This window comes from Pterocles gutturalis, unplaced genomic scaffold, assembly GCF_000699245.1.
Source record: "Pterocles gutturalis isolate BGI_N339 unplaced genomic scaffold, ASM69924v1 scaffold8330, whole genome shotgun sequence".
NCBI classification, from domain to species: domain Eukaryota; kingdom Metazoa; phylum Chordata; class Aves; order Pterocliformes; family Pteroclidae; genus Pterocles; species Pterocles gutturalis.
In genome coordinates this window covers 1-136,690 of record NW_010143646.1, presented here as the reverse complement: position 1 = coordinate 136,690, position 136,690 = coordinate 1, and the positions used below count along the sequence as shown (strand labels likewise).

General features: G+C 38.9%; 1 protein-coding gene across 1 annotated transcript; it reads right to left on the bottom strand.

Moving 5' to 3' along the window:
* Positions 1 to 61,282: 61,282 nt before the first annotated feature.
* TOX3 (TOX high mobility group box family member 3) lies at positions 61,283 to 115,692 on the bottom strand. Its single transcript, XM_010084821.1, has 8 exons — positions 115,627 to 115,692; positions 88,605 to 88,703; positions 87,086 to 87,151; positions 82,922 to 83,176; positions 68,334 to 68,603; positions 66,970 to 67,197; positions 65,442 to 65,522; positions 61,283 to 63,252 (listed from the first exon to the last, which is right to left on the bottom strand). The coding sequence occupies exons 1-8, from the start codon at positions 115,690 to 115,692 to the stop codon at positions 62,518 to 62,520; spliced, it is 1,800 nt and encodes a 599-aa protein (XP_010083123.1). The 3' UTR covers positions 61,283 to 62,517.
* Positions 115,693 to 136,690: the final 20,998 nt, after the last annotated feature.

Sequence of the window (136,690 nt, the reverse complement as noted above, 5' to 3'; positions counted from 1 at the left end):
GAGTGTTACCTTCCTTCTACCCATAGTTGCCCTTGACTAACCTGTCTTTACAAAGCTATTCAGTATTTCTAAGTTATGTACCTTTTCTTCCTCCTAGGCTATAAGAACCATGGTTACAATAGGGAGTATTATTTTTACACAGCTTGCCTGATTTTCTTTTTATTAGTTTGCAAAGAATAAAACAGAGCAGTGGCCAGCAAAATCTGTTCCTTTTCAAATAACTGCCCTCTTATGCTTCACATGCTTGTGGCTTTGTAGTATTCTTAGTGCTCAGTTTTGAGTTGAGCAGTGTTGAGGCAAGTGTGATCACAAATTTTCCTATGACAATATAAATTCATTTCTGCATGATTGCTATTCCTTAGCAATTATCTTTGCAAATCAACATTTGCAGTCTTTGACTGCATGCAAGGCCTACATGAAGTTCTAGTTGTCATACTGTAGACTTAAGATGCTCTCATTGGTAATTATTGAGACCCAGCAACATGTCCTGCAGGAAAAGAGAAACAGGTCAAGGATTCTTAGTATGTTCTGATGAGACCCGAGTTAAATGCTCAAAGATGACAGATGATTTACATTGACTTCCCACACACTGAGTACTGCAACAACTCACAGTTAAATGAAGTACCATTCCCTAAAAAGCTTTCATTTTAATTGTGCTCAAGTTATTTGAATAAAATTAAATATTTTCAGATTGCCAAACTCTAGCTATGTACAGACTATGTCTTCCAAATAGTTTCCTGGTTTGCTACACTTTCTAAAATGTTGTGTTTGATGGTCACATATAGTGATCTTACACAGATCTGAAGAATACAGACAGTTTTTTAAAAGTTCTACTTCAAATATAGTTCAATATCGTGTCTCCATCCTGCCTTGATCTGTGCCAGAAGCGACATGTCCTGGTTTCAGCTGGGACAGAGTTAATTTTCTTCATAGTAGCCAGTATAAGGCTATGTTTTGGATTAGTGCTGAGAAGCATGTTGATAACGTTTGTAGTTGCTGCCAGGACAGTCAAGGACTTTTCAACTTCCCACGCTCTGCTGGTGTGTAGGTGCACAAGAAGCTGGGAGGGAGCATAGCCCACCCTTACTGGTTTAGGATTCAAACTTAGGTTTAGCATTAAGGCCCAAATCAGCCAAAGGTATATTCCATATGCTGCACATGATGCCCAGTATATTATGAGGATATGTTCGGAAGCTCTCTCAGTCTCTCCTCCATCTTCCGGGATTGTGGTTTCAGGACTCTCCCTGCTTCAGGATCATTAGCTGGGAATGGGCTGGGCCTGGGTCAGCAGGTGGTGAGCAGTATCACTGTGTATCACTCATTTGTATATCACTACTACTATTATTATTTTATTATATTCTATTTATTAAATTGTTCATATATCAACCCACAAGTCTCCTCTGTGTTTACCCCTTTAATTCTCTCCCCTGTTGCCCAGGGCTTGGGGAGGCTGAGCGAGCGGGTGTGTGGCTCTCCCCTGTTGCCCAGGGCTTGGGGAGGGTGAGCGAGCGGGTGCGTGATATTCCCTGCCAGCTGGGTTAAACCATGACACTACACAAGAGCCAGACTCCATGACATGTCTCCAGAGGAGATGCCTATTTTGACAGAAGTTGAGAAAACAAGAGAGCAACAGTCTTGTATTTTCCATAGTTCTGCAGTAGTGAAAGCTTTTAGAGATTTGTAAGAATGAATATCTGGTCAACCAGATGAAGCGTGTACACAGTGGAGGAGTAGGCCTGATGATGACTTCTCACAGTATGGAAAAGAGAATGGTACTAGGAAGATCAATGCCTAGGCAGTGAAAATGACATTTCCCTCATGTTCTTCCCTGAACTGCTTCTACCCCCAGCTTTGGTAATTTGGAATAGCTCCAAATTCCAAGCCTCAGTAGAACAATGCTGAATCACACCATCTACCTATTATTAAGAACTCCAGCATCAGATATTGATAAATCCATGGTAAATAGCTAGCTTTTCTATGTATCTTCTCTCCACGGATGGATTACTAATGTAAAACACTCAAGATGGAAACAGCTATTTGTAAGCTGTTTGCCCAAAAGACAAGCATAAGTTTTGAAACTCTTAGTGTTAGACACCTGATGCTCGATATTCTGCAAATCAGTTAGCATATCTCTCATATACGTATTCCATGAATCTTGTTTAAGTAGCATCTCTGACCATTTCTTACTATTAGCATAAAATGCTCCAAATTGCTTGTCAGTTGGTGAAGTATTTAAAATATTCAGTAAACAGCTCGCAAATTGTTACTAATGCTATATGTCAAATAAAATTGCACTATAAAACAGGAAAAAATGTTATACTTAAGCTGACAAGCGTTTCAAATGTGGATATGACCTTTCTTGTACCTTTTTTATTTTACTAGAAGGAACTGTCCATCTCATTAAAAAAATTTACAGATTTTTCTTTAGTTCATTACAGTACAGCAGCTTCTATCAGTAATTAGACTAGATTCTGAAAATGGTAGGGCCAATAATAGGTCAAATGAAGCTCTCAGATTACTAGACAGGTTAGTCAGGCACTTCCCAGTTACATCTTTGGGTTAATATTTCTTGTATTGTACCAAGGGATATGACTAAGACTTATCACATTTAATTTCAATTTGCAATTTTTTTAATGGATATTTAAGTATGTTTTTCTCCTGCTAAGAACATTTGCATTAGAAGTTCCATCCAATTGCTCATAAAACTTTGATATATCTTTATATTTAAAAAAAAAATTAAATTTGCTGAATTTTCAGTAGAGTTACTGGGCCAATTTTATCTCTGATTTAAATCTGGACAAACAGATGAACAGCAACAAAAGCGGACCACAGCAGTGTTTTAATTAGTCCTATATATGCTTTGTCTCTCAATTATATTCAACTTTCTATGCAACACCACTGAAGTAAAGATACCACTTTTTTAATGTTTTAAAGGTATCTGAAAGCGTTCTGGAAAGAAGGGACAGTTTTAATAATGATCAATCTTCCACTGCTACTGATGACTATATTTAGAGATATATAATCATATGAACACACCCACTGTTTGTGTATAGGGACAATAAATATCACAAGACTAAGTCAAACCTTGCAGAGTACACAAATTAGCATATTTATGCAAAGCTGCAATATGATGCAATTTAAGACATGGCCAATAGTGGGGGCTAATGCTAATAAACAACAGTTTATTAAAAAAATAGCAGGAAACAAACATGCAACTATTATTCAAACGGAAGAAACAAAAGCTTTATTTTGAAGGTGTCTTGATACAAATATTCTGGTATTTCCCATAAAAGAGATCTTGCCCTCTTTAATTATATTTGGGATAGAATGAGACAGCCTTCAGATAAGATCTGTTGCCAGCTTTGTATGTGGTGGTGGTGATGTACATTATTCGATGTGCGTTTGCAGAAAGTACTACATATGCCCTGAGCTGCAACTTAACCTGCCCAGCTCAGCCACCAGTACCACTGAAGAGAGTGGCATCAGTCTCAACAGCGGCTGTATAAACTCACTGCACACTGAGCATTTACTCGTGTACAGACACATCAAAACAGATTTTCCATAGCAATTTCCATTTAAAATTCTTGTACTTCTTGGAGGGGGGGGAAAAAAAAAAAAGCACAAAACACACAACCCAAACCAAAAAAGAAGCAGGAAGTTCATCACCGTATCAACTTATGCTTACAACACACCAGCTCTCTTGCTACAGACTTTCTAGTGACCTTAGTAGCTTAAAGAATTCCCCCACATCTCATTCACCATATGTAAAGAGAGAGTTTAGTCTGATTTAATTCTTTTTCTGACTTACCCTTTTATTTCAGAGCAGTAAAAAAAGATGCATCAAAACCATAGATTTCAGGCAACTCTACTCTGTCAGGTATATAAGAAAGATTATTCCTAATCAAAATATCTATAGACAGTCTGATATTTCAGTATATTAGAAAGGCTTCTCAGTTCTATTGTGATTAAAAGAAGGAAAAAACAACACCCGCGAATTTCTAGTTAGAGAATAACTGCCTCTAAGAGAGATTTTCAGAGGAGCCTGAAGAAATATAACCTCCATTAAGAGAGACTTAAAAAAAAAAAAAAACAAACCAACAATAGCATGAAAATGGAACCAGCCTGTCCCCCACTTCCAAATAATTCTAATTTCTTTTTGCAACCTACTGGCTAGTGTCATCTTGCCTTATTTACACTACATACTGAATATTAGAAAACCTCATTAAAAAGTTCATATTCCAATATCAGCCAGCAGTAATGGCAAGTGTAAGCTAAATTGCCTTCCAAACTCTTCTGGCATCTGTGCGTAAATTAAACTAAACTTCCAAGAAACCCATCTCTCGGATGCTATTGTTCTGAGCATGAAGTAGATGTGTGGCAGGAGCAGGGACGGGGTGTATTCCATTTGCATAAGGAAGATAGCTCCTTTGTAAACATTGATACAGAATGGCAAGGCTAGCAATGACTTTTTCCCCCCTAAACTCTCTCTCCTCTGACTTACACATCCTTGTAATATATACTGCTGTTTTGACTTGAGCTATGCACCCAAATAGACTATTTGTGGAGTATTTGTGATGCACAGATCTATTATGCGCAGCTATCAGAGGTCAAACACAGAGCAATTCTATACCTCTGATGTCAGCCTGAACAGAAGCATTGTTCTTGGCAGTGACAGGAAAAAGGCACCACATCCAAATTACTGAAAGCCTTCTCATGGCAGAAGAAAAAGCTGTCAGTTTAACAGCTGAACACAGAAGGTTCAACCAGTAAATATCCTTCTCATTCAAGTAACATGAAACCCTGGAAAAAAAAAAAAAAAAAAGAAAGAAAAGAAAAAAAAAAGCTGGAACTGTGTCAGATTTTTTAAGTTGGAAAAGCTCTTGTCAGTACTGAACAAAGAAAACCGGCCATTTGTGTTGCCAAGACAGTGCTACCAAATTACAATATAAAAGAGAAAGAGGGATCCTCAATACAAATATATAATGTGCATGTCTGCATATGTGTGTACCGAAAGAGAAAATATTCTAAATTTATTATAGTTTCATATTTACACTGCACAGTAGCATGCAAACTGCGTGAATATATGTTAACATGCACACTCATACATAAGTGCATGCTGATCTATAGCAAATCTATACAATTTGGTCCCCTATGTATATTTCCCTCTTCTGTGTTTCATTACTCAAAACAAAAATAGTTGTCTAATTACACTGAGCATGAATAAGATGCGAGTCTGTTATGTTCCTTGGATCGTATCCCCAAACCCCATACACTGCACCTAAGGAGCAGGGGGACACCCTCCGTGCTTGGGGAATGACCCTCTCACACATCTTTGACAAAACAGACCTTATTATATTTACAGCTATCTAATAACGACAAGAGAAAAGAGTCTGATGGCTCTAGGCTGTACGAAATAAAGGTGCAGGCTGTGTCTAGCCCCAAGGCGAGAATCCCCTCACCTTTCCTCTAGAACAAAGTCTTGCTCAGTGTGAGGGAAGAGGTTTGGAACTACAGCAATGATAAGTACAAACCTTTGCTTTTTGCTCTTATAGTTTTAAAATGTACACTGGATGAACAGCAACCATTTGTAAAAGCTAAGTATGTCATCCAGCTTACAGGCTATATTTCATTTTCTAATGCATAAGTAAGATTTAAACCACCAGTAAATAGTTCTAACCCAGCTACATCGCACAAGCGAAGCGTTAGATGGGGAATGTGCACGCATCTGTCATCTGATCTGCCACATGGTCCCTGAAGAAATATCAGCCCTGATATGTGCTTTACTCATTTTGTTTTCCACTACCGGAGGATAAGTAGCTTAAAAAGTGATGCTAATTTTCAGTGGAAGGACCATGAGAAGGACTATGAGCAGACAGGTGTGCACAGTCACGGGATTAATACATTACTCTCTGGCAACATTAAAGAAAGCGTATACTTTAATTGAATTCCTGTGGATTGCAGTTGCTTTTTTGTTATTACAAAGCAAAAATAGATCATTTTTGCTGATTAGAAGTTCCCATGCTCTTCTTATTTATCTCACACTTGAAGTCATAACATTCGGCTTGTGACAATAAAATTGTCTCTATAGAAACTAATTGAGTTCTCACCAAATAGAGCATTTGCACAATATTTGGACCCTGTTTACTGAAAACTAGTAAATGGGTGTGCTGCACAAACTGTCACCAGTGGCAGATTTCAGAGAAACCTACAGACCATTTCAGTAGGAATTTATTAAAACAATACTGCTTTTCATCTCTAACCAGGCAAAAATATATCAACTGTTACATTAGGGCCAAGTAAACTTCTCAGCCGTCCAGCCCCAGGATAGGTGCCTCAGTGTTCCTTTATGCTCAGGTGTATGTATGTACAAACTGAACCATACCTTGACATCTGATGATCAGTACAACCTGAATACCTCAGGACCAGCTCACTTATATGTATGATACTACCATATGATGCTGTCTTAGGTACTTGCCAGAAAAGAAACAGATGGTGCCAATAAAAGGCAAAAATGAACTTCATTCTTCCATAACAAGGCAATAAAAACCAGCATAATATAATTATTTTCCATAAGTCAGGTCTCATCACATAGGGGACAAAAGATGAAAAAACTAAAAAAAAAAAGAAAAAAAAAGAAAAGAAACAAAAACCTTCTTGTTTTGTTCTAAAGCTTTGAGGTTACTACTGTTGGTTTTTTTGGAAAGGAGCTTGCAAAACTTCATAAATCCTTTTAGCCTTTAGGTTGCTCTGCTTAGGAATTTAAAAAGGATGTTAGTGTAGGGTTACAGACAAGATTACAGTTCTCTTTGCTGCCAGGTGTATGTGGGCTGGAGGAATAAATAAGATGCATGGACATGAAGTTTGTAGTTATCTCTTTTCCCATACACTGACAGAATACATTTCACAATGCACTGAGTGGTTTTTTTCTTTCTTTCCCTGCTTCATCCCTCTTCCACCCCTAGAATCCCTTGGGTATGCGAATATTTTTCTTTCTCTCTCTTTTTTCCTTATTCTGGCTTGCAGGTTTATCCTGCACACCTGCAAGAGCAGGAGCTTTCAGTCACAAAGGGCTGCCAAAGCTCTCATGTCAAGGAGCAGATATAATTTGGAGCATCTTTTTCAGCTTCATTAATAACAAAACACCTGTGAGCCAGGGAGTTTAAGAGATTGTGTCTTCATCATTTATGAATCTTCCTCCCTGCTGTGGCACTTATCTCTTTGCCAGCTCAACCTGGCACAATTCCTCAGCATCCAAAATTAAAAAAAAAAGAAAAAAAAAATAAAAATCCTTTTGTCTCCAATGAAAGCAGAGTGGATGGAGAAGGCAGAGTGCTGGGAGGAGCTGAAAGCCTAACCCTGCTAGAGCTGGTAAGAGTGACAAGCCTTGACACTGCTTCATATTTGTTCTGTTTGTCACTGGGTTTTTGTTGTTTTTGTTTTAAGAAAAATAATAACCAAGGAAAAATATAATCCTAATGATTCAAGTACTGACATTAAAGCTGCTCCTCTCCTTCACACTCCCATTGCAAACTTACCATCTTCCATTGAATTTTTATTTTTGTTGATAAATAAAATAGTTGTGGCAAAGGCAGAGAACAGCTTCTAAGCTTATCTTTCCATAAGTTGCTAAAGGGAAGAACTACCATTAACTCATCCTTTCCATGAAAGGTTAAACCCTACCAAAAATATTTATTTTTTTAAATCATTATCTTTACTGGGAAGCTTCAAGGAACATGCTAACTAAATGCGCTGAAGCTCTACCAAAGGAAGGGCACTAGATTTGCAACCAAACTAACAACGGTCTGTGGTTAATTTGACCTCTGAGGACACCAAAGCACTTTGCTAACTATCCCAGACTCCCAGGCTTTTGATATTGATTGTCTTTTGATATAATCCGAGTTATTGCCATCCCCTACGAGCCTTTTGAAATTCTCTCAATACAAGTGTTAGGACCTAGGAGTACTCTGGTAGACAACATAAATGCAAGCCAAAGATCATGGAATAAATCAATTATTACATCTCACAGTGTCATTCAATAGGATTAAATAACCTGAAGGTCTGATAGATATTCCTGTCTAACTATAGCAGGGACAACAGCAACCACCATTGGAGAATTTTAACTGATGCTACAGTATTAGCATCAAATTTTGGAAGGGAAACCACATGTTTAAATGCAAAAGGGTCACTAAGGCACAGAAGTGAGTGAACAAATCTGTCTTTCTGGCCTTTGAAAGAACAAAATAATGTTGGGGGCAGAAAGTGGGTGCATCTCTGTCTACCTTCTTCATGATACTGATGTTTAGCATCTCCTGGGCTCTTCTCTTTTGTGAGACATGTGAATAAAAATCTCAGATTCTTACAGTCTGAGAAGTACTTTGATTTTAGGATATACAGAGTTTATACACAATATCTGTTTTACGTACTCCTTGCAAAAGAAAAGTAGTAAAAATGACGTTCTGAAATACAAATCCTGGGCAAGAGCTGAAACACCACAGGTTTCCTCTCAGCTCTGGGAATGGACCTCAGTACCGCTTACAGGCTTCCTTCTTTAACAAGACATTGCTGCCTGCACTTGAGCTGTGCTGCTCTGCGATACAATCACATGTTCTGCAAGCAGAAAATGAGTGCAACTGCTGTTCATGTTCTTGTGCTTCATCATGTAACCAGTGACTTGAACCAGTCCCTTCAGAGCTGCCATCCCTGCTCATTAACAGATCGAACAGCGCACGTAACCCTAAAGCACCCAAGTGTCTCTGTGGGATATGTCTGACTCCAAGTTCAAATTCAAAGAGAAAGAAATCCAGCTGAGACCTTTGTTCTTTCCTCACATGGCAAGCACTGAAAATCCCATTGGGAATTCAGAAGGATCAGATCCGTTTTACGGGCTTCCACAGAGGTGGGCCTTAATGTTTAGTAGCTATGGTTTGTGGAAGACCAGGTGTCAATGCCCTCACACACCAATTAGCTGGCAACTTTGCAAATGCACATATTAAAATCTCACCACTGTAAGAAAACAGCATTTTTAGAAACATACTATTCAAAAATTCACACAGTTCTTATATTCTCAAACATTCCCAAGCTCAGTTTTACCGCGTAACTAACATTTGGACAGAAAATCTGAATTGCTTTAAATGGTCTGACATTCCACTGGTGTACTAGTTGATAAATATAATTCAGACAGCTCAGTGCTCTGTTCTGAGTCACTGTTTGAGTCTAGTTTGGAAAGAAAACTGAAAAGTTTCTTAAATGTGTATTCTTTTGAAAAAAAAAAAAATCACTGTAGGATGGAAACAGCAAGATCCCAGCCCAAAGGCTAAAATCAAGACAATATTGCAGAAAGAAAACAAAAAGGGGGAGACATCCACAGTGAAGAGAGTGTATAAGAAAAGAAAAACTATGACAGGAAAAAAAAAAGGAAATGTGAAGGAATTTTCTGCTTATTGTCAAGTTGCTATTCTCTCGTTCTAATTACCATATACTGTAAAGCTAATAAGACAAAATAAGCAGATGAAAGATCAACAAGAGCAATAAGCCTCACTCACAGATTAAAAGCAGGTGGAAGAATGAGAGAATAACATGAATGGGAGAGAGCTGTCGATCTGAGGGAGAAAGGTGTGGACGCAGCTCGCTGGGGCTGGGCTCCAGCATGGCTGGGGAGCATGGCAGCCCCCCGCACGGGCCGGGCAGCACCAGCCAGGACATCCTCCTCACTCTAGTAACATGAAACCACCGAAAGAAAACTAGAACTATCTCAGATGTTTTAAGTTACAAAAGCTTTTGTCAGTGCTGAACAAAGAACACAACTGAGGCAGAGTCACTGAATTAATAAATAAAAGGCAGAGTTTCAACATACATTTATAGTCTAAGTATATAAAGCATGCTACATATACAATGCATATATCTCTCCCTATGGAAAGATACAATCATGCCTTCTAATTTTTACATATAACTAATGTATTTAATGCATATGTAGGCATTAAATAGAAAATATAAATTATACAGGTATAATATAGATAATATATGTAAAAACAATCTCCTAGAGAGAACAGTTTCTTTACATTGTGGACTTTTGTGCTCTCTTTCCCCCACACCCAGAAAATAGGGTTTAAAGGGTTTTTTCTTTAGTGTCTGCATATTTTGCAAGACAATAAGGAAAGAAAAACATTCACTATAAGGAAGCAAGATGGCCTTGGTCTGAAGGGGATGATTTGGTTGTCTAAACATAAATGTTTAGTGTGATTTTAGAAGCCATGAGCCATCCCACTTGACCTCTGACTGCTGGTTTAGAGCATATGGGTCTTTCCAAACCCAGAATCAGCTCCAGCAGCCCCAAGGTGGGCTGGCGCTGGGGGCCTGTGTTCAGGCAACCAAATTCTCCTGTCAACACTTAGAACCATGATCAACACCTATCAAATATTCTGCTTGTAGTGGTGTTGAGTAGCTCCTCAATTTAGAAAGCTGAGAACATTACCCACTCAAAGGGCATATTCCTTGTTATTTTGATGTTAGATGTGGTTTACAAGGCCAACAAGCAAACAGCACAACAGCTAAAAATCCATAACATACAAGCGGATCTGTAAGTGGCAAACATGCTTCAGCTCACCTGCAGTTTATCTTTCAGCACATGTAGATGCCTGCACTGGGGCTTTATCCAGACCCTTTTCCAGTACTGCCTTAGTCCGACAGTTAAAAAATTACAAATTTCAATCAAGAGTTTTGCAGAGCAGCAATGCAAAAAGTCTCAGAAAACATGACAGGCCCAGGTCTCTAATGAGCATTTGTCATTAACTTAAAGAACTATGGCTGGAGGAATAAAAAAACCCCAACAAACAAAGAAGAACAAAAAGAAAGAAAAAACATAAAAAGCAATGAGAAAATGAAAAACAAAGTGCTGCCTTACTAATTGACCAGAATGGCGATTTCAACACAGGAGCTCCTGGCACCCTCAGCAAAAAACTGGTTAGGCAACTGGTAAGTCAGAAGCTTGACTAAGCTATTGTCTTGAATAACTCAGAGGGTTGAAGGGAGCATCTGCTTACGGGAGGGAGGGGAAAAAATCCATCAGGTATCTGTCTTCTGTTGTTTATATTATTGACCTGATCACTTGGCAGGGTAGGTGAACAATGTGAAGTCAAATTCTCAAATGGTTTAATTCAGCACAGCTTAATTCCACTTTAATTTAGCAGAGTTTCATTGACTGCAGTCCAGCTGGGCTGATTTATTCCAGCTACAGAGTTGGCCCCATTCTAGTGTAACTGGTGAAAAACTATTATCCACTGAAAGCACGATCATAAAGAAAAAGGTATTGAGAGGCATAGTATGAAATACAGGGTGTTGATATAGTGAATGCTAACAATGTTTATAGCAAAGACAGCTCACTCTTTCACTGCTGTGATTACAGTTGCCTTTTGTTACTACAGAGCAAAAGAAGAACATCTTTATTGCTTGGAAGTCCATGTGCTTCTCCTATTTATCTTGCACTTGAAATCTTTACCCTTAGTTTGTGACAACATAATTATCTCCATGGAAACTAACTAAATTGTCATGAAATAGAACACATAAAAAATTCAGACCCTGCTACTTACCTAGTAAGCATGCAGACCATACAAACTGCCACCACGGACAGATTTCACATGGGCCCCCTCTCCCTCTTTTCAGAGTGCTAGAACACAATGCTTTTCCTCTTTCTGTTTGTCTACATGATACCACTTCATAAACACCTTAATTGTTCAATGAAATGAAGTATTACTCTGGTCTCATGTTCAGATACAGGTATGTCTACCTAAACTTATGAGGATTGATAGAACAGTACAGCATATGGAAGCTATCATCAAAAATAAGAACACTTCACAAAGTGTTGGAAAATCATCCAATTTTGTAACCTGAAAACACAAGTCTAGCAAAGAGAATATTTCCTAACATGAGTTAGAAGTTCATACCATGGAAGCTTAGCAACAATGAGAAGATTAAGTATGGGAGTTCTATTAAAGTATTTTTTCCTTTAGTGCTTTTGAAAATCCCACTGCACACTATTAGTTGCAACTACGCTGGGCCAATCCTATTAGCTGTCTCCGTTAAGTGTTCACAACTTCCCCTGGAAGATGTGTTCTTCCATTTCAGGAGATATTTCATAAATTAATGACAGGCTTTTTGCAGTTAAGTTGCATTCATCTTATTTTAAATTCAGCAGGCACTGATGCTTTGGATAGCATTACCCAGAGATCATTGAATACTTCACAATATTTAAAAAAAAATAAAAAATACACATTTTTCCAGGGGTAGAAGAGAGGAAAGGGAATTGTGTGGTAACATACCATGCGTCTACAAGACACTGCAGATATCTAAAGGCCAAATTATTTTTAGCCTGCTCTCCTGAAGAGTGATTTTGTGCTTGTGCCTCTGCCTGACTCTTTGCCCAGTTACCCTCAACAGATAGGCAGTATTATCAGAAAAATTGTTGCCGAAGATTTCATGAAAGCCAGGGGCTGGTTAGTGGCCAGAGTCCAACGCTGTCCCCAGTAAGGAGATGCTCAGAGGACTTTGTCCCTGTATGTTCTCACAGCATTACTACTGGCTGCGCATGGTGAGGACACGCTTACCCCTGGACTAGCAGTGATCTGTGCTGCTTTTTGCCCCTCTAACTAGACAAGAACTTATGAGCTATTGGGGAAAGATTACAAAATACTAAAAAACTTCCATACGAGACAGGGCTGAAACATGGAAAAGACTTCAAGGTACTGCCATGGAGAAGATGTGATGAAAAGAAATAAAGTTGCTGACAGGACAGAACACATGTGAAGAAATTGGACAGAAATCTGCAAGACTTCATTAGGGAAGGTTCAGAAGGGAGCTGTTCCTGGAAAACAGTGCTCTCTTATGGTAAAGCAATTAACTGGATTTCACTGTAAAATGTATTGCAATTTTGTAAATTATTTCAAGAGAACAATAATCTAAATATACTACAGCTTTTTGTTCCAGGTGAATACATAAGGCTTTTTCCCCCCCTAAGCCACTCATTTCTAAAGCTGTCCTGTGCTCCAACAACAGCAATTTCATCGCACATTGTATCAAGTAAATTGCACTGAAGCGCATGAAGCCTTCCCGTAATCTCTGTAAACATGGCCCTGTATCTAACGGCAACTGTTACATATGGGTCATTATCTATTCTATTGCTCAATATCTCCTATTCATGACCATGTCATCTCAGTAAAAATGAAGTTGTTTTGCATTTAGATGCCAAGTAAGATGTTCTAAAATATATAAAATACAAATATTTACATAAACATAATTTGCTATTCATATAGTAGATTATATCATTCATATAATGCCTTTAAACCAAACAAAATATACATCCGGAGATTTAAACAGCTCCACAAGGACCAGGTATTTTGCTTTGAATGCATTATTACCTGTATATATATTATCTTCTCCCAGGCAGCGGTAATGGGTGAATCTGAAATGTTTTGGAGGTTTTGTCATCCCTCTGAAGTTTAGTATAAACTGATTCAGGAAAACAAGAGGCCAGGCACAACGATTTCCCTGAATCCCAGGATGGTGAGTAACACAGCTCACACATATGGTGTGGCACCTGGTGCTTATTACGTACAAATCAAACAAGCTCATCATTCTTGTAAAGCATTTCTCCAATATGAGCCCCTTAAACCCCCTTCTCTTCTATTTCTCTCTAATTTTTAGACATCATGGTCAAAAGGTGACAACCACTAACGGGAACATACCAGTTTGCCATCAGGGAATAGGCTGCAGCTGAGTTCCCCATTTCTAAAGACTTTCATTTTGTCATCCTTTAAGATTAGGGCACACAACCCACCCACAACAGCTGATAGCACTTAGAGTATCCCCCTCCCTTGTTTCATCCTATGAGTACGCAGTTCAGAATCTCTAGGCTGGACTGAAAAAAACCCCAGAACCCAAAAGTATCTAACAGGAGAAGCAGAAAGCCTGCAAAATCAATGCAAAAAAACCCCACATAACATAGAATTGTTAACAACCTGCCTGTGAATCAACGTGGTATAAGTCTTGCTGCATGATCTGTGCAGTTGCAGTGGTTACCCCAGTGAAATATAACGAATGCAGAATGTTCTCCAATGCAGTTTAGTTAAATGTAGCCCTGTAGTGTTCAGATAAGAGCGGAAAAGTACAGGGCAGCCTCTAAAGGACTTCTCCTGAGGTTCTATGAGTTACTTCCTACAACGCTTCCCATGGCTTTTTCTTTAGGTTTGCAAGAGGCTGAACACATTTAATGACCTAGTAATTAGCAAAGAAAAGCTTTAATTATATTATCATTTGATGTCTGGGTTAGGGAGGGCTTGCATTATGAGACTAGATGTCTTACAGGAGAACCTTGGTGAAGCACACATTTCAGAATTAATTCATTTTTATTTTCTATGCACTTTTTGGTCTAGAGTATGCAGAGAGCCCTGCAAAGAGGACCATCTGATGCTGTTGCAGCCCCACGATTGTACCAAATAGTATAAACAAAAAGGACTGTCAGGCTTCTCTGGCAACTTCTGAGGCTAGATTCTGTGATTATTAACTTGTATAAGAGTTTGGATTCACTAAAGCTTCTGGAACAGCTCAAATTAAAAGTTGTAGAGTCAGGCAAAGAATAGTAAAAAATAACTATAATCCAGGATAAAGAAAATCAGACATGATACATATATCTTTGCAAGAGGCCACAGTCTGGCATGTTAATAAAAAACTTCATCATGGTGATATGTTTTCAAAACCTAATTATTTTCCTCAAAGAAGTAGTTTAACATTTTTTGTCCATAGTACACAGCTCTATATTTAACTGTGACGTGAGAGAAAGCAGTCACACGTGAATAATACATCATCAATAACAGATGAGAAGACTATTGGTGGTAACAAGCTTTATAAAAAGATTTTGTGGGTAAGTGAATATATATTTAATCTCTGTTAATTTTTTTCCCCCCTACAATTTAGAGTAGGAGCTTCACTGTCATTGCAACGCTAAAGCATCATCTATCATAAGAGGAACAAAAGACCAAAGCACTATTCAAAGATGATAACATGAAAGGCTTTGGGGGGCTTTCATGCTTTCAATCACATAGCTCTGAATCCTCCCTTTCTCAATTATTTCTCTATATTACAATACAAAACTGTGCATCTATCCAATGGCAGATCTCATCTGGAGGTCCGGATTTAAATAACACTCATGCTAAAGCACAAATTGTCCGGACGCTTTCTCAACTTCAAATCCTTTTTTTTCTAGTTTTTGTAGCATTTATACTAAAGAAGGGAATGTATCTGTCAGAAAACAATTTATCCTTAGTGTAAGTGTATTTCGGCCCCATGGCTATTTATTGGTTCAATCTTTATCAAATAATACTTCTTTTCATGTCTTTAGTGCTTTTCTCAGAGGGCCTCAAAGTATTTCACAAATAGTCATTAATAACATCCTAATCAGACTCATATTTTTATGCTCATCTTACCACTAGAGAATCAGAAACATGGGCAGGTTTTTGCAAGATTTTTTGAAATCTTACAATAAACCCATGCCAGAGTTAAGAACAGAACCCATAATTGCAGATGTCCAAATACTGTGCTTTGAACACAAAAGCATTATTTCAGAATGTTTGGAACAATTTTCTATGCTGGTAATTTTATAGACAAAATGCAGCAGAGCACTGAAGTCTCTCAGTGTTTTTTGTCTAGCCATAGGTACATGAAGTATTTATTCACATGTTGACATGAATTATGTCTATGTAGCCTATGAGAATTCTTTCTTATTCTGTTTTCTTTTTACTATGTCTTCAATTTTTCCACCTCTCATCCATCCTCCAGAAGTACAGCACATGCATTTTAATGGAGAATACATCAAAGGTCCACAATGATGCCTGGCTACTCAACAGAATGCCAAGCTGGTGAATCACGGCTCATAGACAAAACAAAGACCAATCTCAACACTTTACACGTGCTCAATTTTTAATGTCTCTGTGCAGGAATATGCTCAATGCATTTTCCTGGGCTCAACAACATTCAGCTGGGCTTCTACCCTTCACACACAGTTTTTGCAGCCTTCTAGAAATACCAGCAAAATCTCTAACACCTAGATTTGCTAGAACCTCGTCTTTGACAGCCCTCCTGAAAATGTCTTTAAACAACACATTAAAATTCTAGTTGAAGAATTAAGGCAAAAAATGAGGTGGAAGGATTTTTGCAGAACAGCGTATGAGAGATTTAGATTCTTGTACTTGCAAAAGACCGTGTAAAAGGAATACAATTTATCAAGAGGAAATAAGCTCTATCTTAGATGAGGTCAGCTCTATGAAGCATTGTTTCTCTGCTTGAATTAGAAGCAGGGATGAAAGAACACGATGGCACGTAAGACCGTTGAAGAATTTCATCCATGCCAAATCCATTCCATCCATTCAGTAATAGTGCTGTTGTTGCAGAGTGCCTCTCCCCTCTGTAGAATCATTTCATTTTTAATGGAATAAATACATAAATTTAAAATCTGAAAGCTTGCCTGAAGCCATTAGCTGACTATTGATGATGTCCATATATTTTCCATGAAAAGTCTCTTCCTTAGGTCCCTCAACATTGAAAGTCAGAGGGCAGAATAAAATGAGTAAAATGGAACCAAAATTTGAAAATCAAATTTATAATCCATGGAAATGTTGGGTTACCCTTATTTTGTGTTGATTGTTGTCCCTTTTCACTTGATGTCTACTGTCAGAACCTCACGGTACTGAAGACAACAGTTAGCAAAAACCAAGACCTGCATCTCCAGGACTCAGAACCAGTTTCATGCCAGCGTGCCTCCGTGGCAGCAGCAGAAGGGTTGGCACTGCACAGCTGCTGTAATGGAGTGATGCTATAAGCACAAAAACTTACCCTTGTGGCTGACCAGAAATGCCAGAAATCTACTGGCAGAATCCATCCTACAATGCAGATGTGCTTGTCAGGAGTTTAACACACCAACACCGCTCCCGTGCCAGCAGTGACCACCATCCCAACCCTTCTCAGCATTGCTGGTGTGTGGCATAGGGGCAGGTCTGTGCCCAGGACAGACCATAGGAACAGGGATTCCCATGGCTCGGTGACAAACCCCTCCTTTCTTGTGTCTCCCAAGTGCCACCTCATTATCCCCACTGCTGACCAGGTCCTCAGAGGAGGCTGCCAGGGTCTGATGGTGAGCAAGCAGAGCATCTTTCCTGGGCAAGCCTGCAGTCATTGCTCAGGATGCCAAGAGACCTCGTCAGAGATCTAATAAATCTGAACAACCAGACTCTAGCCAGAGACCCAACATTATGTACAGTTCTGGAAGAGCTCTGACATTATTTGTGCACCACATGCTGCAGATTCTGGTTTGCATCAAAAGCTATGAGATATTTATTTCTCAGACACATAGCTTGCATGAGGCATCTGTAGAAAAACTAAAACATTCACACGTTTTAAAGTGTTTAGAGTCCAGGCAGACCTAGATCCACCCTACCTGCTTGCAGAGAGCAAATCAGGCTCACATTTTTCCTCATTTTTACTCTAATATATACCTAAATTACCAGGGAAGTGAGAGGTGTAAGCCCAGCTGAGTGGAGGCTACAAAACCAAAGGTTCCGAGTACAGAAATTTGCAAGAACTCGTCCTCCTGAGAATGCACACCTATGTATGATATCATCATGAAGACAGCATTCAAGAAAATGGAAAGTAAATAATACAGTAGAAATAAGATAGCATAGAAAAAAATGGTTATTTTTTTAAAATAAATACTTTCGCCTAGTTTTCCTTAGCTAATTATCGTCCCTTCTTAGTGGTTTAAGTAACTGCTCATTTAGATCAGTGAATGATTGCTCTGAGATTAGGGTGTGGGAAAAATCTTTCTGTTGGGAATAATCTACTTATGCTACTGTTTGTTTGAAGCAGTGATAAACAGAGATTTTCCTCCCATATGCGCCAAGTATAAGAGAAAGCAGAATGATTAATGAACCCTTGCATTTTACCAATAAATTACTAACTTCAGAGACAAATTTATATTTCTCATTAGTACAAGACATCACAAAAAAGATCGTAACTAATTTAGATCAGTTTCATTGCAAACTATTCTTGGTTTTTTAAGAATGTTTATATTACTTCCATTTGATCTGCTGGGAATGACATTTTGCACACCATTATTTATAATCTACAAAATTTAATTATGCTTCTAATTAACAGCATGCAAATAAATTATTGCTCAAGGAGTTACTTATTCAATTGTAAAGCAAGAAGCTTTTAAACTGTGTATATACACATTTCAGTCGTGCTTCTAGGATTTTCTGTTTTTTCCTTTTCTCTTTACTTATTCATTTCTTCCCAGATTTCTATGGTCCATTAAAGTTTGGCTTTTGTGAAAGTTTTCAGATGCTCATTTATTTGTTCTTCAGTAAACAAGAACTGGATATACAACTTCATATGCTTTTCCTTTCCTGTGCAGAGGATAAGAAGTCTAAGAAAAATAATAATGGGAAAGAGAAAGTGAGACTATGCTGACTGGTTAATATTCTCCCTTCTTAGTTCATATAATGAAATTAATGGTTGTAGAATATGCCAAAGATAGCTCCAGAGACCAAAGTCTCATTATCTAGAGAGGACATAAACCAGACAACCACAGCACAAGGTACTTTCTTTTGCCCTACTATTTTGTTCGGATGCAATTAAGAGTCACTTGGTGATGAAGGTAGGACACCCTGTCCCCCTCCATTCTCACCTCCGTTTATCAGCTTCTCAAAAAGCTGCAATTTAGTGTCAGTTCTTGCTGCAGGTTTGCAGCGGACCTCAGCAACCTGTTTCTGAGGAGTGGGTCTGACACTGTCTCTCTCTTTCCAAAGAGTTTCCCAAGAGCTGATAGATGATAGAAAGTCTCCTTTCCAACAGGGCTGAGTGAATGCGGACAAACAATTACTCTGTTTGTGCCTGTTTTCCATACATTTACAAGTTAATGGTAGATACAGTCATAAAAAATATTTTGAAATGATGTTGCAGAATATTCAGAGAAAATGCACTTTGCATCATAAATATTCATGCACCCAAATTTTAAAAGGAACTCCTCCACGTAGGGTGTCAGGGAAATTGTAGGTGGTGGTGTGTCCAAGCAGAACACCTCCAGTTTTGAAATGCACATGGACAGAAAATAATTTGAAAACATTTTAAGGACTGCAGCAAGCTCACAGAAATCATTTCAAACAAACAAGCAAACCCACAGTGCCTGCTCATGGGCAAACAGGAGAGAGAAAGAAGGTAACAATCAAAATCTTAATTGTTAAGGCAGAGATAGCCTGAACATTCAAAAAAAACCAAAACACCTCAGATAATTAACTGCTGAAATAATTTATGTGAGGTTCAATGAATCATTCATAGCCTTTAAAAATAAAGATTAAGCCATCTGGGACAGTTTTCAGTAATACTCCCACTGCGTGTTTTGGGCTGTCTGTGTCTTTCCCTTTTCCCAAGCTCTGAACATCAGCTGAGGTTTGGTGCTTCGGCAAAGATGAGCGAGCACCGCCTCCACTGTCCTGCAGACACTGTCACACCTGCTTCTGCAGAGCTTGCTTCATGCTTTTGCAGTTCCTGTTCATCAGCCAGAGCCACCGTCGGGCTATCCAGAGCGGCTCCTCTGCTCTCTGCTCCGCCAGACCGAGCCAAAGGGACCTGCCCCATGCCGCTGGCAGCCAGCCGGCGTTACCCTGCCAGCTGCTCACAGGGAGCTGCTCTGGCACCGTCCACTTCAGAGGAAGCTGCAGAAGCAGCTGGAGGCTTTTGGATGCTGCTACAGACTGAATGAATATGATGCTTAAAATGAAACGGATTTTTAAAAGGCAGCACCTTGTATTTACAGATGGCAGCACCCACTGTTGAAGAAGAGCCCATCACTGCTAGCAATGAGGGCTTTGTGCCCAGCGGTGGCCAACGGTGCCTGGTCTGTCCCATTGAAAGGTCCATCAGCTCCTCCTACTGCTGCCGGTGAAGCTGGAGAAGGCTGTTTTCTCCCTGGGGAAGGGACTTTATTTCAAATATAAAGTTTTTATCAGCCGCCAGTGAGAGTCGTGCTGCAGCCACCCTTCAGCTCCACAGCACCTGCTGCAGGGACACACCGGGGACCAGAGAAAGGAGGGGAGCTGGAGCATCAAAAAGAAAGCAGAGCGTGGTGACAGCCCTGTGGGGGGAATCTGGTAGCAGCAAAAGGGAGAGGAGACTCAGAGTGTTCTGAAGGAAGTACTTTGTGAACCTGCTGCATGTAAATATTCTCCTGTAGGTCAGAATTATTCCAGGCTTCATGCACCCACTGCTGGCTGGATTTCTGGCAGGGATGCTCCTGCTTCATAAGAGGCTTCCCACCGCAGAGGTGAACAAATAAAAACACCCACACAGAGGAGAAGGGAAGGTCCTTGCCTCACAGTATGAGGACTGTCTGGATGAAACCAGCCCAACTGGTTTAGCAGGGGGCCAATATATAGAATAACAGAATATATAGCACTGCCAGGGATGAAATGCATAAAAGAAGGGTCTTATTGAACCACTGCATACTATGGCACTAAGGCCATATTGATCTGAAAATTTACAATAATGGTACAGCAATTTTACCTTAAATATACAGCACATACAGAAGGGGAAGTCTTCCTTTTCAATATTGGTCCTTGATCATCTGTTTTTCTTGGCAGTTGCCATGTGGGTCATGTTGAAAGCGTAATGAGACTATCAAAAGGTATGTTGGACAGTTTAATAGAGAAGTCTAATAAACAGATGTTAGTAATGAACAGCTAGCAAATATATTAACGTATCTTCTTTCTAATAAAACATAACGTAAAGTAGATGGATTGTGATACTCAACAAACAGTAGCGGAGTTAAAATTGAATTATATGGAAGAAAAAACAGCTCTGTTCTGATTTCAAAATTATGATGATCTACTATTATGATCCATCACTAGCAGAGCAGTAGGTGAAACAATAATAAATCACTGTTATTTATAATGCAGCAAATCATAAGAAGTATCAAGAGGAGTTATAATTCATTTTCACTTCAGGTCATAATTAGACATCTACTGCATTGTATTTTTGCATAGGTATATCAGTAGCATGGTAATTCATAATCCATCACACAGAATCAAAACAAATACAAACTGAGTGAAAAACTATTTCTCTCCCCAGTGTATTTAATATATGCATTAGGTAACTGGAATAAGTACAGATATGCAGTATATTTTTCTATTATGCTAATATATTTCAATAATTTGTGAAAAATTCCCTAATGATTTTTGAATTTGAGGACTTATTTTAAAAACTGCATGCTTCCAAACATCCATTTACCAGGGTTTTGCCATGCTTTCTGGATAATACGGGTGGTGATCTGCCAGCCAGAGAGTGGCTGCTGGTTTCCTTCTTGGTTTCTACAGACGTTCAAGGGAGCTTATGAGCAAACTGGTATGGATTTACATTTGAGGGACGAATTCAGTTCTTTTACATTCTCCCTTTTCTTTTTTCTCTCCCAGTGTGAGAAATTTTGCTCCATGGATCACACTGGAAGCGCTGTGCTGCTGAAATTCAGCAACTGTAATATACACCTGTTCAGATCAGTGGAGTTTATTATAACAGGGATTAGAGAGTGTTAGTTGTATTTACAAAGAGTTTCTCTCCAAAGCAGAGTGAAGCCTGTGCAGTTTACTCTTCATAAATAAATACATTTTTTTTTAAAAAAAAAGCAGCACAAGATTAGTTTGGACATAGAGACATTGAATTTTTCTTTGAGATACTGTAAAGGAAGCCTTGCTGGAGGGAGGGTGCTGCATTTCCTAGATGCCAGATCCAAACATCTCAGAACCAGCATATTTCTTTTTTAATGTATACCCAGGTTTGTACATGCAGGGGTTTCTGATGAATAGGAGCCACTCATTAAAGATTAAAATAAGATTATAATAAGATTAAAATAAGACACGGCATTGTACAGCTCTTTGTGGCAGAGCTCAGAGGCACCGGCAGCCTCGGTGACTCCAAGCCAAACCCAGCAACTGCAAGGCATCAATTCCGAGACATCTGGAGAACGTTATAGCAAACTGCTTAAACTTCCTACGGGTTGTGGTATTACTAATGCCCTGTGTTACTCAACTTGTCACCTCTCCATCCTCTCTGGCTATGACCTTTCTCTCAAGTTTTGCCCCTTTGCTCAGGCTCGTGACACCCTGACCTGCTCCCGGCAGGAACAAACAGCACATTTCGGTTACAATTTACAGCTGGCCAAGGTCGGGCTTTAACATCTCTAAGCATTATTCTACAATGCTATTGATTATAGAATTATTTTGTAAGAACATCTGTCTCCCACTTAAAATGTATCCTCACATTATTTCTTCACTCCTAAAGCCACCACTGGAGAAAGAAGCCACCCGATAGCAAAACAAAGCCACTTCTGGAGAACACCCAAGGAAACCTGAAGGTACATCAGAATAGCTACTCGTGCTTCACAAGACCTTACTCAAGAAACAGTTACTGGTGTTATATCTCCCGTGGTGGAAAGGGCATTCCCAGGCAGAGTTCAGCCACCCCGCGCAGCTCTCAGAGCCGGCAGGGTTAACCACGTCCCTCCCTGGCAGGTTGTCACAAATGAAGCACCGTCACCCTGTAGCGGGAAGGACCTGCCCCCCGTGTCTATGTGCTCCAGGTTTGGTAGAGACATCTGCCTGATAAATAGCTCATTTTGCAATCACTATCATATAATTTAGTATTTTGACAGGTGCATAAACTTAACATGAGCTTTATATAAATATTAAACAGCCTTTCTAAAAATGAAAGCTCTGAAATGAACACAGCTCCCTAGGCCTGCCTTAATAATTATTCTGAGGAAAGGTTTTTCTGAAGAAGAAAAGGGAAAAGATTTCTCTAGAGAAAGAGTACCGGTGCAATTTGGGTATATTGTATCTGGGTTTTGTGGCTATCAGTTCCAGGTGCTATCAGACAGTACCAGTGATGATAGCTTTGTACCAAGCTTTCCTTTCTTCCCTTTGTTTTTGGGGTTTTTTTGTTGGATTTTTGGGTTTTTTTTTTTCTTTTACAGTTCAGGCTTATCTCTTTTTCAGTATCCTGAAGGGAGATGTTTACTATAGATCTGCAAGGATATCACAGAATGGGATCAAGGTTGAGTGAACACACAAGAAGATTTAGGGAAGTAAATACATGATAAAATTAATGAAGACGTTCCCTCCTGATGCTCTTCCTGTTGCGTTACCCCCTTCACCCTGCGATAGCCTTTCCATTGTCCACCTCCTTCCTCCTGGCCCCTGCTCCTGCCCTCGCTGGGCACAGCTTTGTTCCAAGAGAGGCACTTAAAGGATAAATCCCAAAGTCTTTGTGCTGCTTTTTTTTTTTTTCCTTTTTTTTCTCCCCCTCACAGACATTGATTTTGCACAGAACACACTCTAGTCTCAGCACTTACTGCAATCAGCATGAAAATAGTGTGGTACCACTTCTGAGGGTACCTTTCGTGTGTTTTGTCTCCTATTATAAACGATCATTTAAAGAGAATGATAAGGCTGAAACCTGCTGTTTAACTTCTTGTAAAAATCTTCTATTCTTTTTCATCCTTAAATACAGTATTTACAGTAACCTTTTAGGAGGCCTTCCTTTCGTCACATGGAATCACCTAAAAAACAGTCTTCTAAATATTCTCTTGCTCTGTCCTAATAACAACAGATTAAGTTACCCAAATGCATGTCTTATTTTAAAGATGTTTAATGGTCATCCGTTAAACAATACCACCCAATCTCTTTAAAGATAATTAAATAACCTATTACCAACATCACAGAACAAGGACAATGCCCCTGAGCAGTTAGACGTTGTCCAACACAACTGAAGGACCCAGCCTCAGGACTGAAAATTAAGAGTCAGAAGCTCCTGGCTCCTAATTCTCTTCTGGGGTTCTGTCTAATGGCTCTTCTTGGACAAACGTTGTGTGCACGCCTTGAAACCCCGACAGGGACACACTATCCAAAACACCAGAACCTCCATAAGAGCCACAAAGTAAATCATACAGTCTCTGACACTTCTGCCTCGGTTTCTTTCTTGTACGCTATTTTTTTAAAGCACCACCACGTTTACCTGGTTATAACCTATTTGCGTACTCATTACAGCTTTGTGAAATTCTATATGTTCCATGCTTCACTAGATTTTTTGCTCATTTGTTATTTTTGTACCATCAGGAAACACTTCTAGAGTACATTTAGCTTTGTGATGAGGATTTTCTCCCCCCACCCAATAACATCAGTCATATTTCAGTCTTTTATGTCCCTATTGAAATCCCTTGCTAATATGCAGATACAAAAAGAAAAGAAATATTCATGCATCATTTCCATTAAGGACTAAGTTCTGCTGGGTATGACATTGAAGGTGAAGTTTTCAAAAGATAAACTTTCCCACAGGAGTGAATGACATAATTCTAAAAATGCTTTTTTAAAAATGTCAACTTATTACTAATGGCCTTATGCATACACAATTACCACGGAGCTTATTTTTGTGCCATATCAGAAGTAAAGCAAGCCCATAAAATCCAGAATATTCTTTCCATTTATTCTTTAGTATTCAGACACTAAAGATGTTTTATTGTCTTTTTTTGTTTTAGCCCAGTGAGCTGATCAGATAAGCTCTGAGTCATGCTGTTGGGCTATAGCAGTCACCTGCCTTTAATATGCAGGGCACTGCTTTGTGTCAGAACTGGATACCTGCTTCGGCAGCTCTGTGTCATCATGATGCTAACAAAGTAGATGAGGAAAGCCAGCCTGAACTGTGCCTTCAACGTCTAGTCAAATAAATCTGATATTTAATCAATTTAGTTTATTATTAAAGGAAAGTGCTAATAGCTGCTCACCTCAGGTTTAGGTCTTACATGTGCTATTTTTATCTCATCCATGTAAAGGGTGAATTAACTATAAATAAATTTCACTGCAATGAGTTAATGTAACTGCCCCTAGCATTACATGTAATTCTAACACCAGAAAATATAGCCATGGGCACGTGAGTTGAAAATCTAGACCAACTATAAATATCAGATACTTTGAATTCAAAATCAAGTTGATTAAATGCAAATTCCAAGAACATTTACCAGAAGGTTTCAGGAAAACTAAATCCATTTCTTGTGACTACTATATCCAATCAATTCTAATTCCTAGAAACCACTACCTGAATATTCTATACCATGTTACATTGCCTTCTTCCTTACATGAATAAATCCCCTGAAGCCCCTCATTATTATTTTACTAGAATGACTCCAACTAAATAGAGTATTTGCATGTGTTGAGGCACTGACTTTTAAGGACAGATTTTTTTCCAGTAAAATACAGACCTCAGTAAAGTAAGAGAACTCCCAAAATATTTAGCAGTGGTTATTTTTAAGACCTGTCTGAATTCCACGGACAGGTTTTATCATGTGTGATTTCCATTCCATTTTCTTCATCTCTGTTATAGCATAAAATTTCATCAAGTGTAAATGTCAGATCTTTTCTTTACTATTTGCTAATGTCATAAAAAGCTGAATTGTTTGCTTTGTTTAAAGGGCTTACTGAGCATTGACTTTTCTTTATTTGTATTTTACTACCAAAAATGTTTTAAAAAATAAAATAATAAAAAAAATCCCATCTGAAATGGGATTTAAATAACAGTGCAAGGTTGCCATTATCATAAATGTATAAAGTGCTTTGTGAGTAATAAAATGGATCATGGATTCTGGATAATTCAAACTGAAATGTTATGTTCAGTATCAAGATTAGATTACATTAATGTAGTTCATTTTAAATGGTTTAAAGGCCATCAGATGCATGTGAAAAGAATCTGTATTGTAACTTAGAATAAATAGACTGAGACATTTGTTTATAATGTCAGTGCTAAACAAATCTATTACCACATTTCTGCATGTAACATTATGTTACCACTGTTATTAAACAAGCAGAGCATGAAGATAAATTATAGCTTTAATTATAAACATTACCTTTGCATATTTATTAATTTGAAATGAAACAATGTTCACTAACCTTGGATTATTTATATTTGCTAACATTTTAATTAACTTTGGTTTATTTATGCAACTTCTTTGCTGCTGCTGGTCATATGTAGCCACTTAACTTGTATAATCTAATTTATCATGGTACATGCTATCCAGGAAATCATACAATGCTCTTATGGCTAGTTTTGCTTCAAGATACATATAAAAAACCCCAGAGTTAATGTCTGATGGGAACCCCCTATAAGCTTGCTCTCAGATATAAACTCCAGCTTTACTTTTTTAAAAAATTACACACATCTATCCAAGATACCAGCCATGTTCAAAGAAAACTCTGCTTACCCTGAAATTATTCCATTGGACAATACGTCCTTGATTCAATATTGCTAGCATCCATTCTTAAAGTGATTTGGGGAGAAAAAAAGTCCTTGAAGGACTCCATGTTTATTATAGCTCAATAATGAGCAGATAATGGGTTATATGGAGGAATTAAGGCCATAATACAGCCTGAAAATTTTCTTTGCTGGTTGCAGTATATCAGAGGAAAAGATACTGCTGAAGTTTCAAATCCCTGAATGAGTTTCAAATCCTTCCAACTTCCAGCTAGAAAACAGGGAAACAAGCTTAACAAGTGAAATTCTTACTGCTGCTTTACAAGGAACTGCTTTATAACTTCCCATCAGCCAAACTTAGCTACAGGCAAAATAAGACTCAGCTGACTCCACCAGCAACTCTGTTGGGCCCACCTGCAAAAAATGTGATTGAGGTGGAGGGCAGCAGCTCTCAGCAGCGGGGGCTTTGGCTATCTCTAATCCTGATGACCAGACAAAAGGCAGTTATACCAGCATTTGTCTTGGTTTATGTGTGGCTGGTGAAGTGGATAAGAGGCCAAGCCATTCCCTCAGAAATGCTTTTAAAATTAATGTTAAATTCTGCTATTAATACTGGCTTGTACTTGTATGGATTCTCTTTGTCCCACGTATCTGGGAGAAAATTTGTTTAATAAATAATTAAAAAGTCTTCAGAATTTATCACATTTTGTATAATTAAAGTTTTAAAATAAATTTTATCATTAAAATGTGTTAAGTATCTTTAATACAAAAAAATCTCTGAATAAAAGCTGCCTTTAAATTCAAGTAAACAACATAAATGTTTTTATTGTATTCCTCCCTCCAATGCCAGAGTTACCTTAGTAACTACAAGTCAGAGACACTGAAGGGAACCAGCTAAACACCCTTAGAGTAGAATGAAATACTAATACATCTTTAATATTAAGTCAAAAGCTTAAGTTTTATAAAGGATTTACACTCTGAGATCCTGATCTTTATTACACTACAGCATCATATATTCTGAATAATGGGAAAGCTCAATATACCCCATCTTCTATGTGTTACCACATTCAGACCCAATTCTGCAACATTTTAGTTGCAAAAGTGCTGCAGATGACTTGGAAACAGCCTGACCTGTGTTGGGATTTAGCCAGCATTCAAAGAGCAGCTATTGGTGTCCTCCCCGTTGGAACCAGGTGCATGTCACTAGCGAAACAGTGGGGTTTAGGACTCTGGTCAAGACCTATCACATCTGAAATAAAATAAATAGAACAAAGTCCAGATCACTCCATCCCTTTTAGCATCAGTGTAGTAGAACAAAATAGGGGTAAGTTTTTGAAGTCTAAGTGGCACAAAAGTGTTGGACTTTGTGGACAGTTCCCCAAAATTTCAGTTCCCCAGCCATAACATAACTAACTGACCATATGTCCAAAATTTTCCTGTTGTTTTAGGAAATTATGTGGGTTTTTTTTTTTTCACTATGATCCCCTCAAAAAGGATTATGCTTTTTTAGTATGTATCAATTACAAAGAAATGATCTTAAATGTTATAATTTTCCTGCTTCCCACATCCAAAACCAAAACTCTACCTTCCATCTTTATCTAGGACCATCTAAACTTCTTTGTCCTTAAATAATATATACCACACTGAGCTGCTGTCCTAGCAATGACAAAAAATATCCTTATTAATTGTAAGCCACCCTTTTTTCAAAACCTGATCAGTAATCCCATCTAAGAGCTGTTGAAAGTCTTTAGTGAGATCACATGTTAATATCTGATAATCATCGCTAGAAGTGTCTAATTATTCCAACTCATTATTCATTATGATGACTGAAACCTCCTTTATCAGGTCATTTGACTCCTATAGTTTTATTATTCTTTAAGTCATTTACAGCATGTCTCTTGCCATAGCTCAAATTTTAGTTAACCTCAGTGATATCATCAAACATTTTATCAAGTTCATAATCCAAAACTTTGGAAAAGGTTAAGAGTAGTAGGCAGAACTAAAAATAAAATGTACTCAGTGGTGGACCTTGTCCATCCAAAATTTTTTGTGATAAAATAATGTAAAAATAAGGTTATACACAAATGATACAGTAAGAATCATCATTCTTCCTCTAGAAGAATATTGTCTTAGTTCCTGCAGAAGAAGACGGTATTTTTAATGATGTCCAATTAAACTCAATAAACCAATTAGCATTAACTCTCAGGGTAATTACATCTCTGGGCTTGACAAGGATCATACTTCAACCAACATGCTAGCAGAGCTTAGAGACTAAATAAATGTGTGGTTTACCTCACAAGGTCATCTCCCTGATGTTATTATCCCTGACAAAGGAGTCAGCACTGAAGAGCAGAGCAAGATGGCAAATGAGCACACTTGTCTGATCAGGCTTTTGCCCAATTTTCTTGAATTCTCAAGAAACATCTCCTGGCAAAGCTCAGCAAAACTCTGCACCATTCTCGCCCTTCTTAACAAAAATGGAGGAGAAAAGCAATCTAGCCATGCAGAAATTAAAACAGGAAGTGCCAAGATAATGCAGTTTTACTTTGTATATGTTGGAAAGGCTGGCAGAGCAGAAACAAAAGCCATCCATGCATGGTGTACCTGGGGAGATCCTGCAACCGTGAGACTCTTGTATCTGCTTTAGAAATAGTGGGTTACGCAATTCCTGGGCTGTATTTCCCAGCAATTCTATTCCTGTGCAAGTGTCTTACAGAAGAGAAAAAGATCAAATCAAAATCTTTTGCGTTCATTCACAAACAAATTCTGCAAAGTTTATAATACCATCTTAAAACATCTCAGAAAATTCTTGAAGATTGAACAACTATTGATTTCACCGCATCTAGATACAATTTCAAACACAAGCATTTTCTTTAGATTTTATTTAGTTCAGATTTTGCAGAAACAGTCTCCTACTAATCCAAATATGCAAAGTTTAATTAGGAAAAGACAAGGAAAAAGAATGATCTTATTTTGATCCATTTTTCTGGTTCTCTGGAAACTCCACAAGAATCATAGAATCATTAAGGTTGGAAAAGACCTCAAGGACCATCAAGTCCAACCCAACACCACCTAACTCACTAAACCATGTCCCGAAGCACCACATCTACACGTTTCTTGAACCCCTCCAGGGATGGTGACTCCACCACCTCCCCGGACAGCCTGTTCCAATGGCTGATCCCTCTTTCAGTGAAGAAATTTTTCCTAATATCCAGCCTAAACCTCCCCTGGTGCAACTTGAGGCCGTTTCACAGAATCACAGAATGTTAGAGATTGGAAGGGACCTCGAAAGATCATCTAGTCCAATCCCCCTGCCGGAGCAGGAACACCCAGATCAGATCACACAGGAACGCATCCAGGCGGGCTTTGAATGTCTCCAGAGAAGGAGACTCCATCTCTGGGCACAGTGCTCTGTCACCCTCACTGTAAAGAAGTTTTTCCTCATATTCAAGTGGAACCTCCTATGTTCCAGCTTGAACCCATTGCCCCTTGTCCTATCACTGGATGTCACAGAGAAGAGCCTGGCTCCATCCTCCTGACACTCACCCTTCACATATTTATAAACATTAACTAGGTCACCCCTCAGTCTCCTCTTTTCCAATCTAAAGAGACCCAGCTCCCTCAGCCTTTCCTCATAAGGAAACTCATAAGTTTCCTTTTGTCCCATCACTTGTTACTTTAGAGAAGAGGCCAGCACCCACCTCACTACACCCTCCTTTCAGGCGGTTGTAGAGAGTGATAACACAGCATTACAACTCTTCCTGACGATGTTAACAGATGTCTCAAAATGCAAAACTGGAAAAGGTGGTAGACATTTATTATTACAGTGTATACAATACATTTCTGATTTGGTTCAAAATTGATCCCCAGTTTAGTTACATTTTCTTAAATAGTTTCCTTTCCCCAAATACCTTCACTTGTTCTCATCAAGAAACCTTAGGAAAATAATTTGAGAAGAGATAATACTAATTCTGCTGTGACACATTTAATATTGTGCCAGATTTGACAGGCGGAAAAAAAAATCCTACTTCCAGCATGAATCTTTCCATTGATACTTAACTGTGGGATTTGATTAAAGATTTTGAAAGTTACATTTGAACTTCACTAGCGAGTGCTTCTTGTTTGGGAAAACAGAGACGAAGCGGTGCTCACGCTTGTGAACCCCTCAACATCCAGGGCTAACTCCCGCTCTGAAATACCACAAGCACCCATTTCAAAGGCTGTTGCCTTTCCCCTGACTCCAGTGAGAGCCTCCCCGGGGCACAACCTTTGGATGAGGAAAGGGGGATAACCACACCTAAGCATCTTCCAGCATCTTGGTGGCAGCTGATACAACTAAATACAAGACGACGCAGATCGCCTTTGTAGGTAGGTGGGACAACTTGCTGGACTTGCTCAGACCAGAAAGTCCAAAGGTTCAGGGTTTGGATCCAACACATGGGAGCCATGTCTGGTGGCTGGGACTCCAGCAGACTTCTTTTTCAATTTCACAGCACATATCCGAGATGTTGTTCGACGGATGTTGTGTATATAATCTTAATAACACACCAATTTAATCAGGCCTGCCACAGAACCTCCGCTATCATCTAATTGATTGTGGTTTATATCTTGCATATTTAATAGTTATGTGATTTATCCACTTAACCAAAAAAAGACAAATATTAACAAATGTTATACTGCAAACTCAAATTAAATATGATAGGTTTATTTATCTGGATTTTTTATTGTACTAAATAAAGCTCATGAGCTGAATCTGCAGAGGAAAAAAAATGTACCTAATTAAACCTTTCCAGTCATGTTATACTGCAAACTCAAATTAAATATGATTGGTTTATTTATCTGGATTTTTTATTGTACTAAATAAAGCTCATGAGCTGAATCTGCGGAGGAAAAAAAAATGTACCTAATTAAAATTTTCCAGTCTCTTACAAGGAAATTGAAGCATCATTGCTGATACAGCTAAAAAAGATCTTGTCATGTCCCACTCGTCCTTAGCACCAGGTCTTTTCCTAGTAGCAGGTGATCTTTTGATCTCCCCGTTTTCCTCCAGGTTAAATGCATTCAGCATTTGTCCGAAAGGCTGCAACATGTCTCCTGACATTTCATAAGCTTTATAAATTCCATTTTTCCCTGTACTTGTTTCCTCGGGTAGTTTTAAATCAGTTTATCTTTCCCACAGAGCAGAGGTCCTGACCTGACACGGACCTTTGACCGCTGCAGTGCTAACACAAGAGCTCGCTTATCAGATCCGAGTGCCCTGGAAACCCAAAGACAGCTGGCACTTACCGAGAACGGGAGGTTAGTAAAATTAATGATGTTGTACTGAAAAGCACAAGGTAAATATTTTGATATGTTAGAAGAGCGTATATACCCATAAACGTCATCCATATGGACACCGCACACGGGTGGGGGTTGAGCCGGAAAGGGAGAAGCAATACCAAGCGCCAAAAAGTGGCTGCTTCCTCTCCAAAAAAAAAGTTTGATTTTTTCACTCCCATATTTCTGGGGCTTTTTAACTGAGTTTTAAAATAAAAGGGAGGTCACTCTGCTTGTCCTTGGGCTGCCTGGAAAATTACTGGAAGTCAGAGATATGTGGAAGATATCACGACCTCTTCAGCACACCCCATGGAGGGGCAGCCAGGTGAAATTCTTAACTCAATTGATCATCTAACTTATGACAAACACTGGAATGAAATAAAATATTTTTGGGAGAAGATATCTAAAATGAATTTTTGATATCAAAGGCTAAGCAAAGGTAGATGTTATTTTAGCTAACGTATCAATTTGGTAATTTTCAAGAAAATTAGTTGGGAATCAGCTGCATTTTTTTACATCGGAAAAAAAGCCAACCTTCAGGAATTTAGTTTATTTAAAGGTCTTATAAAAGCAAGAAATACATAGCATGAATGATGTTTTCATCAGAAATTCGCTCAGTTTTCACCACTGGAGAAAAAAAGAACTGGAACATCTGTGGAACAATCTCTATTTTAATTATAGCTCTATAGGGGTTCAAGTTTACTATTGCTGCCACAATATTCATGTTTGCTAAAATATTTATGTATCTGATATCTGAAGGAAATTCCTGCATAATTATTTAATCTCGAGAAATTTAAGAGGAAATACTCGCTGCCTCCAAAATTAGATCGCTCTCAGGAATTATATCTGGAATGACAAAAGACAATTCATTTGTAGTTTGATGGAGTACATCTCAAGGTGCAAGTTACATCATCAGTCTTACTGCATTAGCTTGATTTGAAATTTCATGTTCCTGCCTTCCTCCACCATCTCTAGGTCTGTGCTGGGGCCAAGACAAGGAAATGCCCATTCAGGTTTGGACGTAGAGCTGTGGAAGTGTGGCTGTGGTCAGACTCTGCACAACCCCAGCTGCAAGGCACTGAAAACTGGAATATCCATTACTCAGCAGGGAAAACGGACATTGGATGTAAAGTCACATTTCTGTTCATATTCCTGGGGCTCCCTCACATACACATATATGAAGAGTGACACAGTTACCTGGATAGCAAGTGAGCTGCTTCCTAAAAATTGTGAAATATCTGTAGCTAGTGTTTCCAAACAGTTTTTGTAATTGTGAGCAGAGGCCACTGAATCTCATCCAATAATCCATCCAAGTGGTTTGCATTTGTACCAGCAGATATGCTGTGATAAAAGGACATTAAAGAATTGTGCAGATTACTGTATTCCTTGTTAATCATTTCTGCTGTTTAATTACCCTTATAATATCCTGCCGAGAAATGGGACCTGAGCTGGGTTTGAATTCCACTCACTTCCAAAGAAAAATTAAGCTAAACTTGCACTGTTTAGCAGAAGGGGGAGAGAGAGAGAGAGAGAACAATGAGAAGAGATCAGCAGTAGTCTTCAAACGTTTGTAGAAGACATCGGCACAGAGAAAAGGAATCGTGTGTGGCAGTTAGGGTAGGGGGCATTGGGCATCCCCTTGCGGGGTGGAAGATGCAACAGTTCTCCCTGCTGAGGTCTTTGAGGACAGATTCAAAACATCTGCCAAAAAAAAAAAACCCAAAACATGGCATAGTGGGTCCACCCTGAGGAACTGGAGCAGGTGACCACCTGAGGAGTCTTTCCGACATGAACTTATGCCATTCTTTATTTGGAATCTTGATGTTCATTTTCCACCTATAGCATTATGACATGGGTTTGTTTGCTGTCTTCATGAGCACTGTAGTCTCAGGTCTCTGTTTTGATAAAATACCCATATGCACAATTTATTTTAAGATTTTTCACTCATCTTATAGATACAGAATGTCTTACCTTAGTCTAGTCTTACCAAAAATGCAGTCTTCACCTTCATGAGCACTCCTAGTAACGTCAGTGGGGAAACATATATAAGCAGGCATAGGCAAACAGGTTCTTTGTTCTTAAATCTTGATTATTGTAGTGAAAACTAGGTTGATACATAATAAAAGTGGTGCTATTAACACTTTAACAGGAATAATAATATTACTGGTGCAGTTGTTAAGATCTGAAAGATTTCAGTTTTTTTAATAATGGATTATGTTTGTTTTCCACCAAAAGAGTATAATTCAACACAGTTGCTTGCCATTTACAAACAAGTTGTGCATGTACTTCAGCAAGAATTTTCCTTTTCCTTAAGCACATAAAAAAAATCAGGCCCTGATGTTAATAGGTAACCCCCGGCTTTATTAAATATAGTGGCAGTTTTGCCATGGGCTTCATTAAAAATAAATAAATAATCAGGCTTTCAGTTGAGTCCTTACACATCCATTCTGCTTTTCCTTCTTGCTTTTGTAATTAAGCATTCTCTAGCTTGCTCAATGCAGTTTGTATTATTTTACTAATAAATCTTTCCTTGGCACTATTCTACAGAAATGGACTAATTGTAATTTAGAACATAAATTATAGGAGCATAAATAAGAGAGCATCTCTTTTCCCCCCACTCATTCCAGCTTCAAGTTTGACTTTGATTGGAGTGGGATTGCCAGTAGTATTGGACAGTTTACAAGCTGTCCCCAAAATCCTGAATGATGTGTTTCTTGCTGAGCCTATGCCCCACAGGATCCGCCAAGCAGGCATCACACTAATCCAGTATTGAACTATTCAAGCATGTGGGAGTTCGAGCTGTCAAGAACTGTAAGAATCATATGCGAGAAACTCAGCTTTTCTCTTTTTCTTGCCCATTTCATGTATGTAACTACATTTATCAATATGTTATGTGTTCATCTCACCACTAGCCTATTATGATTTCTTGCTCTGAAGAAGCCACTATAATCAATCCAAACCAATCTAAACAATTCAAGGAGTCTCATATGTTCACTTCAGAAAGAGCTTCTGTGAAGACAAAGCTTTTACAATTCATACAAAATATGAATGCAGGGGCAGGTAGCTGAAAAGGGACAAATCTCAAAGTGGTCACAGGCTTCCACTGAAGCCTGAACAACTATCTGAGCCTCTTTTTGCCCTCATCCTCAATACGGCCTCATAAATCAGTGCATGATTTGACAATGAAGAATTTATGCAAACCACTTACAACCACAGCTTCCCCCCGTCCCCAAGTTTAAGGGCAGAGGGAAAGCAATGGGCTCACCCCAGTGCAGTGGGATCGCTTGGCTGGGCCGTGCTCCTGCTCAGGCTCCTTCTGTTGCCCATTGGTTTGCAAATGAAACAGCACAATTTGGTTTAAACACAGGGTTTGGTTTGGCTTTAAGGATACTGTATACAATTCTGAGCCACTCTTCAGAAAAGCCGTGACACAGATTTACTCCTAGGTTACAGAGTGTAATTGACCCTGCATTTCTGAGGAAGGTCTTCAAGAAGGAAGAAAAAAGCCCTACATTTTTGCTCATGCTCAATATGGAATTTGATTGTTGTGTACGACCCAAAAAAGATTAAGAAAAGAAAATCAAAAAGGCAGACATTCCTCAGTTGTTATGTGACCCCATGAATGGAAAAGATCTCAGCTTGGGCCCTCTGTAGCAAAGTGGGCAATATCTATTTCAAGAAAATGTTTTTATCATTTATTATGTCATAAGCAAAAGAGTAAAATAAACCATTTATTATCGTGTATAAAATGCTTTTGACCAGCCAACTGAAAAACTAATTTCATTTTCTCATTACACAGCCTCAGGCATCCTTTAACGTCAATTTTTATTACAGGCAAAGAAGAGAAATTAAAATGATCAGTTACAGTGAAAGAAAAAACATTTGTTTCAGAATTTTAAAAAGTAAGACTAATAAGCACTGAACCTGCTAATCATTTTGGTAATTACCATTAATTTTGCAAGAAATGGAAGAGAGGTCCTAGGGAACTGTATTTTAATGTCCCAGAAGGAACTCTCCTGTATGGAAGTATTAAGGTTTCTAAGAAAACTTGAAACAGTAAAACCAGGAGTCTCTGCAGAGACTGCTAGGTCTCATTGCACTGGAATAGGAAAGTTAGTTATACAGACGGTCCCTAAAGGAGAATTAGAGGCATTTTTCTTGCTTCCAGTTGGAATTTATTGTTCTCCTTTGGGTACGATTAAACCAACTCCACCAGAACAGTCATATGCCTTAACATCTTCTACACTTCTGAAGTGCATCAGACTGCAACAGTCCTATGGACTTACCAAACAAGACGATGCCCACCAGGGAGGTCACTCAGAGCCCCCCCCAGACCCCAAATGGGTCATCTTAGTCCTTTTCATCCATCTAGCCATGATAGAGCAACCCCAAAGTGAAAGTAGGCCCCGTGGTGATCCCCAAAAGAGACACAGGAAAAAAATAATTTAAGAAAATCTGCACTTACCAGTGGCCCATTTTGTGCTGTGGCTTTTCACCAGGTATGAAGGCCTTTTGGAGATACGTGGCCAGGAAATCGATAAGAAGCAAGACTGAAACAGTCGACATAAGATTAAAAAAAATAAATCACTAAATGGTAAATACTTAACTTTTATTTTTTTCCTTGAAAGATTCAAAGAGTGTTATTGAGCTCACCACCACACAGTGACTGGCAGAGCCGGTAGCAAAACATTTCATCATCTGGTTCTTGCAAGACCTTCCATGTGCTTCAGCTACTGGGGGATTGGCAGCAGGGAGGACCTTCACAGATGTCACATCAACTGCGCAATGACACCAAGAGTGAATGTGCTTCTTAGAAGGAGGTTCTGCCATAAACTCTACCAAAGCAGCACGTTCCAACAAGACAACACAGTAAGACACTTCATAAGAAAAGAGAATGTCGTATCTTTTTGTGTAACAATTTCCTGGGCATTTCCCATTCAATTCCCAAGCTACTAGACGTAGGAATTCAGGATATTAATTTTCCTGGGACAGCTTTAGGAGCCATCTTGTTTCCTTTCCTTCCTTTTCCCTTTTTTCCTTTCCTTTTCCATCATCATCTTCCTTTTCGCAGAACACCCTGGACTTCAATGAGAATGATGAGTGCCGAATGATGAGAGAATATTACCTTAAGTGACTATCACTGTCCTCCATGGAAAAGACTCCAGGGAAGTATATGTATAAATACATTAAGTTTTAATTCACCTCCATATTGAACAATCATCTTAAGATAGTGGAGTTGGTGATGGGTGGAGGAACAAAGGCGGAAGTGTGCGCTGTGAATGCAGTCAGCTCTGTCATTTTCTGGAGTCAACCTATAGGGAAATGATCCTTCCCCATCTGCAAAAATCAAATTAGAGACCTCTTAAACTCTGCTAAAATGCTAATTCTTAGGGGGAGTTTCCTTTCAAAGCATCCTCTGGGATAGTCCTCCTGGGACCCAGGTGAGATGGATTGGTGTGGCCGGTTCAGGCCTGATCCTCAGCTGTTGTGTTTTGGTGGAGTTACTCTAATTTATTCAGTAATTAAGCCAGTTGATATCAGCTCAGAATATAGTTTGTACATGCCTGATTGCAATGATATATGCAGTGTCAGACACGAGACGAAGATTTCCCCATTGAGATCTAAGCCCTAGACTTCGGTGTTTTTCTCTTTTGTTTCCTGAAAATTGTTTAAATGTTTCAGGCAGGTGCTTGAATGATCACCATTGAAAGCTAACTTACCATCTATGTCCTTTCTAAATGTTGATTTAGGACTGCATGGCACATCAGTTATAACATGACTAAGCCCATCTTAATAATTAATTTATTTAAGTCTTCACATTACCTTTAGGCATTTCTCTGACAGGCTAACAGAGATTGTGGCGAGTACCCTTCACTTTAAGGTTCTTCTGGCTTGCATCAGGCAAACTTAATGTTATCATTAAGCTGTTGAATCCTAATGTATTTCATCTTAAGAACAAACAAACAGTTAATGCACAAGGATGAGCAAAGTTGCTTTAATACACTCGCAGGAACCTACCGCTAGCTAAGGGCATGCAATGCAGTTTGCTTAGACTGTAAAACAATCCAGTTATTCAGGACATAAAAGTAATGTAACATTGGGTTAAGGGTACAAGAGGTGCTAGAATAATGTTTCCAGAAAGCAGGAAAGACAGTTAAAACAGAATGCAATCCGTATACAGAAGTAAATTGAGAATTTTGAGCATACCTTCTATTATTCTTGTGAATATTCTCAGGGGGATGAGGAGGCTTTATATCACAGATAATTAAATGCAGACTCTTTACCATTATATCTGTTGTATTCCAGAGAGCAGTAGGTTATAGGGCAATAGACTGAAATTAGATTTTAGCAGAACATGTGTCGTGACCTTTCTTTAAAGCAGATCTATTTACTTTATAATGCAGTTCATCTTGTAGGAACTGATGTACTTGTAGCCAGTGTAAAGGTTAAGACATATATGACTCTTAAACCTTCTTGCTTCTAACTCTAACATAATTCTCTTTGTTTATATTGTGCAAAGAGATATTTTAAATAGCCAGTGTTGAAAATAATCTTTTTTGTGCTGATGTTAATTTCAGCTATCCTAACGTTTATACATGCAGCAGAGCCAATGCATTTCTGAATTGCAAATCTCACGGACCTGGTCTTCTCCCCATAAATCAGAGTAGCTCCACTGAATCAAATACTGAAGCCAGCGAAACTTCACTGATTTATATCTAGGTACCTAACTTGGAGCTTAAATGAATTAAAGCCAGATTTACATGATTGTGAGTGATAAGATCTTGGCCTCATGTATTTTGATACATTATGGGCCAGATTGTGAAACCCTTATGTCAGTGGCACAACTTGCATGAGTAAGTGCTCACGGATGTGACTGTGGGCTGCACAATCTGGCTCTGTATTACACAGATGTAAACAAGTAACGAAGAGAAAGTTATTAAGTGGCTTTGATGATCTCATAAATAAACACGTCATGACACTTAAGTAGCTTTAATAGTATCAGAAGCACAAGAAAAATGTACAGTCCTATATTACAGATGCCCTGTGTTGTGGTCTTTAAACATAATGGATGAGAGTTGATTCAACTATATCATGCCACGATTCTGGATACCGTTTGATTTGCAGAGAAAAAATAGCATCAGACAGGACAATGTTGTACTATGTAATGCAAATAGGAGGTTTTGCACATTCCTCACTATTCTTACTGTTGTCTATCGATCACCAAAAATCTTTTTTCCTTTGGCTTGTGATCTTGGGTTTTTCCCTCTTGTTCTCATTTTCTCCTCCTTCATGTACTTTATTTTCCTAGCAAGCCCTTCACATTTGAGCACTACCCTTTTTTGTAGTAGATATCCATTAATACTGCCAGCAATCGAACACTAGTGCATCTAATGGACATTACACGTGTGCACACACATTTCACATACACTAGTATGCATACCAACAAATGTGGACTCTATGTACATCATGTAGGCTAATTTACAAGAAACAGTCATAAATTTAAGTGGTGACAGCATCCCAAGTCTCGAGGCAATTACTACATAGCGGATCTTTCAAAACACATGCCCACCCCTGGCGCTGCTGCTACATCCTAGGAGAACAATGCTTCATGACATGACACTCTGCAGCCATTTGGGACCTGTATAAACACGTTCCCATAGCACATGACTTACTCAGCAGAAGGTGAGAGATTATTGAACTAGCTCATTGGCCATGTCTGTAGCTTTTAACCACTAAACACTACATAAATTGTCACAGCCAAGCGCACAGGTCTTTCTCTACTAACAGTACCATGAAAAGAAATGGAAGAAAATAACATTTTACTTTCAGGCAAATGGTGGTTTGTTTTAGGGAAGTTTCCTTTAAATCTAGTCCGTTTGACCATTTGGATAATGATCAAAATTTGCAGCATACAGGGATGGTACTTGAACCTTTAGTTGGGTTGGGAGGGGAAAGCGAAGAATGGCATCTCAGCAACTTCCCAAAGACTGCAGGAAGCAGAACAGCAGAAGGCTAATACAAAAGAAGCATCTAGAAACAAAAGAGCAACTTAGAGATTAGCTAAAAGAGCCTTCTGGAGATGCTGTGGGTTCAAACTCATCCCATCCCAAAGCTGCTTCCTTCTCCCAATGTGCTTTTTGTTAGGGACCGGGAATCGCTCCCTTCCCGAGGGGCAGTGCTCAGCTCATAGCACATCCACTAACAGTGGCACCTCCTGGGGCTGGAAATGCAGTTCCCAAGGAACACTCTTGTCTATCACGACATTATTATGAAAAATGTGTTTCCTTTTGGGTCAAAGGACATTCCCAACAAAGTGAAAGTAATCCAAACAGACAAAATAGAAAGGTAGAAGCATACAATGTGTTGTACACAAAGTTCTACCTTAATCTTCTTGAGAAATATAAAAATTATACGCCTTTAAGAAAAAAATTAATTTATTATTTTAAAAAATAATTTTCCAGTTAGTTTTTATAATCCTTGCTCTTGCTATTCCTCTCTGTTTATGGCAATCATATGAATTACAAATTCCAGTTTTATAAACCATAGTAAAAAGAGCAACAAGTAGTAAAACTAGGAGGTTCCAAAGGGAGAGTCTGGACCAATAGCTTTGTTCTGATATGATACAATAAATATCGATTCACTGGGCTGTTAGGCTTTTCTACTGGATTACCCCAAGCCTGGTTTTATTACTGTGTGCAGAGTCACCACTGGTTTTAGCACAGTTAACAAATAGCAGCAATGTGGACTCCCAGGCCAGAGAGAGTTGCACCAGCAGCCACGGACCCAGGAACCTCCTGCACAACCTGCCTCCTCCCAGCCCAGCTCACCTCGCAGCTTGGCTGGTGTTTGCTGCTAAGGGCTCAAGACAAGACCAGCAAGTTCTCCTTTCAGAAAATGCAAGCCCAAATACATAACACCTGGGACCATGTAATTTGCTGGTATCAAGTCATATGTGCAGGGTATGCAGAGAAAAGAAGAGCCAGGGAAGGGTGTTTGGGAGGAATATTTGCTCACTGGACTTTTTCTCTAAGGACTGGGGGGAGTAAGAGATGATTTAAAGGGTGACCCAGGGTAGAGCTGCACTACTGCCTGCTCAGCTCTATGCACAACTGGGGTCCTAGCAGGTGCTCCAGTTCCTGTCATACTCCTGTCCTTCATCACACCTTCCTCTGTTTTATGGCCACCCAAGTGAAGAAGTGTGCCTTGCTAATGGCTCAGGGAAGAGGAAAAAAATTCCAAGTTTCTGTGTGAGAGCCAGACTTCAGAGAAGCCCTTCTGTGTTTTAATGGAGTAGCACTTGTTACCAGCAACAGTGCCAGGAAAAAAAAAGAAAGGATACGATGGCTAATAAATACAGCTGCAGCCTAATGATTATGACATCTGCTGTGGAAATGGGAATTTGGAGAGCTGCAACCACTAATGCTGCTTTTGATACCAAGAAGAGCTGAAGAGAAGGACCCTCACGATGACACAGCAGCAGGGGGGCTCCTGCAGCATCTTCCATGGGCACCCAGACTCCAAGGTCTCTGCAAGACCAGAAACTACACCCCTACTACAAGCTATGGGAGGCAAAACAGCAGAGAAGCTCCCTCTCTTTCCCCTCAAAGCAAAGCATCCCGGTGAGAGGGATGATCTGTCCTGGAGTGAAAAAACTGCTTTGAAAGGAGAGAGCCTGTATATGGCTGCTGTACGCAGTCTGCTCACAGGAGCCAGAAGTAGCCAAGAGGCTGAACCAGAACACGTGGCACTCTGCGGTCTGTACTTCCCGGCGCTGCTCCAGAGACAGCCATGGATTTTCCCTGCGACCACTAACAGATGCACAAACTGTTTGTGGGGATGTTCTTGCAGCTCCTGGCATGAGCACCTCTCCCTGCCTGTCCCTGCTCTGCCCCTTTCTCTCATTTTGTGACATTTCCCCCAAGTTTCTAAATTCTCACCCATTCTCCTTTCTTAGACAAATGCATAAGGGCTGCACTACGCACAGGAAGAAAAGGGAAATGGTGACTCATGAAAACCAGTAATTAATGCTGAAATGCCACATGTGGCACTTCTTTTAATACATAGCATGAGATTAGTGTTTTATATAGGTTTTTTTTTTTTCCAATAAAGGACTAGGCTATCTCTTACAACTAAAATAAAAAGCAAACCATGAAACAGCACCAAAACCACAAGCTTGGTAACCATCCTCAGTAACGTAATTTCAAGTCCCACAATAATGTACTTGTTCTGGCAATCTCACAATCTGCAGAGCAATTACCACCAGCATAATAAGGGATATCAGCACTGATTTTAATGTGAGCAAAATGGCTGCTGCAGTGTTCTTAGAGGAAAAGTAGATATATTATGGAAAGGACCTTACATAATAGCCTTTTTGTAAAGCTTGGATGGCAAGATGATTCTGTAAGACACTGAAGTTACATGTCATTAATCAGAAATGACAGTCTTTATTCATGTATATTTGACTGAAACTGCATAATTTTAGCCTCCAATAGCCCTGGATAAATGACCCTAACTATAGCACTTTTTCAAATCGACAGTGATTGATGATGGAGCAAAAAATTATGAACACAGAAGAAGTAAACATGAAAAAGACAAACCCTTTAATATCACACAGATTTCTTGTTTCACTTTTCCAACTCTTCCCCTCTCATTTTTTACATCTATAACCTTGCTCATCATGTTTTAATCATTTTTATGCTTCTGCATTTGTTACATTTTGCCTGCAGTGCCCCCACACTAAACCCTGAGCTTGCTGAAAGATTTCATTCAGATAAATGGAATTGATTTCATATTTTCCCATTCATGAAAAGAGTCTTTAAAGTTAGAAGCTCTTTATGCAGTATGAAACTAAAGAAACTGATTACTTCTAGGAAGCATTTAGCTACATCTCTTGACAGAGCTGCAGAGCACTTACTCACATGAGCAGCATCCCTTACACAAGCACTTAACCAGCCTCACTGGGGTGGCAGCAGCAGCAGCCCTGCACCTTCCAAGTCCCTTTTATAAACACAAACCACCTGAGTGACCATGGATAAAGATGTAAATCATGTTCTGTAAGTAATTAAAACCCCACCCTATTGATCCTTTAACAAACCACTACGTGCTTGCACTAATTGATGAACTAGTAAAGAGAAACCAGAACCTAATTAAATTTGTAGTGCATAAACTAGTCCTCATCTGTAACAGTAACCGCTGGTGGAATTAATTACTGACCTTGCCTCAGAGCTGGCACAGCTCTGCACCATGCCTCAGCACCAGCTGATGTCCATACACAGAGAGGACACAGATCTGAGCCTGGAGTTAAATACAGTTGCTTTTGTACCTTCCTCAAAGTGTCTGCTTGTATATAAGCTTGAGTTTATGGCAAGACATCTCTACCACAGACAGCATGAACAAGCACACTGTGGTAGGGCGGGTTCACCAAGAGGGCTGCTCTGTCTTGCTGTGACCCACCAGGACGGGACCAGCTGGGAGATGGGAGAAGGGCAAGTGCTGCCCTGCACCTCCTCCCTCTGCCCCCCGCAATCCATCATACGGTGAGACATGGGTTCTGATTTCAGCTGCGCTTGAGATGCTGAACTCTGCAAAACAGATTTCATACAAACAGCAAAATGACTGAGCAAGAGGAAAGCCAGCAGCTTGCAAAATGTGTAAACGTTTGGAGTTATTTTGCAATTTATCTCCTTTCAAAAAGCTTTATGATCTGAAGATGAAATTAGAAATAGATGGTGGCCCTATTTTTTTCTCTTCAGATCAAGTATTGGTCAAGTATGAGCATAGACCAGAAATCGCCATAGCCCTGCTGTTTTATTTTTCTACTGGTGCTGATGGTTGAGCTGAGCCATCACACAGTTTTATTTCCCATTGCAGTCAGCAGGTCTGAGTGCGTGCAGTGGGTAGTTGTCCTAGCAACTGAAACGCAGTTCTAGATGCTGCTTTTATCTGGAGCTGTACGGCAACACAAATCTCTCCTGCCTATCAGGCTTAAATGAAAAAAGTTTTGGGGGGTTTGTTTAGTTCTGGGGGTTTCTCCAAACTAAACAATTCTTGATTTGAGCAAGTACTGGCAGTTGTTAGGAAGGGAAAAATGAACCTTTAAAACTGTTTCCATTGGTATTAATTCACTGTGCTCCAAAGCTTTGAACTGATTCTGGGAGATTAAAATTGTGTATTCATTAAGAACACACCGGTGCGTGTGCTGTTAGCCTGAGCAAAATGAAAGCCTTTTATTGGCTCTTTTCTCTATTGTGAGAGTGACTTTCATATTGGATTAGTAAGGCTAATATTGCCACTGCATTATCACTTTATGAAATTTGCTAATGAGATTTGAAATTGGTTAATGAAAATAACCCAGTTCTTCCAAACGCCAACCCTGCCGATCACCTGCTGAAAGCTGGACCGCATGGCCACTGTGGAGATGAGGAGTGAGTACTTGATGCCAGGAGAGACAAACTTTGATTTTCTCACAACTGCATCACGTAATGTCATTCCGCATCAAGGTCCCCTGAGTTACACCGTGTCAGCCCAGCTTAGGGCTTCACACAGTGTAACGGAAGGTGACACAGTGTAATCCAAAGCAATAAACCCTAGGGAGCCTGTTGCCTCATTAAAGCACTTGTGCCACAGGGCCGGGCGCTGCTGCGATCGATGCTGCCACTCTGCTGAGCCCTGCACCCCACTTTGCGCAGGGCCAGCGCAGGACCCCACACCTCTCTCCAAACTGACCACGCTGCGATCACCTGCCCTAGCAGTCGTGGGCAGGGGGAGCAGCTGGAGTACGCAGGGATGTACCCCAGCACACACCTGCTGACAGTTCCCGTAGTTCGAAATAGAAAACCTCAACCCAAACCCAACAACAACAAAAGTTATTCCCTGGTGTTTACTTTGAACACCTTCCATTTCTGGGTTGCAAATGAATGGCACTCTACCAGACAGGTAGGTTTAAGCTCAGTTTGTCCCACTGTGCTGGTCCTTGCACTGGGGAGGCACAGTGATGGTTTGGACATGTGCAGGAAGCAGTTCCAGTTGTGGGTTTGCAAGCGGGAAGATCTTGGAGGCATTTACCATCCAGAGCTGTTACCACCCCCGGGAGCACTTTGGGACCAGGAGAACAATCACGATAGACATGCAGACCACAGGTTTGTGACAGATCCATTAAGAGGACCAGTTCTCACTTCTTACAGTAATTGCTGAAGACCATCTGACTAGTCTGGAAAGCAGTAAAGCTCCATTTTATTCCTCACTTCCACCTGTCACAGTTTTCTCATGGGTCATGAAGACAATGAGAAGGAAAGCTGGAAAAGTCTTAGTCATAATTCTGCATTCCCTGGCACGTTTCTCACCCATGCAATTATGCAAGAGACAAATCTGTCCTCAGGTGTCTGCTTTTCTCCTGCCACAAGTCATGACTTGTAACACTGCATTCACCACCCAATGAAACAAAAAGAGCCCGTCTCTGGAGGAGGCGTTTGGGTCAACATCAGCTGTGCAAAGGGAGGCACGCAGGGAGCAGCGTGCTGTGCTCCAGGAACCACTGAATGCCAGTGTTTATCCAGCAGCAATCTGGAGCATCTGAATTTATCTTTTTTTTTTTTTTTTTTCCCCTTACTATATTTTCATCCAAGTTAAAAGCTTATGGGGAAGAGACACTGTGCAGTTTAAAAACAGATTAGCAAGCAGATGTTCATCTAATCCAAGCACCCACTATGAATTTTTTGTTTATTATTAGATCACATTCAGACCACAAGAAAGATGAGGCTGCTACTGGAGTGTGGATGCATGTGTTGCTCACCAGGGCCATCCTCCTGAAGGTTTTAATGCAGAAAACTCAGTCTTGGAGGCACAACCCCCATAACATTAACAGGTAGCCCTTAGGTCGAGCTGTTCTGCTTTCACACCGAGCTCCTGGTGCCACAGAGATTTGCAGCAGCTGAGATTCACCAACATTGCAGAGACACCTAATGTCCAGCTGTGGGCCTTTAGGACTCATTTGTAAGGCTACAGCCCAGACTATTTTAGATTTACTGTTTTGTTTCTTTTCACTGCTCCACAGGTTGGTGTTATCCCACATCACGTCTGGGAACTGTGCATGTACACCTTGATTTGGGCACTATGCCAAAGGCAGGTGGATCTATTGGTTATGTCACTCATTAGTCAATCCCCACCACAAAAGCCATAAGCGAAGTTACATGAATCAATGTTAATAAAATATTAAAACAAGGACTCACGAACAGTCTACATGTATTGATCAGACAAGGAAAAACACAGAAACGAGCAAAACCCCAGCCCCTGAGCCAGCTTCCAACAAGACAACTGAGGGACTGGGTCTCCTCATTCTCATTCACACAAAGGTTACTGAGGCATCACTCTGGCAACATAAAGGTACCTCAAAGGGGATATAAATACTCAAACCTTAAGGTCCATTTATATTGCTAGAGGGGGGTAAAACGGCCTTAGGGTAAATGAGAATTAAGATAACAGAGTTTAAGGACAGAAGGGATCACTGTGATTACCTAGTCAGACCATAGAGTTTTACTCAATAATTCATTTATCGAGCTGATGTCTTCTCATTGATAGAGGAGCTGATGAACACCTCAGTGCCACAGGTGTTCACTGCACAGCGAGCCAGAAGGATATTTTGTAGTGAATCTGCCAAGACTACGCAGTGCAGTGATGTGCTCTTGTGGTATCCTGACATCCCAGCAATAAGAGCTGAGTCCCCTGTGTTTGGGCTCGATCCCACCAGGCTGGGAGTGCTCAGGCTAACAGTCCTGCCTGAGCATTTCTGCTGGGGTACAGCAGCAGAACGAGCAGTCAGGGAAACAGCTTAAGAGGGACTCTCTTTGACGGTTAAGGTGACTTTACACATGTGCAGAAGCCACAGCCTGACACCAGAGACTGTATTTATAACAACCCCATCATTCTGCTGCTGGTGGTCACGGTCATTGGTGGAAAGAAACATGGTGCTGAGAAACACAGCTCTGGCAAAATGTGAGGAGGTGGAAAGACTTCAGTTCCAAGGTGGATGCAATAGTTCCAGTCTGAAACGTGAGAGGATGCAGTCTGTGACCTTGGGGCTCATCTCCCATTTTTCTGGGTACAGAAGTTCGTATGTACGGTGCTGGATCAAGCCCTGTCTGCTCTAGATAAGCTACTTGTAAAAAAAATTGCATTCAAAAGTAAGCCCTTGTGGAAAAACAGATGCTGCAAGTGAGTTGAACAATCTTGGGTAATTAAATTGTAATAAAAAAATCGCTTCATTCATTAACGACGGCAATTGACCAAAAAGTGATAGGACACCTGCTATTTTCATTATAACTGCCCCGAAATAATTCAGGGTGCAATCTCCATGTGGAACAGGTCATTTAGATTTAACATGGCTTCAGATTACTGTATTACACAGCTCATAAATAACCTCACTTTTTATTTCCAATCACTGCTCTCAACATAGTCTGACCAAAGATGACTCCTTAGACCAGGATTTATAACAATCAGCATTTCACCAGATTTCTAAGAGTATTCTCATCTTCATTTGCCCATTCCTCTAGGCTCTATCTAGCATGAAATGTAGTCTTAAGAGATCTCTCAAAGTTCAGTGGGTGTTTCCTCCTATTTTCTTTATTTGTTATTTAAATGTCATAATGTACTGTTGTACTGTTAGCTTTATTTATGATTTACAATGTGCCAATACACGGAAGTGTCTCCCCTGCAGAGTACAGTCTGACAGACAAATGGACTGGAGATGCAAAAGAGGACTTTTTAGTTTTCAGTAGAGGGCTTTTTTTATCACACCCTGCACAAGAAGGATTTATTGTCTGGCTGTATGGATGTCAATGCTGAGCCAATTCCGTGTCCCAGTCGGACAGGGTTCTTACTGCAATAATGTATTTACCCAGATAGCAATCATTGTGGCAATTGGTTGCAAGGATCCAATCAAACAATTTTCTCCCAGTTTTAATGTAAGTAGTAATCGAGTAGTAGTAAGTAAAAAGAGAAAGAAATAAGATTAATTCCTATAAAGTAACAATTTCAGTGGTTTTTGTACTGTCAAAACTACCCCAAAGCTCCTAAGTCATGTCTTGAGAATTTCAGTTAAGCTGCTTCTTGGCTGTGTTTTGTAAGGGCTCTGCTTATTTTCAGTTTCAGCTGTACAACTTGTACAGCACACTGAATGATTTAACCAAGCAGATTTAGAGTTCAGTAGACAGTGTTCTTTGTTAGATTTTAGTCACATACCAAATTCAATAGACTCTCTGCTGCAGGCGTACGTCAAAATGCCAGGAAGGCATGAGACATTGTTGAATATGTTGGAGTTTATTGTTTAGAAAAAAATTAAACTTGGTCTCTCATTCAATCTTTAATTAAATAGTCATACTCTAAAGCTCAAGGGACAAAGACAAAAAGAGAATAAAGACAGTTGTTCTGTAAAACACAACAGATATTTCTTTACATCTGTATTGAACAAGTCAGTATATGTCATCTTCTCTGAAAATAAACACAAGTATTTGGGGTAAATGTGTTCCAAGCAATGAATTACCATCACTACTGCTAGCTAGTACCTACATAAGATCATTAATGAACAGACAGCTTTCTTTGCATAAATAGAGCTGTGTTTGTTTCCTAATAAGAACTGCCATCATATTCTCTGCTGGTGAGTTTTGGAAAACAAGTCTTAGATCTCTCTGTAAAGACCTCACACAAAAACTGAACAGCCATATGTGATAGCTAGCTGAAAAACAAGTCATTTCTCTGCTCCCTGTCTGCAAATTTGTCCTTAAATATGAACAGTGAGCAGACTGTATGTTAGATCCTAGCCGTCAGGCGTCAGGCAGCAGCATTAAATTGCTTAAGCAGGGAGAACTGCCAGGAGCCTGCCAAGCCTCCCATTTCAAGGAATCCTTTCAAAGGGCCACTATTAGTGGTCTGACCACAAACCCGCCCAACTGGATTCGGAGTGGGAACACTTGAAAAGTGCTCAAAGTGTGGGCAACCACACCACAGAAAATCCACAGCCCTCAGCTATGTCACCCCATTGACGCTGGGAGGATTTGCACTCTCCAGGGGTCACCGTGGGAAGCATGCTGCTCTCCAGCAGATCGCTTGCATCATTTTGTTAAACCAGGGAAGCAAGACTCTAAGTTCATGCCATCCATGGGACATGGTCCTTACCACGCTGCGCCATGTTTGCCCAGATAGTAAAACATGTCATCAGCCTGCATTAAAAATAACAATGGTTTTGGCTGCTATCTGATATTGACTGTATGATCGTCAAAATAACTAACAACAGACAAGATAAATCTCTTTTACCCCAGTAATTGCTAAATTGTGTGACAGAAGTGCTTTATTCCTGCAAATTTAATGCGAATGGGAAATGGTACAAATTCTAACCCACTGAATTACAATCTTTAAATTGTAATCCTGTTTCCCTCCTTGCAGCCCATATCCAGAGTAACTTGCAGCAAATCAATCAGTAGCTCTTTAACTGAGCTTCTCAATAATCATATTCTTCATCGCCTATTTAATGTGGGTAGTAGAAGCTCATTATTCCTCTTCGCTACAAATATTTTTTAAATGCAACCTGAAGTTTTACAAGGTTATGACCAAAATATGTGCTATTTTCTTATACTGAATTGTGAAGGTCAGTAAAGCCATCCGGTTAGTGGTGATCAAACAGCAGCCACGGTCTTACAGGCAGGAGCCTCCATCTGTTCCCATTGAAACTGAGAGTTACTTGGCCAGTTCGCCAGAGGAGGGTTAGGACAATGCTGAGTGTGCCCAACTTTAGTAATATTTGACAAACAAAATAAGGAAATACTCCTAATGTACTTACGGTTTGATAAAGAAAGAAAATCAGTAGCTACCATTCAGTGCTCAACAATTGGGCTTAAGGTTTGTAAGAGACTAACTCCATACAGGGAATTTTCCCACTTACTTGGCCTCCTGTTTTCACTGATTTTGCCTATAGAGTTTGTTAATGAAATTTAGCTTTCCGTTTCCCATTCAGAGACTTCCCAAAGCCAGAGTAACTCTTACAGTGGTTTTAAAATCCATCCTTTAAACATAAGACCTGAAAATACGCATAGCAAAGGTTTACCCAGCCCACGGTCCAGTGTCCAAAACCAGCTGCTCTGGGACGAGGGTGAGCAGAAGCCATGCACAACATGGTATTTTCCCAGCTTGCCTTCCAGTCTACAACAAATTTTATCTAGGGGGCTTCCCAAACCAGAAATGGTGCCTTTGTGTCAAATAAACCTGAAAGGGTTTTCCTTGATCAGTTTGACCAGTCTATCCTTTGATCCCACATAAACTTTTAGCATCCGGTCCGGAGGAGTCCGACAGTGCGGTTATCTGTTCTGCAAGAGCAATGGGATGGCCAGTACAGCCGCTTTCCACACAAGGAGGGCAGGATTTAACCTTTTTCATTAATATGTCAGAGCAGGTCTTTAGCTGAGAGTACGGTAGCTATGTGGCAGTTTCGTTCTTTTTTTTTTTTTTTTTTTTTAAGCAGAAGTTAACTTTTTTATTTAGTTGAACAGGCTCGAAGTAAATTCTACCAACTTTCATTTTCAAACTACAATAGCCAATAATCACTTACAATCCAGGTGCTGAGGAGGTGTGCAAGAACCTTTCAAAATGTAAAATAACATTATTCTGTGTCAAATAGAAAGGAAATCATTTTCAATCTAAAAGCAGTTGGAAAATTCATGATGTGTACTCATTAAAAGTGCCTTCAAGATATCAAGGCAGGCTTTCTCTATAAACACAAGATGAATAAAAATGTTAAATAGCAGCTATGATGTACAAAACACCTCAATGAACACAGTTGGTTTTGGTTTATGCTGCTGGGGTTTTTTGTAAGCAAACTCGTCTTGCTTTAAAAAGTTGTATACGGACCAAAAGTGGGAAAAGGAGTAGGGAAAAGGATCTAATCCCACTGCCATGTGAAGACAAAAAACCAGCAATATTGGTTTTGCTTTGTGACCAAATATCAGGATGGTGGAGGCAGCATCTTTTTTTTGTAAGGACCAGCTGCTTAATTGCCTCGGTGGGGAAGACATGAATCAAATCATACTTCAAGGGGAAACAATATAAACTCAACACCAACTACATCCCTAGTTTTCCCCAAGTTCAGTATTGCTCCCAATGCAGTGCTGCAAAGCTAAACAGGACTGCACTGGGCTTTGAGTCAAAACGGCCTTCACCTTGCTTGCAGCCGGCATTTAAGCACAGCTCGGAGTTATAATAACTCTTTTATTTAATAAAAGCATTGAAGCTGCTCTCTTAGGATTTGGTCCAGTAGCACCAAAGCCTTTGCGAGCTTTACAATTGATTTCAAGAGGTGCTGGCTAAAATCCCACTGGCACTAAACTAAAACCATAGGACGGAAATGCTGTATGTGGTTCTGTAATGGGTTAATGAATCTTTACTCAAGTGCTGTTTAATTCACAGAGGAACCATCTATCTACTCTGCTCCAAGGACTCAGTTTCTTTCAGTACCTGACCAGCAAATCTCCGTCGCAGCAATACTTGCCCTGAGCTGCAGACAACCAGCCACTCACCCTGTGCTCTTCCACACAGGAAACCCAGGAGGATGTTTTAAAGAAACAGATGCAGTTATCAGCACTTAAACATCCCAGACTTTAATTAATCACCACAAATAATAGCAGCCTGGTTCAGCTTTTCATGAAGTCACCTATTTAACCTGCTGCTTCAGTTTTAACAAAAAACCTCTATAATAAATTTTTCTTCTCACTTCGCTTCCATAGAGTGAAATCCTTAACAGAACCAAAACCTAAAATAAATGTAAAACATAAATCCTTTGGGAATTTTCATTATTTCTATTTCCAGGGTCTGGAGAAAGATGAGATGGATTATGAGTAGTTACAGGGTTTTCTACTGTTCTTAAATCTTAATTATGTTTCCTACTCAGGAACGTACTTCATAAGGAGCTTAACTTTAAGCGTGTGCTTGAGAGTCATTGAATCCAAGAGGCATAAGGCAGAGTCAGAACGCTGGCAACCAGAAACGGTCTCTTAGCAGGCCACAGATATCATTAGCTTATCTCCAGGGTCAAAGGGCGACAAAGGCCACTGGTGCCTGTGGGAGACTTTGACTGGCTGGATTTGATTGAGGCTATCATCTGTCTTGATAATTTTTCTGCAATTGAAATATTTGAAATTTAAGCAGATTTTTACATCTAAACACGTGCTGAAACATTATCACCTGATTATCAATAGGCTTGAACACACGCTTTTGCACTGGCCACCCCGCGGGGGTTAGTGTCCCACACTCCATCCCAGCTCCAACATCCCTCACAAAATTGGCCAGTAAATGTGTTCGCTCTTCTGGGCACTAACCAAACTGCACCAACAGGGAGGATGGCAGCAAACCCCTGGAATTGCTTTCTTTTTGTAGGCATTTCCCATCAGTTACCCCGAGTCCCACCTCTCTCCTCATCACCAGGTTACCAGTTATTTTTCGGTAGCATACAGCGGCCACTGGACAGGTCAGTGCCACGTTGACTGCATCCACCATCCCAAGAACAAACTGTCCTTGACCCCAAAACAAGTTAAAAGCTAATGCTTTGCAACAGAAGCAGAAAAACACTGAACAATCCACATTTTCAAAAGTGCAGGATTACAGGCTGGAAACCATCTCTATCCTGTCCCTCCCTCTCCTCCCCAGGCTGTTACAAGGGACACATGCCATCTTCTGCATGGGCATTGCACTAGTCCCTTACAATAAATTCGTATTGGGTGTAGCTCTGGATCCTCAAGTGAAGGCGTTTGAAGGAAAAAAAATCACTAACTTCCACTTGTTTCTGTCTGCTCATGGGCTGCGCCCTCAGCCGCGGGCAGAGTCAGCGCCAGCCCCCGTGCCCCACTCCCCAGGGAAGGTTCTCTCATCCCTCAGGGGCTTCCTGTGATGATCCTGAATGTCACTTTACCGTGGACATTGCCTGGGTGGCTGTTGAGAACAGGCATCAGAGACCAACGATGTGTCCTCTGCATAAAAATTGGAGTACTGAACAGAAAGTAACGTTTGTCCTGGGTAGTGCCCACAGGTGCACTGCGCCCTGCAGGGATGCTGGGAGTCTCACATGTCATTCCCAGTTGAGTATTATGGGCAACCAATACAATTCTGGGGGAATTTTTGAGGCACATAAAAGCTCATGCAGTCCTTAATTTTGAGAGATTTTTTTATTTTTGGTACTTTCAAAGAAGCTGAAAGCTATTTTATTTCTTCGTTTTACAGTTTCTTCACTTATTCAACTTTTATTTGCCTGTGTTCTCTGTCAAGACAGCACCATGTGAAATGCTTCTGGTTTCTGAACCATGTGATGCTGCCACAGAGTGCTCGTGTACCCTTGCATTTCCTTGGCCCCTAGGTGTTGGCTGGAGATCTGTGTAATTAAAACCATGCTTCCCCATACGACTGCTTATTTGGAATGTCTGCTCTGAGTAGGGCAGCAACGGCTCCTTCTTAGGGCTTATTAAGGGTGCAAATTATCCCAGAATACATAGTACATGTAGTCTATCCCAAGTAGTCGAGAAAGCATCTGCTCATTTCCTTTTCCCAAGGTTACTTCCATTTCGTGCCTTTAGCAGCAGAGGGGAGGGCTCGTGCAGTCCCCACCCTCCCACCTGACAGCACCCAAAATTATCCCCCATGAGAGCCATGGCCCCATCACGGCCAGGCTCGCGCAGGAATTGTGTGACTCTCCATGAGGTGACCTTCCTCTGCTGCTCAGGTTCCTGTTATCGCAGTCCATCTGTTTGTTTGGTCTTTTTGTGCTCCTGGCTCCCTCCGAATGGCCCTGGAGAACTGTGAATTACTACCTGAGATAACAAAGATAAGGCTAACAGTCTTGCCAACTGGGATGGAAAGAACTTGAAATCCACCTTCATTAGATTTGTATGTTAACCAAAAGCCATGCTCAGTTAGGAATACTAGAAGTATTTTGCATTTTTTACAAATGAGGCACCTCATACTGGTAACAGCTATTACCAAGTATAATCGCACTGTAGTTCTATAAAATAAAATTTACTATAATACTTGCGCTTTCCAATTACACAATAGTAATTGTGAATAATTTTACAAAAACTCTGGGGTTTTTATGGCTATTTCTAACACTGTTTGTGTACACTAGATAAACACCCTCTGTAGAAAACATAAGACACAACTTCTGTTTGGGCACAGATGTAGAAAACTACATCAATTTTTCAGTGAGCATCGGGTTAAAGAGTTCTTGTCTGTATCTTCCTCTAAAATACATTGATTCAGCACCTTCCCTTTTTGGATTCATACTCCAGCTTCATTGCATCCAAGCTCACATACATCCAGTACTTTATTGCCAGAACTCTGGTGCCTGCGCCCTGCATCCCTGACTCCACCTCCGTCCAGTCCTCCCTGGGCTCCGTCCGGCGCGTGGACCACCGCATCCCGCCCCAGCCCCTCCAGCGTGGCTGTGATTATACATCAGCGGGTGACACAGAGCTGTGATTTCCAAATTCTTGCCGTGAAAAGCTTTTGAGGTGTTTCAGTAGAAGGCTGCTGGTCGTGAATACCAAAGCAGGAGCTCTCCCCTCTGCAGAGGCCCCTTCTTAAGTATAAAGTACAAACAATGAAAATGAAAAGCAATAAAAAAAGAGAGATCTGGGCTTTGAATGCTTCTTAGGGTCAAGCACTAAACCCTCTTTTGACAGCTACACAACCCACACTTGTTCTCCTCAAGAGAATTTGACCTCAAGGAAGGAATTGAACAAAGTGCATGTTTTTGCCTACAGTGGGCAAATACATTGTTCTAAAGCAACAAACAAACTTCAGATAAAATATACAGATAACGATAGGGGAAAAACCCACACTCCCAGAAATGAAACCCCACTATAATTTATGCAAATTTTAAAAAAGAACAAAAGTATTTCTGATTTCATTGACTTTGTGTTGCACAGCAGAAGGTTAATCAAACTAAAGTGTTACATTTCTCCTCTGTTATTGATTAACCAAAGTCAAATAACATTATCATTTTGCTTAATGCATTTAAATCACGGATATTTTCCCAGATGCTCTGCGCAGTCACTTTGCAGATTTCAGTGGAAGTTGTTTACATGCTGAAGCATTGAGCCTGCATAGAAACACTTTGCTGTGATAGCAACACATACCCAACAGTTTTCATTTTCTCAATTCAGGAGGAAAATTGCTGTTCCTCCCTCTCCTTTGAATTCTCTCTCTTTCTGTAAGAATTATTCCTCCATCATTGGAAAAAATTACAAGCATGCTCATAAGGGCTGCATTTTTGTGCCCATATTCAGCTAAGCCCTGGCCCAAACTCCCCTGAAATCACTGGGATTATTCCTACTGGCTTCACAGCCTCTTATTTAGCCCTGAGTACACTGCAAGGTTGGTTTTAATTTTTAATAGGTCTGGTGCTCAGTGGAGATGCTTACAAAGAGAATTTGGCCTGATGGCATAGAAGTGATCTCCTGCCCTGCTAAAGTGACTGCGGTTACACAAACTGATGCCAAGAAGATGCAGTGGTTCACGATCTTGCTCCCTTGGAAATTATCAGATATACCTTGCATTGGCTTTTAACAATAAAGCAATGTGAAATGAGATGAGAACAGAGCTTGTGTTGATGGACTCGCACCCACTGCCTGCCATGTCCAGCCGTGCTGCGGGCACTGGGCCAGGCACAGGTTCCCGGTGGGGATCTGCCAGTTGTGCCACTGGACTGGCAGAGATGCAGAACCATGGATCAATTCATTTGTGCTGATCAGCAGTTTTGAAAAAGGAAAGAAATAATCAGAGCAAGCTCAGCCTTGGGTTTAAAGCCAAGTACAGCTTCAGCAGACTTCAACAGACATAAATGTGAGATTATCTTTTTATTACTATTTTTGTTCAAAGATGGTTAATTTGTCCAAGCCTGCTAGCCAGCTCTGGCTGTTTTCTGAAGTGAAGGATAAGATTTCATTTGCATTGGGATAAAAAAAAAAAAGGAAGAAAAAAAGAAAGGTTGCTCATTCCTTATACAAGCACAAGAATTTCTAAATTGACACTTGGAATTACGTGTGTTCCATCAGGAGCTCACGCTCTGCCACAATACGCTATCTGCTGTAAATGACCTAAACAGTTATAGATTTATCTGACACAATATTGTAAGGGAGAAAGTCTGTTTACACAAGGATGATAATTATCACTAGCTTCATCTATATTCTGCCAGTGCCACAGCATGCTAAGCAGTAACCAAATCCTTCGGCAGCTCATGCTGCAAAGCACCTAGAATATTACCCCCAAAATCCCCAAATACATGCCTCATTATTTACATGTATTTTAGATATTTTCCACATAAAATTAAGTGCACACACCTGGACATCTCTTTATTTAAATAAATATGTATCACGTATGTGGACTGATTTCCTTGTGACCACCAGGCAGAGGGGGAACCAGGAGGGGTCTGGCGGAGGAGCAGCTCTGCAGGAGCTTTCCGTGGGTGGTGAGCAGGCAGGGGCTGGGTGCAGGAGCTGCCGCGGGGCGATAAACCCTGGCTGCTACTGGGATTAGCAAAGCAGAGAGAAATGTGGAAAGGGACAAGAGGAAAAGAGAGAAGAATGTGGGAAGAACAGGAACGTGCTTTGGTTGATGCCACAGTACAGCTCCACAGCTGTTTGGTCCCGTCTCACTGAAGTCAGCAGCAAAACGCTCGCTGCCCCGTGCCAAGGGCACGCAGGGAAGGGTGCTTTCATGCGAGGCTGGAACACATGCATGGACTGCTCACTGTTATCAGTTTACACTTATATATACACACATACATCAGTGCAGCAGTGAGAATCCCCTGATCAACACCCGATATGGCAGAATTTTCAGAAGTGAGCTCTGATTTTCAGACACTGAATATTCAGCACTTCCAAAATTAGGAACAGGAAAGAAATCAAGCAGCGGTACAGCTACTTATTGTTTTTTAAACATCCAATGCTGTATGGTCAATTCTCTTGATTTGGGGAACAACAAAACCAATTCCAAAATTAAGTGCCTATAACCACCGGTGAAAAAAGTACAATACATTGGATTGATTATTTATGTACTTTATGCTAATGTATAAATATATGTTTGTTATCAGTATACTATGGGAACAGCATTAAAAACAAACCAGGCTGCTGCAACTACACCTTTTAGGTTTCACAAATATTGCCAGAAAGTATAACGGTGCTTTGTCTGCCTGCATTTACTTCACTGTTTTGTAAATACAAATATTTGGTGAAGGCATCTGCTCAGCCAGGAGCTGTGACTGCTGATCCAGGTACAGGTTTTCAGACCTGTGCACAGTGGAAACCCATCTACATGACTGAGTACACAAATCACCAGTCAGGTGGTTAATTCTTTACACATTTATGATGATACACCACAGTCACTGAACCAGCACAAAGGTTAGATACCTGTACTTGAGAATCAGACCTGGGACTTGTTTAGAATAGAATTTAATAAAAGGAAATGCAGACAATGTAAGTTAGGTTATGTTACTTTTACATTTTGATTATTCTGATTATTGCTACTTGGAATTGTTTGGAAAACAAATTCAACATTTTGCAATTAGACCCCTGATCTATGAAAGCACTTGAGCAACTGCATAACGGAGCATATGAGTAGTCACTTTAATGAAATAACTACTTATATACATGAATTATCCACTCATTTTCACTGATTTGCTGGATCAAAGCCTTTCTTTTTCAATTAAAGTAGCAGAGTTAAAGCAACGTAACACCTCCAGTTTGGAGAAAATAACAGACCAAAGGTGGCTGTACCAACAAAGATATTCCCAGAGGGGAAAGAGAATAAATGATACCTGCAGGAAATGCCCGCATAACCACATCACATCAAGTATAATTATCCATTCAACTTTTTTTACCTAGAAGATTAAAATAAATTTCATCTCAAACCTTGTAAGAAAACTCTGTGCTACTTTGGCTTGTGTAGGGGCTGAAGATGTTAATGCTCCAAGAACTTGGACAAAAACCACCATTTAAAATACCACTTCTACTTTTTAACTGAGGTAAACAGAGTACATTATAAATCTCCAGCGCAGCCTATTGAAGTGTCAGAACAGCTCATTCAAAGCCATACATTCTCTTCTGAAAGATTTTATTATTATAATCGAAAATTCTCTCCCTCAGATGCACCTGAGAAGCATTAACTTCTTGGTGACTTTAAGAACCAAATCCTTTAATACAAACCTAGCTTTTCCCACAGGCACTTGAAAATATTTAGCATTTTTTCAGCTGAACGCAATTTTCATAATAAAGTAGCTCACTCAGCTACCTGACACCACAGACAAAGCCAGCGAGCGGGCAGAGCGGCTCCTGCCAACTTAGGCAGAGCACGATCGCAACCCCCAGTCACATCCGTAAGTAGGCTTTTGAACATCCAATTGCTGGAACAATTCAACTAATTTACGTATTCCATGCTACCGTTATATATTTTATTCATTATTTGTAAAATAAGTATATTATTCCACCATGTCCAGACACAACTCTCACATACCTGACGTCTTTCAGTCAACCTTAATGGAGGATACAACAGAATTTAAATTTCTGTAACATTTAAATTCTATCTCTACAACCAGTTTTAGGATACCAAAGCAGCCCTTCACTACTCTAAACCCAATCTGGATGCTTAATTTTAATTTCTGTGTTTTAGGGGCTGGTAATCAGCATTTACTTAGGATAACATCCCTTCTGCTATGAAGTAGATTCCTCCACAGAAACACATGCCCCTTTCAGAACAGCACTGGCTCATCACTGCCTACTTTTAGTCAACTGTTCATTTAAATTTCACTGGCAAATCTCTCAGAAAAGTATGGGAAAGAGATGTATTTTGTTTTGTTCCAAAATACTCAGTCCAGTCTATCAAATCCTAACTGTTCGTATTTAACTGCATCTCTGGCAGCTTCAAGAGCATCATTTTAAAACTACAGTATATTTTGTTAAATCAAGCCCTACAACGATCCTGGTTTACTTCCATCCACTTAGCCTATTAATGCAGGCTAATACCGCGTGTTCTTGTGGCAGCAAAACCTAAAGCGTACCAGGAGAGTACAGTGATAGATTACATGTACATGCTGTGTCATATCCAATTAACTCAAATTGACTGTGCACTGCATTATGCTGTTAGTGCATGGGAGATCAATAAATATGGAGAAAATCCAAGGAGGCTCTCTCCATTCCCATCCAATTCTAGTAGGTCTGAGACAGATCATGCTCCTATGATGTGTATGCTGCTGCTGAAGAGGGCAGGTGGTGCATAGACACCATTCAAACTTGGCCTATTCAATCTAAACTCCTCTAACTCGCCATTCATGCATAGCAAAACACCATCTGGTCCTATTTTGCCTCCAGCAATCACAGCTGACCAAAAACGATAATAACAGCTGTTGCAAAACAAAAGCCAAACAAAGGGGGGAGGGAAAGGTTAGAATGAAGTCCAGTGCTGCAAAATACTCCATGAAGTGAGAAATGGAAAAGGAGCCATTCAAATAGCCAATCCCCATTGAAAAGAGTCACTGCAAGACTTCTGGTTAAACTCGAGATATTTAATCCATCTGTCCTGCAAGCCACAATGGTCAGGTGATAATATAAAATTGAGATTATGTTGCATAGAGGTATTTAAAGGCTTTGTTCCCCAAGTTAGAAACTAATGACCCTGTGTCAGCTAAAAATTAAACCTCCTTATGTTCTTTCACCATGTGTCAACCTGGGTTAATGTGAAAGTAGAATGTGGTTAACCGGGGTGATAAAGCATCTGAAACCCTGGAAAAAGAAGGGAGCAGTTAAGTACTTGTAAATGATATGAAGGAAAACATTCTTTAAACCATGCACAACACTGAAATCATACGGATCCTGCATTCTTCCTGTATAAATTGCATATCAAGTGATTTAAATTAACAGTTTTATTTATGACCTATGATAGCAAAGTTATTCACTTAGACTTGGGGAATACGAACACCAACTTGCGCAGTTTGAAACACAAGATGTTCCGCAATATGCTATTGTGGGTAATGCAAAATATAATTTTGTAGCAAGCAGGGGAATGCTCCAGTTTTTCAAGATTCAAATTGTTATACTTAAAATGTACAGTCCTGCTTATGATTAAATTTTTTTAGCTGCAGTAATTAAAACTATTTTTCCTGGAATTTTTCAGCAGCTCTTAATCAAATGTGATAAAACCCAGGATTTATGAAACCATTTAATGAGTGTAATAACACCTGCTTCTCGCTGCAAATAGTTGAAAACAGACTTCAGTTGTAATTAACTCTTATCACTAGTGACATTTTTCCAGCGATACTTCATAGGTCTTCAAAATGACAATTATAGAACTAATACACAATTACTGTCACATGCAGTTTAGCAATTATTTCTGAAGACATTTGTCTAAAGGTTTCAAAACGACGAGGAAATAGTTCCCTTTGTTATGTAACATTTGTTAAAACCCCCCCACACAAAGCTCTCTCCCCACCAGCCTGCCATTTCCAATGCAGGCAGGCTTCCTCCACTTGGAATAAACATCTTCCATCCCAGCCATTATTAGATATCACACTAAGGCTATTAGGAACATGGGTAGCTGTCAACTAACACCTATTATGAAAAGCTTCAATTTATACATGATTTTTTTCTGCTCCAAGAAATCTATAAATTTGTAATTAGAATCTCTTGCTGTTCAATATTTGTACATAATAAACAGAGTACCTGAGGATGATGAAATATTGAAAGCTGAATTCATTATTAATAAACTCACACAGTATAGTACCTCTTCCCTCAAGTCTGGCTGCAACTTTTTGGGGATCTATATTCCGTTATTTTTTGGCTGCGGTTTGAGCGTGGTAGCCATGGACACCACCTCAAACAGAATTAGGATTCTGCTCAGTTTTGACACTTGCTGTTTTTAATTTTCATTTTATCATAAGTAGTTTAAGATTGTTGCCAGTGGTAATTTGCAATTTTTATCAAGACCTCTTCATTATAGCTTCTGACAGGACAGATGCTGTAATTAATCATGCAAGACAACTGGGGATAGCGGTCAGACTGCGCTCGCAGCACAGATATTGCAGGGAACGAAGAAAATAGAAGATTTCTTCTCTCTGTCCAGAGTAAAAATGTATGAACAGCACTAATAACCTGACAACACATTGGGTGAATGCTTCCAACTCCTTCATGTGAAATACCTGCCCTCTCCATCCCCCCTCTATCATGTCCTACTTTTATCATAAAAGTCAAACAACTCGGGATCAGCCTGAGACAGAGTTGGGGGCTTATAGATGGGAAGCGCATGGCAATGGCTGTGTTTACATCTGAAACCCAAAGAGAGGAAGAAAACCACAATTGTGCTCATTTGCCTCTCTGAACACTAGTGCTGAGAGACGGGTTCACTATCCTGTTCCTGCAGATAAATATAACACAGGGTACCATGACTGCTTGGGAACTCTACCACCTGCTTTCTCTCTCTGAAGTCAGAGAAACCTCAGAGAAGTTGTGGTGACTCCTGAGCAGTGCATCTTGATGGATCCAAGAGCTGATCGTACTCCTGATTCCGTTCGGTACCTGTTTACCCAGTACATTTGATAAAAATCCAAAATCCTGATTCCGTTCGGTACCTGTTTACCCAGCACATTTGATAAAAATACAAAAAGTTAAACAAATTTTCCAAAGAAGTGTTTGCATTTCTGGTTTTTTTCTATCAAAGACTTATGGCTCATCAGTTTTACTGAAATGTGTTTATTCTATAGCAAGATAAAAGCATTTATTTTAGATAAGCAAAATACAAACAACTTAATTGCTGCTATCATAACTCATAAAAAAGTATAAAACAGCATAAAAACACAATAAGCAATGTAGCAATTAATAATTCATGTAACCAGTGTTTACATTAAAGCCTCATTTATGAAAACTTTACAACACATGATATGAAAACTTACAACTTTTAAAGAAAATATTTACATTGATTATTCGGTTGTGGAGTTCCATTTAAATATTCTACTGGTTTTACAGCATATTAAAAACTCTTGCATTTTTCATCTTAGCTTTCTGTAATAACAGTTTTATTTAAGTGCATTTCCCTTTTAAAAATACAGTGTATTAAATCTGAAACTCATCACTTCGACACAGAATAAAATATTCACATTTGTTCTGTAATCGGAATTAACGGAAGAGGGTAAATGTCAATATATATTTTCTTACAAACTATGGTAGATTTATTTGGAGAAAGGAAGTGAAAGGTTGGGTCAAACATTTAAGTTCAGTTACTTGCATCTGTTTTTCTGAAGACATTTAGGAGAGGAAAAAAAATTAAGAGCTTTGGCAAAAATCTGTGATTTACTCTATTTTTTCATGACAAAAAATGCCATCAACTAACTCATGTCATACAAGTATGATTGTATGAAATCCAATCATCATTTTACAGGTAGTTACAACTGTGCTTTAAGGGCTTCATGAGTTCATACTGCCTTGAAGTGCATTATTCACTTTTAGAGAAAGAAGGGTTATCATATAACTCTGAAAGGCCATTTTGCAGTCATAAGGTCCAGGTATTTATTAGGCCATTTGATTCACATATTGTAAGTAAAGCTTAAATAAATTAAAAAGGCATCACATGAAAAAGAGCACAGCTTTTTTTTTTTTTTAAACAAAATGATTTATAGTCAGCTAAAAGATCATACACAGCTACATTGTAGTTCTTTATTGCCTATCTAATAGACACTTTAGAGGACCATTTGATCTGTTATGCATCCCTGCATAACTACCATCAACAATTTACAGTTTTCAGCCAAATATGGTTTACCCCTACCCCCTCCATCAACACAAAGCCATGTTGCAAGATCGTTTATCTTCAGAAAATACTGACCTGCGACAATACTTGAGTCTGTGTCTGAGACTGTATTTGTGACTGGTGCTGCTGAGGTGCCGGCTGAGGGCTCCCAATGGCAGGGATGGGAGAAGTGATCTGAGAGGCGACCGGAGAATGCTGCTGAGGAGAAGGCTGCGACTGGTGTTGCATATGCTGCATTTGCTGCTGCTGCATTTGCTGAAGCTGTATGTGCTGCAGTTGCTGTTGCATTTGCTGCTGATTCATTTGCTGCTGAAGATGCTGCTGCTGCAAATGTTGTTGCATGTGGTGCTGAAAATGCTGCTGTTGCATTTGTTGCTGTATTTGCTGATGCATTTGATGCTGATGTAGTTGCTGCTGTTGCATCTGCTGCATCTGTTGCTGCTGGAGCTGCTGTATCTGGTGCTGCTGGCTCTGCATGGAGGGACTGACTTGAGATGCAGATGGCGTTGCCACCATATTTGTTCCCATAGAGCTTATCAATGGAGCCGCAATGTTTGTTGGCATGTTTGGTGCTACAGTAGCAGAAGCTGCGATCTGATTCATCGGCAGTCTCATGGTTAAAGGTTTTGGAGCAATTGCTCTAGGAAGGGGTTGTTGAAGAGTTTGAGGAGATGCCGATACTGTTGCGTGCTGAGAAAGAGAAGTATTCAGAATAAGGGAGGAAGACAAATTTGTGGATGCCAACGTTTGCTGAACAGAACGAATTGTCTGGGCCTCAGCAGATTCTGCAGCAGCCTGTGTTTGGGAAAGAAATTAATTGTATTTTTAACAGAATAAACATTGTTACTGTTTACACAGAAATAAAAGTCACAGCTGTGAAGGGAGAGCTTTTCATCTTTCATTTTCTATCAGAAAAGATCAATCAACAGTCTGAAAAAGATCACTGACCCACCGATCCATTACACCACCTCTTCATCAGTTCTTACTTGGATAAAAAACTAACTCATGCCCCTGTTCAACACCAAAAGGTCACAGATGTCTTGTGCATTTTGTGGCTGAGAGACCTAAAGAGGGCCTAACACTTTCCATATTTACATGTTTTTATTTGTCTCCCTGTTTTTTAGGAGACAAATCTGAGCTGAAGCGTATCCCCCCACACACCAGTTACCATGGCATAAGAATAGCATACAAACAATAAAACTTCTCAAACAACTTTTTAATTTCCTTGTTGCAGTTCTTCGCATCTAAGGTGTCACGACCTAGGTACCTACAACAGAAAAGTCGAAGGGAACGTTGCCAAAGCACCCAACCGAATACACTGGATGGGGGACAGCTGCATCAGTGGGGTGCCCTGCTTCGGGAACCCTGACTGCTTCCAGCCACCTGGAGGTTTCTGATGAGACACACCTGCAGGAAAACTACAGTCCAAAGAGGCCTCTTGCAATAAATGAGCTCCTCTGGTGCCTTTGAAGGCATACTTTTGTTAGGTATATTTTAAAAGATTGTGTATGTTTAAATTAGATACACTTAAGCACCAAAGGTAGGATTTGTCTTTCATAGTTTTACGTATCTGCATTGTATATGACATGTAGAATAGGTGCCTAGAATCCCTGTATAAAGACAACAGAGAGAAAAAGTCTCTTCCAGCACAATTAACTGACATGTTTTACAGAATGGATCAAACTGTGCTGCAGAAGGACCTGTTCCATCCCTACTCTCAGCAACCACCTCAGATGAAAAAGCTACAGCAAGGACGTCTTAAGTTAGGCGAGATAAGATGAACGCTGGACTTTGCAATTTCCACTTGCAGTCTTCTCACAAGTTACTCAGCAGCCCAGGTCCCATGGATTTGAGGGGAAAATATGATTCCTGGTGTTTTTGAAAAGGGGACTTAGGATTGACAAAATAAATTCCCTCAAAGGTATTTAGAATTCCAGCTGCCACTGACCTTAGCATTGTGATACGAAAGGCTTTGAGAATATTACCTAAGTCCTAAAAACAACAGAAAAATGTAGCTTCTCAACACACAGAGAAGAAATCTTCCAACTTTCAAGAACATGTGTACAAGTTCTGCTGTTTTATTTTTAATCATTAATTAAAATACACAGCGACTTTCTGTGTGATTTACTAATGCTCTGCAGTTGTACATTCAAAAAAATATTCTCAGGACTTAGATATCACCACTTTCTTCTGTTGCTTTCTTGTGATTGAAGATTTTTTGTAATTGATCTTTACAAATTACTATTAGAGAAATAATCACCTTCATTAATTTTTACTCATATTTTAGATGTCCATAAGCATATTTCCATTCATGGTACTTGGATGCAACAGATCTACAGCCAGTGTAGTGCTGCTGGTCAGAAGGGAAAAATCTCAAATAAGACAGCAGAGCTTTGTTTTCTTCTCAAGTTTTATTTTAACAGAATCCACTAAAATACTCCATGTGGCTCACTGCCAGCTAGTCCATTTGTAGGTACTCTCCAAATTCAGAGCCACCAGGCATTTTTTTTCCCCCCTCACCTGCAAGACATACTTAAGCTTTGTCATATAATCAGTGCTCCCCAGCCCCAAGCAAAGCAAGTCTGTCTTTTGAGAAGTAGCACTTGAGGAAAAACAAAACTCTGCAAATAGCTTGCAAATGTTAGTGTCAAAAGGTCAGTATATTTGTCATGACTGAATTTTACTTTTGTAGTGAAGTGCATTATTTTGCCTCCACAGATAATGGAAAATGTACATTTAGAAGTTATTGTTTGTTAATCATTACTGTGCCATTAGAAACATTAAGGGGTTTTTTTTGGGGGGGGGGGGTTGGGGGTTTTTTGTCAAAGACTAAGCAGGGTTCAAGCAGCAGCATGACAGCTTGTAGAGCTGTATTACAAGAACCCTAGGATTCTACTTTTATTTTGCACAACACCTCCCTCCCCTGTTTAAACACCATTGCCAAAAGCTAACTGGCATGACACTGAAGGCATTATTAGGCTTACCTTAGAAACAAGGCTTGCTCTATAGGCAGCAAGTGCCTTCAGGTATTCTTTTTTGGCAGCTTCAGTTTTTCTTTTATATACCTATTAAGAGAGACCACAATTTCTCAAAATCACTTGCAAAGAAAAAAAAAAAAAAAAGACCAAAAAACTTGAAAACACTCTCCCGTTATCTGTGTTTTTTCTTCCCTGAAAGATCTAAATATTCTTGCAGGTGGTTACAGACTCTCAGGACTACTTGCTGGACTTACACCACAATTTATGTTGATTTATTGTGAATAAAAAAAGCAGCTAGAGCAGCCAACTGTTTGAGAAGGCTCCCTATGCACACTTTACCTCCCCAGGAAATGATATTTTAATGTCTCTAAATAACAGGGATATTAGAACACTGAGTATTTCAGATGCTAAAAAAGTATCTGAAGTAGTATAAAACGGCAAAAATGCCTACGCAATTTTTTTTAAACAAATATTCAAGCTACATAAAAAAAAAAAATCTTTAGGCCTCCAACTAGACTCCATCCCATTCACCACAACTCTCTGGCTTCTGTTCTCCAGCCAGTTCCCAATCCATCTCACTATCCTATCATCCAGACCGCACTTCCTCAGTTTAGCCACGAGGATGCTGTGGGAGACTGTGTCAAATGCTTTACTATTGGCTTTCCCCAAAGCCAATACAAGAGAATCCCATTGAGTTAAACCAGAACAGTTAGGCTAAAATGAATTAATCTGTATTTTTTTATCATCAGTAAATTCAAAGTTCACTTTTAAATCATGTTCACCGTCATCTGTTAGATCAGACTAAAAGCTTCCAAATGTACTTCACAAACAAGAATCATTCATATCTTGCCAGAAGGTGTCCTATATGGGAATCTACTCTTCCATCGCAGCTTCCATTTACCGTTACTGGGAGCTGCACAGAGTATCAACAGGCAAACACCCTCAAAGGATTATTTTTTTATTCCCCTTCAATTTGTGTGTAGGAGTTACATGTGTATAGAAAGAAGAATAACCCTCAAGGAAGAACAAAACTCATCATTCTGTACCAAGTTTGAGCTGGAGATAACACTTCACACACGACAGTGTAATGAGGCACAGAGGATTGGCTTCAAAGGTTGGAAATCAACACACTTTGTAACAAATTCATAAGGCAGATCAAAGGAAAATGGTAAATGTGCTGTACCTTCCCCTTTTCTCTTCTAACTTCTGATTAATAGGAAACAAGAGCTTTGAAATAGGAATCATCAAAAGATGGTCTTAACAGGACTTTAGGACAATGTCACTGGAGCTTTTTTATAAGCTGCCCTTTAAAATTTAAAGATGACTACGACCATATAATACTACCTACTGGCTCTTATAACAAAATGCTTTTTAGGTGCCAGGTCTTCATCAAGTTCAAAAATCAATGTAGGTGTACAGAGTAAGAGGTCTACATCAGCAAATAGCATGGTCCACTCAGAGCAGAGGTAGGAGGATTTTTTTACAAGGATTACTATTTTACTTCTTGTGAGACAACCCCGCATCAATGTTTTACCTGTTTTTGTTCTTCTCCTAAACTGTCCCACATAGATGCCACTATTTTTGAAACCTCTCCAAATGTAGCATTTGGGGTCTGCCCTTTAATTGCAGCTTGTGTATCCCTGAAGAAAAGGGCGTATGCTGACACTGGCTTTTGGGGCTCATTGGGATCTTTCTTTTTCTTCTTCTTTGGAGTCTTGGGTTTCTTGCCAGAATCTGGGGCAGCCCTTTTTTCTCCTGTAGCCTAAGAAACAGTAATGACAAGAACAATCAATATATGCATGAAATAAATCAGATTAAATCCACAAAATTACTGACAGTCTGGCTTAATAATATATGGATAAAGCTACTATGTAAGCAACATTTTGGAGAGTCCTGTTGTGCAAGGCTTTCTCCTACCAAATAGTACTTAGTCTCAGCTTAATCTCATCAGATCTGTCAGAACTAAATGCATGAACAGTTACTACTCATTGCAAGCACTGCTCAAAAAGTTAATCTTACGAGCTTGACCTGAAAAAAGTACACCCCAATGCTAATTTGTATTAAAAAAAAAAAAAAAAAAAAAGATTTAATCTATAGTATATTTTGAATAGGCAATTGGGGGCCCATGCGGTAGTGCTGGAGACCCTGTGTTATTGTCAGGCGCTGGCCCCACACCAACTTCTCCCTCCTTGGGACTTGGGAACCCCTGGAGCAGCGCAGCCAGGATTACACAGGTCCCTATGTGCTCCTTGTGTCCCAAACCCTCTTTTGTTGAGCTATGCACAGATTATTGCAGCAAGGCGATAAAGTGGCTCTAAATATACCACTCAATAGTAATTTTACTTTGATATTTTGAGGATGCTGGACAATGATCTTTCCATATGCACAGTTTCCATTAACTTAATGAGAAAACCTTTCCTGGAACAGTCTAAATTAGGCCTTTTAAATAAACTGTCATAATAACATCTCTGCTTTATTTTGTTGACAAAATTTTCCTTTTATAATAGATGTATTTAAAGCAAAATGTAAAATAACTAAACTTTCAGTTAGAAGAAAGCTTATTTTATTTCTGTCTAAATGTATCTCTATTTTATATGACTCCAGAGAATACCAAAATCACCAAACTGTCCAAAGCTGATGAGTAAAGAGATTCACCAGATCTATAAAAACTGAAATGAATTATGAATGTATTAGACCAAATACATATATGTTATTACATTTATTATTATGGAGGTGTTATGGAAACTTCTTAAGCAAAGAAGCTAAACAGCAAATGAATCATATTCCACTATACAGTAACATTTGTATTTTATATGACCACATTGAGATGACTGTCACATTCATAAAAATATAGCACATAGACATGGAAAGCTTACTGCGGCACATGGAATAACTTACTCTATTTGATTCATCTGCATCTTCTTCATTTATAGAGCTGGATGGGGAAGGAGTGGCTGATTTGCTTGCAGGAGGGGAGGGAGAAGTGTGTGGCAAATTAGTGCCTCCTAAATTTAGCCCCAGCTGCGCACTTAGCTGAGACTGGTTAATGGTGGTGAGCTGAGAGGGAGGCATAATTCCCGAATGAGCAGCATCAGTCATATGGACAATAGATCTCATAATCAGAGCGTGATCCTGGCGATACTGGGCAACCTGTGTGTGACTCTGATCCTAAAAGAGATCGAAGCATTGTTTAGTCGTTAGCAGTGACCAAAGTTATTTTCACAGGCTTACAGAACTGACACTGTCAACTTGCAGTTTATTTTGTTTATTTTTAAAGAATTATATGCATTTTAATAAATTAAACACAGCAAGTAAACAAAACTGGTGCAGGGGGAAAGATACATATAGAGAAAAGCATCTTCCTTTACTGACACTCAGTTATTCTTAGCTGTTACTAGTAACAATTGTAGGTACAAAACAATCCTGTCTGAGTGTGACTTTAAAGTCGTTTTAAACAAAGAACACTGCCCTGCCAGCTCTCAAGTGCAGACACTGCAGCACAATGGCGAACCGTTCCAGTAATCCTCATCACTCCTAAAAATCCTTGTTCATGAGTACCACACAAAACTACACATTTTTATCTTTAATCTAACAGTCAAACATATGTAGAAGTAGCAAACTATGTACCAATCACCAACTTTATTTTTCTTGTACTTTATGTCTCAGAAACTCAAGTGCTTGCATGGTTTTGCTTCTGTTGTTTCTGGAGGGCACAAACTATGTCTTCCACACCTGCACAACACTTATCACATTTGTAAATAAATAGAAGTGAGACCCTGAAGGTAAAGTCAACTGGAATCTGCCTGTGAAGAACTCAGTTTTGTTATTTCTAACACCACACAGATCAATACACAAGGAAAGAACATTTACGCAGAAAAGATTTTTAAAACAGTTAATAAGTGAAGAGCATAAATAGCTCACAAATTGATTCAGCAACCCAGTTCATCTGTAGCCACTGTTTGAACAGACAGAAACATGAGAAATAAATTTGATTTTGAAAACTCTTTCATTATTAATAACCCACATCACAATTAGTAGCAGGTGCAATGATCCTTAATGAAATGACACAGAACAGCAACACTGGGAGCCCAGCGAACCGGCCACCACACTGCCACAATGGGGCCTGACCCTCCCAGTGCTCTCTTGGCAAGCGTGGATGAGCCCAAACCAGTTCTCAAAAATCTGTGTCAGCATGGAGATAAGTTTAGACCAATTGACTTTCCTCTTACTTTTTATGACTCTTTCCTCAACATAGGCAGTGTTTCTGTGCTCCTGAAAACCTTTTCATGGATGGGGCAAGAGCAGCCGTACAAAGCAGCAATACCCGTGTTAGAGAAGATGCCCACCCTGCCTCATCCAGCTTACACTGCTCCCCTATAGCAGTAAATCCTATTAATTCCGAATTTGGCACTCATGTCTCTCTCTGCTGAAGCCTATACAGAAAAAAGAAATCTTTCCTAACACAAAAGTCCAGGTAGTGTTGGGCCTGGATCCAGTACAGATGCAGTCGACCCCACAAGCTCACCAGCTCCTGTGCACTAGGTCTCGCCCCCATTTTCCCTCGTGCTTTCCAAGCCATTGCCAGCTTGGCTCATCATTCATACCACACCACGCTGCTTTTCCTACTTCTTAAATGCTTTTGATATTTTCAGTAAAGGAGTGTAGATCCTCAGAGATGAATGCATGTGCCAAAAGTGGAGCACTTGATACAGAAAGATCAAACCATCAGACTTACTGGCTGAAATACTCGCTTGCTTCAGGGCACCTTTCTGTGAAAATTTACTGCTGTTAACTACAGGGTCATTTTGATTGTGACTTGTATTGGCAGCTGCATCTGGAAGTCATTCGGAGTCTTTTGTAAAAGAAGATCCCTTTCTGCATATTGCCCCACTCAGTTTACAGACATCACTTTATTGCATGAAGAAAAACTGCTGGTAAAGCAAAGGTGGAGATCAGCAGAATGACCTTCGCTCATAGAAACTTTCTTCGTTATTTTGCAGGCAGTACTTTCTTGGAGGTGAAGAAACCTAAAGGCTAGCTTTTGTTCTCTCCTGATTGTCACACAATACAGGCCTTTCCAGCCTTTACTCCAAGGCAACAAAATGTGATGACATGGGTTACAAATGATTTACTCCAAGTCTTGTCATTTCGGTTGCATCTATGATTTTATTGAGACTAAATTCTCTTGACTTGCACTGACCCAGAATCTAATTTTATACACAAGCCCATGAATTCTTAACTGTCCCTTTTCCTGACACTGATGCTTGTGTGGTTTTTTACATCCATTTACTTAATTCCAGTTTTTCTTTTCTGTATCTTTTCCTAATTTTTTAAGCTTTTTTTTTAATCTCAAAAACTTCAGTAAAAGCTAGAAATGGAAACAATATTTTTAACTGGCTATCTAGCACCAAACAGATAAGACATCTTATATAAGAGGAAATATTTTGTATAATTTCCAGTCTCTTATCATTTACATTGTATATGCATATGATAATGACAGACAATATATTTTCTGCACTTTGGATTTAAGTTTTCTGCCTAATCAACATTTAAAAAAAATAACAAAGAAAGGAATGGGAATTTAATTCTTCACTTTGTGGTACAGTGTTGTGGGCCTCAACTACCCATGGTACCTACAGAAGAGCTTTCAGACAAGGAAGAATAAACCATTTTTTTATGTTTGTACCGTGGATTGGCAAGTAGCAAGAAGGTAAAATAGTAAAGTCCACAGCATTTGCATATAGCTCCTGAACAAACAAAATCTTCTAAGGAGGAATCTATAATCAAGAAAACTAATTTTCTATCAACTATCTTAACTCTTATTTTTTCCCCTTATACTACAAAGACCAATACAGAACCAAAAAGTTTATCCTAGAAACAAAAAAAGTCATCTTATATCAGGAGCATGCATGGAAATATAAGTGCACTAAAACATCCACATGACATAATAATTACATTACTACATGAAAATTGAAAAGTGAAAAGGCTCATGTATTCAAAATAATCCACTGAGAATACTGTGAAAATTTTAGAGAATATCATAAGCTCTTTTACATAAACTTAACCAGAAGCAAAAGTGATCCACACGTATTATGAGCATTCAGGAGTTTTGTAACATTATGCAAAAATGACAGATTAGTTCTGACAAAAATTCATGAACTTCTCAAGCAGACAGAATCACGTTCTGATTGAGCCTGATCTACTTTACAGTCTTGGATTGAAGCTAGGCAAAACGCGGTGATTTTAACACAAGTCAGGCAAAACTCAACCACTGCTTTACTGAGCATGACAATCAAACGAGGACACAACGTGTGAAACAGAAAACCAAAGAGCAATAACTTGTGTGATTCCTCTGCAGACTGCAATGACTGTGTCTCAGACCTCTCTGTTGTTATCCTACATGAGTGCTACAAAAAGCCCAAGGCAGAGAGACACTTAATGAGGGGAATGCCAGGCACCTCACTGGTCTCTTCAGTTATACTGTATGGATGAAAAAAAGCAAAATATGGTCCAAAATGTTTCCCCCTTCTCAAAACAACTTAATGGTGACTGTATCTAGGCACATTGGCTGTCTATCAGCACTCTCTTGCACAGCTCCCATAGCACATCTCATAAAGACATTCAGCAGTTGATGCATAGAAGGCCTCATCAAAGGATATCTGTCTGTCCAACTATCCTACTCTCAACTATTCTAATCTGTTTAGACAGTCATGCCAGAAAAGTCATATTCAGTCATATTGCCAAAGGACATATGTCTCACAGCATATGCCAAATACATGGCTTATTTTACTTTGATTTCTAGAAGTACAAGTTCTCAAAAATTGATAAAATATCAGTTCCTCAACAGCCACTGGAAAACAAACAATGGAGTAAAGAGACTTCAAAAAAAGAATGTGTGAACTCCCACGCTTTAATTTACACAGCATTATCAAATGGTTTTACAACAATTACTGCACCTGAGCCAGCCCAAGTGAAACATGCCATTGAGTACTAAGGGAAAAAAAAAATAATGTAATAAAAGATAGATCGTTCTTCTGCTATCAACTCATTAAGCATCCAGTACTTAATACAGTTAGTAATACAGCTAGTACTTATTTTGACAGAAAAATGCATCCAGCCATTACATCAAGAGATGCCCTAATTTCCACTTACCCTGCATTTTGACAATCATTTCCATACAGTAGTTTTATCCTGGATTTCTACCCTGAAATAATTTTAATCTCTAGGAACATTCAATATAATATTTAAAAATATAACCAGAAAATTACTTTTTAGGACGTTTTGAGTAATATTGAAGTCTTGATTAAAATCAGTGTCTCCAGCCTTCAGTCATCTAAATAGGCAACACCTCCATTAAGACTCCTCCTAGCCACGTCAGGATTGAGCCTATGGAAGTGCCAACAGGAAGATGTGGGGCTGGGATCTGACCCCATACTGTATGAGCTAGTTTTTTAAAGGTAAGTGAAAAATCTGCCAACAAAAATAACTACGCAAAACCCAACATTTATGGTTACACTCACTGTGCCCTGATTTCAGAAGCTGACTTAAAACATTATACATTCTATTGCCTTAGGAATTTGTCACTGTCAATGAAACATAAGCTGATGTAATATTTTAAAGGATATACTTAAGTTGAAGCAAATGCCCTGCAATGTAAAGAGTGAAACCCTGAGTTGTCCCTGCCTGTAAATTACTCCCTTTACTTTTGGCCAAGTCAGCATATCTTTAGAGGAAATCCTCAACACTCTTTTTCTCCATAAGTAGAGTATAGATAAAAGAATCCATTAATCTAAATTTTTTCAAGATTGGATACACTGCCAATCAAAACAAATCAAACTAACAGGATGCTTTTCTCTGTCAGAGATTAAAACCTTACTTAATAGAATACAAAACAGTTGCACTTGGTACTGCCACCACTGAAGAAGTGTCCTTCCTCTCCCCTCCTCAGATACTGCCATCAGTAATAGATCTGTCAAACCACAGTTATCAGAAGATCCACTACAAGAAGCAGCCTCGTTTTTCTGGCAATGAGAAAACTCCTGTGTTTTTGCTTCACATCTCTGTAGAAAAGTAAACTTTACCTAGTTCAATTCCCAAATAAAGGCTACAACAAACTGTACATGTCAGTTCAGAAAAAAATTATGTCTGCAGCTGGATCTAAAAGGTTGTTGGTGACAGCAGGCTTACGCACATTCTGCTGCCTGAAGAAAATGAAGAATACACAATTTCTTGGTCTGTGTGCTCCCCCAGTCCCAATACATCAGAAATGTATGTTTTCGGTTCACACAGACAGAGCACATAAGCCAGAGAAGGAATATGAAGAAACAAAACTGACAAAGACAAGGGCCCACTGATTTATTCCTCAAACTGAGTATCTCCTTTGTTCTGGGAATCTCACATGTCTAGGGAAATTCATCTCCTGTTAGATGATAGAATTTTCTTAGACAGCTGCAACATTCAAGTTAGTTTAACATGTTTTACTGGAATCTTTCTGATTTACTGTCCCTTGCTTTTCTTTGGGGTCTGATCTGCAACCATGTCTGCAGTGGTCCCTTGCACGGCTGATGCTCCCCATGCTCCCTGCGCAGCGCAGAGCCTCCTGCAGAGCATCCAGCCCTGCCTGCTACAGTGCTGTGAGACCACCAAACCACACGTTAAAACCATTTCTTCTACAGAGTGACATTTGGGGATGAGGTAGCAGGAGCACACTGAGGCCAGGCAGTGCAGCACCACCTCAGATTACCAGCAAGAAGGGGCCAAGGGATGGGCTGACCGGCCTGGGACCTGCCAGACTGCCACGGCTCGGGGCCCCTCTGCAGCGTGCTGGTACTGCTCACCCACAGCGTGCTCAGCTCGTTCGAACAAAATGCTGCGTTACATGGTGAAAAAATAGTAAAAACTCACAGCTAGGCCAAAATCGTACTAAGAGATGAAGACTTTTCTCTGAAATGCTTGTAATTCTTACCCAAGATGTCCCACCTGGGGCTTTTGCTGTTTGGGAACTTTGTTCTTACCCCTTTAACTTTCCTGTCAAACCACACCTGAGAGATGACCTGGCAGGTTCCTCATGCGGTCCCCAAAGTGGGCTGACAGGATAACGCTTCTTGGTGGCCTCAGTTGTGTATCCAGTCCTTCTACGCCGGAATAGCCTCTGCTCTTGCAGATGGACAGCACCATAGGCCTGCCACAGCCATCCACCCGCCCACAGTGGCTGCTGCTGGTGCTTTAGCATCACCTAATTCACTTCTTTATAGTTTAATTTTTACACCATCTTACAGAGGCATTTGAAAACAGATCCTCCACTCTTTTCTCCCTAAACATCTACCATACTTTAAAGCATATTGAATCACACCCCTTTTGGACAAGGTACCCAACAGCATGATCACAATACACGTGTGACTCAGATCAGATCTGGGCTCTGATCTGCCGAGTCTGTTGGCATCAGGAGCTTCTCTCCAAATTAGCAGTATGCTGTACGCAAACAGCAAAGGCTCAGTGCAAACAAACCCTGGAGAGTTAAAATTAAGTCCTAGAATGTCAGATAAATGCTGTTAGACAACCTCTACAACTTCAGGTGCTTCAGTGACCAAATCAAAGGCAGACTTCAAAGGTCCTTATTATGCAGCAAGCAACGTGGGGAGAGACTGCAAGGAAGCATGACAACTAACAAACATTATCAAAGGTTACAAAAAATGTGCAAGGAATTTGGGGAGGGGGAGGACTTGAGGGTTACACGGCATTTGTTTGCTTAAAAACTGCTACAAGTGTTGGTTACTATGTTTTGGGGGAGAGGTATTTTTTTCCTTTGGGTATTTTTTTGGGGAACAGGTTTTCTTGTTTGGGTTTTCTTTGTTTGTTGCTGGTTTTGAAAGCAAATCAGAAAAGTAGGTCTCATGTTTTATACTACCAGAGACAGGTAATTCTTCTTCAGCTACCTGGCAACATAGAATAATTTAAAACTCTACAGAGACTTAGCATTTCTTTATGGCTTGAGAACTTGAAGTGGAAGCTGCGTATTGGGTAAGCTGTCCAAGGGGAAACACAGGTGGTAACAGCAGCGAATAGGAGGAATTTCAAAGGAAGTTTTCAAATGACCCAAGGACAAGGGTGGCTGGACCCAATAAAGCCTTTGGCCAGGTACAACATACCCAGACCAGCTGCAGCATCTGCCTCATTTGGCTGGCTTCAGAAAGCATCAGGTCAGGGTTTGCTCACACCTGATTTTAAACTCAAGAGGCAGACCACTTTAAAGCCATCACCAGGTGTAATGCACAGCTGCTGTCCATGGTCATACATGTCCACACTCCTTCCATGCTCAGTTCTCAGGAATATCAGAGGTTCTGCTTCCGCTCCAGTTCCTGACAGCCTTCCCAGTGGGGTGTATCCACACATTCATATGGCACCTCACAATATTTTTGGAGCTGATGGGTCTTGATTTAGGTATTATTAATATAAAATGGTTATAGTCTTTTTTTCTCAGACTGTTCTGCTAATGTTAGCATATTTCTCTTCTTTAAAACCCTATTATTTAGCACATCATCAGGCCAGCACTATCTTTGTATCACGTTAAAGTGGTAGCATGTGGCTTCTGTGCAGAGGCAACTGCTGCCTGTCGCCCCCAGCGTTCCAGCCCATTGTCCACCTTGCCCTGAGGCCCCACCAGCTGTGCACACCCGCCCTCTGAAAGGTAACTAAAAAATGCACAACTACGTCCTTAGACATAGAATAAAATATTTAACTATACGCCAATTAAAACAAAGGACTCTGTAAAGGCCTAACAAGTTCATCAGCAAAGCACACAGCTCAGATCTGTAGACAGAAACTGGTGTGCCACAGTGCTGAGCTGGGAACGGCACCGGAGCAGCAAAATCCCAATGGAGTCCTAAAGGTCTAGTTTTACAACACATCCTCCACCATTTGGAAGGTTCTGTATGGGGCCAAATGTCACTGATCGGAGCCACCGGAGCATCATTTAATTTGGGATGACTTAATTTAGAGATTAATTTTTCTTGGTATCACAGTTTATTAAAAACAGCGTTGATAACAGCCACCGCTTCTGCTGGGAAAGTCCAGTACAAACCAGAGTAACACTGTTGACCTAAAACCTGAGTTTAGCAATCCACCATACTAATCAAAGAAAATGTAGAAGAAAACTCTGAAGATAATATCTCTTTCTAGTAAGAATAGTTGCTACTCCTACAAACGTATAATTAAAACCTTCCGGAATTAGTTGTGTGTTTTGTATTAAAGATGACAATAAACACGTTCATAACAATAACGAGGGCTTGTTTTAACAGACTGTTCCAGGCACTAAACACATTAATGACCCATGAAATAACTGTTTCATCTGCAACACATTAAACAATGTTGTTATAACACTGTATTAATTGAAAACCTACTCCATTCTCTCTAGATAGGAGATTACAGACTGGATAGTAAAAGATTTACAAATCAGTTTCTTTGTAAAGGCAAATTAAACATATAAATTAGAGGCACACAGGCAGGAGAGCAGTGAAATAACTGTCTTTTGCCAATTTTAAAACAACTTTTTTAGTTCTTACAATCTGCTGTTAATCTATTCATTGAAAGTTAATTAGTAATTTTGGGGAATTTAAATTATAAAAAGAGATTTAGACGTTTAAGTAAAAGGCACCACTGTTTTGAAACATTAATAATAATTGTTGCATTGAGCCTTTAACAAGCTTGAATTTGCAACTCAGCTCTTTCAAGCCACAGCATTGAGCTGTTTATTTTAAAAAGTCTCTTCTTGAAATAAAAGCAATAGTCACCATCACGCCTTTGACTTGAGCACAGTGCCACTCCTGAGTACTAATGTAATTAAAGATGAGCATATTCCACTATGAATTAGCCTTATCTGGGCGGAATCCTGAACGCACTGACAGCATTGCAACAATTATAAAATGTAAACTGCCTCAAATCTTCATCAAATAGGGAACACATTTTCTCTAGCAGCATGAGTAATAAAGGGAGCAATATACGTAAAATTATCAGTCTGTTTTTGTAACATCTGTACTTTTTTGAATAAAAGAAAAAATCAGACTGAAAAGAGACAATTATTTTACTGTCTGTTTCTTGGATATCAGAAAGAGAATTTTGAAATTCATCAAAGCTAACCTTCTGTTATGTACAACAGGCTAAGCTGAAAAGAATGTTAACAAGTTCAATTTTCATTCAATCAGCACTACTGCTCTCTGAAATGTTTCATTGCAGGAAAGAAATAAAAATAATCTATATGGTAATTATGAGGATGAATCCCCCAGTAACTTTCAGCTACATGAAAGGTCAGTTCTATTCAAGATATTTTATCAGTCCCCTGCACATACTCCTGTCCTGTCATTTTAAATCTGAACAGCATTTTATTTTCCCATTTACAGCTACCTGCAGAATTAAGTACTTAAGCCAAATAAGAAAAAAAAAATAAAAAGAAATGTTGAATGCTGGCAAAGGCTATAATAGCATGGAGATAAATCGTTCAGCTGCTCTCGCTCAAGCCTCTGGGGCTGCAGATTTTTCTTCTCCTGGTGCACTGTGGGTATTCAAAACTTGTTCAACATGATTTCATTTCATTTCAGGCACTGCCTGAGAAAACTAAATTACAGAATCAATCATACAGAAGGTCAGAGTGAGACTTCATTACAAGTATTGCATGCTTGCATGAATATCTTTCATTTATGACTGACCCAATATGTCACAATAGCTGTCTAGTAAAAATAATCCACTTTCTGAAATTGATGTACTACTGATGTCAATGCTACTCAGCAGGCTGGGCAGATTATAGAGAGGTGTTAAAAAAAGGAACCCTCAGGAGCACAAGTTGTAGTTTTACAGAATTGCCACAGTTTGCAGATTAAAATATTTTTTCTATGGGCAGCTCAACAGAAAACAGAGCATTAAAATAAAATACTGCACGTTGATTTTTAATTAGTATATCGCTGTTAACTTCCATGTATTTGTATTCCAGTATTTACAGGGATAATATTTGCATCATGTAAATCCATGTGTTCTTTGAAGTCAAATGTACATCAGCACTCCATTTTTCAGTGACTCATTTCTGAGCACCAGGATTTTATGTGCATATATTAAAATATGAAAATTAATAAAACTGCCTCCATTTTATCTCTTCTTTTTGTTGCTGGCTGTTTTTAAACGTAGAAAAACACTGTTAAGTAAGATAAATGTGTTTGTGGCCAAAAATAATGAAGTTAATCACCATTGTGACAAATTGTCACTCTTGCCATAGTATAATCAGCATGCCTGGATCCAGCTCCTGTGTACCTGGAAAACTCCCTACCTTGGTCTTCACAGTATGAACAATTGTTAACTCATCAATATGATTTTTTAATAGCTGCTAGGCACATTTATTCCAATAATAAATATCTTTTTTGCACTGTGAATGATTTTTTCAACATAATAATATATAAAGAATATGTTAAAAAGAGAATGACCTCTTTTTTTTTTTTTTTTCCCTGTCTTCCTGTGGGAAATACGTGAGATACTTGCAGAAGTATTACGAGGTACCTAGCTAACTCCATACCCTAAGGGAGACATAGGAGAACCTTGACATAACCTATTTTTAACCATGCCTCTGGCGATTCTGCATTCAAGTTTATAGGTGAACATGTCAGGTAGCACACAGAAAAAAGCCAAAGACACACAGTATTAATCATAATTCTGTCCAAGCCCATTTTATTTTTTCAACATTTGTGATTTAAAATCTCATGACATTTCTTCAAGGTGAAATTCTTCTACTGGACTTTTCAACGGGGTAGGACTACATTTATCTAAATTAAATATTGCTTACAGTAAAGCTCTCTAATGCTTCACAAGGTAACCAATAAACTCAATGCAATTCATACTAAAATAATTTAAGTTTGTATTCTGCTAAAGCAGCTTTAGTGTTTAGCAACACACTATTAATACAGCCTTTAAATAAGACTATCCTAGTATTGCTGGATAAGAACATTGTTCTGTAAGTATATACGAACATCATAATTATTTTACAACCCCATCTTTAGTTCTTTCAGATATAGTAAATTCAATTGACCATGAAATGAAATTTCATAGTCAAAATGCCTCCTTTACATTTTTTTTTATTGCTGCAATAAAGTTTTTATAGCTCCAAGGCAAGGTAATTCACGAAATGTCTAATTTAAAGATGAATTCTAATATTATTAATAAATATTTACCAGTTTAATGAAGTGCACATTTTTCACATAAAATATAATGTTTTCATTTTCTATTTTTGAAATACAGATTAACTGCTGGAAAATTTGAGTACTAAAGAGAGCTATGCGAGTTCAGGGGAAACCTATGCAAGAACCCTCTGTTAATGTTTTTAAACTTCATGAAACTATCCAGCATTTATGAGCAGAAGAGAAAAAGACTACTGAGCCAAATACAATGGCAGGGGTCACTCCATATCACAGTATAAAACAAACCAAGCAGTTGTGGGGAAGCGTCTGACACACGAAACTCCCTATGTAGCTCCTCTGTATCAAATCACACAATTCCTAATTCTCTGCAGCAAAACTACATACAAGTTCCCAACCCTCAGCTTGGAACTGGCAACCACCCTAGAAAATACTACGGGACTGTTGGGATAAGGTGGCATAAGCTTCTCTAGATCTTCTCTTTGAGACTTCTTACCACTGAAGTCAATGCAAGCTATTCCATTAATTTCTACATTGCACAGTCTAGGAAAAAAAAAAAAAAAAAAAAAGGAAAAGATGTAAAGCCTCTCATCCAGTGCGAGAAGAGATGAAAAAAGAGGTATCGACCCAGGAGGCCTCTTCTGGTTGGAACTGCTAAGGTGACAGCACTTACACATGGAAGAATCACATTCCATGAAAGGATGCAAAATTAAAAGGCAAAACTGGGTCAGGTTACAGACCACTTGATACCACTGAGGGGACTGTCATACAGGTAACACAAGACTGATCCAGCCCGTAATATTTTGTTCTGGTTTTGAAGCCAAGCACTACAACACCGCTCGCTCACCCTCCCCCCTCAAGGCATGGGGGAGAGAACTAAAGGGGTAAAAGGAAGAGACACTCATAGGTTGAGGTAAGAAGAGCTTGATAACTAAATAACACTGAAAGTCATAATAACAATAATAGTCATATATACAAATATACAAATGAGTGATACACAGTGATACTGCTCACCACCCACTGACCAAGGCTCAGCCCATTCCTTGCTAAAGATCCCGGAGCAGAGAGAGTACTGAAACTGCACTCACAGAACAGAGATAAGAGCCCGAGTGTCCAAGAGGTTGAGACAACCCTGAGAGAGGGGTGACTCAGAGGGAGACAACCTGGAGCAAGAGCGAGGACTTCTCCACCGACCCTCATCTATTTACTGGGCCTGATGTGCATGACATGGAATAGACCATTGGCCAATTTGGGTCTCAATCCTCAACCTAAGGTCAAATCCTGGGCTAGTAATCGGGGCTGTGCTCCCTCCCAGCTTTTCCTGTCCCTGCAGACACGGGCACAGCAGAGAAGCTGACAAGTCCTTGACTGTCCTGGCAGCAACTATAAATGTCAGAATGTGATCAGCATCTCCTCAGCACAAATCCAAAACACAGCCTTACACTAGTTACTATGAAGAAAGCTAACTCTGTCCCAGCTGAAATCAGGACATTTATTACATATTTCTGAGCCAGTTTCATTGGATTCAGTATGCACACAGTCCATTACTTTAGTTTCCAGGCATAACATTCCTGACTCTCAGGTTTTATTAATCTGATCTTTCTTTAGTAGTGACCCAACATGCCCAGTGCATACAAAATCCCATGCAAAATGGGATCTGAAAAGAAGTACCATATCCGTCAAGGCCTGTTGTAGGCAGTCCCTGCTTTGTATCTACGGAATTACTGAATTCTGTGCCTCCTCAGGAGTGAGCACTTTGTGCTTAATTCTGTATTAATGCTAGCTACTCTTCATGACCTCAAAGGTAATATTAAAATTTGCAACAAAGCCAGCAGCCTGCAGAATTCCAGAGAAATATTTTCTGCGTGTTGACTCATAAATCTTTAATTAATTTTCACTTGCCAGAATAATAAAGAAAAGATTTACATGAAATCATAACATGTCAACACGATGACCTTTATTACAGTCCAGCAGTAAATCTATATTTTCTCTACACCACATTAAGCAAAAGTCCTATATAAAACAGGTCATCAGAAAAAATATAGTTGATGTAGAATGTGTTCAAGCTAAACATTCAGTTTCTGTATTGAACATTGAAGACAAATTCTAATCGTAACCATTGAGTTTAAAATTCTAATTGTAACCATTGAGTTTAAAATGCTAAGTATGATAAAATGACTCACAGCTGTGTCTCATCACTGGGAGTATGAATGTTACTGCACAAACCTTAGAGAAACCCAAGCAGGGAGATCCCCCAAACTGGAAGGGAAATACGACAAAAAGGTGGAAACTGCCCCACATACCCTCACACTAAGATCATAATCATACAGGGTCTATAGATTCCGGAGAAGGCTCTTTACAGCCTTGGTTTTGACTGTTCTAATTAACAGGAATGATCACTGGAATTAGCCTAACAGTCCCCATCACTCAGCCCTTCCCCATGGCCAGATCGTCCCTCCCCTTTCCGGAGGGCTCGGAAACAGCCCAGGAATGGGAGAACAAGCCCACCCTAGCCCAGCCTCTATGGTCAACAAGAGCACTGGACAGAACAAAGTCTTTGTATGGACCTGTATTTCTGAGTATGGTCAAAGTAACACATCCCTATCACTTCTATTATGAGTTTAAAAAAAAAAAAACAAAACAGTTTCCACTCATAAAGGTTTAGCCCAAGGAATACAGAGAAATATATGGTTTTTTCACTGCTGGCACACTGTCTCTGGCTCCCTTTCTGAGCTACTCTCAATACCGCGCTTTCAAAATATCCTGATGGCTGTCAAATGTGGCTCCTACTCTTGAAATACCGACAGGCAATTCCTTCTAAATGTTGTAGCTCACTCTGGCCAACACAAGGGTCGATCAACTCTTGATACCAGTGTCAACTGTATGACACATTTTTGAACTTTACCAGCACTTGGTATGCACCTGATGCCAGTGGAAATGGGCTTCCAAGTCCATTCCCAAAATTAAAATTCTGTGTTTATAAAGCCTGACTGCTTCTTCACAAGAGACCTGTTCACACACAGTATAGCATCGCACTGTACATTAACGACCGTGTTTATCTTCCTGAATCCACCCATATTAAACCCTTAACCATTTGCCAACTACCTTAGGGAACTGAATAATAGGATATCATTGTTTGCTGCGTAACACTGAATGCGTGTCATCATTTACACAGAACACACCTGCACATACAGAACACTGGTAAATGCTTGGTCAGCCTTTCTGAGAGGTCAAGTAAAACTGGTAGATGACACAGGTGACTATGCTTTGACAGACAATATTAGGCAACGGAAACACACAAAGAACCGGACCTACCATATGCAATCCATTGCTGTGGATGACGCCGTCTTGCTCCACGAGATTTCGGGATATTGTAATAGAGGGAAGATCCAAGCTCTGGGGGGGAAACTGAGGCGTAAATTCATTTCCTTGTGCAGGCAGCTGGTCACCAAGGCCCTGAAAGGGCAGCAGTATATCTGCCATCCCCAGTGCAGGGTCTGACTCGGGCGGGGGGGTAATGGGTGGGATTTCAAACTCCTCGTCCCCAAGGCTCGGCGTATGAAATGTCTGCTAGAAAAGGACAGGACAAGGCAAACCATGTTAGGGCACACTGTCTTCAGCAACCACCTCTAGACCTGCAGTCCAAATCTTGGTTTGTTCTCAAATGCAAACTCTGTATGGAACAAAATTTTAAAGTTTTTTATACTAAAAGGGTTTGTAGATCATTCTGATTAAAGATTTAAGTCTCATTATCATATGGTTTTAATGGAGTATCAGTATTAACAGTTTTTTAATGCGTGCTTAATTAGCAACATCTGTCTTTGTTGTTAGTCTGACTATCAGCTACATTGGATTTGGCTGTATAACAAATTGCCACTTTATTGATACGTTAGTAAAACAGCACAAACAGCTTACATTACTCTCATGCTTCATAAAATACTGACAATTTTGTAGGACACACACACAACATTAATTCAGGACTGACCATTTCACATCTCTTGTTTCCTTTTATCCACTAATAAACATGAAATATTATAATTCTAGTCTTTATTTTTTTTCTTTTCCATCCCAAAAGTACCACGCATCCTTTTAAACAAGGGTTGCAATTTGGAGGAGAGACACATAATAAAAGAGTGAGGGTGATTACAGCAGCTTCCAGTGCCTTCTGAAGCAAGCCAGCTTTGTTTGAACAGTAGGTTTGTTACAAACTAAACACCTGTTAAGATGCCTTGAGCAAAACATTTACTGCCAGTTATCTTCGTGCGTGTTCGTACGTGTGCATGTGTCTGTCAAAGATAATCTTTATTCAAGTAGAGTCTGTATCTGGCTTAAACATTGCTGACTTGTATTTGGGAAACAAATGAGCTACGCTTATTCAAATTTCTTGCAAGTTAAGTGAACTTTCATATATTATTTCAGGTCCGCTGCTACTTAATAACAGAAATTCAGTGGCTGAAATTAGGCCATTTTAAATGTACCCGAATCAGGACTGTCTTGATCAAACCGGGCAGTTGGCAATCCTAAAATAGGCACTCTTGTCTTGTTCTGGACATGCAAGGCTGCTCTGGGACTTGTTTGTTTGCATTAGTTCAGGATTTGAATTGAGGGGGGGGAACTGTTTTATGTATTATTTACATTGTTTGAAAGAGTGACTTAATGCCAGTTAATTTAAAAATGATATGTTCAGTGAAAGATCTCATTAACCACTGCAAATTGTCATCCTTCAAACTGTTAATGATGATATAAATTAATAACCGCTTGAGAGAAGATGGAAACTGAAACACAAGAAAAACCTTTGCTTGCATATAGAACCTGTCAGCTGTCATTATTGGTCTCACACCAGAAATGATGAGGTCCCAGATTGCCGCAGTCGGCAGTACCGCCAGTCTGCCGAGACTCTCCCCATCTCGCTCGATCTGCAAGACTGTAACTTAATTCTGGATGTGAAAGCTGGGCCTGGATTAGGGAGACGTTTGACTTCCCTGCTGCTATAGTACAAAAGGTGTGAATTTTTTCTTCCTGTGGACCCTTTAGTTCGCAAACACAAAGGATGGATTGGCCAGGAGAAGTGGTTGGCTAATGAACATAACCCTATGGCTGCATTTGCAGTTATTTTGGCACTAATGTGGTCTAGTAACAGATGCAACTGTAATTTGTGACTCATTTGCTACCCCATTACTGCTTAATGAAATCTAACATATCACATTAACAATACGGATAAACACTCATTCTTGATATGTGGCATTTGGCTGTTTTCATTACCACTGTAATTAACGCTTGAAATATTATTTCAATAAATATTTAAGGTACTTTAAAATGGGTCGTAGTAATCATGACATAGAGACAGAAAACATAAAGCAAATGTGTGGCTTCTCAGCCTGAATGTGCTCTAGGATTACACTCTTAAGGCATTATTTACAGGAATAAAATGGGCTCCTAGCTCAGCAGCGCTCAGGCCCAAAACCACAGCCAGAACGGTACATTCATGTTCATGCAAAAGCACTATAGTTAAATACATTGTAACGCAGTAATTGCAAAGTTAGGCTCATGCTCTAATGCAAACACTAACACTTAATCATATTTTTATTCCTTGTTCAAGCAAAAGGGTTCAGTGAAATCAGTATTATTATAGTACATCTGAACCTCTTTTAATGTATTTATGAGATGGTAGTCATTATAAGAGCTGGAGCTTTTTTCCCCCCATCTAACAGAATAACTCTAGGAAGACTGTTTAAGGATATAGTGCAGCTAAATCATAATACCATATATTTAAAAAAGCAGCATTCATCTTAATACTTACAGCTTACTACAAATGGGAGAGTAAATTGAAGAATACCTTAACATCTTTTTAAATATGAATTTAATTCTCACAATATGACTTGTCCAAATATGTATATATCTTTTTTTAAAAACATATAACGGACTAACAATTGTAATCTAAGAAGAAAGCAAGCCCCTTAGTAAAGTAGTCTTAAATTCAAATCACTGGGCTATTCAGTCTGTTAAAAGTGCCTGAATAGTACGCAATTTGGGATTGCAGAAAGGTGCCATTATGACCAAAAGATGGTACAACATTTGTGGGATTTATCTTGCCAATCACATTTTTTTAATGTTATTAACTTTTCAAATATTTGTATCTTACACGTTTAAAAAAAAAACAAAAAAAAAACCACTGTGTGCATGGTTAAATGCCATCTGTACTGAAATGTTCAAAACATTTGTTCCTTTTGATAAAAATGCAAATCTGGAGAACTGTTGTATCAACATATAACAGCCAATGTCTGACACGGTGAATTATCACAGCTGGAATTAAATTGTCTCTGAACAGCTGCTGGCAGCAGAGCTTTCATCAATGTTTGATTCAAATGTAGGAAAGAAATTCTACAGAAAGAAACATCATGTTGTCATTACAGATGGGGTTTGTGTTCATTATCACAAATAACACTGGAGCTAGTGCCAAACAGCATTCCCTTATCTAAGCAGTCTTGCTGGGTAAAAAGAGATTGTGACCATTGTATAAATGATTCATAATATACGACTCTTAATTCCAACCTTCATATTTACTGTTACACCTTTCTGTTTATTTTCTTTGAAATCGCTTTTTTAAAATGTGCAAGAATACCTATGACTGAATCACCATTTAAACATGCAAAAATCAAGACTGCCCAGTTTTCTAACCTTTCCTCATGTTGGGAAGATCATTTATGGCATGCACCCTATACAAATAGGTTCTTGCTCTCCATATTGCTATGCACATCACTAGATAGAGCATCTTGAACTTTCCATCCTTCCCTTTGGTATAAGAGCTGCTGGTTTTCAGTGATGAGCAAAAAGGTGTTTGTCTGGAGCTGGGGTTGGTATCCACACATTGATGGTCTATTAACTGGCAGCACCACGGCACCAAATCCATGGAGACAGTAGTTGCCATACCTTTCTCCTGTCTCCATGCTCAAAGGCAGTGATCACACACATCACCTCCACAACCCAGACATCCTCCACCAGCCCAGCCCCCAGGTTTATTCTTGATCCTGGTCTGAAGTTTCCTTTATGTAGCACATACACTTCAGGCAATAAAATCGGTTTTGGTTTTCTAACTAATATAAGTATTAAGAACCCAAATTAAAATGTTTGTATCTATAACAGAAATTAGCACATCAGCTAGTAATGACTATTACTGAGCTTGCTTTCAATGTGTACACCGACTGTGCTTTTTATTTGTTTCCTTCTGTTTATAATTTTTTTCATACATAAAGCAGATTTGTTTCTATTGACATGCTATGTAAGTAACAGCCTTACGGACAGCTAAATTGACTAGTAATGAAGAGCTGTCAGGTTATTTTCTTTCTCATTAAAGTCTTTATTTTGTGCTCCATAAAACACACAGAAATTCGGCACTTCACTCTTCATCCATTCAAAGTCTGTTAAATTATCACAGCAAACAGCAGAATATGAGCATAGATAAAAAAGAAAAACATCTACCTCATTTGCAGCAAGAAATGCATTATTTGCCTCTGCCATGTTCATGTAGTTGTTATTGTTTCCAAACTGAAAGAAAAATAAATATTTGGATTTTAATACATGCCACGATAAACTTTTCTTTACCTCATCACTGGCATAGAACAAGTGGGGGGAAGAAAAAAACAATTAAGCCACAACAGCAAACAGATAAGATGTAATTTTGGAGATGTTCTTCGAAGCCAGAACTAGATTGCATTCAACATTATTATTATTATATACTCTGCATCCCCAGCTCTGCACATGGAAGATATCCGAGTGTCTCTCGTCAGCTTTCTTTGTCCATGTAGCAAAGCCACCCCACAGACCTAGAGGTGACTTTGGAAATTAAGTGTCCATTAGAAAGCCACTGTTTTCCAGAAAAGACATTTTGACTCTACTGCATCTTTCCTGACACACATTATAATGTTTCTGCAGATGATCCCAACCCAGAGGATTGCTGCAGCTAGAAGTAGCTGGCACGTTACTATTGCAAGCAGACCTGACTTTAAAGAGATGAAGGTCAATAAGGGGAACAACGCAAATCTGCAGTGCTTTCCTTAAAATCCCATTCTTTCCACTAAATTAAAAAGCCAAACAATCCCCCTTTGTCTATCTTTCCTTCCAGTTGAGCTTCCACGCCTCCAGTGAACATTAACACCAGAAGATGTTGCACATCAGAGAAACCGTATCACACTGGGACCTTGAGCTCCACCCAGGGCGGAGTGGGCCGAGCGCCCACTTAGGCACAACTCCTCTCACACGTGAGTAATCTGAAGGGATGCTCTCGGATGCCCTAGTCATTTCCTCCAAGCGTGAACATTTGTTGAAGATAAGTACCCTTTCTTCTACAGACTGAGCATAGAGAAGAAAGAGGTTATCCGCATCTGGTTAACTGGCACTCAGTGCCTTATTCCCCTAGACAGCAGTGTGAAAAAGAAGGCAGTCTGGGAACCATTTCTTAAGGCGTCCCCTGAAGAGACACACGTCTAGAGCCTTTGCTTCAAGGAACAGATTACTACGCATGGCATGCAGCTACCACTAAAACACTAAATCACAGGCTTTCCCGTTTTCGTGTTTCTGTCACCAGGCACAGTGCACACGGCAAAACGAGAGTATCAAATGAGAGAAAAGCCCCTGTGCTGTCCTACAACACCCTGCCACACCACTGCTGCTAAACCCACACTAAGAATTCTTCACTTAACTCCCTTTTTGGAGTTCTGCAAAGCAAATTGTTTCAGGAAGGCTTTGTTTTATCCTGGCACATCTTGGTGGACCTGCCCCCCTCCCCTCCAAAACCACAACAGCAACCACCACCACCAGCAGCACAAGCTCTGCAACAAGCGCATGAGGACGGGTAACCACGCAACTGCACAGATCGTTCTTTCCAAGCAAGAAACCCTGTTGCGCTTTCAGAGCAGCTGAGCCTGTCCTGAGAGGAAAACCACTTTGCTCCAGCTCAATTCACCATTGCAGGTGGTTTTAGCAGAGAAATGTTTCAGACCCTGATCCTCTCCAGCTCCGGCACCATCCTAGAGCAGCGGTGGGGCCAGAGCGATCCTTTCAAGAAAGGCTCTTTCACTGAAAACTCCAAAATCCATTTCTGAAAATAAGACCAAAAGTTAAAAAGAGGGTAAATAACAGAAGAGGAAGAACCATAATGATAGAGGATGAAAACATGAAAGATGGATACAAAGAACTGGAGCCTCATGTACCTGATGAATTGTCTGACTGACACAATAGGACATCAACAAAATTAGAAGACAGTCATGGGGAGGAAGGAATAAGAGATGAGAATCCTCATTCTGAAGTATGAAATTCCATTTGTGTACTTAACATGCTGAATCTTTCGACCTGTAACACATGTTAAGCAACAGAGGCCTCAACACAATATGTAGGCTGCCTCGTAGCTATTAAAACGCTGTTATCCCCAGCTATGCAGATACTCACGTAATGTCATCCATTTTTAAGAGCGCAGATGTCACCCATTTTTGGAGATTAAAAAATTCAAATAAAGTTGCACATTCAACTTACTGTTTCTGGCACATAAGGATGTGTGCGCGTGGATTTGTTGCACAAAGATGTTGTACTTCAGCTCAACAGTGAGATCAACAGGACAGATTTTTTTCATGACAGTTAGTGGTAAACTAAGAAGGATTTACAAGAAAAACTCAAACGGTTCCAATAGAGCTGTTCTTTCTACAGTAACAAAAAAAATGAAATAATGTTTTCAAATGCTACCTAAGCACATAGGTACAATAGGCAATTATAGCTCCAACAATGGATAAGGGGGAAGAAACCCTGTTTAAAACAGGAAGAAATCCTGTTTTAATGAGCTTAGCATCCGAGGGGCTCCACTGCCTCAAAATGGAAACACAGCTGATTTCCTACCTTGAAGAGTAAAATTCTGTACTGTTTTGATCTACAAGTATTCCTTGCAGCGCAGCTATTGCTGTTCTGATTTCCAAGTGTTTTTCTTCCTTTTTGTTTTATTAGAATAAAACAAAGGGGAAAGTGACAACATAATTTTCCATTTTATTAAGACTGTGGAAGCAAATGATGTAACAAGGACTGTCAACATTAAAAGTTGCAAGTACATATCCTTAGGTTCACTCTGTTCTTGGGCTACAATATTTAAGACCCTGTTGTGTATGTCAGAATCTGGCATATTTAAACTTTTGTTAGTATGGATCATAACTAATATTATTTGAATTTATTTTTTGTTTCTGAATTAGAAATCCATTCAAGGCACACAACAACTTTCAGTGAGCATTTCTAAGATTAAACTTATTATCTTATGGCACCTATAACAACAAAAGAAAATAAAATGGTTATTATCTTAAGGACCTAAACAATTCAAAAAACAAATTAAGCTTAGAGTGAAATAAGAACTGGGTTAGAATCCTCTTCTGAACAGTTAGTCTGCGAATGTAATTACTGAAGAAACTACAGCTAATCAGCTGTGAATTGTATCCATTAATTAGTATTTGCCCTGGAGAAATGAGAAAAATCAGTAACAATGTTAACACTGCAATGCACTGATGAGTACTGAAACACAGGGCCCTCAGCATTTAGTCAAGCAGGTGGCTCCAATGGTCCAAGTAATTTAAAAAGCTCTCACCTGAAGTGCAGAGCTGGAATTACAAAGCACTTCTTGCATATCTTTGTATCTATATAAGGCTATAATTAATGGCTTTTAATTTAGAAACACTTTGTGATCAGCTGGGAACAGTTATAAATCATTCTAAATAGAACAAGGGCTTCTTGTCTATTTTAGTCAAATAATTTGGCAAAGATGTTTTTTGTGAAATGACTCTTGTTGCAGTCAACATTTTTCTCCATTTATTTTCTAAAGGATCCCTTGCTCAGAGTGCTCATAAACATCTCGGAGCATTCCTATAGCTGACAGCAGGCATTCATATTAAAGGTGAGATCCAGCACTTTGCTCTGCGCAGGTCTGCTTCTGTGGGGACCCACCTGAGGGATCTCCCTGGGGCAGAGAGTAAGATGGAGCACCCAGGCCAGCTACCTTTTTTTTACATGCTGGCGTTGGGATGCTTTGCAAGTTACTTAGCCATAACAATCAGCATGGCTTTGCATAAAGCTTTGCATCTCAAGATCTCAGAGAACCCTCACTTTGTAACTACAAAAGAATAAAATCTTTTCAGCTTCCTTTGGCAACACACTCCATCAGCCCGTTTTGACAGAAACAGTTTTAAGTTTGCCCTTCTGCAATGTCATCCAAACCAGTGGCAGAATATTTTCACAAACTACTAATTCTTTCCTTTGATTTCAGGAGTTCAGCAAATCCCATTGTAAGTTCTGACAGATATATTAAGCACGAGTACCACAACTTACTGCCACAGCAAACCAATGGAAACCATACACCTATGCCGATTTCATGAAATGGCTTGCAAACAAACGAAACCTCTTCTGAACCTGTTGTGAATCACAGCTTCCATTCTTCATGCAAATCATTGCATTAAAACTATGACAGTTCAGTCCTCTACTCGTTTAGGTTGCAAGGGACCTTGACTCTTGGCCCTACTGAAATCCGTTAAGAACCAACGTGAAGGCTGTAATGAGAGACTGGATGCTTGCTTACTAATACCTTGTCTAAAGAATATCAAGAAAATTTATTATTTCTAAAACAGCTTGTTGAAGCTCCCCTCTTAGCTTTGACTGCCACTCCTGAAGCCCAACATTTAGCCTTTTTATCTTTGCTAGGAAGGGTGCATATTTGCCATGTTATGGGAAAATCCATGCCCTCTGTTCCTTCCCCAACACATGCCCTAATGAAGACCAAAGCAACTCCTGTCCAGGCTTGGGTATATAAAAATGGTATCACTGCCCCACTTCTACAAACTGCACATGTTCATAGACCAAACCTCCTAGGCCAGAGGTTATGAAACCTGTTTGCAAATCGAGGGATATCCATTTGGGATCAGCACAGCACAATGCTACTTGGGTTTTCACGTTACCCTCTGCACTCACCAGAGCTTAGAAATTGTTTTGTTATGAAAAACCTGAGGGTAATTAATTCATGTGAATCAAGGAATGGTTGTTTTAAGAAAGAAGTCTGATATGATGAACTTCATAGAAAATCTTGGCAGTTGGGGATACAAATCAGTAATTAAATGTCCACAGAGTCTGAATTCCTACTGAAAAAACCTTCAGAAAATCTCAAAATGTTAAATAATGGTTACTATCTGGGCTCTTCTTTTGCAACAGTGATGAGTCAAGAGCCACACCAAGAAATAAAACAAGCAAAAGAGAAATTTACACCACAAAACCATTGTATCCAAAAAAAAGCACAAAAAGTGAAGCCTAGTAACTAATTTTGAAGTTGTTGTGGACAAACAGAATAACATTTTGAACCTATAAAAGTTAATGGGAATTTTGCTAATTATTTTAATGGAGAAATTATTTTACTTACAATATTCAGTCATTAGTATTTACTTCAACTTTCTACATTTCTGTCTTTAAAATCAGCTCAATTGTGGTGCAACTGAAAGACATTAAAACTCACATCCACTCTTCATTTCCAAAAAAGCGCAAATACAGAAACACATAAGTAACTTAAAACCAGACACAGAGGAGCCCAGACTTTTATCTGAGCATCTCAATGGAACAAAAATGAATTTTTATATGACTAGTGGTTTTATGCCCAACAGTAAAATTAGATCCATCAGGCAAATACATTAGATTTTTCTAAATTATTCTTTTTATAATAATGCTGCTTAATTTAATAGTGCAACCACAAGAAAGAAGAAACCATTGGAAGAGTTATTGTTCCAGCACAGACCACCACCAAAACCATGGAATGCGAATAAATGTCCCAAATGAAAAATTCAAACAAAATATATCCAGAACAGGAATGAAACATATTTTATCATCTTTTCATAACTAATCTAGAGACTTACATTTTGCTTAAAAGGAATGATTGCAATTATGTACTCAAAGACTACATATCTGAGAATAAAAAAATAATTAATAGAATGATTATAATATCCACTCCCCCTCCTCTTTTTCTTGTTAAAGAAAGCCCTATCCCAACACTATTGCTCAACAGAATTCAGACTTAGTTATCATGACATTAACAGTCCTTTCATAATTATTAATATTTTGTCAAAATACACATCTGAAGTTTCTCGGGATAATATCTTCAGTCAAAATTCTCACTGGCTTGATGCTGAACTACAGCCTGCAGAACTAGCTCTATGTTAGTTCTGTCACAGCACTGCATGTCTGCTTGTTTATGTATTTTAGATAGCTACATATCCAAATTCTACCATTTCTGAGACCAATGTATTGCTTATGCAAAATGGCAGCCTCAACTGATCACACTTCCAGTATTTCTGCAATAAAATTAAAAGCCATATTTTTAAAATATGGCCATTAATAAAATAATTCTTTTATGGTGTGAGCATGCTCATATATTTATATAGAATATCTACTTGCATAAATACATATTATGGCAAGGATCTCACTTCTATCTTCATATTTGGCAAATTAATTCCTCTGAGGTTACACTATCCTTATGAGTAAAAAAGAAAGATAATGATCCCAAAAGATGTAATTACAGACCAAAACTAAATTACTTTGCAGGTCTAAGTACTGTATCTTAATAATTTCACCGAAGAATATCTTCACTGCATTTGGGCAGATTTGATTTTGCTGCCTGACCAATAATTACAGCTCTGGCAAATACAATGTCTGATAAGGACATCAATTAAGAATGAGCATTGTGTTATTTAAAAAAAAAAAAAAATTCATCATGTTCACAGCCTGTCTGATTGAATGAAATGCCAAATTAAATTAATGGAGATTGCTAAGTCTAGCTGGCTGGTGGGGAACCATGCAGAAAGTGGGACAGCAGAGACAATAAACTGTCTGTAATTAAAAGATGAGAAGCTGGACTAATGCTACTTCAGCCTGATTACTCCAAACAAAACAATATACACCAAAATTATTCTGGCAGCAGAAGTAGATGGGAGTGGGAGGAGGGTTGGGAGAGGAGGCTTGCCTTTTTTTTTTTTTTTTTTTAATAGTATCAACTATCACCATCTATGAACAGCAGTGTCCTCACCAGATGTATTCAATTAAATATTGTTTTTATCTCATCAGAAAACACAATTTATTTTCTCAATGAACGTAAAAATAACAGAGAAGAATTCTCCAATCATTTCTGTTCTAGATGGATATCCCGCTAATCTCTGTAGGGGCTTTACTTTTAAGTATGATGTGTTCATAGCAGGAGCAGAGTGTTCTTTTATGGAAGAGCAAGTCCTTCATGACAGTTTCAATACTTCAGAAACAGTAGGTGGTATTCATATTATTTTATAAAATACAAGTATTCCATTTCATTCTGGCTACTAGAAACAATGAGGCAGATTTGAGTAGCTGGTTCACGGATACAATACCATTGAAGTTGTTAGGGATTTATATTGTTATAAGTGAATGAAGCATCTTTTACAACCTGATTTTTAAAACCTTGTAAATAAAGGAGTAATTTTCTCTCATAATGCATGCAAAACGGTATCCTAAATTTTGGCGCTGCATAGCTACCTGTAGAAATTTCTGTAGTCCTCTGGCAGGGTGCTAACATTCTGGAAAAAAATAACACAAACTGCCAGTTGCAAGAAGTATTATTTACTGTAGACAACAGGCAGCTCTCGGAGTTTAAGTACTGAGTCACTGAGTTTATAGGAGATGGAGAGGTGGACCAGACACAGCCAAAAGGCCTTCCACTGGGGTCAGCCTTTGACTAAACGTCGACAAGCAGACAATGTATCCCAGCTACACTAAAGAACAAACCACAATGTGTGTGCACAGTGTATGGATACACGCCCAGAGACAATGCCTTTGTCAGCAAAAGATACAGTTTTTGAAGAATTTCATGAAGTACTGGATCTCTATTCAACATGTATTACACATGCCAAGTTTATACTTGAACATTTCCTTTCATGTTCTTACAGCACATTTATGATTGGTGATTATTATATGATAACACAACAGAAATCAGCTTTCTGAGACAGATTACAGTGCTATTTTTGTTTTCAGCAGATATCTTCTGGAAGTGGGTTCATTTCCTGCTAGGTTCTGCCTACAAATTCTCTAGGCAAGATCTTTGTGTACATGAGAAAAACTACCTGGAAAGTCTTAGTAACTTCAGCCACCAGAACTTACTACTCGACAGTTATTTCCCTCCATTTCTTCCACATCAGGATTCTCTAACACATCGTATCAGGACCCTACAATAACCAGGAGAAATTGCAGGCCCCGTTGAAAACAAAAGGAGTTCCTATAGGGGATTTCACACCAGAAAGCTTAATTTGCTTAAAAACAAGCTCATCACTGATGAGCAACTAGCCAACAACAGGTAGGAGCACAAAATGTTAAAACAAATGTATCTAAGCACCCAGTTTTGCAGTTGCATCCCCAATGCTGAATTTTAGGCAAACAAATAATCTTATTAGTGGTTCATTAATTATTGAATCTGTACATGAGTGTCTGTACAATCACACATTTGACAGTCTGTTGATATTTAAAATCTTAAAAGCCTTTAATTCAGGGCACCATTTAGATTCCAATTTTTGAGTCTTAAACATCTGCCACACTAATTGTTATACACGTTTATATAGGTGTGTCTATGCATGTATATATGTATACACACACATTCTCTAGTCTTTAGGGCCAAAAAAATCTCAGTGGGATAAAATAATTGCGCAAGATCCCAAAGAAAAATAGACACTTATATTTTATTCATATATCCTCAAATCTCTATCCGACACACTGTTTGCAGATACTACAGATTCCAAAGTTTTAGGAACGCCATTAGAATGAAAATATTTGAAGTTACTTTAAAAGCTTTCAACTAGCAAATAAAAACTTCAACAGTAACAATAAAAAGCACTGACTTAATCGCTCTAATTCCAGACAAACTCTTTAATATGAACTCCTTCAGTGAATTTCATGGCCAAAAGCAGTAACTGAATGAAATTTTGCCAAGAGTGATACTGCGCAAGTCTTAGGAAGTGTCATGAAAGGAATATTTAATAGTCTCATGTTAAACATTTTCAGATCTCTTAAGGACACAGTCTATAAAAGTTTTTATATACAAGAAGTAACTGTATGAATACACACAGTATTATTATCATGTTGACTGACAGTCAAGGCAATTCAATATACACCAGATTTTTAATACTACTTATTCCATATTTGAATGCATAACTATTAGAAGTTGGTCCAAAGTGCAGCCCTGGTCACAATATTTATAGAAGATTAAGGTGTTATAAAATTAGTCTGAATCTTGGAAGCTCTCTCCAAGACAAATATACCAAACGTTTTGCTGTCACTTGTTCAAAGAGATTCAATTTACCATTTTGGCTCTTTGTAGACAAGAATGTATTTTTCCATTTTGACCACCTTGGGTTAAAAGGTAGTAAAATGGAGATTCAAACACGGATTCCGGGTATACTTCTGCATACATCTACATAAACTAAGACTAGTTTTCCTCTGTAGAAGTCTAATACAAATATCAAGCTTAGACCAACCCACTAAGTTTCACATAAGAGACTCTACAAGACCTACAGATGTTACCTCAAAGATTTCTGAAGTACATTCACCATCATCACATCCTGTTGTTGCCTGAAGCTTAAAATATGGGGAGAGACCAAATGTTAAGATAAACACACTCAGTAATAAAGCCAAGGAGAGGTCACTGTAGTTTAAGTAGTTGTTTTAAAATATATTAATATTTAAATAATGTTTTCTTTCTTAGCTTTTTAACCTAGAAGTGTTTGCAGTGATGAACTATGAAATTATTTTCATGATCACTCTCATGAGCATGTACTTGCTGCTGGAAAAAAACAGATTAGACATAAATGCCATGGAAGGAATATATTGCTAAAATGTAAAAAGAACTTACTTATATGGCTAGGTCTCTTGGTTATATATATTTCTCTACAACTTTGCAGCAATTTAGATTCCACATGAGAAAGGTCTTATCAAACATGCAGCTTCACAGCATCCATTCAATGTATGTATTTTACAAGTTGCATTTATCTAAACAGCTCACATTACATAAGATCTGATTTTTATGACATCAGAGAACAGATGACAGTTAAATAATGTCTTTTTCCACAACAGCTCTGAAGAACTTAAGCAAGAGCAAAGCACAATTGCCCTTCCACGGCCCTGTGAGAGGGTGGGAATGTCTCTACTCTCCACAACATTTACCAAACGGACAATCAGCAGCCTCTCGGAATGGCCTCAACACGTACACGTGGCCCTGCAAAATAACTCTCAAGAAAGACCCCGAACCAATCTGTGGACCTGATTCTGGGGCTGCCCCTCCAATCTACCTTCCCATGTAACTCCAAGTTGCAGTAGGAGCACTGATGCCAGCACCCGGTGCCATGACTGGAGGCCGCTCACTGTATTCGAGTATCCTTTTGCCCCAACAGTTTATTTTTAACTGCGGTAAGGGATACCTAATAGGGTTTTTTTAAAGGGGGAAAAAAATGCATAAATACAGAACTGTTTTCACCATATGAATATTTCTGTTTCACCTTCCGCTTCAAGGCTTTAAGTTCATACAACCAAGGTGTTAATCATGTCTACCCCTCATATTTATTTTATATAAGCTGTCTAAGCATTGAATCTAAGCATTTCTTAACATAATGACAGCATTTTATTCTTAGAATCCCAAGAAATAGTTTTATATCACTATATTCAAGATTACTGTAACATTTTCACACACGAATTTAAAGTGATGTGATTATACTGCAATTGGGCTGTAAGTAGCTTTTCTTAGAATCTTATATCAAATTTCACTCACTCCAGCAAAAATCATAAATTCCATTCTAGACTGTGATTCAGCTCTACTACGCTATCAAATTATATCAAGTTTTAAATACAAAATTGATAGAGAAGGGGTGAAGCAGATGTAGACATTTTATAATAATCATAATGGAGGATTAGTCAAGACACTTGCAAGCTAAAATCAGTACACGCATGAAATCTTAAATATCTCAACTCTCAGTCAAGTTGATACTATGGGTTCCTGTAATTTTTTCTGAAATTATTTTCCACTTTAGAAATACTAATCATAATCAAATAGAAAAGCATTTTTTTCAAAGTCTATATTAACTGTAGTTCATTATATAGAAGGCTGTACAAAGTAAGTCACCTATTGCAAAGACAGTCTGGAGGATGTAACTCTGCTCTTATTACACACATGAGACTGAGAAACAAAAAGCCATCAGAAATACACCAACTCCAGTGCTAGAGCCCATGGTGGTTACCCTTGAGCAAGGCTCTAAGGTGCAGCATGCAATATGAATGCCCTTCTAGGTGGGAAGAACTGGAAAGCGCAGATGAGGCTCAAGGATTTCATATGCTAACCCTGTAAGAATAGGGGTTGTACAAGAAAGAGACTGACAGGCACAAGATTTGGGAATTTTCCTCAGGTGAACATGTTTTCCAACCTGGAAAAATTACATGTGTCAATACAATATAGATTATAGATGCATGTGGGAAACAGGTGTGCAACACATCACTTCCTCCTGTTTATCTTACATCAACCTTAAACCTGGAGGATTTCTCTGCTATTTTTAGTTGGGGTCAGATTTCAAATCCCACAGCAGGGAGGCCTCCAGAGAGTCTTCAGCAACAACTAACTTTATTTAAACATGCAAGATTGAATTGGATGCTCTGCAACAGCAGTGGAGAAGAATTAAGAGCGGAATAATCCCTCATGCTAGTTTGTATTCCTAATTTATGCCACTGAGACTAATCAGGTTTAATTTATCTATCTTTAGCTTCCCACTGTTTCATTGCAACCTAAAGGCACCGTTTTGGGCAGCAGCAACTCTATTTTGTAGGTGAGTAACCTACTTTAATTGCATTTTCATTCTTTACTACAGTCTAGCATTTTCTTCACTTAATTGGGTCACTGTATTTCTTCTTGTAAGTGGGCACAGAAATTACTTCTGATATTGATTGCAGCCCCTGAGGTTCTGCCAAGAGTTGAGGACACACAAAGGGTACACAGCAAATTCCATTTATGACAAGTGAAATGAGTGAAGCTTCAATCAAAACCTTCACTCCCAGTAATACAAAGAAAAAAAAAACAAAACAAAAAAAAAAACATGAAAACTCTAATGTTAAAATACTGATAATTTATAAGAAAAAACAGATTGCTCTGTTTATGATCTTACTTCAAATGCAACCTGAGCAATAGCCTCACAAAAATGCAGGGCTGGATATGTCTAGCACCATATGAAACCCAGGCATCTCAAGTCTTCAGGTGATCTTCAGCATTGATGGTTCAAAATACTAAAAACTAATTAGTGTTAGAACTAAGTGCATACTAAAAAGCACACCAGGCATCTCAGTAATGTAATTTCTCCTCATAATTTTCAGATGCCATAGAAAAAGAAGAAGTGGTTTTTAATATATGTCTAAATATGGTAATAAAGGCTCTCTTGAATTGTCAAGTATTACTCTTCATGTCTTGATGTAAGCAAGCCTGAGCTTTGATACATGCAAATTCTTGAGTTTCTTTTATTGAAGTATAAGAGACATCAGCTCCTAGTGGCATTTCTGCTGCCAAGCTGTTCCACAGCTCAGAACTCACCAACTCCTAATTTAGTGGACTGAGACAATTCAGTGTCTTACGCTATTCACACCAAAGATGTGCAGCAAGTTGAATTTAAAATAATCAGATTTAGCTTTAGGAGTAATTGAAACTAGATGTACAAATTATCTGTAAACTCTTCATGAACTTTCTTTGTCTGAGTGTTTAGAAACTACGCAAAATATTCCTAGGAATACCTATTAATTACAAGCCTGGTTAATAACTGGAGGTCAAATGGGAAAAGTCACAAGGTTATATTCATGTAGCACTCTTAAGTTTTCCTGATCAGCTGATGGTACGATGGTGATGTGAGCTCTACAAGAACATTTCTCTCAGGTGTCTCCAAGACAGTATTTTTGATACAGAAAACATTCTGATGGAAGCAAACAATACTTTGTACCATAACCGTGTGCTTCTGGCAGGCAGATGCCTGCTACAAAGCTGCAAACTACCACGAGTTCTCACTTTTTTATTTTATATCTTGAACTTTATAATTCCATACCACTTTTAGAACAGAAAATTGCTTTATCTGTTCACAGGAAGAACAAATCACGGGAAATCCATGAGGCTGGTTGCTTCACTCTGCAAAACTGGGGAGATTTTGCTCTACCATAAAATTTCTCAGCCATTTTTTGTACCTGAATTGGGACACCTGCACAGTGTTGGTGTGAACACAACGAAGAAAGCAGGAACAGAGGAAAAGCAGGTGATGTCCTGGCACCTCTTTTGCCACCAAAAGAGGGAAATACCAACCAAGGATGGGGGAAAAAACTAATTGGTCACAGTAAAAACTAACAGTATTATAAATCATGACTTTGTCTTCATTTGTATAAGCATCTAGAATCATTTCTGATAATATTTTATTGTCCAGTGACTTTTAGACTTAAAAAAAGCAAAAAGCCCAAAACCAATTCATATGTCATTTTTTCATATTTTGAAAAAAATGGACAGTTTGTAACAGTGAATACAAAATTACTTAATCTCATAATTCCAGACCACTAATAGTTCTAGAGAAAAAGGTCTTATTCCTTTGTCTCCCACACAATCTTGTGGTTTTGCCTTCCCAACAGTATGGAACAGCTGTCCATGTCCATGCCCAAATATATCCATGGGAAACTCTGGGTAATACACCCATGATGATCCTTCACACATCTCTGCAGGACATTCCTTACCACCATTGAAACCAGGACCAGGAGATGAGAAAACTGATGAAGGATTATTTGCCAGCACAAATCAGGCTGTACCATTTGGTTCAGTGGTGTGCTATATTCCAGTAACTGGAATATCATCTGTAGGCAAACTAGATACTACAAAAAAAAAATAAAAAGGCTACCAATTTTCATGTCAACATATATCATCTTCTGAGAGAAAAAAAAGGTTTCTGCCATGTTGTAATATTTAACCGTGCATGTGTGAAAAGGGGCTAAGGAGCGAGAGTGCACCTATTGATTACATTCCTTAGAGATGTATACACTAAATGCTTCATAAAAAGAATGCTAAATTGAAAGAATACCCAATCTCTGTAAATACGGCAAGTCTTACATTTCCTCTATAAACCGTTCACCATTCTCAAATGCAAATTCTCTTTCTACTGTGTTCACTCCTCCTACGTTTTGGTCCATAAACATAAATCTGGGGAAAGTAAGGTCCCCTTCTGGTCTCTTCATCCTCTCTGAAGCACAACCCATGCTGCTGGCTCAATAACCTCTTGTCTCCTTCAGAGATAGAGAAGGGTGTTCATTTTGTGAATATCACAGCGCTTCAACCTCATTAATGATTTTTTTTTTTTACTATCAGAATCTAAAAAAGGCAATTTCACACACACCCCCCACACACACCAGAAGTTCCCGGGTCATCTGAACAGTCTCATCAACATTTAGAATGAGCATCAACAGCAACGAAGGAGATTTACAGCATTTCCAGCTTCCATAAAAGGGGTATATGCAGGACTCCATTTCAGCTATCAGCAGCAGCAGGGACCAAATTAAAGGACACTCCAGTGACTTGAAATCACCACGTCAGCAGTGTCAGCCACGTCATTAAGTGACCTCAAGTTCCAGAGAAGATCTTGTTGTGCATCATGGTTCCAACCTCCACCCACTTCTTTGGTTAGCTATTCGCTCTATAATCCAGTATCCCTTTGCTTACTCTGATACAACTGTTTTTGAGGTCCCGTTGCAAAAATGAAACACTGAACTCATTAGGATTTGGGGAGCTAAATGCAATTAAACTTTCTTTTTCATCTGGGGCGGGAATGAAGAGCTGAAGAAGGAACTCCTCAAGCTCGCTATAATGACAAACCTGGCACATTAAGAAACCACACATTTATTTACCAATAGAAATGGTCAACTTTCCAGTAATCATCTTGCTGGCTACAGGGCACATTTTTGAGAAAGTCAGCTTTTACACAGAAGATGAATTATTAGTTAACTGGCCTGGAAGAGACATGTTGGACATTTGCAAATCTTACTCACTCATTGAAGTATGTCAGATATTCTGTACACAATTCACTCCCGACCAAGGAATAAAATGCATGCAACCTAATGGAAGCAGTGATGATTAAGATTTATATAACCAGCAGACAAATTATGCTTTGCTATCATGTACTACCAAGAAGCTTACGGGACAGATGCAGGATTAGTTCAGGACAAGGGAAATTATACACATAACAGTTAAAGCTTTAGAGAAGAGATCTGGCTTATATCAACTTGACACTTTAGATAAGAGACTGCATTATAACAGGTTATAGTTGCAAAAATAATTTTGATTGGCATATCATTTATTCTAACTACTGCTTGGAACCCACCCAGAATATGCAGCATACTATAAACTGCTAAGAAACATATCTGTGTATTGTTCAATATTTACAATGTGCTTTATTTGGTAAATATAAGACCTGGCAGAAAAATGAAGAGTATTAAAAATAGTTATGCTTAAAAAGAATCCCCTTTTCCCTATAAAAAGAAGTATTTCACTAACAGCAGTTTATAATTTTGTTCAAAAATATTCACAGGGAAGCTAAACAAACTTCCAATGGGGAAAATTTGATTGCTTTGTTCAGCTGCTCAAACAGATTTCTATCTCTACTTATTTGCATATTTCTGAATATTCTCTTTCAGGCCCACACCGGTTGTTTTAGCAAAATCAATTTTCTGTTGGACAAAAAAGTGAGATTTGGTCTAATGATTTTAAGCTTTTAAATAAACATGAACCGAATGGTGTAAAGAGCTCTCCTTTTAAGACAAGATCCTTGCTGTTTGGAAAGAAAAGAATTCTTTGCCTTCACAGATATCAATTGACAGCAACAGATTTTAACATGAAGAGAGAAAAAAACATACAAGTGTACAACAAAAAGTGCTGCAACCTAATTATGTAGCGACAACACAGACTGATGCTAAGTTTAATTTTTAAGGAACACTGTGTATACACGTCCATATACAAAACGAAAGAAACATTAAACTATAATAAAAAGGCTTTATTATTGATTTTCCAAAGCTCAAACAATACTTGTGTTTATGAAATTGTTTCCTCTGCGCCTGAAGAGAAGGATCGTTCTAAAATCCAACAGTTCTGCAGAATCCTTAGCAAATATCAACCAAATGCAATTTTTTTCTAGGTCTCTTCAGCTCTGCTAATAGTTATTGTTTGCACAACTGTAACTAAGTACATTACCAACTAGTTGTTCAATCTATATAAATTTGAAAAACACACATTGCCAAGGAGTGACTCATATATCAGTCTATTATATGCTACAGAGCTGACTGTATTAAACATTACAGCTGAAGAATAGAAGCTATATACAGAGCAGAGGTTATTGTCTAATTTAAATCTTGGCTCCCTTCCCAGAACTGTACAAGATTCCAATTTGTGGAAATGTTACTCTCTGTTACTGCCAGAAAGGCTACAGAAAATGGTATTGGGTGTCTTCCAGAAATATGTCTGCAAAATGCCAATCAACAAGTCACTAAAGATTAACAGTATGACTGTACCAAATTAATTTAAATTATAGAAACATATGGCTAGGATGTTTGCACTGCACTTAACACAACACCTGCTTCACAAACAGCTAAGTTCCTTTCCACAGTATAAAATAATATATGTCAAACACCTTGAACCTGATTCCTATAAATGGGGAAAAAAATCAGTTCATAAACATTAACCAGGGGTTACTGCTATTAGCTACAAGCCACCATTTTGTAATGGTTAGATCTCTTATTTAAAATTCTACACCAATTGAGTAGTCTTTTCCCATCCTAGAAAAAGTTATTAGCAATAACAGAAATGAAGGGAAAAAAAAAGGCAGAAACAAACAGATCTATATTCCATTTAAAAGATACAAAATTATAAGTTGATTTTGCTAAAATACTTCCAGTCCTACAACAGTCATTCAAATACAGTGGTGTTGTGTCTTCTCTCTATAGATATATAATGTATATATATAAGTTGATATTCTTAAGCAAAAGCCACTCCTCTAAGGCACTATTAGCTCATGAAAAGTTAAAGACTAACAACCACACACCAGAAGTCAAATATTTTATATTTCCTTGATACATTTTTTCCATTATTTTTATAAAACACCTTAATATATATGATGTCATCGAATAAAAAAATAGAAAAAAATCAGTGACAGCCTTAGAAATATTTATACGTTACTGTATGGCATACTTCAGCTGAAGAGGAAGGGAGCTGTTTTATGTTTCTCTCCACTGCTTTTCTATTATTGCCTAGCTAATGGAAATACATCAAACAAATGTTCTACAAGAGCAATAAATATTAAAGTTGACCTATCCATCTGGAAGAAATGAGAACAATACTGCTCACTTTTAGCCCAAATATGACACTGATAAATGAAGCCGTGAGATTCCATCACACTTTCAGCAACCTGGGCTAAGCGCCCACCACGTGATTCTTGTACCAGCAATTTTCTCCATTCATCTTCATTAGGCAGTCACTTGACCTGCCTCCTAACATCCCTGTCAAATTTGAACCTTCAGGGGGCTTGTTGTACTTTCTAACAATGAACTCTAAAAGCTCTATTCCCTTTTGGAAAAAAGCTCAGATGAACATAAAAAGAATATATGAGCCATTTCTTCTGGAGAGAGAACCATCCCATGCTAGTCATGATTAAACAAGGAGATCACAGCACCATACGCATGACAATAGGAACAGTAGTGTTCTTACAGTCCAGAACCAACCCACAGCCTGGCAGAAAGCACAAGTGGGCAAAGCAATCACCCTTTCGGCAGCCATCGAAAGACAATTACACATTCAAATGAGAATGTACATAACCTCTCGCCACAAACGAAACGCCCTCTGTTTCCTCCCTCAATCACTGCTGGAAGCAAGCTGGAACAAGCAGCCATAGCATTCTTAACCTAACATAATAAGAGCGCTTCACCACATTAGCAGTTTTACATTACATCCCCATTATTTTCTTTTTCAACAGTATAATAATAACAGCACTGATTTGATTATTCTGTAATAGTGAAAATGAACACCAATTCAATATGAATTTGCCAGTATAATAAAAAGCTCCTAACAGGATGCTTAGAAACCTCCTAGAAAGACTGTTTGTAACTTTATGATCACTTAGGGAAATCAGAAAGGCAAAAGGCACCAAAAGGCGCTAAGCTTTTGACACTAAAATTATCTCAGACATTCATGCAATTGCAATCCCTTCGTTAGGATAGAACTACAATGTTTACCTCACAAATATTTCATGTGTTGACTGTTTTTCTATTGCACACAAGTTGCTTATCTTTCTGTTTTTAAAGAAGTCTTTAGAATTATAAATATTGTAGACTGTCACGGTAATGCAGAAATTAAAATACACCAACATAGATTTCTTTTAAGCAGTAAGTTCCTCAACCCTTTTTCATGTTGATCAGGTCTTACATGAGTGGTTCCATACAGCTGCTAAGCACAACAGGGACTTACTCATCCAGGAAAACATTGCTGAATGCAAGTAAAGACCGCAGAATCAAACAGAAAATACATCTGTGTGATACAGGGGCAAGATGAATTTAACTGTGATCACCAGAAAATGACCAGAGACTTCTTTTATACCTTTCATGTCCTTTCATGAACAGATACTTCAGTCATGCTAAGTTAGATTTATAGCACTCAATTTTTTACTTTTCTTTTTAAAAGCATTCAAACTGTATCCAACTTCAAGGGAAAACACAGAACATATTATTTTCTGTCATTATGTTGCAGAGTTCTACAAATATCAGAAACTATGCTGACATACTGAAAACATTTCCAAAAATGTGGACAAGATAAATTATTAGCAGATGTGCAATTCAAAATCAAGACCTGGCATAGGTATATTTATGGTAGACACATTCATTTTTTGACCACAGAACGCATTACAGGCAGTAACTAAATTAATCTCTGATAAGCTGGTGCACTTCCCTGCACAACATAAGGAATGCTTGTCTATGAGCTGGAATGCTGATCTAAGCTTCTTTTTAGTCATAATTATATGTTCTACTACCAGCATTAGAGCAACCACACAACAATCCCTGGCAACATTTTCATCAGGCTTTTACAAGACAAGGGACAATTCACGAGAAAGCCATTGGTGGCATTAGGTTTCACCTGAGCCAATACAGTATTACGCTGTATTAGCTGCACTAGTATCTGTATATCTGCATCAGTATCCGTGACTGTAAATGCTTTTACCAACACACACTGAACCTCTCTTTGGGAGGAACAGAATGGGTTCTCTCTTTACTTGCTTGCCTGCAATGCTGAAGATTTCAGGCCTTCTGCATTGATTCCAAGTTCAAAGTTTGTCACGTTTCCTTCACTGACAACATAGGCCTTGGCCATTTTCTTTGTATGAACAGATGCTTCTCAAGAATGAATGTATCTCTGCAACAACAGAGTGATTAAAAAACTTCACAAATTATTTTCACGTGTGGTTCAGCCTATGGCTGCTGCACAGTTGTTTCTCAACATAAAACACCTTGGAAAGACCAGCTTGGAGATCCAGTGGTTCTCCGAATCAGCCCCATGTCCAATTATCTATCTTCTCTTTGTCCGAGGTGACTCCTTCCAAAAGATCAATATCAAGTTAATAACAAAACAACCAGCACTAAACAGAGTCTCTGGTTACAAGATAATGACAACTTTTCAATATTTTACTGCATTCAGTTCCTGAGTGAAGCTTGATTCCGACAAGCCCAAAACAATTGTTTTGCCAAGCTTGGGAGCTAGAAAAATCCAAACACAGAACAATGAAAAAGAGGCCTGAGGCAGTTTTCAGGTAACTTGTTGAAAAACACAGAAGCGAGAGAGAGATCTCGGCACAGCCCCAAAGATGATCCAATGTTACATGAAAGTCTAAGAAGGCATGTCAGAGGAACCACCCTTAAGGTCTCAGCAGACCTAATTAAGGGGAAAAAGCAATCATTTCATCTGCTCCCAGGAAGCCATACCTACATATAGGGAGAATCCCTACATGCTAGAGTTAAGAGGGGGGAAAAACCCAAGCAGACAACAGATATTCCAAGAAGTGGAGCTGAACAAGAAGTGAAGCAGAAGCTGACGTTTGCTGCAGAGTATTTCATCAAAAGAGACGACGACGTGTTATAATGTCAGCTTTACCATCACTATCATCTGTCATGCCAGAATTATTCTGTAGTTCTTGATGATGAAGTGGCTCTTCAAGACTGAGTGACACTGAGACAACCTATAAAAGTATTTGCTAAACACCTTCAGAAGAACAAAAAAAAAAGCAGCAAAACTATTCTATCTTGCTTAAATTAGGCTATGCATACATTAGTGCAATATTCCAGGTGGAATTAGCCTTTCTCCGAGTAGAAACTTCAGTAAGCAGTTGTACCTTGACAGCAAGCAACTAATCTTAAATTTCATTAACTTTTCTTCTACATTACTTTCTTAACTTTATTCAGAATGCCCTTTCAAACACAGTTCAGCCATGAACTCTATCATTTACAGTGCAGCATTGTTCGTGTCGAGTCTTTGCAGCAGGGTTATCGCTCCAGGTTAATGGATTTGTGTTCTGAGAAGCCATGATTAGAAAAGGTTTACCAATAGTGACCTGTGTTCTGCATTATACCGTGAAAAACATACCTAGCAGCATGATTGTTATCAACCATCAGGAGAGATACTGAGAGCTGCGTGTACAGACAGCACTAAACTCCGACGTTTTTATGACTCTATATAGGTACTGTGCAGCGGTTAAATTTGACCTGTACAAATTGCTGAAGACTTGCAAAATAATAATATCTATCAATGTTAATGGCTTAGTTTAGAAACTGATGTGCAGGATTTCAAGCACAGCATAAATATATATTTAAAATATTCAGGGCACTTTAATGGACATTTTCATTAGAAGAGGTTATAACAATGGGAAAAATCTGAAATTTTACACATGGTGTGAAGTTATTACAATAATTCCACAAAATTTGAAGAGATACATTCTTACTCTTGAAGATATTAAAAATTAAGACCCTTGAATTCCCCTCCTGATACAGCTATTCCAGTAGAAAAATCAAGCACAAATAAAGGAGTAAGTTGTCATAAAGGCTTTATAAGTTCTCTTGTCACTTCTGTAAAACGTTTTAAGCACCATCCACTACAAAGTGGTAAAAAACTTAAGCTGTTAAGGCTTTTCTCTTCTTCTTTTTCATTATGATACATGAGCTGACATTGAGGAAAAAAAAACAGAAAACTTATTTATATCTTAAGTGGACCACAGAGCTGCTTGCTATACTAGCAGGGCATCAGAAATAGTGATTAGGAGAACATTTAATAGCAACTAAAACATTAAAAAGAATAAGTAGTACATTCAAGGTAGAAAGCCAACTAATCACCTAGTGTACAATAATGCTTGCTGTCAGAACAGGCTACACAAGCAATGCAGGCTTGGACTTTCAAAACATTATGTATGCACAGCTACAGCCTTCCCTCGCTCAAAAATGGACTTTTACACATTGATTCTTTTAACAAATACAGTGATACTGCACTGTAATACTGAAACCATTCAGTTACGAAACATGCATCAATAAAAAAAACTTGCAAGGGAATGCACAGGTTCAAAATGTACGTGCATGGACTTTCACAAGAGCTCTACCTAGCATGTCACCTGTTCCTGCAAAGGAAAGAATTCTTTCCAAGTTAATGTCAGGATGCTTGGAACAACGGAATATTGGGAAGAGTGATTTCAGATGGTCTGCATCAGTCTCATTCTCTTAGAGAAGCCCAGATTTCGACAATTGTTTGTCCACTATCTCGACCATTTGCAGGCGGGCGCTGCTGCACTTCCCGCGTGGCAATGACTGTGTTCCACATATACAGCTCCTGTGGTCTACACAGCTGAGCTCTATCTATGATACTTTAAAGTTCAAGTTCCTTTTTTTTTTTCCTCCCCAATAATCAGCCCTGAATTGTCAACCAGTTAGTTACGCCAACTGTTTATTACACTTAAACAAAATTAAAAAAACCCACACTGTTTTCCTTTCGAGGCAGTAACAGATTTGCATCTGGCACATGTTGTCCTCAGGATATAACTCCATGGAGCATCTCTTCCTCATTTGGTGTGGTAGCTTAACCTGCCTTAGTTCTTGTTACAGCTTGTTTAAACTGTTCTCAGATTTTTTTTTTCTACCTATCACCTATTACACTGCTTATAATACTTCTGACATAACATGCTGCATTAGGAGTTGCTGATGATCATTTCCAGGACAGTGCCACTGATGTATGTGCTCATAACAGCACTTCTCTTTAGAGGGAGCTAATCAAAAGGTGTCAGTCAAAGTCCTTTGTCTCTTGAATATTCTGTTAACATGGAATTTGACTGGTGCCTCCACACAGCACACTCACCAGCTTTGAACCGAAACATGTTTATGACCTGCCAAGGCAGGAACTCCTTGAAGCACCATCTCCCAGATTTTCTGATGTGAACCCTCTGTTACAATGAAATCATGACCTCTGGGATAATCGTAATGACTCCAAAACAGTAACCTCTGTGGAACACCAGAAGACTGAGCTTTTAGATAACTGTTCTAACTTCTGCTGTTACCACAGTTAGATAAACTGCCCCAAAGGCTGTATTTTCAAAGCCTGAAAGTTGTCACAACACTGGGCAATCTATTAACCGTCACCTGCTCAGTGTGCTAGGAGACCTCAGGCCATTCAACTCAAATAAGCGCTTTCAAGATTCTGTTCTGAAGAACAGTAAACTCATTTCTGTAGTGAAGATGGTAAGTACTGTGTATGGAAGAGCATCTTCTTACATGAAACCACACTACTGTAAAAAAAATAAACCACGAGTAATGAAGAATTCTGGCATTCACTGAACTGAAGCGCTGACCATACCAAGTTTTTGTTACCCAGACATCTACAGGCAGAAAAGGCCTGCGATGTTATTGGCTATGAAACGTGGATTCTTTATTTTCAAAAATCCAGATGCTACAAATAAGCTGCCTTGACAAAAGCAGTACTTTGAATGCCAAAAAAAAATAATTTAATGAAATGTGATGCAGAACACACATTTCAGTATTTTTTCATTAAAACATTCAAAAAACATTACCTTTTTTATAGGGCTTAGTGTATTTGAAGTCTACATAAGAAAAAAATAAGGAGAAGATTTTATTTTCAAAGGGTAACGTCTTTGTCTTTTACTGCTTAAGAAAGTAGCTGGTGGTTCAGATATCATCTTATTTTGGAGGAAATTAATTTGCTCCTTATTGGATGGTAAGGTCTACTCTTGAAAGCAGAAGAGAAAAAAGAAAATTAAGAGCACCTAAACAATGTCCAGTCCAAGTAAAGGCACTCTACTGAAAGTACAAATACCCTACAAAAAACTCTGTGTAACTTTGCTAACTTCAATCTATATGTCTATGTATGCTCATTTTGAGCTTTTTTTAAACAATGGTATGTGTCATTTAACTTAGAACCGAATCTGAAAGCATCTCTATCCCTGAGCAATAACCAACAGGAACATATTCCTGTGAATTTTTTATTTTTCTGGCACAAGAAGTTATTCTCACATCTGTTAGGGCTGATTTGGAATCGCTACTCTTGGAAGACAGATTCTTTTAGTTATTTCTTCAATGTGATTCCCTAAAGAGTTATAGAGGCCTCAGACACACAAATGGGGTAACTTTAGGAAAAACCCAACCTGTGCCGAGGGGCAGGGCAAAATAGTTTTAATGTTACAGTGCAATCTCCTGAGCCCCAGGAACTGTAACCAGCCTGGGGACTTTCACTGATTACAATCCAAAGCAGCTTTTTAATTTCTTCCCTGGAAGACACTGATGCACACATAAGAGTCTCGAGAGAGTTACCTACAGGTTTCTGCATCTTACAAGGAAACACTCACTAGGAAAGGAAGGATGGAATTACAGCTAAGAAAAGAGATGTACAGTTCCTAATTCTGCCACCTGAGTCTGCATGACCTTGATCAAGTTACTCAGCTCCTGTGTAACTCTTGGCCCTGAGTGTCTAATAAAAACCATACAACTTCTAACATCACAGGGTACAGATTTTAGGAAACACTAAAACCTAAGTAGGAAAATTTAAACAACTCTTGTTCCAAAGGCAAAGAGAATAAGCCAGAAGTGCTACAATCTATAAGGACGAAGGATAAACCAGGTTTCTGTTCTGTTATGTAATGTTTGTTAGACAACCAAAACCAACAACAGAAAGCTACGTGCTTACAGGTTAAGATGTAGTCATCTTTCTGTGGAGATACCCTGGCATTTGTTTGCTCCATAAGTTAACAGTGACACATTTCAAACACAAAGTCCCCTTTCACCAGCGTAGGGCCAGATCTGCAAGACACTGTCCCTTGATTCTTGCCTGCACATAACTTGTAGGCATCTGAGCGCCACATCAGAGGCTAAACCCCCAAATGAAAGCAGGATTCACAATCGCAAAGTTTGTCTTTGATCTAGGTCTTACCAAGCTGTGGTCTTCTCTTTACCAGGCTTTTTGCAAAATGGTGGCATTGTTGGCTACCCGTAGCAACACAGGAACCCTTTCTGGGTATAAAGACTTTTGAGAAAAATCGCAGGTTCCTATGGGCTTTAGGGAAAAGAACACTGAAGCAGAGATTTTTAAAGCTCATACTTTTAGATTTAGACACTTTCTGTCTTGACCTCAGCCCTACACACTAGGGTATAAACTTCTAAACCATTTAAGTTTCTAAATGACAGAAATACTATTTGGTGATTTAGTTCTTGGCACTACAGAATCACAGAATGAAACAACCACTCATAAGAAGTGACTGACGGATTTTATTCTGGTAACTCATCTGGCTGACTCAAATAATTCAAGACTTTTTTTTTTTCCTTAGCACAAGGATGACTGTACGATGCAGAATATTAGTGATATGAAGCTATCTCAAGCTGCACATGTAGCACTCATGTAACTCCATACCCTCCCCCTACACACGCGCGTAACTGCACAGAGCAGCAACTGCTACGGTAGCACTGGAGAGAGCCAAGACTGAAGATTTATGTTCTTTAAATATTTGCTTAATTCTCTTGCACAGAGACTTTTTTCCATTATTCACCTTGATGATTTAACATATAAGTGATACTGCCTCTGCACTCTGAGTTAGTGAATTTTACAAATGGTTTATAGACCTTAAGAATGGCTGCTCCCTCCAAGCCAACAAACAATGAATGTTAACACTGGTGTGAGATCACAGACAAGGGCCAGGGCCATTTCTTCATGCAAGTAAGAATTCAGAACCCACTTCCCTACCATTTAATCTAGTTTTACTCTAGTGGAGGTCACTGGTTTCATTTTAATCTGGGAAGTACACAAATGTGTATTTCCACTGCTTATCCCCGCATGAAGAACACACAAAAAGTCATGAATGTTCAATGTGAGATAATACTTGTATCTTAAACCATGACACTTGCATTATATACAGCATTTATTTATATTACTCATGGCACAAGTGGCAGACCGATCTCACTGAGCCTGAAACCAGCACCAACATGGAAAGCCAATGCTTTCCAGAGCTAGAAACTTGTGCTTCACTCCTGTGAGATAGATAAGGTGACACTGAAACTTCCGAAAGGTTGCCGAGGACAGAGGACGGAATAGTAGAAACTGCTGTGCTGGAAAATTGCACTGCGATAGAATATATCATAGCAGAGCCACAGGAGTTGCATTTTTCTCCTTTCCATTTTTGTTGAGGGAATGAGACAAGAGGTTGGCCCAGGAGACAGCCTCCGGATCACCACATAAACTGCAGGCACTAATATTTAAGATTTTTATCAGTTACCTTGCTTACACTGTGCATCACTCCTCTATCGAAAAATGAAGCATCTAACAGGTAAAAACAACTTCCTTGTTTTAAAGATGTGAGAGGTTTGCGTTTTGTCTCTCTTCTAAATTGTGACTTCAAATACATTTGTTTTGACACAATCTTTACAATTGCATTTGGAACTAATGCTCAGTGCAGAACTATTTACACTGCTCTAAATCATTGCCTTACAATGTCCATTTTCTTATCGAACTACCTTCACTGCAAAAGGAACACTGCACAAAGAATTCTTCCCCAGAAAATCGGAAAGCACAAAAGATGCTATATTTGCAAAAATACAACATTCAGATACTAGACTATAATTAGGTTTCTATTCCAAGTAGTTCAACACACACTGTTAACCTTAGACAACTGCACACAAACCTTTTAATTAGCATGTTATCTTTGGGGCAATTAATATCTTGTACCTCATATGTTATCTTCAAATTAAAACTTTTACTATCTGAGCATTATTAATTAATCAATGCAGTTCTAAGAGGAAATAGACATCATTCAAGAGAAAGTCAGTGTTTTTAGAATGCCACAACGACTGACATTTTAGAACAATTATTTAGCTGCCTTCAAATGCTACAAGGCTATTACCTTTAGCTTACAGTCTTCATAGTACATGCACAAAGATCACGACATAATTATTACATAAATTGTTTTAGATCTGCAAACAAATTTTATTGTTGCATTACACAAAATATCCAACTATTGCAGTCCGGAGAAAATTTTAGTAAAACACACACAAAATATTTTTTTTTAAATTCTTAATAAACTCCTCAATATAGTCAAGAATCCTCCTCTCTGCTAGGGCCTGTAGACATAGACACATAGACATAGCACAGAGACAATAGCGCCAAAGTAAGAAGCTATGTAATTGTTTGACCCTAAAGATACCAATATAGGTGATGTTCTTTTACAAGCCACTGTGCCAACTTGATTTACTGAGATGAATGAATAAATTCATAGCCTAATAGCTTGTCACAATACATTTGATTTGAGACATTAAAAGAGGAAACCATTTCAAAAGATGATATTCCTCATAAAATATTCTAAATCTCTGGAAGATTTACAATTCTTCTATCACATACCAGATTGAATAAAAGTAAACACAAACTAGCATAATGTGGCTAGTCTCTATCAACAAATAAAGCTATCTTTTTAAAAAATAAATTTCCTGTTCTTAAACTAGAAACTGTCTTATGTCTGTTTATAAGCAAAGGATTCCTTAATCTATATTGCACCAAAGGAAATTAGTATATTCCCAAAAAAACACAACAGGAATCAGTTACAAAACATTATGTTTTCTTTAATTGGCTTAGAAAATAAAAAGCATGATCTAGAAATACTTAACAGATGAGATGATGATTTCCTTAGAACAGTGGCATATCAGATTTCCAGTTTTATTTAACAATTATTTGATTCCATACAGCCTTAAGCATGAAAATTTAGGACAACTGGGCAGCTACCTACCATACAGTATTGCTATCTGCATAATGATGTAAGCCGACTGCTATTCTAGCAATTTCACTTTGCAATTCCTCTTTCTAGTGCAATTATTCAGTTTTTATTAACCCCATATTGATTAAAATCCATGTGTACATATTGTTACAGCACACCTACTTTAAAAAAAAAAAAATCCTGACACCCACAGAAACAGACATCCTGAGTTAAAACACCTGTGGATTTAAGAAAAAGAATTTGCTTCACATCTCTTACATCTTTATTCTACTATAATCATAAATTGAAACAAACATGTCTGTAGTGTCAGAAGATGGCTCATTAGCATAAACTATAATTATACAGGATGGCAGTCAAACATACTGATACACATTATATATACATATATACTTCATACGTAACAACATATATTGCACACAGCCATACTATGCATGAATGTATAGAAATGTCTGCAGTAGTGCCTGGGCAGGTCCCCTAGAGCCCTCCACAGAGAGAAGCAATGAATTAAGCTTCAGAGCACTACCAGGAGGTCCCTATATATTATCATCATCTCTATTTTCATAGAAAAAGTCAGGGAGGGACAGGCACAATAAACGGCTCGCCCAAGGTCATACAGCGATGTAACAACTGAAATGGGATTGGAACCCAAATGCCCTGACTTTTATTTTAACAAATACACAGTGTTTCTGTTCTTACAATAAAGAACAGGAGCAGAACGTATGTTATTTTAAGAGAATACACTTGCTAGCTTGAAGTAATCAGGTTTCATTAGTTTATTTAGAAAAATCTTGAACTATACGTGGAATCATAGGATAAAAGAAGAATAATAGGACAAAAGACTAATAAAAGAACCACCACCAATTTGATAAGGACTGAACTAGATTTTTCTATCATACCCACATCAATGTGAATCGGTGAATTTCTTTAAAAGGATACAATTGTTTAAGCATAAAGACTTTTACCAAAATTAATATCTTTTACTTTTCTTACCAAGAAACTAGACAGCTTTGACTAATGTTCATAATAAAATGCAGATGTATTCTGATGGTACCAGTTTTAAATCAAATACAATCTCTAGCTAAATGCATTTTCTTTTTAAAAAGTCACTTTCGTAATACAATAAGCCCCGAGAAATTTTTTGAAATTACTCCATTCCTTTCAGGCCACAGGGAGAACCGCAAGCAGAATAGCCCAAATGACGCCCTACTCACTTAAACCATCTCTAGCAAAGCCCAGAGTCCAAAGGTCACGTTAATGATGAATCACACTCAGGCACATACATCAGTCTGTTTGGATACTGCTAACTTTCAAACACCCTGAACCCACAGAAACAACAATGATGGCTCATTACAAATTACTATAGCACAAAAACTACAGATTTTTAACTACTGCTTCAAAACCAAATCTATTTTAGGTTGAAAAAATCAGTAGAGAAGACTGATGGAAACAAGGCAGCGAACTCCATCTGTAACTGAAGGAGCCAGTGTGGTGTCTGAAGACACCTCCCTTCTGGCCTTCCAAAGAAAAATTGTTTGGAAGATCCAAACCAGAAAAGACCCAGAGCCACCCCACCGTCTCTGCTGTGTTCCCTGAGAGCACAGGACTATCTCCCCAAGATTCACAAACCTGAATGCATTCCTCCAAATCCTCCTGTATCACCACGTAACCATGAACCTTTTTGCCAGGAGCCATGAAGACGGGGACACAATCTCTGTTGTTGCCCTCCCACCTACCCACTGATGGTTTGTCTGGGGTTTTTTTTCCATGTTTCGTGACAAAATTACCATTTTTACATGTCTCAAGCTTTGAAATTCCAAAGAATTGTATCACAAAATACAGAACCTTCATCTGAGCCACAACTATGCCCAAGTTATTGCTTGTACTGACCCACCTATCAATCTTTGAATTCATTGGCTAGTGAAATTACCACATACAATAATTTAAAAGGTTAAAGTATCTAATCTGAAACAGCACATTGCTGAACTTTGGATGAATAATGGATGTTATATAATATATTTTTAACATTAAAAAAATTCTTCAGCTAATCTGCAACCATTATTTCGGATTTTTGTTTCCAAGAACACAATTATTCTGATTAAGAAATTTACAGAACTTTGTAACAAACATAGTCTTCAATTACATTTAATAAATTTTTGGTATAAATATGAATAGCTGCTTAAGCAGATGAAGAGCACTAAACAATTAATTTAGTGCTACTGAGCAAATGTCATTAATATTTTTTGAAGACTGGATGAATATCAGCTTTGTTGGTAAATGACATTTTGAACATTTAGGGGTTTAGAAGGGTGGTTCATTTCTTTATACAGCAACAAATCTTCAGACAGTACTTCTGTCTGGCTGTAGAAAACTACAATTGATATCTTTTCCATATATACTTAACCTCCTACAGATTTATTTGATTCTCAATAATTACTGTTCTCTGGTAAGAGGCATATGTTATTACAGCACACTGCACTCCCACAAGCTGTCCACTCAGTGTATTTTAATAAATCTCTGCCAAAGCTGTATAAATTTGATCCTGTTTAAATTTAATAAGGATCAGAATATATCAAAGCACAGATTCCCATGGGAGAAATAGATATTTTGCATAGTTATTGAGTGCCCTATTCATAAATACAATGTATAAGACCTAGACCATCAACCTTGAATTAAAAAAGAAAAAGAGATTAATGTGTGCAAAGCCAGCTACTTCTTAAATAACTAGTGAAATTAGTGTTTAATAAAACATTTTTCCCTATACTGCTGTTAAAGACAGCAGCACTGCTACAGTTTTAATATTAGCATTCTCATATGGAACTACTGAATATCTGCAGTATAGAAATATCTTTTCAGGTACCTTTTGCAATTCTTCCTTTAAAGATTTACCTACATAAGGACACAGTCTGCTGAACATGACACCAAGTGTTTCTCTTTGGACTACGCCTTTTCCTTTTTTGTTCAGTGAGACCACTGCCTTACACAGAAAGCAGATCAGCAACCAAGAGCCACGACTACCCTGGGCTGCATCAAAAGCAGCGTGACCAGCAGGTCGAGGGAGGGGATTCTGCCCCTCTACTCTCCTCTCGTGAGACCCCACCTGCAGTGCTGCGTCCGGCTCTGGGGTCCCCAGCATAAGAATGCCATGGGGCTGTTGGGGGGAGTTCAGAGGAGGCCACGGAGATGGTAAGAGGGCTGGAGCACCTCCTGTATGAGGACTGGCTGAGAGAGCTGGGGTTGTTCAGCCTGGAGAAGAGAAGGCTTCAAGGAGACCTAATAGCAGCCTTCCAGTACCTGAAGGGGGCTACAGGAGAGATGGGGAGGGGCTCTGCATCAGGGAGTGTAGTGAGAGGACAAGGGGTAATGGGTATGAGCTGAAAGAGGGGAGATATAGATTAGATATAAGGAAGAAATTCTTCACTATGAGGGTGGGGAGGCAGTGGCCCAGGGTGCCCAGAGAAGCTGTGGATGCCCCATCCCTGGAGGGGTTCAAGGCCAGGCTGGATGAGGCTTTGAGCAACCTGGGCTGGTGGGAGGTGTCCCTGCCCATGGCAGGGGGTGGAACTGGATGATGCCCTCCAACCCAAACCATTCTATGATTCTACGACTATTGCAGAACCTGAACTCATTTAGGACAATGAAAAGCAGGGACATATATTTCACATCCATTTTCTTGCTTTTTCTGGAAGGATGTCTAGAAGAGGAAGAAATGCTCCAATGCTCTATTAATTCTAAGTCAATTTTGGTGATTTTACATAATACCCTATAAAATGTTATATTCTGTTAAGTAGATCATTTCAGCACTTGCCGTGACAAAATAGCAGGAGACGTAACTATGCAAATAGATGCTCTTATGAAGAATTTTGAGGATCACTATAATAAACATAAATACTGTAGTTCTTCCAAATACAAATGTATTTATATAATTACTTCTTCAGATTTCAATTTTTTTTTTACTGTTGTTTTAAAGAAAAACTGTTTGCATGTAAGGGGAAAAAACCAAAACACCTAAACCACACCTCACCAACACATGTAGAGACCATGCCTGACAGCTGCTAGTTACAGACATGATCTGTTAGTCTTCCACAGGAAAGCCAAATTCCTTATCATTGGTTTCTATTAGTAACTGCATATATAACTGTGTATACAACCTACCACTTTCAAAATAGCTCTCCTTTCTTCCATCATCTTTGATGTTTACATGATAATAGGTATGGGAAAGAAATCAGACTATATTCATCCTAAACTAAAATTCATATTTTCAGAGTAAGGGCATGAAAGTCAAAAGACAAATCATTTTACTCAGAGTAGAGATCTTTCTCAAGGGCGGGGGGGATAAAAACAAAATCAACTTGCCTTTGTTTTACAAGTCAGACACCAAGAATGAAATCACAGATGGCTGAAATTAACGGGAGTTTTGCCATTGACTTCAACAGGCCGAAGATGTCATCCTCAGTGTTTTACTATACACAGAAGCCTGATGTCAGAATTAGTACAGCTTTATGAAGTACAGTACAACACAATTCAATCCATCAAAGTGAAGCCAATCACATCATCAGTCAATCATTGTTCCCACTCATATCTATGGCAAGATTCATTCTTGCTTTCTCTTTAGCACCATATAGGTGTTTGGAGCTGGGAAAAACCTCAGCCATGTTTGTCAGCAACAGTCCTTTATCCACTGTCCATATTATTTTGTTACGATGAAAGTGCAGATATGAAAATGAAGTTGAAAATTCAAATTATATCAGTGGAAATGTGTGGAAGCCACAACACAGGCAACATAGCTTTGCCAGACTATCACCATCTAACTCACAGCACTTAAAACACAATTGCTTTGAATGAAGATCAAACAATACCATGATATAACTCTTCATCCAGGGTAAACACATGGCTAGTTCTTTTATGTGCCACCTGTAGCGCAGGGTTACAATCTGTCTTCGTTTTCGAGAATTTTAGAAAATATTGCACATCGAATCGTAATAATGTTGGATCCATCCATTTAAGAGATTCAGTGCTAAAGCACAAAGAGGCTGAGTTACAAGCACAGTGACTTAATTTCCTTGCTTTTACAGATTTGTGTCTTTCAACTTTAATGTTATTTCAACAAAGTGCTTTGTGTTTATTATGGAGATATTCTGCTGTATTTCCCTTTTCTCAGTTCATGAAATTTTCAATATGACAAGAAAAAAACAGCTCAAATTCCTATTTTGAAAACCACATTGCCATTTTTATTCAGCCTGTATTTTAATACAGCATCAATATTTAACAACTTCATTAAATGAAGCGTGACTTTTATAGCGAAAATGTCAGTCTTTGCAGTTCATTAAATTCATTTAAAGCATAGCTGCTTGATTTTTTTTTCCTGGAGGAATAAAGGACTATTAACTGAAGACATAAACTTAGCATTAGCGTGTACTTTTTTCCTTCCAATTAACATTCAAAATTTGTAACACTTTATAAATTTAAGGGATTGTTTGTATCCTTTTGCATTATCCTTATTTTTATAACAGATGTCATTTTTATAGCATATACTACTGTTTATCACAGTTGGATATGACCAGTAGGATGTCACAGAGGATATTAACATGTCAAGTGCTATTATGAATCTGTAGAATTCTGCAAGTAGTATTAAAAATACATTATTTTGAACTGTGGCATCTGGAAAAATAAACTATATATGATGTAAAACGTAATAACTCCTGGAATCCAACAGGGTTGTGAGTACTGTTTTTCTGTTTCATAAAACATTCTTTGATGAGTATCCTTTTTCAAGGAGTGTTTCTATTAACTAATACAAAAGAACACAGGGAAAGCGCCATTTCCAGAAAGGTAGCACCATGTTTTTGCCAGATGTAAGAAATCCTGGTCCCTATTCTCAAGGACTTCTGTGACTAATATCTATAAATCTGGGAAAGTTCATTATTTATGATTAATAAATTGATGTGATTATAAAATGCTTTAATAAAAGAAACTGCTTTGAAGTGTACTAAGATAAAAAAGTGGTGATCCTGTCTTTTCAAACTACTACTCCATTAAATGTTTGGAGTGGATCTCAATGACAGTGAAATCTTTGGTTTTGGAAGACAATCACAAGTTACTGTTTGGGCGCTCACACCCTCTTCCAAGACAAAGCAATTTGATTAAGCTGCTCTCTTGCAGTCATGAACTGAATCACCACCGTGATGATTCGCCCACTTGCTATTCTCAAATTGCACTAAATGGTGATGGTGATTAGGGGGAGGGGTTTGGACATGGACATGTGACATTGTAAAGGGTTTAATTTTCATAACTATAATATCCAGCCTCTGTAAATCAGATACTTTTCTAGTGTCTTAAATGCAGAATCCAAAATACCCTACCACATGCCAACATTTAGAGTACACATTTCTGAGTACCCTTATGTACCACAAAGATTTAGTTTGGAACTAGGACTTTTAAAAGTATCCAATTATTCAATCTATGATTTTAAAATTCACCATATTCCCCATTCCTCTCATACATGGGCACTTTAGTCTCCATGCACCCAGCAACTGGCATCAAATTAGAGAGGATGAAGAAATTAAGAACGCAGTAACCAGTGCCTACTTCAGTTAAAAGTTTCCTTCAAGAGACATTCTTCCACAAACGCTGTGCAAAGATTTATTTTCTAGTAAAACTACTTTGCACCTCAAATTTGTGCTAAACTACCGACATTTCTTTTTCTATGTGTCAAAAGTAACAGGGCTTACAGGAAATTCTGGTGCTTGAACTACCTTTGCATGATATTTTCTGAAGAGTATTATAGAAATAAAAATTGAATTATCTATCATGTGACTATAAACCTGAAGAAAGAAGGAACTCAAACTTAATTATAGAAGCAACAGCCCAGTCACTTACATAAAAAGCTAACAGGTACCACTGACACATATTCCGGACTGGAGTTTGAAGGAAACACTTATTTTCTACACTGTTACATCTGCCAAACCAGAGTGATGGGCTCTAACGAGCAATCCCTTACAGCAAGATTACATGGAGCCAGACAAAAATCATTTCTTTTAGGATGTCATGAGTTAGCACACGACTACAAAGGGAGAGGCATCCAGCCAGCTGTTATTAAATCCATATGCTCTAGACAAGTCAGAATTATCAGCTCACTCACACCAGTGCCCACATGCACACCCTGCAGGACTGGGATTCCCATCTTGAAAGGAAACTCTCCAGCAACAGAGTTAAGAGAGCGATCCTGAATGTGAAACCAGTGCTTGGCTCACCCGCTGCATGGACCTTCCAGGCAAAGGGTGAAACAATGCCACTCTTCCAGGTCCATGATTTTCTAAAACAGTACAGAGAGGGTCAAATTAATCTTTGCTACCTATTCACCTCATGAAATCATAGAATCATTCAGGCTGGAAAGGATATCAGGAGATCTCTAATCCAACCTCTACTCAAAGCACAGGCAACACTGAATTCAGGAACTGCTTGCTTGGGGCTCTTCCTCAGTCAGGTCTCAAAAACCATCAAGGATGGAGACAACACTTTTGGGCACCGTGTTCCAATACCCCATTATCCTCAAAGTGATCTTTTTCTCCCTTATCTGCAGTCCGAACCTCTCATTTCAACGTGCCTGTTGCCTCTCATCCTCCCACCCTGTGAAGAACTTGGCCCCATCTCCTCGCTAGCCCCTGTGCAGGTACCAGGACTGCTGTCAAGTCCCCTGAAGTCCTCTCTTCTCCAGGCTGGACAAGTCCCACTCCCCAAGCCTTTGCTCACAGGGCAAGTGTGCCAGAGACTGACCATCTTGCTGGCCCTCCATGAACTTGCTCCAGGTTGTTCATTTATGCTACTGTCCACCAGGACCCACCAGTTTTTTACAATAAATCTGCTTCCCAGTCAGTCAGACCCCAGCCCATATCTCTCAAACCAGTACACCATAAAAATCTTTGGATACATTATGTCAAGGATAAATGCACTGACACTGAGCTTCAGGGCCCTGGCATGTTAAAAGAGCCTCCCAGATCTCCCAGCCCCTTTTCTAAAGTTCACTTTACAAGAAAAAGATATAATTTATTTTTTCTTTTTTTCATCCAGATAAAATACTTAATTACCAATTTAATGCACAAGCATAAACAAATAAAATCCCATTGTTAGTATGAAGTGGCTGAAGTAGGAAGAACCATTACTTTGGATAACTGAGGTTTTGAAGAAAACTTCTCCATGAGCCGTAGCCACTTGCTTCAAAGTTTAACTCCAACAACAAATGAACCCACACTTCAAAAAAAAACATAGCTAGAATCCTCTTAAAAACTGTACACTCATTTTTAATTACACTTTAACTGCACAAAATTATGAACCTGGCCCAGGACATACTAAGAAATAGCAGCAATAAAACCTGACAATAAGAGTTTTGCACTCAAACTGCCTTATAGCCAAGAAGCAAATTTTCCAAGTTAATTTCAGAGTTCAGTAATTCCCAGGAAATCATGCTGCAAATGCAAATAATCAGACCTCTAAAAATGAGGATACTAGTGTCTGGGAAGAGCCACCCAATCCTTAAAAACTCAAATTTACCAGATATGTGCTATATTTTAGGGTTTTCTTCTGGACTTCTGAAATTAAAAAACAGATTTTTTGAGCCTGGGATTCAGAACCAATTCAACCAAATGACCACTTCCAAAAAAACATGAGCCTACCACATTCACTGCTACAAATGAGAGGCAGTCAAAAAAGCTCGATGATTTACCGGGTCTTTGACTCATGTTGCATACGATTGCACCACACATTTGGGCAATCTCTTTTCTAGACAGCAACTAAACTAACTCCACCCCAGTTGAAGAATCCTCAAGATACTGTCTGTTAATATACAACTTCTGCTCAGTTTTACCCTTATTTAATGCAGCTTTTTAAAGGAAATGAATTGGAGGTGGCTTCAATTTTATACACTCCAACCAGAAGACCATCTCAGGAAGTCACCAGATAATCTTTGTTTAAGATGAACAACATGCCACCTACATTTTTCTACCATATAATAGGCCAGGAAAAGGAAATATACAAAAAAAATTTCATAAGAGCAATTAGAGACAATAATAATCAAAGAGGACAGTAGAAATTTTACTGTAGAGGTAAGAAATTATGTTATTATTTTTTTGCACTGGACTAAAAACAGACACAAACATCATGGGATAAAACATTTCATGGGAATGCTGCGTTCTCAAAAACTTCTAATTTGCTTACAGAAAATTGATACAAGAGCTCTTTCAGAACCTAATTTATTTTAAATTGATTTACTGATTTAGTAAAGTCAAGCTAAGATAGGAGAATCCTTGCAACTCTAGCCAAAAATATGTATTTCATTACTATGACGGCAAGCACAAATACTCTATAAAATTATATAACGAGTTGTATAAAATCTATCTGTTTGCTACCTAAATAGGATTATAAACTGGGAGTTTTCAAGGAAAGATTGAAAGAATGGAATCACGCCTTTCCCACGTACCTTTGATATTAACCAGTAATCCATAATTTAATCCTTAATTTACTCTACTGTAATTCCATTTCTAACATATATATATATATGTAAAAAAAACTTGTACTGTCAACAGTTTTGCTTAAATTTAAAAGCGAGGAGGCTATGTTCTACAATGACAGAAAAAAACCAACCGTGTGAGGGAATCGGAGTTTTCCCTTTGCCACACAAACCAATCAGGTCAGGCTGTGAGTAATTAAGTGTCCAAACTTGGGGTGGAGGAGTAGATCTGCAAAGAACTGCGTAGTTGTAGTAGCTGCTCTTGCTAGGCTAGAATATTATGCCAGTGCTGGCAGATGGCACTTTTTAGGCAAACAACACACATACTCTGTCTTCATGGATTAAAGGGAAAATAAACATATCCACTATCATCATTTTCAATTTTATGACCTCTAGAGAAGAGAAACAGACCTGCACTGCTCACGAACACAAGTGGACACTAAGACGGGCTGCAAATTTTTGCAAATGTTTCATATACCTGCTGAAGGGCTGCTTAGTTCCATTGTCCAAACACTTTCTGAAAATTAAGCTCTCATTCAGATCCCCGAGAGCAGATTATTTTTAGAAACTCAGGACTGCGGCACTTATGAGTCAGCAGAGCATGGAGGTAAGGAAGTAAATTATTATCTGATGTACACTGTCATAACACCCACATCAAGATAAACCATCTAATAACTTGATACCACGTTTCTATAGACTGACAAACTTCTACAAGATGTGGGGTTTTGCATCACCTCTTTCAGACCCTTTCCCTCCCCACCACCACCAAGGAAAAGCACACCACTTCTGAAGGAAGAACTAAGTCATCTCTCCATGTTCACAGATACTAGGTAACACCCCCGGCCTCTATAAATCTCATTTATAATAGTTTCCCACTATAAAATTAGACTTCAGACATGAATTTGCTTTACTAGCTCTTATGCCTAACTCTAAAGTTGCTGTTGAGTCTGTAAGTAACTATCACATCTACGATTGCCTTGTCCAAATCAAAGACTCGCTTGGGATCACAGAGCGCACAATGAACCTTCAGGATCACACGATCAGGAATGTAAACACAAAGCCTAAAAGAACCACATTAAGCAAGACGAAAAATACAACCAACCCCATGGCCCCTGTTTCAGCCAACCACAGTGTATGATATTTAGCATAAACTCAGAGCCTTAAAAGTGACTCCTGCTCCGTTGTCCCCACGGGATGGGGGTCAGGAAGGCTGCCTCAGCACCTCGCCCCTCTGGAAGCCAAAGGCTTCTTCTCATTGCCACTCCGAGCTCACAGCCAGCATTTACACAGCCACGCCTGGAATCACACCGTCGTCTCTCTCACCCTGCTGTTTCCAGTATTACTGTTAAAGCATTGATACTTCAGGTCTCTCATGTCTTCTTTTCTTAAGAAAAATCAATTCTCCAACTGTAAGGTACTTATTTCAGAAAAAAAAAAAAAATCTTTCCTGCCAGACCTGCAATTTTATGTGTCAGTTCTTTCACACTTCAGAGATGAAAATTATTTACACCTTCCCAACTTGAAGCAGCTGAATGTAGCTTTTTGCTTCATTTTCGTTTGGTATCTAAGCTGGAGAAAACATAATAATGATTCATTTATTTAGTAAAAGTGCAGACAAAACCAAATGAGACCATTTTTATGATTTCCAGTGAAAATCTGGAAAATGCTTCTGGTAAGGACGAGAGGCCAGACAGAACTGGTGCTTTTCAGCAGCCAGAGCAATGCTTACCAACATGACAGCCCGTCCCCACGTAACATTATCAGCACCGATTCCTTTGTTTTGTCAGCAGGTGCAGAGAAGTGGCTTTATCCTTTTAGGAAATTAATAGTTCAGTACCCAAGAAACTATTACTTCAAAATACATCCTCCAAGCTGATTTTTTTACAGCAAGTTTATGAAGCTCAATTCAAAAACAGAAATATCTCTTCTCTTCAAAGAATACTTCTCTTCAAAGAAATACTCCTATGTGCAAGAGCAGGATTGCGCCCATTTCTTTTGAATCCATAAAAGATTTTAGAAAGTAAGGATGAGAAAGAAAAAGTTGAGTATGTTTTAAATTCGTTCTTACACAAAGTTCAGTTTGTTTGTCTCATTGATTTTTTTTTTTTTTAAGATAAACATAAATCATCTTCACGGGAAAAACATCAGTAGCTGGGATCAATAAAGCAACCAGCCTTGCTCTAGCATACATACTGAGACTCATCATCTCAAATCTTGTTATTTCTTATTTCTACATCCACAGACCTCTGGCAACTAGAGTTTTGAGAAAAGGCTGAAGATAGGAGCTCCTTTGCTTGGGTGCCATAAGCCAAGTGAATGAAGAAGCAAAGATGAACCTGTGTCTTTCTTGTGATCAAATGAGAACCAAAGACCAGTTCTCCAAAATGTACAGGAAGTCCTTAAACGTGAATAACATGTATTTGCACCCTCTGTGCCAGATTTGAGGTGTGTTGCTTGTACTCACTGTGGCCGAAAGTATCTGAGTTCATGATTCTGAAGGACTAGAATTGATTTTCCTCCATGGAAATTGTTCCTTCCTTTTTACTTTCACACTTATTTTAAAAGCAAAAGGTCACATCTTGGGGGCAGTAAGCAAGGTGTGTGCCTGGTATCAGTTCTCACCCATGCAGAGAATAAATGAAACTTGGAAGATCTGCAAACACTTTATATGGCCTAAAATTATATGGATAACTATTATATTCTTATGATTGCTAGATTTACTCTTTCATATGCATTTTCAATTCTCACTCTATTGATGTAATTATATTTTAATGGCGTTTATTATCATTTTTGAGTCACAGAAAGGCATAACAACATAATGTTCACCTGCAATTAGTCATAGTATGAATCAAGCTCTTCATCATCCCTGTCTCTCACTTATGCCTCATGATGGAATGACCTTAGAAACTTTTATTTAGAAATAATTCTGCATAAACACACCAACAACATAGAATATGATGCAGAGAGTGCTATAGTAGAATTCAGTTCATTAGCAATCCAAAAGTTACAAGCAATAATAAAGAGCCCTACGATCTCCAAAGATGATGTACACATCCTGATGTATGTATCCTGTCCAGCAGCAAATAGCCCTCCCCACATTTTCCAAGCAGAAGATTGTTACAGCTGATGCAGACCAATACATATTGTCTGTGTTTTAAAAACATGTGACTGTATAAGAGACATGTTTTTGACTCCACTTTTATTAGTGACATGTTTTACAAGTAACAGCTGCAAATTTTTCGTTATTAAAAAAAAAACACAGAGCCCCCCCCCCAAAAAAGCCCCTTTAATATATTATCAAGTGAAGAATCAGAATTCACTTCTGGTATGTAAACTCTCCACCAGACTATTAACAAAAGGGCAAATTCTGAGACCTTCCTTGAAAAACTGCCATTTACTAGAGACAAGAATACAGGAAGGTAGGCAGCATACTTGTATGATATGTTATCGCCAGCAATACATTTGTGCTGATAAAAGTCAAAGTCAATCTTTGCCATCCTTACTCAAAGACTTTCTAACAGAGAAGACAGGAAAAGGCTGCTATCCTACCACAAGTTGTTTGCCAACCACATTTAGAAAAACAGTTTGCTACTTCAACTGGGCAAGCTATACTTGCAGATTGAGGCAAAATAAACATAGAAACTCACAATACCAATTCATAGCTGCTTTTTGAGAAGAATTACAGGTAGAAGAGCAAGACTGACCTCTAAGCCGGACACTGGACATGCCACAAAGCTGTGTATGCAGAATACTGAAGTGCTATCTGTTTGCCTACACAAGTAGGTATCTAATGAACAGAACTACTGTTTTCCTTTCATACGATTTTTGATTAATCTCTCTGAATTATATTTAGCCCTAGAGTACACTGCCTGTCTTTCACCTTGCTCAGGCAGAGCTGCATGTCAACTGAAATTCTGCCCCAGTTGTGGGTGCCTCCAAGAACTTCAGGATTTTGCGGTGTGCTATCAGCCAGCAAGTCCAAGCCAAGGCAGGCAGCAGAGCCACGGGGGACGTGGGGAAGTCACCCACGGAATGTGCTGATGCAGAGCACGCTCCAAGGGTCCTCTCACAAGAAAGACACCCACGAAGCTGATTCCACAAAGGCAAAAATCTCAGAAGCAAGTCATCATCTCCATAGGACATGACAACTGGGAGAGCACGGGGACTGAAACACTTCATTCACTGAAGCCACTGATCCACACATCTGATTCAAATACTACTTTAGAAAGACCAAGATAAGACAGCTATCAGAACTGAGAATGCACTTATGTATGGCCTGTCAAATGCTTGAAACAACAATTACGTATTTTCAACAAGCCATTCAATACCCTAAGTACCTCACAAACATCATCCAAGACCCCAGCACAAAGCTATTATTTTAAAAACCACTTAGACAAAGGTACAAGAACAAAACAAAGGTGTCTTTCCTTATCAGCACTTCTGCTATGTCATAACAACAGGTATATCTCTATCACGTAAGAAACGATGCAAGCCACCGTTCAGGAAGCCCAGATGACTTGTATGACATAACGTCTGATTTACCACTCCACGTGTGCTCCTTGGGTCTCAGCTGCACCACCACAGGAGCATAGAAATAACTTTAAGTAGGTTTTAAAAATGTCAGAAGGAAAGGGCAGCAGAATCATCAGTTAAATCTCTTTATTTAATAATATCTTGCATGTGTAAATTATTTGGCAGGACAAAATAAACTGATACAAATTACTTTTTTTTATCATTTGAAATACAGTTACTGGACACTCTCAGAAAACCACAAACAGAAAATCACACAGTTATAAACATATTATTCATTTCAATTATTACTTTACAGTACAAATCTCAGTTAAGCTTTGATTTTTACACCTCACAACATATTTACATTTGTGGTAAGTCCAGTGTAAAGTCTTGAGATTAGCTTTGGTTTTACTTACAGTTCTGCTGTGAAAAGAGCAGAAAATGCATTGTAAAATTCTGTATATTTTGCCACATGTATAGAGTAGGCTTTTTTTTTTTTTAATGTAAGCTTAATATATTTCAAACCTTATAAAGCAAAACAATAAGAGAAAAAAAGAACCATGCTGGGTTGTGGTAGGAAACCACAACTAGCAAGTTTTTCACCAAAATAAATCAATACCATGATATCCCCATATTTACATGACCACCTATTATCATTACTTCATCCACACGCTTACCAAGAAGCCACAAAAGTAACAGCATTAAGCTACTAAAGCAAACAGAATGACTATTTTCCCATGCCTAATCAAATTCTTATTTATTTAGGAAAGCAAATTGCTTAAAAAAATAGAGGGCTCCTAATCCTCTATCAGTAAAAGTTTACTGATAAAAGTACAGCTTAACAAAAGCACTTTGATTAATACCAAAGTAATACTGAAATACAGGATCCTAAACCACTCAAAATTCAACTCTTTGTCTAAGCCATATGACTATAAAGAGAGCAGCATGAAAAGAACAGCAGATAAATATGATCTGCTCTGAAAAGAACCTACTCCACTATGCAGCAATTGGTTTTTGCACAGTTTTAACACAATCTTTCATCTCAAAATAAGACAGCTAATCAATATTGAGGTGTTTAAATATGTCCTGAACCTACAAACCTTTATATAATTCAGTGACTTTAAGTAGAGGAGTTGTCCCATTGGGATAGAAAGGATGATTCATACAGCTCAGGTTGTTTTTGTGCATGGGTTCCTTGCAAAAACAAAAGAAAAACCAAACCCCACACCAAACAAAACAAAAACCCAAACCAAAACCCCAAAACAAAAAAACCTTATAATTCATTAATTTGCATATCTACAACTATTTAATTTTTGGATCCCTATCTTAATTTCTCTCATACTGTTTACAGAATTACAATGTAAATTATATCCACTTTGAGTGCTAAACATAAAAGAGTTTCTCTTGAAAAATTTTCTTCGGAAAACCTAATAGAGAGATGAAGACAACTTGCTTCAAGTGAACAAAAACATCTGTATGTAACTTCATTTTCCACAAATCCTACCATACTGGTAACTTTACATATTTGCAACCTTTTGTTAGGTCACCCAGCTGATCAGAACTCTTCAGAATATTAAACACAAAGAAAATCCAGATGTAAATGTGGCTGTTCAAGCAATGATGATTTTACACAATCAGCAATTACATCATTTGTAAAGCAGACGAGGAAAGTGAGGAGATACCCATGCTATTGCCTCTGCAGCTCTCACCTCAGCCAGTAGCAGATAAAGTCATGCCAAAACCAACCAAAAAACATTTTTTTTTAAATCAGAAGACAAACGGATCCCTTACTTCAGAGGCTGCTAGTCCAAATCCTGACATTTCATCCCAACACACCCTTCACTTTTAACTTCATTATGTCACAACCCACTCTCTTCCATAAGATTTAGTCTTAGCTCTCACAAGTCTTTGGCCAGGAATGATAATACATGGTCACAGTGACCCAGACAGTAAGAAGGGCTCTAACTTTACAACAGTAAAAATAAAACATTGGATTGTCACCAATTTCTTCCATGAAATGCCAAGGGCAGGTCCACCTAAGTGAAAGATGCCCACATTGAATCAGTCTCTAATGCACATAAAGAAAGCTGAGATCAAGCACCAGGGGAAAAAAAAATAGATTTCTATCCACAATTTTTCATATTATTTTTTTAACCAAGCTTAAAGGGATACTAAGGGATACTTTCAACTCGTAGCTTTTGCGAACAGACTGCTTTTCTTTTCCCTCCTAACGCAGGGCTTTCCAACCAAACGTGGGCTGCTGGGCAAACTGGCCCTGCAGGAGCAAACAGAGAACACTGATGCCAACAGCTGGCACATGAACTATACAAAAACTGAAAACTAGATGAACTGCTTGTTTAAAACATTTTTAATTTTCAATAATAAACTAATATTGTCTAGTTTCAGTAGCACACCTTTTCCAACAGAACTGAGTCTGCAGCACTGGTCTATCATATCTCAAGCACTCTGCTCAAAAAACTCCGTTATTTTTAATGCAACGAAAATAGTATTTTTAACCTGTCTGCCCATTATCATGAAGTGTCTGAAAAAGTTTGTGAAAACATCTGTTCACATATCTGAGGTATTTGTGGCTATAAAATGACAGTCTCCCCTTTTGGTTTTGCCAGTTCATCAGCTCCGTAACGCCTGTATTTTGTGATATATTGTTTCAGGTACAAACAGGGAGAATACCTTCAAAACAGAATTTGGATTGGGGTTTGACAGGTGCTAACATGCAGTGGAAAAGATATGAAATAGAAATCTTGTTACAAAAATAAATAATGAATAACGCGGCAGCAAGCATGATCTCATCAAAGCCTTCATCTGAACGGAGCACAGTGGCAAGACCAGGAGGCTCTTGTGCGACATTGTTATCTAAAGTCCTGATTAGATTTTCACCTCAGAGTTCTCAATTTTGGGAGCAATCATTGCAAAGATACTATGGTGACTGGCACTCTATAAATACATCACACAGACAGGTAACAGTATAGAAGACGGCTATCAGATAAGAGTTTGAAGCATTTGAAAATTCACCCCTGCCATTAGGTCTGTAGAACGGTTCTCAATTTTACGGCAGTAGAAATGTGATTACAGATGAAAAGGCAGGATTAGTGGTGCACAAATTCTTCTCCTCTTAAATTAGATTATCATCACTCAATAGCATTAGTTAGGTTTTCAGAGTGTGTCAGAATTCAACAAATATATAGGCATGTATTAACTGTAAATTTAATAAAAGCCTGCAGCACAACCCGAAGGTCACAGTCTGATTGGCCTCGCTTTGCCAGGCACTGCACAAAACTGCAACAAATGAGTCACACAACTTACAGTCGACACAAGCTACTCCCATCTCAAGTATCTGCCAAAGAATATCAACTGTCGTTTCCTGTGTTTCTATTTTAGATTTTATTAGAAATTCATAACAATTCATTAAATTGGGCTGGACTCAGTACCTCTGCACAAAGTACAAAGTCTGATGCAGGTGATGCTACAGGAGTGTCTTGTCATCCCAGTGGATCTAGTCAACATTTCCTCACCAGACGTGTGAGTGAGTGTCCGTGTCCATGGCACGTACACATCAGAGTTGTGATTCCTACCAATCATTATTTTAAAACACATCCACTACTCATTTCCACACATGCCATAAGCACTCAAACTCTTAGTATATTACTGCATATTATTACAAGTATCTTACTAGTACAGTTGCAACCCATTGTAATTAAAATCTCTACATGTATTTTTAAAAATCGAATTCCACTAAGCATACTTTCTATACAAGCAACTCCTCAGGTCTTGATAACAAATAGTACATTCACTACAGGAATTGCATTATTTGGGCAACAGAAAAACTGTATACCGCACAATCCAACTAGTATCACCATCATACACATTCATTATGAGCAACACAGGTTCTTGCACAGTTGCTGCCTTTGGCATAGAGGGGATTCCTTTCCCAGCTAGCTCTTCGTGTACATCACAAAACCTGAGGGATGATTGCTCCTGAAAATCAGCATAATACAAGCCGTGGTGATGATACAGATTAGAACTTGTATTCTTGCGGACATACTCATCTGATCACCGCACTTCCTCTACCAAGCCCTGGGAATCACATATCCAATGTTTATAGTGCTGGACTGGACAGCCAAATATTTGGGGAACTTCTTCACTCCCCAGGAGTAGTTGCCTGCATAGTCCTGAGGGTTTGAGGTATCAGAGGCAGGGGAGGGCTGTTCTGGGAAAGCCACAGTTCAGCACACTCTCCACCTGTGCCAGAAGATCAATAGGAAATACTGAAAATAAAATCGTATTTATGGAGTTGATACTGCAACAGAAAGTTCCCAATCCCTTACTTAAACTGTCTCCAGCAAGACCCATATTTGTGTGTCTGGTTGTGCATCTCACTTTCTACTTTGTGGGAGCTCCTTGGTGCTTTCTGGCACTCTCCCATCACCTGGGGCCACCTTTGGCATGGTCAGACTGGATATGCACACGTGACCACAGCACGCATCAGCTTCCAGCCACCAGAGACCACCCTGTCCGCATCAGAGCAGAGCCCAGATTTAAAGCAGCATATATCCAAGGCAGAGGATGAGTGAGCATAGAGCCTTCTATCTGAACAGCATATATGCACCCATTGCCTCTTCCATCCGCTATATGATAGAAAAACCTATACATATATAGCCACACTAAATCTGCAGGAAGACTAATTTTCAATCACTTGCATAACCGTGATCCACTTTTTTCCTAAGAACACACACTAATAGGAATGACTTACAGCCCCAGTTTAGCATAGTACTACCTACTGCTGTCTTCATTTTACCTCTGGAAGAGCAAGATAACCTTCCTCAGCTTCCTTTGTAAAATGCAAAATATTTCAGCCAAAAACATCATGCTCTGACATTAGCAATATGTATGCTAGTGCCTAAATTAAGGTATGGATGTTTGAAATGTGTATCCTGCAAGGACAATCTATGTAGAAGAGATAAACATTAAAAAAAGTAGACAGCTAAATAATGAAGTAAGGATTCTGGAATTTAATATAATGATAACTTAAGCACTGAGCTGTACGTGTTTAAGTTTTGGAGTTTTCTTTTACCTCTTCCAAACTGCATTGTAAGAATTATGGTTCCTTTAACAACAACAACAAAAAAATATGTATTTGCTATGATGAATTGTAGTTCCCTAAATATTTTTAGTACAAGACATAATTTATTGAATAAGTGAAAAAGTTTGTTTAGAAAAAACTACCCAACTATAGCAAATGTCCAAAATCATTCTCCATCTGCAGAACCATAAAAGGGCTCAAAACAGAAGCAGAATGTTTTACAACATCTGGTCTCTTTCAACTTTCTGTAATTTTTATAGCTATTTTTTGGTGGTTTGTTGGGGGGTTTTTTTTGGTTTTTTTTTTTTTTTTGTAAATTGCAGCAGGACTTTTCTAGAACCAGGCAGACCATGATTTCACTTGTACAAGTCCATGAAGCAGAGGTGGATTGCTACTATCCTGAACCACCAGCAGCCAGGCACATGCAGGGTCAAGGCATGTACTCTCACACTAGCTCTGAAAACTTATCAAACATGGCCCTGATCCAGCAAAGCACTTAAGCACATGCTTTACTTTAAACATGTAAGTAATCCTATTAGAGTAAATGAGATTCAGCATAAACCACTGGACTGAATCTCAGAATACCTTGGTTGTGGCCCTGATTATGTCAGTGACCGACTGTGTAACCTTGGACAAATCATGGTATTTCTGTATCTTTATTTCCTCTTGCCCTTTAGGTGTGTTTATCACGTTGCACAGCATTTCAACAAAAATAATCCCAATCTGGAATCTTCTAGAAACTGCTGTGCTAGAAATAATAGCAGGGATACTTCCGTACTTTAGACCCTTTTCAAATGCCTGTCATACACTCTAAACTAATGCTCACCCCAAAAAAAACCAACCAAGATGACATCCCTTATCCTTGGGTTTACTTATCCAGTATTGACAACTGATGTCAAAGCACAACGTTGCTCCTAGAAAACAGTTGTGGAGAAGGAACCCAGCTGAAGGGCAGTGGCAGGTACAGGCCAGGACCGCTCCCAGGCACGTGTGGGTACATGCTGCAGTTCCCCTCCCACGGCTAGTCCCTAGTCCCTCGCTCCCAGGGCAAAGGGACATCCCAAGCCCAGGCTGGGCATCCATGGGGCACTCTGCCACTTTTCTGCCACTGCTGTACCCACTAAAGGAAAAGACTGCGCAGTCCTGGGAAAACCTGTTTAAAACATGCAGGTGGCAGACAGCATCGTCTCGCAGGGTACAATGCGTTCACGCTAAAAGGCTGTATGCTCAATATTTTTAGACATTGCAATACAAAATAGTTTTCGACAGGTAGGCCATATACCATCAACTCCATGTCTTAATGATCCTGAGAATATTTTCATGTAAATAATTGTGCTTTTGCATATACATACAACCACACAACGTGTTTACTCTTGCCATCACACTTTCTGCTTCCCGGCAGTTGTCACAAGCAATGTCACTGTCACAAGGAGAATATGCATTTAGCTCCTAACAATGAAGCAGGCACAGATGAGCAGGCAGGACACTCAAATGAGTTTCAGAAAGACTTGAGGTGAAATACAGTCCCCAGTGAAATCAATAACAGTTCGCCCATTTACTTCAGCAGAGTAAATATTTCAGCTCTTTTTTTTCTATGCCTTCTGGTCATCTTAGTGCCTAACAGAGTAATCATTTATCTTCCTTCGGAACACAGGGGGAAAAGGACAGAACAGATAGAAAGCAAGGGAGGGAGGAAAGATTTCAAAATAAATGTACTCTTTTTCCAGAGTAATTAAAAAAAAAAAGAACAACTTACAATGATTCCTGTAGTTACAGATTATAAACAACGCAGAAAACAAGATTAGATTAACACAGTTAAAATCCTCCTTTCTAGGAACTCATTCACAAATTCCTCGTCTGTCCTTGAAACACCTGTACACCACATTGCTGCTTTCCCAGCTGAGCCAAAGAAGAGCTCACAGCAACACAGCTTCACGTGTGTCAGGCTGCTCCGATCAGGCCTTTTGCATACAAAGATATCTATTATAAGACGCATGCATCATGAGCTGTAGTCTGTTAATTAAAATATTTTCTTCTGCAGATTGAAAGCCTGGCCTACAAGATACTTGCCAAAATTATGTTCAGGAGCACAGCAACTGAAATGCATTTTTGAATAGGTCAAAAGTTAGTTACTTTTGACTTTTTCTGAATGTGTGCTCTGTTGTCATTGTATGATGAAGAGAAATACAGTCAAAAGGTTATATGTAACTGTGCATTTGCAGCAACTTCATGGACACAATAAACTACTGTTTTTCAGAAGCCATTCAAGATTTTGGACATAAGAAAATAAAAAAGAACCTGTACAGTAACCTGTGACAGAGCCTGAAAAAATGCATACCATGCATAACACAATAAAGTTACTGAAAAAGTGAAATTTACAGTAAGCATGCTGTCTGTCAGCAAGCCTTGCAAGTTTCCAAAATTAGTCGGCATATCAGACAACAGTGAACATTTACTATGCTTTTTAGAGCTCTCAAAGCCCTTAGCAGAATTCAAAGTTAAGGTTGATATTTCATATTTAATTCATGCTCCTGTGTCTTTCTGTATTAACTACTAACAAAGCAGCATGCTAACATCACCAGCGCAGAGAGCATGCGCAGGGCAGGGCTGTGCGCGCTCCCTGAACTGGGCTCCGCATCTCCAGTGGAAGTAGATCTGTGGCTTTCGGCAAGGAAAGCAGCCACAGCATCAGCAGCCACAGCATCAGCACCCACAAACTTGAACATCGCAGCAGCTGAGATGGAGATTATCGTGAAGAGCAACAGAAAAGTACGCTCGTGAGATCTATTCAGAAGCAGTTTCTCTAGGAGAAAGTTTTCTTCAGCTACTGAACCTCCTTATTTGAGCTCACATTGTTTCTCCCTCTTAAAGCAATCCTTGTATTTCATCAAACTTTCTCTACTTATTTGGAAAGGACTCCTAAAAAACCCCATGTTTTAAAATAAGTTCAGACTTTGTGCAGCACCCTTCTTTTCCCCAGCATCTCATACAGTGCCTCACAAAAGGCCCCAGAGGTTGGACAAACATAGCACCAAGAAAAACACAGTGTGAAAGGGAGCTTTATGTGCATGTGTGAGGGCCCAGTGCTAATAGCTCAATGTGCTATTGACACATCACAGTGCAAACAGCTAAGGCTTTTTCAAAATAGCATGACTCACAGTATCATTCTTAACTTTGCCTTTCCCAGATTTGGGTAATTTGTGAAACAAATCATCCCTGTATTATTAAAACATATTTTTACAGATTAAGGTAGCCGCTGGGAAATGGCTATCCCTTCCGACTGTAACGTTTAGTCCGTAAAATACACATGCTACAGAGAAGGTGCAAACAGACAGAAGTGGTATCGCAACTTCTCTGACAATCCTCATCAAATCAAACATTTGTTATCTCCCCGCGCTAACAGCCGACGTACTGTTATCCTCCTGTTCCGTGTAATCCTTCAGAGTTAGAGACCAGCCCTAACAGAGCCGGAATCACCCGAGAGGGCAGAGCGGGGAAGGCGTCCCTTGCCTCCCCTCCCTGGCAGGGACCCCCCAAGCCCCACCGGCGCTCAGCCCGACCCGCGGGGAGCGGCC

What these genes read in the sequence shown, in the direction of transcription:
- TOX3 (XM_010084821.1), bottom strand. Translation starts at nt 115,692, where the DNA reads ATGGCTCCTGGCAAAAAGGTTCATGGTTACGTGGTGATACAGGAGGAT. An exon ending in CATTTCTTGCTGCAAATGAG is followed by an intron (nt 83,177 to 87,085) that starts GTAGATGTTTTT and finishes GTCCTTTTCTAG; the next exon opens with CAGACATTTCATACGCCGAG. An exon ending in TAGGAGAAGAACAAAAACAG is followed by an intron (nt 65,523 to 66,969) that starts GTAAAACATTGA and finishes CTCTCTTAATAG; the next exon opens with GTATATAAAAGAAAAACTGA.